Below are 144,179 nucleotides of genomic sequence, written 5' to 3'. Positions count from 1 at the left end.
GGCACTCTTCATACTATATTGCTTTTGCTTCTCTGCTTAAATAGTTAGAACTCATATTCTCCAGAAAAATGTACAAAGGTACATTTGCAATATTCTTAGTAAATATTTTTTATGGTAGTGGATTCATCCTAACTTTTATTTTAAAATCTTAGAATGTCTAAAAATTTACTATTTTTCATGTAACTTTCTACTAACTTGGTATTTTTAACTTCTAAAGTTGCAGTAATGTGAATTGGGCCAGAAGATCAGAGTGTAACATGTGTAATACTCCAAAGTATGCCAAGTTGGAAGAAAGAACAGGTAAGATAAAAACTCATTCTAACAAATAGATTTTTTTTATTGTTGTTCAATTACAATTGTCTGCATTCCCCTCCCCCCCCCCCCCCAGCCAAATCCACCTTTCTCCCTTGCTTCCACCCTCCTGCTTGGTTTTGTCCATGTGTCCTTTATAATAGTTCCTGAAAATCCTTCCCCCCATTATCCCCTCCCTCCTCTCTGGTTACTGTCAGATTGTTCGCAATTTCAATGTTTCTGGTTATATTTTGTTTGCTTAACTAAAAATTGAACTGACAGTTATATCATCTTAAGAGCAGAGAGCGATTTGAGGATTCTGTCTATTCGGCCTTTATGGTTTGATCTTGATGTTTTCCCCTTCATGCTCAAAAAAAAAAAAAAAAATCATGTTTCAGAATTTTGCAATTTACAAAGTACAGCACTAGGAAGCTGTAACCTAACCAGTAGTGATATTAGGATACTTTCAGAAATGCTTTACTTACTCCCCCCCCCCTCCACTTTTCTAGATGTTTGTTATTAGTAAGAAAAGAGTAATACCACTTTTCCATTTATTCCATATTCTAGTGTGACAGGAAAAAAAGAGCAGAGAGGCACCTTTAAAGTAAATCAATCTCTTTGAGGGTGGGTCCCAAACATCTGCAGGCGATTCGGATGGAATTTGGCCTAAATAATAGCTTACCTTTGGGTCTGTGTTGTCGGTGGTGAGATGAAAATATTTACCTAACAGGATATGGTTTCCCTTTTTCAGCAATTAGCCCAACCATGTTATCAATATACTTGAAATACGATTTTATCATTCAGCATCATATATCATACAAAGGCTTCTTCTATATATAGTCACCTTGTCAGACCTAGACTAAACATTCCTGGTTCTGTTCCTCCTTGACTTTAGACTACTTTCACTAGTCTGGTCTCTGGGGATAAGAGACCCAGTAAAGAATCTTTTGGACCTGGCCCTTCCTGAAGTACAACAGAAATTCGAGTTTAATCCCCACCACCCCCCCCTTCTTTTTTTAATTTGTATTTGCACTGTAGCCTAATGTCCTAGATATTTTTTATTTTTCAATCCTCAAATCTGTCCTCACCCTTCTCATTCTCCCTCACTTCATTAAGAGATACATTTTTTTTCTTCTTTTAAAATCTTTTTTACCCCACACTTTGGTTGCTCATTACCTACCTCCTTTTTAGTTCCATCCTCTTCTGCCCTCTACCTCGCCATAGAATGTTGAGTTTCCTTGAGATTCACTCCCTAAGCTCTCTTGGCTCTATTTTTTCTAGACATCCTCTTACCTAAGTTTAAGTGACCATTGGCATACCATGATGCCTAAATTTATGTCTTCACCTCAGACCTACTTGACCAATATATCCAACTGCCTATTTATCATCGCCATGTAAATGTCAGCCTCATTATATCCAAACTGATTCATGATTTCCACACACACCCCCCAGGACCTGGCCCTCTTCTAGTGTTATTTCTCATGATTATTACCACCCTACCATATGCTTGTTACATAATACAGAAACCTAGATGTCCTTCATAGTGATTCCACTCGTCCTCTACCCCAGAAAGTCTTACCTATCACTGCTCTAGGCAGAAATACCATTATATTTTGTCATGAAAAAATAGCCATCTAGTTGGTATCTGTACATATTCCATTCCTACCCCGTTACAGTCAGAGATCTTTGTTTTTTGTTTTGTCCCAAACTAAAACTTCCATTTGTTTAAAACCAGTATGATTGCTGTTAGGATAAGGTCCAAAATCTTTAGTAAAGTTTTAAAAATTACAATCTCAAGAAGCTTTTTTTAGTCTATTCACAGTCTCTTTGGTCCATTTTGTGACTCCCCCTTTAACTATCTCACCAGAGCTATATAGTCTTAACTGGAGCCCTCACACTTTCTTTGGTACCTTCTCACTTTACTCATTTTCTCCCTCTTTTTTTTGTTGATCATTTGGTATCTTGACCTTTTTTTTTTACTTCATTGGCTGTAAGTAGTTGTTTTTGCTGGTCTATTTAAGGTGTGGACTGACACTGTTCTCCAGTTTCTGTCTACTGTTTATAATAAGGAAATCCAAAGTTTAGGAGCATTTCCTAACTTTTCAAACTAAGAGATAGGTTGTGAATAAAAGAAAACTTGATGCACTACTTCTAACATATTGCTCACTTCTCCTGCATAATCCCATCAAATTGGTTATATATGTATTTTGCCTTGTATAATGCGCACTTCTTTGCCCAAATTTCTGAGTGAAAATTATGGATGCACGTTATACATGGGTAATACTAATTCCATATCTATGTGTTTTTATTTTTTTTACTTATACTTTGTGTTAAAAGTGTAACTCTAGAAAGCAATAATGATATCCATATATTCAAAAATAAATGCTAAAACTCCTTTATAATACAAAAATAAGTATAAATAAATAATTGAATTAAAATGAAAGATTTTTTTCCTTGAAATTTTTGGCCAAAAAATTTGGGTGTGCATTATACACAGGAGCACATTATATACAGTAAAATACAGTGATAATTTACTTAGCCATTCTCTTATTTTTGGATTTGGGGGTGATTTTTGCTTTTGTTGGTTTTTTTTCCTTATTCATAAGGATAACTTATGAATAAGGGTAACTTCAGTAGAAACAATTTTAATTAATTGTGATTTTTATTCTTTTAAATTATTTTTTTAGAATACATTCTCAGAAGTTGGATTAATTAGATTATTCCAAATATAGAATCACAGAATTTTCAAGTTAGTATTTTAGTTCTTCCTCTGAGTTACATGTTACATTCACCCCCTTTTCTCTGTTCTGTTGTCACAGCCCTAACTCAGGCCTGATTTAAATCTGTGCCCACGTTTTTACATTGTACTGTGAGACAGATTTGAAAATATTTTTATTGTAATGTCTACAGAGGTTCTTGGTTGCTTATTTCATCTAAACTGTATTTTAAAGCCTTCTTTACAATAGAAGGCTTTAAAATTTGTAATTATATTACAAATATAATTTCTTACTCAAATTATAAGTGGTACTAGAATTATAGCGTTTTCTATATTCATTCATTGAAGAAATAATTTATTGGCCATTGTGCAAGATGTTGGAGATAATTGGGTGAGCAAAATAGACACATAGAGCCTAATAGTAATGAAGTCTTTTTAATGAAGCGGTGTGTTTGATAAAGCATTGCTTAAGCTAGGAAGAGAAAGATGAGTTACCCAAGTTTCAGTGGAAATGGTATGCTCATTCTTTCATGATAGCTGTATTTTCCAGGTTCTCTTCATGAGTTGGATTTGTTGTATTGGTTCACACAACATACCTTAATAATCTTTGCTGTCAATAGATTATTTAGGTTGTTTTTATGGAGCCTATATTGGAGAACATGAAAATAGCTTTGTATTTCCTATGATACTCATTTTAAAGTAATTTCTACTTCAATACCTATGCAAAATTAACCTTTATGAGGTATAGTTCTCTTTCTAAATCTTGGCTATAATGTATTCTTTAGCTCTTCACTTTTGTCATACCATTTTTCAGCTGTAGATAACTAAATGATACAGATCCTGTGGACTTTCTTTTAACTCTTTATAATTATTTTGAAATTTTGATTTTTACTGTTAGTCATGTCTTAGAATTTGTTGTGTATAAAATTCACACCTTAATCTTAGGATGTACTGATACAATGTTAAATGTATTTTGAAATAAGCTATATTGTAGAGTTATAACTTTCTGTTATGTTTGTAATCCATAATAAACATTGAATCTGAGCTGTTTTCTTAAGGTGAACATAACCCAGTTATGCTTATTTCTGTCTTTCTATATATGATATTCTGAAAAACTACAGCCAAGATTTTACTAAGGAAAAGTTGTTACTGGTATTTCATACACTTTTTACTCATATCAGATGGACAGAAACAAAAAGAAACTCTTTTTCAATTGGAGTGCATATTGTCTCTGAAACAAGGTAGAAAGAGGAAGAAAGGGATGCTATGCAAGTCTCTCAAAGATAAACCCTGATACTTTGCAGTTTTCACTGGTACAAAGTATATGAGAAAGGATGTTGTAGTAATGTGATTTTTTTTTTTAATTAACTGCATTATTTTGTTGGGGCATTAGTGCCTTTCTAATATTTGTGGCTATAATAGGGTAATGATCTTTTTCGTTTAATGTCCATGTTTGATAAATTTAAAGTCACAAATCCTAAATTAAAAATAATTTGCTTATACATTTATTTAACATTGTGCTGGTTCAAGAAATCCTTAAATCTGGGAATCACTGGCCTTATGTGCTGGTACTGCTCTGTAATATGTTATGTACAGGATCCAGCACAATAATGCCCCTTTGTTATTACGAAATTATAAGCATGTAGTTCTGTAACGTAACAATATCACACTCAAGCACACCATATGACATTTTAGATGAAATGTTCAAGTTAAAACTATAAACTATCACACCCATATTATTACCATACCAACCACACTCAAGCAGATGTTACTTTTGCTGGAAACTGTAGATCACGGGGGGCAAACATAAGGCCCGCGGTCCGAATCCGGCCCCTCCACCTTGTATTATCTGGCCCAGCACTTTGTTTCTACCCGGCAGCAGCCCCGAGCTCTCGCTTAACTGTTATGGAGTAGTTATATTTATACAGTCTTAAAATTACATTCAGCCCTTTGAAGGCAACAAGGAGACTGATGTGGCCCCCAGTGAAAATGAGTTTGACACCCCTGCTGTAGATTGTGTTACTCTTGACCATGTACTTCTCAATTATTTTTTGAATGGGAGATTTATCCAAATTCTCATCTCACTTTCTTATTCCAGTCTCTGTTGATCCTCTATGAAAGACTGACCAGTCTCATTGTAGATGCTAATTGTAACATCAAAAAATAATGGTTTGCTGATCTTGATTACTTTTTAATAGATATTTTCAGTTTAAAAGTTAACTGGCTACTTGAATCTTTTGTGACTTTTACCTCTGTATTAAAAATAATTGCATTTAAAGTCAGTTCGAATTTCCATTTTCATGTTACTGAATATCCTGTATAATTTGGAATTTTCCAAACTCTAGCTACATTTTAGCTCATGAAAATTTCAGTGTATCAAAAGATTCTAGATCACCTACAATTGGTAAACAGTGAAATTTGATTCTTCCTTCCTTCTGAGTCTAATTCTCCCAGAAGAATTACAGAGGAAAATAATTTTTACTTGTTAAAATTGTTTATAGCAGAGGTCTAAGGAGATGTTTTTCACCCATATATTCCCATGCATTATCTACCTCGTTGCTTAAGGACACTTTGAAATTGAGAAGAGCTGGAAGTACAGCTACAAGACTTTCCAGCTAAGCATCTCACATTGAGACTTTTCTCCATAGTGATTTTTCTTGATATGTTTTTTAAAGACCAGTAATTGTTAATGCACAGGCCAATCTCATTGATAAGATTTTCTTTTTCCTGTTGCTTAGAGGTGATTTAGAGATTTCTTTGTTGTTATTTAAATGAATTATCAGAGGATAACAACTTGTCCTTTTTTTTTTTAGGATATGGTGGTGGTTTTAATGAAAGAGAAAATGTTGAATATATAGAAAGAGAAGAATCTGATGGTGAATATGATGAGGTAAGCTATACATTAAAAGTGCAGGTTGAATACAAATTAGAAAAACATGTTAAAAATATCTTAAGTGCAAAAAATATATAAATATGTCTTATGAATACATTTATAAAATGTATTATAGAAATGTTATGAAACTTTTTCTCTAGTTTGGACGTAAAAAGAAAAAATACAGAGGGAAGGCAGTTGGCCCAGCATCTATTTTAAAGGAAGTCGAAGATAAAGAATCTGAGGGAGAAGAAGAGGATGAGGATGAAGATCTTTCTAAATATAAATTAGATGAGGTAATTTACTTCTTTATTTCCCATTTGTCTTATTTCAACTATGACATAATATATGAATGTTTTCGATGTCCCTTGGCCCATGATGAAGATACATATGTTCTGCTGTATGCTCACTTGTTCTCACAAAGGTTTTTGAGCTTCACTCTACCAAGTTCTATGCTGGGACTGGAAAAACAATGACTGAGACAGAAGTAGCCTTTTAATGGAACATAAATAAAACAGGAAATAAAGGTTCCCTGAGTAGGAAACAAACCTGCAACATTCAAAAAATCTATATAGGCTAGTGTGGTTAGAGCAGAAGGAAGGATGTGGAGCTGCGACCACATCAAGTCTGGTAATGTTTGTTCTGTGGGCCTGAGTATAAAATTTATGGTTGGATGTGTAGATCTAGATTAAGGTTGCTTTGGGGTATAATTACAAGAAGTCCTATGTGCAACTAAAATCAATACGGAACAATTTTTAAAGTTTTTAATAATTAAGATATCTGACTTGTAATTCGGAGTTTTGACTGTCAATATACAGGTGACTCTTGAACAACACAGGTTTGAATAGCGCAGGCCTGCTTATACAAGGGTTTGTTTTTCAATACATAATACTGTGAATCTATTTTCCTTGTGATATTCTTTTATTTATTTACTTATTTTAGAGAGAGGAAGTTGGGAGAAGGAGAAACACCAGTTCGTTGTTCCACTTATTTATACATTCATTGGTTGCTTCTTGTATGTGCCACAACCAGACATCAAACCTGCAGCCTTGCCGTATCAGGATGACACTCTAACCAGCTGAGCTACCCAGCCAGGGCTCTTGTGATGTTCTTAGTAACGTTTTTTTTTTTTTTTCTTCTAGCTTACTTTATTCTAAAACTGGAATATATAGAATACATATAACATATTTTTGAGTTGGCCAAAAAAGCTGTTTTTTTTTTTCACGCAATGGCTTTAGTAGTGCTTAGTTGTCTTTAACTTCTTTTGAAAAAAATTTGTTAGATTGTATTGTGATAGGTGTCACATTTAGTGCATTAAAAATAACTAAAATTGGTTAATTTTCGTGTAGCCATTTTAATATTGAATATGGAATTATGCCAGGTTTTCAGTGTATTATACTTGTAAAGGTAGAAATGCAGAAAAAGATTGTGCATCGTGTGGAGAAGGTGCTGTGGCTGATTGAACATGTCAAAAGTGGTTTGTGAAGTTTCTGTGCTGTTGATATTTTGGCCAAGTAATTCTTTGTTGTGGGGCTGTCTTATGCATTGGAAGATGTTTAGCAGCACCCCTGATTTCTACCCACTAGAAGCCAATAGCAGGAGATAGCCAGCATACTCAAAATATCCAAATCAATAAAGTTATTGGTGAAAATGAAAAATGTGCCTTTTATGGAAAAATACATAATGGATTTTTTGGCATACTCAGTAAATTGTGTTTATTAACTGTTTATGTTTTCTGTAAGGCTTTTGGTTAGCAGGCTGTTACTGCCTAAGTTTTGGGGGAGTCAGAAATAACACAGGAAGTTGATGCCCCAAATCCTGCATTGTTCAAAGGTCAACTTGAACATTAAGATATTGGGGAAGCAGAATGGATTTTCTGAGTTAGACCACCTAAATTAAAAGGTTACTGTAATATCAATAGATAAAAGAATGAAGTACTAAGGGAGATGAATTCAAAGACTTTAACAGGAGTAAAATTGAAAATTATAGACAGCTTATTTGGTAACACATGGTAACAGAAAAAGAAGAAATAAGTAAAGTTTCTAGGTTTACTTTGAAATATTTGAGGTAGTTGTCAAGTCTGCTTAGCTGAGCTAAGGAATGTAATAGGCAGGTTTCAGGATTAAGAATGAATTTGCTAAGATATCAGTGATGTGATTTATATCTGTATGGAAATGTTTGGTACATAGAATTGTCCATCATTCCTAGTAGATAGCATTAATATCTAAATGTCAAATAAATATTGACTCTGACTTTTTGATAGGATGAGGATGAAGATGATGCTGATCTCTCAAAATACAATCTTGATGCCAGCGAAGAAGAAGATAGTAATAAAAAGAAATCTAATAGACGAAGTCGCTCAAAGTCTCGATCTTCACATTCACGATCTTCACGCTCATCCTCCCCCTCAAGTTCAAGGTCTAGGTCCAGGTAAACGGGTACAGGTCAAGGGTAACACCAGTCAAAATGTCAGTATCTAACTTCTTTATTTCTAAGTTTTGTTTTTCTTGACTGAATAAGCTTTTATTTTAGAGATTTCATTCAAATCACCTTTTAAAAGATAATTTTTTTTTACTGCCTTTAAGTAATTGTCCAATACTTTCAGAAATGCACATTTTAATATGAAACTTCCTCAGTCCATTTCACCAGACTTTAATTAAAATAGACTTTAAAATTTAATTAAATCATTACATATAGTATACTATCTAAATAGTTTACATTTAGAAATGCTTAAGGAAAGGGAAGATTTATGTGTTCACTGATAAAGATAGTATAGAAATTTTCTAGGCCTTTATTAAATTATTGGTTATTGCATGATGCTTTGATAATTTACTTTGATACAGGTATTCTGAATAAAGGAGGAAATTCAGTCATATAAGTTCTGTTGGCCTAATGCTAATTTTAAGATGTTCAGGAATAAATTAGGATTCAGTTGCTGGTGTACTTGAATATTATTTTGTTAGTGATGTAAAATTTTAGTAAATATTTCCTGATTGTGTAGTCAACAATAAAAATAAAATTTTAGGTGAGAAAAAGAAGTACATTACATAAACAGTGTTCCCTTGAAAAATTCTTACTCATATTAAGTTAACAGGCAATGAATTTTAATGGTATTTAAGAAAAAATAATAGCTGAGAACTTAATAATTAAAGTTTAAAACAGTGGTTGACTTTGAAGATAGTAATTTTAAGATGAAAATGTAATAATCTTTAGCTACAGGTTATTTTAAGGGGCAAATTGAAGTTGTAAGTTAGATTAATATGAATTACTTTTGTTTTACTTAAACCACAGTTACTTCTTTTTGTGGTTAATTTAAATGGGCCATATCTTCTATTGTCTTATTTTTTTTTTCTTTTTTACAATTACAGGGTTGTTCATGTATTTTCCCTTTAATTTTTTAACATTTGAATAGGCAGGAAAACAAGATTAAACAAGCATACCCATGTCAACATTTTTAGCGTCAGACCTAGATAGTGACTGAGAAAATGTAATGGATTTTATAAGGGAAATTGATAGATATTTCAGAGAAGTTAAATATAAAATGCAACATTTAGAATTTCTGGATATGTTAAATTCTGGGTTACTTTTAAATATTTGTAAACATAAAGTATTCAGTGTTAATGAAGTGATAGTATTGAGTGTTTTTGTTTGTACAATCTTGAGTGATATTTAGAGTAATTTTGTCAAACTTGGAAAGTAATAGTTTATTATCTAAAATATTTCCTGTTACCTTAAGTTTTTCCATAAATTCCTAAACAAAAGGTTTAATTACTTTAAAATACTTAAAAATAATAGTATTTTGAAAAGTATCTATCTAAAATAGCTATCTTTTTATATGAAAATGAATTCTAATGCATATCTTTCTTTCAGTGTTTATATCACAAAGTTCATTTATGTGGTCCTGGAAAACAATCCTTCCATGTTGTTCCAGGTCCCGTTCAAGAAGTTCTTCCAGTTCCCAGTCAAGGTCTCGTTCCAGTTCCAGAGAACGTTCGAGATCTCGTGGGTCGAAATCAAGGTGAATGAGGTAGCATCTCTCTGTAAAGCAGAGAGAAAATAATACTTAAAGGCTGCAGAAGGTGTTGCTGCTTTCTCTCCCCTCTTGTTTTGCTTCTACTTTTATTTTATTTTAGCATTAGAAAACTAATGCACTTGCCTGGGCTTAATTTTCTCACCATGAGATGTTTCCATTGCCTGCAGTGTGCCAAGACATTCCCATGATTGAATTAAGGTGGTTATTTTGCATCATGCAAGCAGGGTTTATTTTTGTGCTAAATGTGATAAAATAGGAAGATGGAGCCAAGTCTTATTACCAAAATTTTTCATACATTAGTTGTTTTCAGTGGTAGTTCAAATAAAATCAGAAATATGCATATTAAATAGGAAACATTTATTCCCCTTTTTTAAAGGAAGAAAAACAATTCTACCTCTAAACAGATTTTGTTTTGTAAGGCAATTGTTTCAGTATTTACAAAAAAATTTGTTTATATCAGGTTAAGTTTCTGGAGGGTTTTACGCATATTTCTATTTCTCTGTAATACATAGAAAGTTTTAAACAGTATATGTAGAACAGACAGTCCTCTTAAATTCCACAGACTAAATCAAGAAGTATAGTTGGTTAGTCTAGGTGTAGTTTGGTATTAAGTAACATCATTGTTAACATTAGGTTGCATTTAGTCATACAGAGGGAAAAGCAGTTTGTAAATAAGCATTTGAGACACTAGTTTTGTCTAAAAATCATCCAAATATACTGCCTTTCTTTTTAAGTTAATTTATCGATCTAGTAATGGCATGAGTAAGAAAAACCACTAAAATTCCGTGTGTGTAGAACTTTACGCTGAAGTTAAGTGGTAGTTTCTTTGGTAAAAATAATTGCTTAATAGCTTATTAGAGTCAAGTCTATATAGCATTAGAGGGTAACTGCAATTTAACAGCATTAAAAAGAAAATGAAATTCACTCTTGTATTAATCCAATACAAAATAGCATGAGTTTATTGTTTTTGTTGTTGTTCTTGTGATTATATGTATTATCAATGTTTTAGTCCTTCGAGTGCTTCTTAGGTGAAGATTAAATTCTAGTTCCCTTTGGGAAGCACTATAATCAGGTTTACAGAACAGCCTTCATATTCCTTCCAAACATTTTTTCATTGCTTATAACTTTCCAAAGAATTCTCCTTTTGGGCTTTCTAAGTTTATTTTAAGCCCAAAGGTGAATTTTTTGGGAAGTTTGAGCTAAATTACTTCAACCAAAATATGTAAATGAAGAGAATAATTTGCATTTAAACATTTGCACATTTTCCTCTACCTAAAACATGTGAATGTCAACACTTCATACTTCATGAATAGTGGCCCTTCATAAAAATAAATATTGCTGATATAAATCAAGTTTTAAAGTTACTCATTTTATTTTACTTTGAATATTTAGCAATTTATTACTTATTGTTCTTTCTCATGTCACTTATTTCTGCTTTTTCTCTAGCAACTTAACTGATAAGTTTTACAATTTACACAAGGAATTGTTATGCTTATTTTCCTTAGGAGGTTGTATATATGATAAACATTTTTTCTCCAAATGGAAGGATGTTTTTCTAGACATAAAGTCATCTATCAATAAATGTACAGTTTTACCTGTTGGTTTTGCTGTTTATGTATACTTTAAAATGACATACTTACATATTTTTCTTTTAAATACTAATTTTAGAGGGAGAGAAACATCAATTTGTTGCTCCACTTATTTATGCCTCCATTAGTTGTTTCTTGTATGCTCCCTGACCTGGGATTGGACCTGTGGCGCTCTAACCAACTGAGCTCCCCGGCCAGGGCTAAAGCCATAAGTTTTTTAAAAATATTTTAAAATTATACTTATTATAAGTGATGAACACTTATCTTAGAATTTTTTTAAGAGATGAAATTAAAGTAAATGTTTTTAAATAGAATTGTTTTCATGGTTGAACCAGAGGTCTTCTGTTGAGTAAGCAGTAAGTATTTCTTCTTATAAAATCTTCAGTTATCAATCCTGTTTATTTTTGGATCTGTTAACTAAATTATCTCCCTCAGTTCTTCTTTTAATGGAATGTTTGATTTGTTTCTCAATCAATGAAGATCCAGCTCCAGATCCCACAGGGGCTCTTCTTCCCCACGAAAAAGATCTTATTCAAGTTCATCATCTTCTCCTGAGAGGAACAGAAAGAGAAGTCGTTCTAGATCTTCATCTGGTGATCGCAAAAAAAGACGAACAAGATCACGGTCACCCGAAAGGTTTGGGTTTCTGTAGAAATAAGAATGGGTGTTCTTAAGTGTGTTTAATAGATTAAAACTTCCTTATCAACGATTAGATTTTTATAATCTCCTTTAGTCTAACTTTATACTTTTCAAGTTTAAACTTCAAAAAACATTAATTACTTTGTTCATCCTATGTACTATGATCAGGTTGTTTTAAAAAGTTGTAGATCAAACCACTCTCTTCCACTATCTGTTCATTTTATTGTTTAAATATTTATTTTCACATATAATTATAGCCAACTCTCCGTTATTTCTGTCCTGTAAGATTTTAATTCAGAAGCTATATGTTGAAGTAATTTAGAATTTGATTTTCATGTGTATTATGCTATAGATTTTTATATTAAATATTAGAGATCAGGATTCTAGGACATCAAATAAACACTATTCTAGATCATTGGAAGTCTGGCCTCTTTTAAATATGTGTAAATTTTCAAAGTAACTTTTTTCATGCTCCTTATTAGGAAATTGTTCTCGTAGCTAATACATTCTTCGTCATGCAGTACAAATCCCATTTTTTTTCGTTTTGAGAAAGACTTTTTACTAGATTATGTTATCTATATTGACATTTTTAAATTTGGAGAGAGTGTTATCTGTTAGTCTTTTTTAGAGCAGGCAAATTAATTAGTTTAACTTTCTCTGGATTCTCGGTGACTAATTATATAGTCAGTTTAATGGCTTCCTTTGTATTCTTGGGAAATTTTTTCTTACTGTTTCAGCTTGTGAAAATAACGATTAGATAAAGTGATTATTGCTGGGTCCAGTGGTAGGATTACATTACGATTCCTACTTGTGCAGGATGATTAGTTTTGCTTCACATTTTGAAGTTTAGATACTAGGGTTACACACAGCTAGTCTTTTATTTCTCTGCATTTGGTTTTTTGTAAGAAAATAACTACGTACTTGAGTGAAGTTAATTCTGTTGCTTTCTTATCACTTCTGCAAATTTTTATCTTAGCCACATATAATCCCCCTAGTTTGTTGTCATCTAAACTTAATGAACATGTTCTCTATTCCATAAGCCAGGTGATTGGTGAAAACACTAAACAACCCTGAGCCCAGGGCCAACCCCTCGGAACACCACTACTTTACCCAGGTTGATATATTGACTTATTCATATGAGCTGCATGAATATAACCCTTTAACTAATTGTACGATCATCTTGTGAGACCTAGATTTCCAAATGTAATTATTTATGAATATATATTCTCATACACATTCAGAAGCCTTGCTGTATCTCTTTTACATAAAGACTTAACCATATTATCTACAATATTATCAGATTGTTTTAGTCACTCTTCCATTACCAAGTTTATGTGCCTGTGTTACATATTACCTGTAATTTTCCACACTTTTGCAAGGCTTTTCTTATTACCTTAAATAATTGAGAGGTGGCTATATCTTGAAATGAGAGAATTTTTTAATTATAGAGAATTTTAAATTATACTGTTACTGGGCTCACATCTAAGGTCTAAACACTAATTTATTTTATGTGCATAAGTTTCTTAGATTTTAATTATTTCTATTGTCAGAATATATAATTAGGTTTAATTTTTGTATATTCTCAAAGTCTTATGAATGAATGATGATATCCAGCTCTAGCTTGCTAGACTACCTGCTTTCTCTATTATGTCTTACAGGCACCACAGGTCATCTTCCGGATCATCCCATTCTGGTTCCCGTTCAAGTTCAAAAAAGAAATAATGTATTAAAATTTACATCTTAAAAAAATTCAGTACAGTGCATGAAGCATATTTTTTAAGAAGTTGGTGTCTTACTTGTTCAGAAGTGCTAGTAGAGGTGCATGCCTTTCATTGCTTTTCAGAACAATACAGCTGTGTTTATTTGTGAAATTAAAAGTAAATAGTATTTTAAGCCATATGTCCCCAAAATAGATGCTTTATTTATCATTCTTTATTTACAACCATTTATTTAAAACCACCTCAGCTATAACAAAGTACTTTGGTTTTTTTTTACTTTGTTTTCTAATTTGAACTATTGTTTTTCTCATTTCCAAATATGAACTGTTTATTGATTTAAGACAAGATTACCTTACCTGAGCATGGAGGCAAGACTGGTAAAGTAGTTGGAAACAGTCTCTTTACCTTAACCTGAGAAAAGCAGTCACCCTGTTCATGTTAAAGTTAAACTAGTTATAAAAGAAACTAGAAACTTCATTGTGAAATTACCTATGGTAAAGATGCCTTAGAATCATTGCCTTTTTTTATTCAGTTTTACTTTTTGCAACACATTTAATGCAGAAAAGTCTTGTGAATTTATAGAAGGAGAAAGGTATTATTCATTTCACATTTTCTGACATAAATTTGAGCAGGAATATCTAACAGTTCATTTTTTTTCTGATATGGTTGTCTGATGAGAAAAACATCTTATTTCAAAATGTTTATCTTAATATTTTTAAGAAGCTGTGTGTGATATCCTTTAAAAATCCAATTTTCACATATGATGATAAGGTAAACAAAGCTAAATTATAGTTAATGAAGAACAAATTGAAGAACGCTTCTGAAGTATATTTTTCTTTGGGTGAAAGACCAAAAGAGACATTGTTAATTTAAGCAAACATGTCATGAGATGTTTAAACTGCATAAAATTTTTTTCTGAGTAATGATTATTTCTGCATAACATAAACAGAAATAATTGTTCACTTGACATATTTATGGCTTAAAATACTGTCAGAGTTTGCTTTATTTCTCAAAATCTGGTCACTTGAGCTTTATGTGTCTTCTGGTTTAAAAACAAAAGGGTTTCTCTTAACAGTATCTTCAGTGACAATACAAGGTAAGTATATTAAGGAAAATCAACAATTGTGCTTGGGGACTTTTTGTCATGGGAATTAACACCCATTATTCTTGTTCTTTTTTTTTAAAACATGTCTTCTGCAATTAAAAATTAAAACATTGTAAGGTATTTTGTAGACAGACCAAACATAATTGTATTTGTTTTTTTATTTTAAAATGAGTGATTTTTCTCTCACCTGACCTAAAGATGAAAACGAAATATCTTATGTAGAAATATTTTGATAATATTTTTACAATGAACTTGCCCCTTGTTTTTTTACATCTTTCCTTTGCTACGTTTACTGTAGTTTGCACAAGAACTTTTCTCTCTTGTAATTGTGCCTCAGACTTCTTGAAAGTCTACCTTCTAAATTGCCCAAATGATCTTATAGATTCTACATGTTACTGTTGGTTTATTCTTGTGCTTTCTGTATTAAAACTTTGGCTGTACTGAGCAAATGCAAGGTTATAAATTTAGCAAATAGTAGTTTGCAGACAATTCAGATGATTATGATTTCATTTGGTTTAACTAAGTTGTACTAGTCCATTTCATAAGGAAATGATGCTGTAGACAAATGTAAATAAAGCTTGTGGGTCAAGCATCAAGTGGTGTTTGTTAGAAATAAATTAGAATTTTTAAGCTCTGATTTAATGTTTATTTTTAAAGTTATTTGCAGTCTTACTTGTTACTTTTTACTGTGCATTTTAAACTCTTCATATTCACTTACCCTTTATATAATGTCATTTTTATATGTGAGTGCTTGGTTTAAAATGTTACAAAGCGTGATCTACTCAAAATTTGTGACTTTTTAAAAAAATGTAGATTACCCAGTTGAGTTTTAATAGTTTCTATCAGAACATTATGTACCTATTTCATAGCACACTATAGTGTGCTTTCTGAATTACTCTTAAAACTGTCACTTCATAGCACTCAACAACTGTCCTTTTAACTGCTAAATTTTCTATTTGCAATACTTTTACCTAAACAATATAAAATGGTAATCTGATAACTAATGTCCAAGTTCAGAGTAAGCCCTAAATGCAAGACAATCTCTAGGTACAGTTATGAAGGTAAAACAAATCTTGTCTTAAATTTTGTGTGTCATATCTTCTATCTGGCATCCACAGCCTATCTTGTAGATACTGGTGGGAAGGTAGGGAATTTCTCCATTCTGTCCCATTCTTGACATAATTGTTAGTTGTTGTTGTTTTTTTTTAATAGAAATAACCTTGTAGCTTTCCTGAAATTGAAATTGTTTTATTTCTGCAAAATTAGAATGCACTGTTTTTTTTAAAAGATAGTTTAAGCCCTGATCAGTGTGGCTCTTTTTATTCTAGTGATTTGGTAAGAAAGTGATCATTTCAGGCATGTTTGGGAAGATAGGTAGACAGGTAAATGTACTTGTCTTGGTGGAATAACCTTAAATTTACAGAAAAGTTGTGAAGATTATGCAACTATACTACCCACCCAGTTTGCACCATCATTAAGATGGTGGAAACTGAGTACTTTTGTCAAAATTCAAGAAACGTACAGCTTAGATTTTATTTGAATTTCACCATTTTTTCATTACTCTGCTCCTGGAGCCGATCCACGTACCACATTGCACTTAGTTGCCATATTTCTTTAGTCCTTCCTGGTCTGACGTTTTTTCCTTACATTTGATGACCAGCGTCTTGAGGAATAATGGCTGTGTATCCTGTAGAATGTCCTCCCATTCTAAGTTTGTCTAATTTTTCTTGTGATTAGACTGGGGTTATGGGTTTTTTGAAAGAATGCCATAGAGGAAAAGTGCCCTTCTTATCACATACCAAGGATACATGATACCTACCACTGGAGATGTTAACCTTCATCACTTGGTTAAGGTAGGAATTGCCCTAATACACCATTGTAGTTAGTTTCTTTTAACCTGCTCCATTCTTTGGTAGCAAGTTAGGAAGTATAGCCCATTTTCAGAGTAGGGGTGAGGCAGGATTAAATGCCATCTCCTTTTGGGAGGGCTCTCTATTCATATTTGGATTCTTCCGTAAGAAAGATGTGTCTACTTTCTTATATCCGTGTGAACTCATGCATATTTATTTTATACTTCATAGTTCAGTGCAATGTTATTTTATTGCCCAAATTGTTCAGCTTTGGCCATTGGGAATTCTTTCAGTTTGGCTCCTGTATCTTTGACATGCTTCCATTCTCCAATAGAACAGAAAGTAAGTGATGGAGAGGAGGGAAGAATTGTTAGAGGTTCATCAGGTAGTTAAGAGAACGGGATCTAGCACTATGATGAGGGTGGTGGTGGCTTCAACCTTAAACAGGATCCTTGACAGTTAATTTAGTATCAGGAGGAGTGGGTCCATGTAGGATTACAGCCAAGTTTGTGGTCCCTGAAAGGGACCAATAAACACGTTATGATTTTTTCCAGCCACATTGAAGCTCTTGGGTACTTACACAGGGTACAAGGTGTTGTAGTACACACAGAAACAAAAGATAAACATGTAATGAGTAATAGTACCTAAGTGTATTTATCAAAATGTAGTAGCATGAGAAAAACATGTATAATAATAACTGGGTAAATTCCTAAATACTTTAATGACTGATTAAAATAGATCTAGTAAGATTATGAGGAAAGCTGTAGCATTACTCAAGGAAGTTAAGAAGACCTGGATTTAAAGCTGAAAATGTATAAAGATGACCTCTTTCCCATTACCTCAATCTAGTGGGGGAACACTTCATAAAAATTTGCATTTTAGAAAACAGAGGTCTCTGATAAAATGGGGAGAATTGGTTTTGCCTGAATGAAAAGGCAAACTTTAAGGAACTGACTTCAGTAGTCTTGAAGGACAAGTTTATAGATGAGTAAGGTGAGCTAATTTGTGAAGGTTTGATCATATCTCTAGGGGACCAAAAATAACTGGCTATGTATGTGAAACCTTGGAAAACAGACTTCAAAATAATGCTATCTGAATTAAACTATACCACATTGAACACAGATTAAAAACAGTGATGAGTTAAAGACCTTTTGTATTTACCCCAGCTTAGCCTCTCAGTGGGGCCATCACAAAGCTTAGTACCTCCCACCTGAATATAACATCAAGTCGTTTGCTTTCGCAGGGGTATCCATCCTTTTGGTGTCTTTGGGCCACACATTAAATATACTGCAACATGTAATCACAAAAAAAGTCTCAATGTTTTAAGTAAATTTACAATTTTGTGTTGGACTGCATTCATAGCCATCCTGAGCAGCATGTGGCCACAGGTTGGACACCACTGCATGGGAGTGATGCAGTTGTACAATTAGCAGAGACAATTGATTTGTTTTCTTCCCCTTAGAGTGAGTCAAAGTGCCTTCTTTGACTTTTTCATAGTAGCTGTATGACCCTGGGCATGTTTTTTATACTTGGCACATAAGTATATTGAAAATATTGGCTATTATTATTACCCCCCTACTCATGTCTTAAGATACTTTTTTTTTTATTTTAAGATTTTATTTATTTTTAGAGAGGGAGAGAAACATTAATTGGTTCTCTCTCACACACCTCCAACTGGGGACCTGGCCAACAACCCAGGCATGTGCCCTGACTGGGAATCAAATTGGTGACCTTTAGTCTGCGGGATTATGCCCAACGTAGTGAGCCACACTGGCCAGGGCTTAAGATATTTCATATATACTAATACTCAAATTCCTTCCACAGCACCAAATCCATACCTCTGCCTACAGTGTATCTCCCTCTAAACAAATGTCAGTTTTGCCATATGTAAATGCCCCTAAACTTTCAGTCCACCAAAACCAGTGTTAAATTTCATATTACATAGCATTATCAGAAACTTGGAAATCCTTAGATTTCTATCTTGCTTCCTCAACTACAAACCATACCTGATTTACCTGACTTGGTAGTTCTACCTCAAATCCCAAACCCACACTTGTTTTATTACTACTGCCACTGTTATGGTTTGTAGGTAAGATACTGCAGTTGACTCCTAAGTGGACATCTTGCTTTCCAGTTCCATCTGGCAAATAGGATTTGCCAAATTTATTTACCAGGCAATGATCCTTTGATCCCCGATACTAGAATGGTGTTAACAATCATTTCCGTTCTTTCAGTGATTTATGGCCTTTTGGTTTAAACTAAAATGCTTTTTACCTGTCAAAAAAAAAAAGGGTTTTTTTAATTGTTTTTAAAGATTTTGTTTTTAGAGGGGAAGGGAGGGAAAAAGGGAGAGAAGCATCAATATGTCATCACTGACACCTCACCACTTCATCCCTTCTCACTGCAGATCTCGTATGCTATGGGCACACAGCTTGTACACGTTCCACATGAACCATGCTGAAGTACTTTTGATAGATTCCTACAAGTTTCCCATGACTTGAATGCCCTACACACAACTCGCTATCATCCTTTTCACATTTGGACTTAATAACTCAGTTCAGAATAGTAGGATACTGTCGAGGTACCTCTGAGTTGCCATAGGAATTAGGTGAATTTCTTCATAGGCCTTGTCTTTATCCACAATTGCCAGCCCTTAGAACAGCCCGTCATAGCAAGCAATTAATGTTTGACAAGGGAGTTAATGTCTTCTGTATTCTCGAGGTTTTGATCAGTTGTATTTTCCCCAGTACTAATAAAGAAAGGCTTGTTTTTACTGAAAAACATGTTGATTGCTGGATTTTTTATTCTGATACATATCTTTGCAAGATAGACCAACATTAAAACCAGTTATGAAACAAGTCTCCAGCAGAAACTTTTTTCCCTCTTAAAGTTTAGTAAGGCCATTTCTGTACAAGCTGAAAAAGATTTGAAGTTAGTCCAGCCATGGCTTCAGTGTATTTTAGAGCTCTAGAAATTTTATGTAAATAAATCATTCATTGTCATCAGTATTTAGAGTATATAACCTCTCTGTTGCAACTAAGATACCAGTGGAATCAGCCTTGCAGGCATACATTTTGAAAACTTCAGATTCTTTTTATACCATCAAGGACAGAAGAACTAAAAATCATGCTGAAAGTAATATTTTAGGTCAACTATTGGTTTATTTTAACATGCCTCTGTGAAGAGAGTAAGCTAATAGGCAGATTCACCATTGGTAAATTGAGTTCCTTTAGAGTGTATGACCTTTGATCTAAGTGCAGTGTGGTGTGTTAATTGAAAAAGCAGCAGCGAATTTAAAAAATTGCCTCACTTGTGGGAACAGGTAAAGTTCAAAATGGTTCAGTGTATACTAAAACGCTGTCTATAATGAAGTGTAGTTTGAAAGCTCAAAAAGCTCTTAGAAGAATATAGCTTGATAATTACACCAGTGAAATACATTTTGTTGGCAAAAGAAATGATTTGGACGTACAGGGACTTGCAACACTAGCTGTTAGGGAGTGCATGATTTGACTTTTTTGCTCAGTAGTGAAATAAAAACCTGAAAATCAAAATACAAAGTGGAACTGTTTTCAATAAAATAACTGATGAATTAATAGTCTTTCATTATATTAATTTTAGTGTCACGTCTGTAATCTACCTGTTGACATCAAGCCTGAAAATGTTGCTTATACGTGATTAAATACTTCTCTACCTCAGAATTCTGAGCAGGGAAAACGAATCATCTGCATTTTTGTAATTTGAAAAAATGTGGCTGTGAGAACTTAAGAATTTTAAGTTGGTACTAGTGACCATGACCAGAACATAGGACATATTTGTACCTTTGTAAATGGTATGATTTGAATTACAAGATTTCATTGCCTTATGTCACACTTAAAACTGTCATTAATGCATTAAGATCAAAAAGGAAAGGTCAAAAGGTGTTGCTCATTCTCTACCAGAAATTAAAAAGCAGATTACTCAGGCTATATAGCCTGTGCTGCTGAACCTGCCCTACTGGATATTGGGACATTGCATTTGTAACAGTTATTTTCATATTTTTTTCAAATTGATGATGGAAATGGGTTTAAATCCAGGTTTCTCATAAAGCATTCCATATCAAGGTTTAAGGCAAGTACCTGACATGAGAAATGTAACTTGACCTGTGAGTTTGGTAGACTTACTGGAAAGTAGCAAACCCGTGTTTCCTCTGTGTTTGAAAGACCATTCCTTCATATGTCAGAAAACGGGGGGGAGAAAAATACCAATATTAAGTTAACTTGGATGTGAAAAAACTTTCAGGAATTACGAAAACATTTAACATTGAATGTATCATGCACACCATTGCATTCTGTGTCATTAAGTCAGTGCTGTTTTGATACTACAGGATGGGGACCTACTTTTGTCCCACCCTGTATTTGCTGGACTTTTTGAATCAGTATCTCTACATTACTGTAAAATCCTTAATATTTTTTCAAGTTAGTACAGGCCTTTAAGGGTAATTTGGCATCAATATTTAGATCATAGGAAAGAATTATGTTTATCGTATGTTGATGGCATTCCTACTGCATGCTAGGCAGTGAACTGATTGATTAGATGGTGAAATATATTGTGAATTATATATTAAACCAAGGGAAACAATTACAAATTTTGGTTAATACTATGAAGAAAGTAAAAAGGAGTGGATTAGATATGGTGATAAGTAGAAGACCTAAAGGTCAGGTAAATTATCTTTGGGAGCCTAATTGTTAAAGGAGCTGTGCCAGAGTTGCTAAGTGCTAAGATGATACAGCCAGCAAAACTGCTGTATGGCTAGATTTAAAAAATGGCATAAGGTGGTAGAGAGGCCCTATTATGTCAGGCTTACAGGCCAGAAGAAAATTTAAATTGTATTTGAAGAATAGTTGGAAAATATTGAAAGGTTTGAAATGGTGTAATTTTAATATAAACAAATTGGGCTGCTGTTCGGAGAATAGAAAGGCATACTTGATGGGACGAGAATGGCCAGAAAAGGCTTGCTTAAACAGATTAGAGTTACACTTTGGTATTCAAAACAATGTAGCACTTAGTAAGTCAAGGGAACATAGTTGATACAGTACAATTCAATAGTGGTTACTAAAAGAAGATACAATAGTTAACATGGGAAAAATAATGAAAATTTGCTTTTTTCTTAAAGATAAATTTTTAAAAAGATGAAATACACCAGGCCAGTTAAACTATATCAGTAAGTAAGTAAAAGTGGATTGCACAACCCACTTAAATTACAGATTATCAGGCAGGATTAAAATAAAATTCCTAAACTTCATTATATCTTTTATAAGACATTCAGAGTAAGACCAGAGGTTTTAGATACGAAGAAAAAGGTACCATGACAATATTGACCATTATGTAATGTGGCAAAGTGATAAACTACTCCAGTTAAGCAGTAAAGAGATGCATAGGAACACTTCAAAACGATAAAAGGGCAAATTTGACATTAAGGTAATGAAACTTGTATCTAATTATGTAACTGCAAAACATAGGACTAAAAGGACAAATAGATCCCCATAGTTCAGAAATCAATACTAAATAGTAACTAGTAGAAAAAATACTGATAAGCACATAAAATATCGGAACAACAACCAATTTCACCTAATTATTATAAAACTACACCCAACAGCTGCACATGGAACATTTACACATACAGTTACACCTCCCTTGGTACTCGTCGGCTTCAGAACTCATCAAAACCTGTACTCATTGCATTTTGACAAGGAAAAAATGTTTCAGCACTCGGCACTTGCTTGGGACTCGGGGCACTGCTGGAACCTGTATAAGTCACAACGCCCACCTTAAGATTCATTGTTCAGTACTTGGCACTCCTCAGGAGTTCTGGAACGAATTAATGAGTACTGAGGTAACACTACTTGATTCATACAATTTTCAAAGGATTAATCACAGAAGAGATTTCTGACCACAATGGAATTAAACTAGAAATCAATGACAAAACTAGAAAGTAAAAGTTCGGAATTAAACATCTCCATGGTGGAAGAAGAAATGAAAATGGGAATATAAAATATTCTGAATGAATGATGATAAAGTTCCCATTTCAAGAATGGAAAACATTAAAGTGGAAAAATAAGCAGAGAACTTAGAAGATTTACCCTTTCATCTAAAACAAATGAAAAAACAGCCTGGCCCAGCTGGAGAGCATCCACAGTGACCTGGAGAGATCTGACAGTCCAATGACGTGCCAGATACCACTTCTGATGAGTGTACTGCAACGTGTCCCTAGTTTCCCAGAGCCCAAGGTGTGCTTAGCCCAAGTTCCCATATGAACCACTATTACCCCAGCAGAGGGGAAGACTGACTTGAAGCAAAAAGGTGCAGAAGCCAGAGTTTGAAGTGTAATGAATGCCCCTGTTCCGAGAACGCCCTCTAATCAATGAAATCCCAGAGAGGGTGGTCCCCATCACTCCCTCATCAACAAATCACGGAGCGACAGGGTAGATCAGACCACAGGGAACCTGTTCGTAAAGCAGCCATTAGAAACCATGAGAACAGAGCAGGGGTTGCAGCAGCTGCATACCACAGGAAAGGAAACAGCGGTTTGAATCCAGCAAGGTAACTGCTTAACAGAACCCCCCAATCAGTAACCTTTCAGAAGAAAACAATGGAATCCAGTCACTACAGAATATTAACTACAATGACTAGTTTTCAATTAAAAATTAGTAGGCATGTAATGAAATTGGAAGAAAATTTTGAAGAAAAGGCAATTCAAAGGGACTCAGTGTACCCAGACGTTTGATTTAACAATGACTTTAAAGCATCTCCTATATTTCGTTAAAATGGTAATTACATTAATTGATATTTGTTAAATTTACCTTAGGTTCCTGAGATAAGTCCCACTTGAAAATGAAAATACATATTTTTCCAAATTTTCATAAAAACTGTACATAGTTTTTTAAATTGGGTTTCATTTGAGATCCTACCACCATGGCAAATCACAAAAGCCACTGAAGTTAACATTCTTGCTGCAGTTATTTTTGTATTAAAAATATCAAGAGTTTAGCACTAAAATATAAACTCCATAAATGTATAGGCTTTTGTGTGTTTTTCTGTATTTCTAACAACTTGTACAGTGTCTGACATGGTGTGCTCAATAAATATTTATTGAATGAATGAATGACTAAAAAATATGCTGAAACTACCAGTTGATGCCATGGAGTACGAATGGCAGATATTTTCCATCCATAATGAGGTAATCAAGGGCCTGATTATGTTAACCTAGTTATTACTTTTTTGTTAAACCCATGTCTATGTTAAGATTTCTTAATAGGCCCTGGCTGGTGTGCTTCAGTGGATTGAGTGCCTGCTGGCGAACTGAAAGGTCACCAGTTCGATTCCCCTTCAGAGCACATGCTTGGGTTGCAGGTTAGGTCCCCATTTGGGGTTATGTGAGAGGCTGATTTGAGATGTGTGAGAAACTGATTTGATGTATCTCTCACACATTGATGCTTTTCCCTCTCTCCCTCCTCCTCTCTCTAAAAATAAATAAATCTTTAAAAAAAGATTTCTTAATAGAAGTTCAGTAGAAGGTAAATAGCAGAATAAATTTAACATTAATTGTCATGAAGTTTAAAATGTAAGCTACAGAAGGCATACAATTTTGTGGATTAAAATCATTTCTAGGGCAAAAATTTAGTTAAAATATATAATGGGTTTATATATACATTAAATTTTTAAAAAGTATTTGAATATGTGGTCTTTCAATTATCTGACTCTATAACTTTAATCCTCCACTGGTTTACTGATTAAGCAGACATGCCAGTTTGTACACTCAAAGGAAAACAAAATGACCAGAATTATGTATTAATAAGTAAACCCCACCCTGGCTGGTGTAGCTCAGTGGACTGAGTGCTGGCCTTCCAACCAAAGGGTGGTGGGCTGGATTCCCAGTCAGGGCACATACCTGGGTTGCAGGCCAGGTCCCCAGTAGGGGGCGCGTGAGAGGCAACCACACATTGATGTTTCTCCTTCCCTTCCCCTCTCTCTAAAAATATATAAATAATCTCTAAATAAAATACAATAAAAATAAATAAAATCTTTAAAAAATAAGTAAACCCTTAGGAAAGATACCAGTTTCCTTAGGCCAAGAATACATTTGTCTTTCAGAAATTCTTAGTGTACAGCATGTTATTAGACTTTTGGACACAAGAGGGTGCTGGTGACCAAAATTCAGAAATTCATACTATTTTTCTAACACCAAAAAGTGTCAAACAGAATCCAAGTGAGAGCGCCCTATTTGTGTGAATCCTCAGATCCCCCAAATTACTGCTTTGTAATGTTAATAGCTACAAAACAGATCACTTAGAATGAATCAAAACGCTGAGAGAAGAAAAGTGTTACATGAAAGATCTTAAATGCAGCACATTTGGTGCATCAGTGTAGAGGTGAGTAAAAGAGGCTAACATTAATTCTTGGATACTACCTGGCCTGATAGTTTGTTCCTATTATATGAAGCCCAGTTGACTACAGCATGCACTTCAATGAAGAAGGTAAAAATTGTTAGGATTTCATATTTTTATTTTTTTAAGAATTTACATTTTATTTTTCAATTGCAGTTTGCTTTTAAAATTATTTTGTATGAATTTCAGGTGTACAGCATAGTGGTTAGACAATCATATGCTATGCAAAGTGTTTCCCCCAACATTTCCAGTACCCACCTGGCACCATACATAGTTATCACAATATTATTGACTGTACTTCCTATGCAATTTTTTACATTCCCATGACTATTCTGTAACTATCAAATTGTACTTGTTAATCTCTTTGTCTCTTTCACCCAGTCCCACAACTTCCCTCCCTTCTGGCAACCACCAGTCTGCTCTCTACCGTCTGTTTCAATTTTGTTTGTTCATTGAGAAAGTAAAAGTTTTAAGGTGTTGGATATTTATAAATCAAATGAGTAATGCAGCTTTGCTTTCTTAGCTATATGAATCACGAAAAGGTCAAATTTTTAAATAAAACAATTATGCTAGAAATTCATTGCTGAAAAATTAAATTTAATATGTTTTTTCTTTGGATAAAGTGTATATCTAAGATTACCATAAAGTATTCTAGTTGTCAAATGACATTCTAAAAAGATACTTTTCCAATTTGGGGGGTGAGACTAATTGGAGCTATTAAGACAAAAGTTTAGGGAACATTTAAAAAGCAAACCTCTTCACTATTCCTTCCTAGCTATTGTTCTCATAGAAACATGACATTCACAAAGAAAAGTGGAAAAAATTTAAATACAGCAAAACACAAATTAAAATGAAATTAGTAATGTGATTAATGCATGTTGTAAAATGGCGTTTAAATTACATTTTTGCTTTTCTCCTTTAAAAACTATAACATTTTATAAAGATGTTTTTTCAAGTTCTCGTACAGAATAAAATAGCACAAAAAGAAAGAATGCAGGAGAACATACTCCATCGCATCACCTACCATTCATTTACATCCCCAGAAGATACCAACTAAGCTGGAAAAAACTTAGAAACTGACACAACCAGCTCTGAAAGTCCATCTGAAGTATGGGTAATGGTCTTCATAGTACTGCATGATTAGGTCTAATTTCTTAACTATGAGGAAAAATGAAGTTTTTGAATAATTTTTAAAAATCTTCATTTCCTGGACAATGTGAAGAGACTCCCCCCCCCCCCGAAAAAGGTCCCTTTCCAGATTTGTCAGCAACTGGTCTTACTATTGATTTTCACCTGATGATGGTATCTATGTGAGGAACCTGCTTCTAGCGAGTAGACAGAGACCGGGAATTGCTTTAGGACCTTGGGCATATCTTTTAACTTCACAGAGTCTCAGTTACCTCACCATAAAAGGGGAGTGGTAATAGCAACAGGAGCTTGGAGGATCTCTGATAAAATGGGAAAACACTTGTGAAAACCCAAAAAGTATTGTCTTAATAAAAGAGGTCACTAGGCAATTGTGCCCATTTCACTAAAGGTTGCAGTTTCTGGTTCTAACTGTATGAGAATGGGCAAGGGGTGGAGAGTGGTTGGAGGATTTGCAAGAGCATCCTTCCCTGCTGCTCCCTCCCCTCCCCCCATTTCCCACGTCTGGCAGCATTTGACTTCACCGTCTCATACATGCAAGTGGCTGCCACCTGCCTCTAGCCGCTTTTGCTCACTTTTATTTAGCTGACTTGTTTTTAAGGGGGAGTAAAGGGGGACTTTAGGTGGGAGGTGGTAGCTGGGATATCTTCATTTTTTAATTCGACCAGCAGATTTTGTTTCCCTGTAGCTATTAAGTCCAGGGTCACTATTAGTTTTATAAGTTTCAGTGCGCTCCAGGGAACAGGGCAGCCTGGCCTGCTCGTGATCACTACAGAATCCCGAAGTAGAAAGGGAAAAAATTCACGATCAACCACGCAAAGGAGTGTGCTTTGCCTAGATTACTTAGGGACAGGTGAGTAACACTTGCCGGTGTTACAAAAGATCTTCAGGGAGGATCCAGTCCTGTGGATGAGAAGGAGCAGAGCGGGCGTTCTCGGTCCGTCTCGGCAACTTGCCTGGGGCTCAGAAGCCCAGCGAGACATTTTAGTCCCTGCCGCCCACGGACACTCCTCTGGCAGAGACGGGAGGAAACGCGGAGCGGGGAAGGGCGACCTGTCCGGCCCGAAACTGGGCGTTTAGAGAGGATGCCTCCTGGAGGTTTTCCCCAGCTCTCGCGTCCTGGGCCGCGGTCACGCCGCAGCCGGGAGGCGCGCGCCGCAGCTACTCCCTGCCCCTCCCACCACTCTCGGGCTCACCCCCATGGGCGCCCCGCCCCCTCGGCCTTATAGAAGGGGCGAGCCACCCCCGCGAGCCCGGGAGCTGCAGGCTTCCCCCAGCCGACGGCGCGCCTGCCAGCTTGGCGCGAAAGCCCGGGCGCCGCGGCCGCCTTGTAGCCAAGTCAGGCGGCGGCTGCGCCCGCACCATGGAAGGCAGCCCCGCCCCAGCACTAGCCCGGGTCGCTACCGACCTTCGCCGCCACCCGCACCCTGTCTACCTGCTCCCACTGCCGCTCACCGGGCGCCGTCCTAACCTCACCTCGAAGCCAACATGAAGGAGGCCCGGGGCGACGGGAGCGCCCCTTTCTGCGCCCGTCTCAACTACTCCTACCCGGGCATGTGGGAGCCCGAGCGCTCCGCAGAGGCGCGGGGCAACCTCACGCGTGCCCCGGGCACCGGAGAGGACTGCCGCTCGGTGTCCGTAGTTTTCCCGATCACCATGCTGATCACCGGCTTCGTGGGCAATGCGCTGGCCATGCTGCTGGTATCGCGGAGCTACCGGCGCCGGGAGAGCAAGCGCAAGAAGTCGTTCCTGCTGTGCATCGGCTGGCTAGCGCTCACCGACATGGTTGGGCAGCTGCTCACCAGCCCCGTGGTCATCGTCGTGTACCTGTCCAAGCAGCGCTGGGAGCACCTGGACCCGTCGGGGAGGCTGTGCACTTTCTTTGGCCTGACCATGACTGTCTTTGGGCTCTCCTCGCTCTTCGTCGCCAGCGCCATGGCCGTCGAGCGGGCGCTGGCCATCCGGGCCCCGCACTGGTATGCGAGCCACATGAAGACGCGCGTCACCCGCTGTGTGCTGCTCGGCGTGTGGCTGGCGGTGCTCGCCTTCGCCCTGTTGCCGGTGCTGGGCGTGGGCCAGTACACCATCCAGTGGCCCGGGACGTGGTGCTTCATTAGCACCGGAGGAGGTGGCAACGGGACTACCTCCCCGCCCAACTGGGGCAACCTTTTCTTCGCCTCTACCTTTGCCTTCCTAGGGCTCTCGGCGCTGACCATCACCTTTGCCTGCAACCTGGCCACTATTAAGGCCCTGGTGTCCCGCTGTCGGGCCAAGGCCACGGCATCTCAGTCCAGCTCCCAGTGGGGCCGGATCACGACTGAGACGGCCATCCAGCTCATGGGGATCATGTGTGTGCTGTCGGTCTGCTGGTCGCCATTGCTGGTAGGTAGTTCCTGGGTGTGCAGAGGTCTGGGTGGGGCCCTGAGGACAATAGAGACTTCTCAAAGTGACAGCACCTGCAGAGGTGTGTTTGCAATCCCACGGCTTTGGGGAAGCCTTTCTGCCCGGGCAATCTTGGTGGAAGCTTCTGAGTTGAGTTCCTCACTTAACTTGCTGAGCACCTTCAAATATCAGGCATTGCCTTAGGTTCTGGTTATACACACGTGGAGACCACAGGGGGCTCACATTGTAGTCGGAGGGAGTTAAGAGAATACCCAGGTATGATTTCAGTGCCTGTGCAGAGATGGAGGTTTCTCCTGGGTACATTGGCAATGACAACTATAGCCTGTGGCTGTGGGTTTCCCCCTTATTTCCAATACCCCTCCCACAGCTGAGGTGACTTTCAGTCAGCAAAAATCCTCTACCTGTGACCACAGGCAGGCACAGCCTTCTTGCAGCTTCTGAGCCTCTGTGAACTTTCTCAGCACAGCCCACAATAACCTTCCTTGCAGGCTCACTCTAGACTAGAGGCAGGAGAGTAAGGTGCCTTGGTGGCTGGAGCCAACCTCAGCCGTTTGGAATGATGCTGGACCCCCTAGGAAGTGCTTGAACTGACAGTCAGTTAGTGGGCCCTCGAAGTTTTGTAACTCCTGATGGCCAGCCTTTGTTTACCCTTGTGGCAGCTATTCAGGACTGGGGGCAAGGCCAATCCTGGGATAGGAGGTGGGGGTTTCTTAACTTCCCAGCTCCTCAAAGGGGCGCACATTCTGGGAACAAGTGATGTTTCCGCAAGCTCCTTGTAAAACAGCCACCCTTACATCTTACTGTCCTCTGTTACTTTTAGCTGGAGATTTCTGTGGGTAAGTGCTGTTTACTAATTCCGGATGGATGGAGGCTCATTTAGGCAGACTGGCTTGACAGGAGTTGCAGAAATAGTGACTTGACAGTTATAACAGATTATATACTGGACCTGGAAATTTATTAGACAGTTTTGAAAAACTTCTGAAACCCAGTCACACAAGTTTTCAGATCCCACACACATTTAATTTTTCCTTTTAAATTGGGGTAAAATGCACATAACATAAAATTTACCATTTGAACTATTTTAAGTGTACAGTTCAGTGATATTAAATACATTGACATTGCTGTGCACCACTTACAGTTTTAAATCTCTTATATTTAAAAATAGAACCATAGTTCCTTTTTCCCTCCCATCCTCCCCATTGATTTGACAAGGCAGATACTCCAGAATACTTGTGTTTCACTGGTGTAGTATATTTAGAGCACAAGTCTTGACTCCAAATCACTGACAACATGTGGTGACAAGGAGAGTTCAAGACCTCAAGGGCCCAGTGACTGACTCTCCATGCAGGTACTTCTAGGGGGTCCAGCACCATTCCAACTGCCTGAGGCTGGTGCCAACCCCAAGCTGCTGTATGGTCACAGTTCTGCGCTCCAGGAGCTGGAACTCAGGCTGAGGTCATCACCGTGGCTTATCAGAACCAGCACCAATTTTAGACATATTTACTTCTGTGGTCGAAGAATGGAGTGTGTAGGTGGCCAAACAGAGGGGAAGAGGAGTTCCTAAATAATGAACCCTTTACTAAACTATGAAGTTAACTTAACTTTAAAGGCAACAAAGAAAAATCTGAATGTTTCAGGACTGTCATTTGAGTCCCATGCCCTTGAGTTTGCTCTATCATACTCTCTATCTCCTGGAAAATGCAGTTAAGTCATATGAATTAAATGCTTACCCATACAGTTAACTGAACGTATAGATTTTTTTTAACTAGAAGAGATACTATGTACAGTAGTGTGTCTTCTACTTTAAAACTTTAATACCATGAGCTCAGTGGCCTTGGAAGAATTTAGATCTGTTCTGAGAATCATAACCTAGGATGGCCAAACCTATTCTCTTAAGAAAGACTATTTGGAAATAGTCTTATTTAATTTCAATTAATACCTGCATTCAAACAGTATCTATTGGTTTGCAGCCTGTTTTTAGACATTTTATTAATTCAGTTCTCATAAAAACATTAAACTTAAAAAATGTTAACATGCTTGGTTATATCAAAGAGGAGAAATTAAAGATTTGCAAAATGGGTACTTTTTAAACTAAAGCAAATAGTTCTATCTTCTGTTTTGTGCACCGTTGAAATTAAATCTCTACATATCTTCAGAAAGCTCTCCACTAAAAAGCTGGAATTATTTCAAAGGAAAGAAAGAAAGAAATTGGCAAAACCACTTTCTTAAAAGCTGAGGGAATTATAAGAATGAAAACACTAGAACTTAGTAAATTGAATTTTTAGTGTATTAATGTTAAAGTGAGAGATTGTTTTCTACATCTTTTTCTTAACTGTGGGTAAAATACAGGTTCCCTGTTAGCTTTTGTTGAGTTGGGAATCACCCAAACTCCCTACTTAAAAGAACCCTGAGTGTATCTTACCTTGGAAGTCTATCATGATTATCATAATATTCAGTTGTTACTGCTGGAAGACTTAGTAGAGAAGAGAATGAGAAAATATTGCAACTGCTACAAGTTCCCACCACATAAATATTTCAATATAGGTTATCTATGCTGCCGATGAAAGTTTTTTTACTTCTTACTTTTTCCAAACATCTTACAAAATATAAGATGTGAAACTGAGTGAGAATACAGTGGAAAGTAGTGTCACCTTGTCTATGATTCTTAGCCTATTTCTGTTCATTTGTCATTCTTTGGAATTAGCCAGCTGATTTAGCAATGCAATCTGTTTGACTTTGTATTATTGTTATTATTATAATTATTTTTATGAACCACAGTCACCAAATAGTTCTGTTATTTGACATGATAGCCAAGATTCCAGAAGCAGCAATAACCTTGGGTGAGTGTTGAGAAGCTGTGAGTACACTTTGTGCCTTTATAAACCAGGCATTCCCCATACAGGTAGAATGTGGCTAATACTGTAGCTGCCTTAAAAATAGCAAATACAAAGTAACTACCAACAATGTGAAAAGTGAAGTATGAGGGACACAGTCACTCATTTATAATTGGAACTGGATAAAAGCAGCCTTAGAAACATTTGCCTTTGATCTTGAACCAGCACATTCCCTGCTCAGTGTCTGCAGATGTCGACACGGACGCTCTGATTCAAGAACATATTTCACAATGTAGATGTAACTTTTTTTTTTTAATTTAAGGAATCACTGATACATTTTGACAAATAAAATTTGCCTGAAATATACTACATGTGATAATTTGTTTTATAAAACTAATGCTGTTTTATACTATAAAAAATTTTGTTCAATTGCAAATTTTCTCTGCCTATGAATTTCTGCCATATTAAGCACATAGTTTCAGGGAAAATGATTAAACATGTGAATTGCCATTTTATGAAACATCTGTAATTTGCTTTTATAAGAATTGAGATTATTTTCAATTCTTTACTTTTTTCTGAGTTCACTGCCATACATTTTAGGTACTATGCAAGGGGTATTAAGTAGACTTATGAAAAATGGTCAAAGAGTTATAATCTGTTCAGAAAAGCAGAATTCCCACATTTATGAGTGAAACAACTAGAGAACAATACAAGTTAGGATGTAATGAGTGCCTTTAGCTCTGGGAAGAAAGTCCATCTGAATTTGCCAGGGGAGGTTTCATGGAAGAGGCAGAATGACACAGCTTGAACTCAGAGCTGAGAGCAGGTGGGCCCGGGAACCCAGCGGGGGAGACCAAGCGTGCGCACTGGAGCTGTGGGAACAGTGGTGTGGGAAGGCTCAGGGGGCCAAAGTGAGGTAGTTGAGGGGAACATAGGATGAGGATTGAGAGGTGTTTGTTTTTTGTTCTGCCAGTTGGTAGTACAACCTCTATTTTTTTTAAAATAGGGGAGAGAATTTTTAAAAGATTGGCAGTGCAGTAGAGTGTGGATAGATGTGGGCTGGAAAAGGGAAAGTGAGATCAGTTATGGCTTGCTTTTTCAGGCCGGTTAGGGCCTTAGGTTAGAGGTAGTGGGAAGAGATGAGTCAGAGGAGCAAAGGTAAGAGAGAACTAATGGTATTAGAAATGGTCGCTTTTAGGAGTGACTGATTCAACAAACATTTCTTACACATCCACTATGTCCTCTTCACTGTGATAAATCGCCTCATTTGACTGCATCCTGTAGGAATGCCGCCATTTTCTATATCATTCAGATGAAGAACTGATATAAAGAATATTAGAATTATGATAATGAAAGATATCTGACTCTGAGTTTATTTTCAATTTTGTTGTTATTTGCTTGCTTAGCTTACATAGAGGTGATGAATTCTAGTCGTATATATCTTTCTGTCATATATATAAGTTATTTATCTTTCTGTCTATAAAGTACAGAGGTACGACTAATAGATATTTAAGGTCTTTCTCTATTTATGTTATTCTCAGGAGTTATTATTTGGGAGGATCATGGTTCAATGAACCAGAATGAGAAACTTTGGCAAAAGATTGGTAGATTGTTTTTTGTAAGAATGGGGAGCCTGAGCAACTAGGGCTTTTGGGCACAGTATGGAAGATGGTGGATTATCTAAATGATATATCTGGAAAGCCCAAGTAACTTGAAGATTGAGATAAATCAAAGCTAAAAAAAACACAGATATTTTTATTTGGAGTTTATCAGAGAGAGCCAAGGATTAAACAGTTCTTAAACCATCAGATTTGAAGAAATTCAGATGGTCTAGAGTTGTAGCATAATTGTGAGTCATTGGCCTTTCTCTTTGGAAAAAGCTGTGAAGGTCAATGACTCAATTATGAAAGTTTCCACAGATTCAGTTTTCTGGGAATAACACTCAGGATTATGCACTACAAGCATTCGTAACAGATGATGATTCTTCTGGGGGTGCTGAGGCGTAGTAGTGAGGGGTACTGGGTGTCCCGTTTCAGTTTTCAGATAGGCCTTGCATTACAGGGAAGCAGTGGGAGGGAAATGCCCCCCAAAACTTCTTACATTTCTGTCATATTTTTAAAATCCACCAGTTTCCATGTTTATCTCATTCATGCCTCATGCTTCTTGAGGATTATTATATGACCTCTCAAGTCCCTCTTTTCCCTAGAAAATTCTAACTTTCATAGAGTAAAGAGGGTAATCAAAGAAGCCTAATTTTTCTTGGCATTCCTCTTATATCTTGTCTCCTAAGTGTATGTGACATGTTATAGTAAACATAGTAATTCATTCTTATATGGAAATGATCATTGGGCAGCATGTGACTTTTTTATGTTTTATTGTTTATGCTATTACAGTTGTCCCAATTCTTCCCAAGCCCCCCTCTGCCAAGCACCCCCTTCCATAGTCCATCCCCACACCATTGTCCAGGTCCATGGGTCCTTCATATATGTTCTTTGACTAATACCTTCACCTTCTTTCAAAGAGACCCCATTTCCCTCCTCCCCTCTTACTGCTGTCAGTCTATTCCATGATTCTATGCCTCTGGTTCTATTTTGCTCATTTGTTTGATTTGTTCATTAGATTCCCCTTATAAGTAAGATCGTAAGATATTTGTCTTTCACCACCTGGCTTATTTCACTTAACTTAATGCTCTCCAGAGCCATCCATGCTCTTGCAAAGGGTAGGAGCTCCTTCTTTCTTCCTGCTGCATAGTATTCCATTGTGTAAGTGTGCCATAGTTTTTTAGTCCACTCATTTACTAATGGGCACTTAGACTGTTTCCAAATCTTGCCTATTGTAGATGGTGCTGATATGAACATAGGGGTGCATAAATTCTTTGGAATTGGTGTTCTGGGATTCTTAGGGTATACTGTTAGCAGTGGAATCACTAGGTCAAAAGATAGTTCCATTTTTAATTTTTTGAGGAAATTCCATACCACTTTCCACAGTGGCTGCACCAGTCTGCATTCCCACCAACAGGCTACCAGGGTTCCCTTTTCTCCATATTCTCACCAGCACTTCCTGTTTGTTGATTTATTAATGATGGCCATTCTGACAGGTGTGAGGTGGCATCTCATTCTGGTTTTAATTTGCACCTCTCTGATGGCTAGTGATGTTGAGCGCTCTTTTTATATGCCTTTGGACCGTCTGTATGTCCTTCTTGGAGAAGTGTCTATTCAGGTACTTCACCCATTTTTTAATTAGATTGTTTGTCTTCCTGGTGTTGAATTGTGTGAATTCTTTATATGTTTTGGAGATTAAATCCTTGTCCAATGCGTCATTGGCAAATATGTTTTCCCATACAGTCGGGTCTCATTTCATTTTGATGATGGTTTCTTTAGCTGTGCAGAAGCTTTTATTTACAATAAAAACAACAATAGCAAGAAAAAATAAAGTACCTAAGAATAAATTTAACCAAGGTGGTAAAAGACCTGTACTCAGAAAATGATAGAACACTAAACAAATAAAAGGGAAATACGAATAAATGGAAGCATATACTGTGTTCATGGACTGGAAGAATTAACATCATTAAAATGTCCATATACCAAAGCAATCTATAGATTCAGTGCAATTCGTATTAAAGTACCAATGGCATATTTCACAGATCTAGAATGAATACTCCAAAAATTTATATGGGACCAAAAAAGATCCCAAATAGCCTCAGCAATCTTGAGAAAGAAGAACAAAGTAGGAGGGATCACAATACCTGATATTAAACTATACTACAAGGCCACTATAATCAAAACAGTCTGGGATAAGAACAGACACATAGATCAATGGAACAGAACAGAGAGACCAGAAATAAACCCATGTCTCTATGGTCAACTAATATTTGCCAAAGGGAGCACAGGCATTCAATGGGGTAAAGATATCCTCTTCAATAAATGGTGTTGGGAGAACTGGGCTGGTACATGAAAACTAGACCACCACCTTACACCTTACACCAAAATAAACTCAAAATGGAGAAAAGACTTAAATGTAAGTTGTGATACCATAAAAATCCTAGCAGAAAACACAGGCAGTAAAATTTCAGATATCTCATGTAGCGATATTTTTGCCAATATATTTCCTAGGGCAAGGGAAATGAAAGAAAAAATAAACAAATGGGACTGCATCAAATTAAAAAGCATGTGACTTTTTAACAAGAGAGATGCACACGCACGGGGAAGTAGCACTGTGGAGTGAAAATTCTCTGTGACTCTGCTCTCTTGACTCAGAACACTTCTCTCTCCATTTTTTCCACTTGCCACTTTACCCCTCTGACATTCAGTAATAGCTGCCAAGCAGCCATCCCTCTTGGAGTGGCTAAGGTCTCAAGCTAGAAGTAACTGTGGTAGGGAAGCCTTTCTTGATCCTCTCTAGGCTTGATTGGGTACTCCGGCCCTTTGACCTCACAGCACCTACCTTGTAATTAATTCCCTATCGGAGCGTGAGTAATCCTTCATTGGACACCTTGGTTAATTGACCTCCTGAGGGTAGGTACAGTATCTGTCTTGTGTGTGGATTTTGTTTTCCTTTGGAACTATAATTGCCTGCCATGCAGGTATGCCCAATACATGCTTGTTCACACAGAACATCTAAGCACCCAGATCAGAAGATAGGGGTGGTCCGCCCCAGTTACCTAAGCTAGTCATTGTGTGACCTCAGGTAATGCACTTGATATTTTTGTGAACTATTTTCTTCTCTTCTGTAAAATAGTAATTAAAACATCTACCTGGTCCATTTCACAGGATTGTAATGAGAACCAAGATACATGTATATGAGCATAACTAGAATATTCCTTCTATATTAGGAATACTACTGTGATGTTTTACTGGATGATAATGTTGGCCTGTGTTCAGATAGACCTTTCCCCCAGGAACCTGCAGAAAACAAGTGATGTTTTACAGTTTGATTAGTTATAGTTCACTGGGGGGAAAAATGTGGTGGAGAATGTAACTTTTCAGAAAAAAATAAGAAAATAAGAAAAATGGTAAATCACAGGTGCATGAACTTTTACAAGGAATTGTAATTCATCCCTTCTCCTCTGCCCTGCCACCATCTCTGTGCTCTCCGCGCTCTCTCAGCTCTGGAATACTTTCCCCTCACAGCTGCCAGTTAACCCTCTAAGTCTAACAAGTGCTGGACCCTATCTCCCCTCTTTCGTAAACCTGAGGAGTAGCCACCGCCTTGTGCTCTGAAGACCGCCGCCACAGGTCTGAAATAGGTCACCTGTCTTTCCAGCGAGGCACTTCTTCCTGTATTTCCCAGTGTGCTCAGACGTGTCCTCCCGCAAAGGTTTGAGTCAAATTATTGTACATCTAGTTATTGTCCTAGGTTAGCTCGTTCTGCACACTTCTTAAGGGTAGAGCCTGTGCCTCGGTTTTCCTCATTTTCACAGGTGATCTGAAATGTTGAGGCTGAACAGAATCACTCACAGCTCAGAACTGAGTTTACACAAGCCTTAAATCAGACCAAAGCATGAGAGTCGTACAGGTGTAAACTGCCTCACAGTTTGGCCGGGTCCTGACAAGGCATGAATATTATTTGCAACCTACAGATATCGCAACCTACAAATTTACTGTCAGTCGGCCCATCCAGAGTTTCTCTTGGGCAACATTCAGAAGGAGGACATTTCAATGGCTGATCTCTGCGTTTATTCAAAATCTATATATTATTTTACCAGCACTGATTTTTTAAAAAGATTTTATTTATTTACATTAGAGTGAGGAGAGAGGAGGGAGAAAGAGAGAAGAGAAACGGTCACTGTGTGGAAGATACATGATCAGTTGCCTCTCGCACACCCCCAACTGGGGACCTGACCTGCAACCCAGGCATGTGCCCTGACTGGGAATCGAACCAGTAACCTCTCAGTTTGTGTGCTGAAGCTCAATCCTCTGAGCCACACCGGCCAGGACTACCAGCATTGATTTTTATGGTGGGTGTTTAAGGATCATAAATCTAAACATAAAAGTTGATGACAGAGATGGAACAGGAGGCTTGATTTTTTTCACACCTTAATTCTATTAGAAAGAAAAACATCAGTTATTAATTTAGGTAAGAGTCATGTAATAATATAAGTACAGGATAAATTCTATAACAGACAGCATTAGTATTTTTAAAAATCTTGTTAATATAAAAACAAAAGGTCAAGCAAGCAATTATTGATCCAAAAAATCAAGTATGATTTAAAAAATATACTTTTCACTAATCCTTGGATACTTCCTGTAGATTTGATCTTTTTGCTCCTCTTTCTGAATACCTAGTGTCATTTTCTATGGTTGAAAATATGCTGCTGTTGGTGTGATTCATAAAAATTTGGAAAAAGAAGTACAACATATTGTTAATGTTGAAAATAATGAAAGAGAGACTGTGAAAAATCAGATGCATTTTGGGTAGTTCACCAGGTGGTGAAGTGGAGCCTTGCTGGCAGTCTTGAGGTGTGAAATTTCCCTGGAAACGTCCTGCTAACTCCACCTTGTCTGAGTCAGGTAGACTTCCCCGAATTGATGAGTCTGTCAACGAGTATAAGGCGCCAGCGGCAGTTAGTGCTCAAGTGACCACAACTTGTGAGCACTCCCGTTTCGTGAGAGGAGCAAAGCAGGTGAGGACCATGGAAAGATTAGAGCACCGGAAGGCGAGAGACCTGCGTTCTGGTCTTGGCTTCTCCACCACACATTAGAAGTCACTTTATCTTTCTGGTTTCCCCTTTCCTCATCTGTAAGATAAAACAATGGTAAACTCTAACCTTCTCTTCAGTTCTGACTTCCTGTGGCTGTAAGTAGATAAAATCTTCCCTGTCAGACATGCTGTATTAGATGCATGGAGGAAAACACCCAAAGACTTCTTAGGAAGAAGCATAGAAATGTGAGCAAACAGACAAAGTAGACCTTGCATTTTTTTATACAATCATTCAGTAAGTATTGCTTGAGTGTTGCTGTATGCCTGCGACATTGCTCGCCGTGGTGATACCATGGTGACCAGGGCTGAATCGTGTGGTTACATGAGTTGAGCAATTATATAGCACTAGGAGGCCCTATTCACACTGTATTCTACATGAATGCCGCTCCTTTTAACAGTGTGCAACCTGTGCTATCCTTTGTAGTCCCAATGGTAAGCCAAGCAGACGTGCTATCTTCTTTTGTGAGGCTTTCAATATACTAAGGTAGACAGACAGTAAATAAACAATCATGCCAATAAACAAATGCAACCAGTCTGATGGGTCATTACTGTGGTTTCTCCCTGCCACATGGTTCCTCTACTTCAGATTGGCCTTGTCTGGGCAGCTGCGGGTTCACTGCTGCTGGAGGATGTCCCTGCCCAGGCTGAAGTGAGGTGTGTCTGTGCTTGAATGCCATCCTTAGAGAGAAGCTGAGTGCACTCCAGCCACAAAGCTCAGCAGTAATTCCCCAGAGAGCAACCGATGTGCTAGAAAGTGTGGACCCAGAGGCGGCTGGCCTCAGGCCACGTGCTGTCCGGAATCAGCCCTCCCTTTCAGGTCCTCAGGCTCTGGGTTGTACTCAGGTCACCTCCTGACAAATTTCCCTTCCCTTTCCAGTGAATTGTCTTTTAAGACTTTTCAGATCTTTCCCTCTGATAAATATAGCCAAAGCCACCCTGCTCCAGGTTTCTTGCGAGAAGAGATTAGGTCTTGGTTTCTTTTTCTCTTTTTTCCAGAAGGCCCTGGGATCCCTAAGCATAGTGGTCTACCTCGTCCCCAGGGACCAGCAGTATGTACCAGGAGCATTATGAGGATTTTCCTTTCTTATACCACATAAACTTCTACTATGTAAATCTACCTGTTCTACATTTACCAAAGTAAATGAATCTTGCTTCTGTAACACCTGCTCCAATGGGACTTGCTCCGCTCACCGGAACCGAGAAGTGGGGGGCAGCTGCCGGCGTTCCCTTACACACATCACTGCAGCTGTGGCGTGCTAGGAAGGCAAGAAGGAGAGGGTTGAAAAGGACCCCTCTTGATGTGTTGGTAAGGAGTGAGGTGGTTACAGAGGGCCTCGCTGAGAACATGTCATTTGTGATGAACCTGGAAAGAGGACACTTTGAGGGAGAAAGCAGCGTGTGAAGGCATCAATGTATATAAAAAAGCTGGAATCAGTGGAGGAACTGAAGGAAGGCACGATGGATGGATTAGCGCAGGTAAAAGAGAGTGACTTCAAGGTAAGGCTAGGGAGGTAGGCAGGGCCAAACTGCAGAGCCTTGTCATTTTTGTGTGGAAGTTTAGATTTTTATCTGAAGTATGATGGAAAGCAACTAAAAGTTTTGAGTGACAGAATGATTTGATCTGCTTTGTGTATTAAAAGATCACTCAGGTTACCTTATGAATTAGAGAAGTAGGCATTAGAGCCCTTGGACTGAGGTCAGATAGAGATATGGAGACATTAATAAGGAAACACATTTTTCCCTAAGTGTTGCTTTAAAACAAGGAAAGGACATAACAGCATAGAATTGGTGGGAGGAGGCAGTCTGCAGAAGCACCGAATGAAAAATTAGCCAGGTGTGCTGGGAATGGTAAGCAAATCTGTGTCTGTTGAAGTCAAGAAATATTATGAGTGTAACGGGGAAGGGGGAAGGAGGGAGGAGTGCATTGGTAGACTGCCTTGAAGACTGGGAATAAGATTTTGTATTTCATTTTGGATGAGTTGTATGGTTTTTCTATACTTATGTTCCATATTTGTACGATAAGAGGGTTCACGCTATAAAATCTCTTGGTTCATAAAATCACATAGTGAAACAACCCATCTAATGTTTAATCTCTTTCTAGGATATGTTTGGCGAAGTTGTCTACTCTTTGAACGCCTTTACTTACAGGAAATTTGTTGCTTTTTAAGAGGCACAAATAATTTTCTAAAGGCTAAGCATTGTGCCAGGCTTTTTCTCACAGATAATGAGAAAAAATTTCTCATTTTCTTTATTTCTTACAATCTTTTGAGGTAGGCATTATTAGCTCCAATGATAGATAATGAAAAAAATAAACTGAAAGAGGTTGAATGACTTCTTCAAAGTAACAAACCTAGTAAGTTGTCAAGATGAGATTCCAAGGCCAAGCTCTTTTCTCCAAGCATCAGAGTAGCCCAAATTCATCTTAAGTTGTTCTTTCTATTAGAAAAATTTAGCCCTGGTTGTTGTGGCTCAGCAGACTAAGCACCAGCTTGTCAACCAAAGGGTTGCTGGTTCAATTCCCAGTCAGGGCACAAGTCTGGTTTGCAGACCAGGTCCCCTGCAGGGGGTGGGTGAGAGGCAACCAAACCTTGATATTTCTCTCCCTCTCTTTCTCCATCCCCCTCTGTCTAAAAATAAATAAATAAAATCTTTAAAAAAACTTATTTACCTCACATTGATTGAATTAGAATGATACTAATTCTAGTCCTTGGTTTATAGGGAACAGTACTAAATTTAGTTAGAGACATGTTTTATTTTGTTAAATTACATGATACTATAGTTCTATATTAGTTATCAAGGAGTTACACTAACTTTACAAACAGCAAAGGAACGTGAAATAATCTTGACAATGTCAAGGACAGGAGCTGTGATCTAGTAAATCATTTAACCAACACAAATGAATATCACTCGTGTCCATATCACTGTGCTACAACCTGACAGAACAATGGCATGGCCCCTGTCCTCCAGGAATGCGTTCTCTACAGAACGAGTCCCTAGAGAAACTTGAGGTTGTGACTCAAAAAAGTAATGTCATTTATCATTGTCAATTTTGAATATAGGCACAAAGCTGAGTATCATTCATAATTCATTATCCATTCATGCACTCAGTAATTGTCTGTTGAGTACCTACTAAGTTCTAGATGCTAGAAATACAGTAGTGCAGTAGACTACTTTCCTGCTCGCAAGGAACGCGAATTCTACTGGAAGGAGAAAATCAATCAACAAATGAATAAACTGGAAATTAGAGTATGATAAAAACTCTTAAGAAAAGAATATAGCATGATAGGATAGAGGGAGCCTGGGAAACTTCTGGATATTGGGTTGTCTGGGAACAATATCACTGAGAGGTAACATTGAAACTGAGTCCTGAATGAAAAGAAAGAACTAATGAACAATCTACAGGAAGAATGTAGGCAAAGGGAACAGCAAAGGCCCTCACCTCGTGTATTCAAGGGATAGAAAGAAGGCTGACGAGCCCAAGTACAAGGAAAGAGGAGGAAGTGGAGTGCTGTGAATTGAGGTCAAAGACGGTGTTGGGCCATGCAAATCTGTACGAAGGAGTTTCAACATGATTTTAAAAGAACACTGGAAGGTTTGAAGTAGGGAAATGACATTAATGGATTTACATTTTTTAAAAAGATCCTTCTGGAAGCTGCATGAAGACTAGATTGCAGAAAGGCAAGAGTGGGTGTGGGGAGAGCAGGTATTGAACTTGTCTAGGTGAGACGACAATCCCTGGAATTAGGGTGGAGAAGTGAAAGTGTTTGGAAGACGGAGTTGTATGACATTCTGAAATTTCTCTAATGCCTGTTCTGTAACTTTGACGAGATATAGAGCCCTCTCTTCTCTGTGGGTCTGGTGGCGAGGTGGATATCTGTCCATAAATGGTTTTCCACTCAGCTCCTTAAGAGGGAAGTTATTGCTCCAAGCTTGCACAGCTAGTAATGAGTAGGGTCAGGATTAAGTTCCATCTAATGGGTGCAATATTTTTTTCTGAGACGTGAATCAGAACAGTCACACAGAGGTAGATAGTAAGCGAAGTTTGCTCACAAAATAATAAGACGCCACAAGAATCATGAACCCCAGAAGAAGATTCAGACCAAGCTAAAGCAAGTTAGCTTAAGGAAAAAAGAAAAAAAAGGAAGGAGGTTGTACTGTGTTCTTTTTTTTCAAAGCCTTTGGTTAATAGTTTTGTATTGAATATTTACATTCTGCATGCGGGTTTTAGTTTTGCTTATAATGATACGATATTTCAAGAATACATCATCTTGAAGCACTGTTTCAACATAGATCTTTCCTTCCTTCTCTCTCTCTCTCTCACTCATTATTGTTTTGTTTTGTTTTGTGAATACAAGAAACAGACATGACATAAAGTCCCAGGATCCTGCTTCATCTGCAAAGACTAATGTGAATTCTTTTAAGCTACGATTAAAGATTTGGGCTCACAGACGTGCCAGAAGTGAGTTAGGAGTATAATGTTAAGTTTACAGTGAAACAAAGGTGGCTGTGTCAGGATCTGAAAGCTCGCACTATGTTAGAACCATAGTGAGGAGACTAAAGAAAAAAGAAGTCCTTTCTTGAATTTTCCGTAAAGGGCAAGTTATAGTCTGGGTCTGATGTTAATCTGGCAACTTTCACAGTAGGTGTGGTAACAGCCAACATGCTGGGTGGCAGACTTTTAAATTTATTTAATGGTAGCAATTTTTCTCCAAGAATAGACTAAGGATTTGCCTGGATTTAGAAATAAATTTCTTAATGTTAGCTTTTGTTCTATAAAAGACATTAGGGAATATTTTGAAATGGGTTTTTTTCCCCCCCTAGCATCTATTTCTAATTAATTTTGTGGTAGATTGGTGTTAGGAAATATCAGAGCTCTATTCTCCTACCTACACGTGGTTCTCGGTTGCAAACATCAGAAGCTGACTCCAAGCACAGAGGGCACCTGTGAAAAGGTTACTGGGGGCTCGGAGGCTGTAGAAAGCTGGCGGCCCAGGTTGGGAAGACAGGCAGCGCCCAGGCTCTTCTGGATGCTGAGCGTCGGGCCCCACAGCCCTGCTGCAGTTTGCTGCTCGCTGCTGGCTGGATCTGACGTCTAAGAGTTCCCTCTGCTTTGTGCGGCTCTCCTAAGACTCAGACTCCCGGGTGCAAACCGGACTGCTTTAGCCTGTTGTCTTTCTTTCTTTGATCTGTGTTTGTTTTTCTCCCCTGGCTGTATCAAGGGCTCACCTGACGGATCAGGCACCTGCTGCTGCTTGTTTTTGAACTAAGAGGCGATAGCGGGAAGTAAGTGCTGGGATTTGTCTCCCACGTAGACTACCTAGGGAAAGCTTTTCAGGACTGGAGTATTAGTAATAAAAGGCGGGGGTTCGTTGTTCCATATAATTAACTGTTAGAACCACTATGACAAGCGGAGCATGCGTCATGAAGGGAGAGTTAGAGTGTCAGTGAGACTGGTGGAGAGGAAGCTGAAGAAACCCCACAAAACAGGAGCATACATTTATTGAAGGCTTACCCCGTGCAAGTACTCGAGAATTACCATGTTAAGCCCTTCACATGCATTATCTTATTAAATCTTTACAACTATTGATTAGTTTGTTAATTTTTATCTCCATCTTTTGAGTTGCAAATACTAAGATTCAAACCATTAGACAACTTTCCCTAATCATAGCCCTAGAAATTGGAAAACACTAGGCTTTTCTATGCCGCCGTGTTCTATTTCCTATTGGTTGTCTCATTTTTATTAGTTTATTAAAACATTTTTAAATGACGTCACTGAAAATGTGCAAAGAAGAACAGATTGATTGAGAACGGTCGATGACCACAGAACCTGCCCGGGTCAGACAATTGCAGGGACTGCAGATTGCCTGCAGAACTGCCGTTGATTCAGGCACTGACTGGCTTTCTTAGGAGCTTGGGTTTCTACGGAAAATATTATGAAAATTCAGGTAGAAGTTGACAAGAAGTTTTGCTTGTCTTACGAAAACCTGTTAATGGATTCCGTTCACTGTGACACCTACAATTTAGCATTTTCTGTAAAGCTGTAGCATCAGTTTCATCCACTTCTGTCTGTCTGTTCAGGCTTAGAACATTCACATGTCATGGTAAAGTCTTACCAGGCAAACATTTTTCAGCTAGTACAGTTCACAAATATTATTCTTTTTTACCAAACTATTTATAAAACAAATAAAACTGTTTATTGAGTTCCCTTTGCTTAGGGAGAAAGTGTTTGAATACAGTCAAGATTAGAAAATGTGTTTTGACAGTTTTAAAACTTCCAGAGTGATACAGTGCATTCTTGCAAACCTGCTTTAATTTTCTTTTTCTTAAAGTTATAGGGAAGAGAAAGAGCCTTAGCAAACCACAGTGTGTTCACAGCAACTCTCTAACATGGAACTCAGGCATGTTACTCTCTAACGCCCTCTCATCCAGGTTAAAAGACTTCAGATTCCTTAATTTAATCATTAAAGTCTTGGATTTGTCCACATTTACCATTCATATTCCATTTCTCCCCCAGCATCCTTACCTTCAGTCATACATACCTGTTGCAGTTCCTAGAATGATTCACTGTCTCGCACTTGGAAGTATGAAGGCTTAGTCTTTCAAAACTCTCCAGAAGTATCTGTAACTTTGGGGGGCAGTGCTTCCCTGCTCCTGGAGACTGATTGACATGCCCCCCTCTATGTTCCATAGTGCTGGTGCATACCTTTTGCACTTCATTATGCACAATTACATTTATAACTGTCGTGGTATTTATAATGGCAATGAGGATAATTGTCAACAGCAGGCAAATGCTTACTTTACTACAGGCACTGAGTAAACCATGTCACAGACGTAATCACATCTCATTCTGCCCACACCACTATGAGGGGACATTGTTATCTCCTTTTACAGATGAAGAAATTGAGATGTTCGGTAACTTTTCCAAGGTCACAAAGTTCACAAAAAGCAGAGTTGACTTTCACATCCAGATTTATCTGGTTTTATGGCCTATACAATAAATGGTCTCCCTCTCAATATCCATTTATTTGTCCAATTCACTGTAAACTGCTTAAGAGCAGAGACTTTGCCATATTTGCCAATAAATCTTCCTGGAACATAGCAACCACTCGATTAATGAACATGGAATAAATGAAGAAAGGAAGTCGTAATAAAGTGGGAAGGACACTGGATTTGGAATCAGTAAATCAAGGTATAAACCCTGTCCTTAGGAGTTTTCCATATATTAGATGTTTGCCAAAGAACACCTGGCATTCTGGCACATACGCATAGCCCGTGGGCACACGCCACAATGTGGTGGAGGCCGGAGGGGCAGGCAGCGGCTGGGTGGAGGGGGCGGCACGGGGGACATTTGTAATAGTGTCAACCAAAAAAATTTAAAAAGACTTTTATTTACATTAAGTGGTTTTTAGTCTTCACGTAAATCTTCAAGGTAGATGATACTCATCTGTTTTTCAAATTTTTATTTCATTGTTTTTACTTGCCGGGTAAGCAACTTGCTTTAAGGCCCACAGTTGGTGGTACTGAGAAAAATGAAGCCAAGTGTTTTTGATTCCAAAACCACAATTCGCCTTGTAACTAATAACTAAGGGGTACTATTTATACAGTAAAAGTTGTGAGAATTTTAAAAAACATATCCTTTGCTTTATTTTATATTTTTATTGTTTCTACATTGTTGATAGTAATAAAAAATGCTTAGAAAGATTAAAAACTACCTTTCAGATAGACAAGGATGAGAGATACAACCTTGTTTTGTAATGAAGAGACAAGTTAATTAGAAGCAGTGGAAGGAACCACTAGACAACAAAACAGCCTGTCTAATGCCTGGTGTCCAAAGAAGGAAAGGACAGAAAGGATGTTTGGGAAGGTGCCCCAGGGATAACAGTTAGAGTGAGGAGTTTCAGCAACAACAGGAAAACAGTAAAAATAACAACAAAGGGGAGAACAGTGCCTCAAGAGATGCTCAAAAGTTTCCCCGTGTTTATGTTGCCTGCAGTCATTATTAGAGATGTCATAATATAGAGGCTTCGGAATAAAAAACAGAAGTGCAAATCCAGGGTTTGAGCAGCCTTCACCATTGGCTAAATCCAGAAGCTCAGCATTGGCATCAACCATTGGCTAATCCAGAAGCGCAGCATTGGCATCAAGGACCATGGCTCGGTCCATCTTTTGCAGTCTGTGGTGTTGGCCTCATCGTGTCTATGGCTTGTTCCCTTCAGCTGGTGGGGTGGTTGCTGATACACGCTTCCTAGTTCACCTCTAGCAGGAGAGAGGTGTGTTTTTCTATGGCTCTCTCCTGAAAATAAACTTTTTCCCAGATGACCCTGGGGAACATCCTCTTGGATCTCATTGCCTAGTATGGGTTCCCAACATCAAATCTGATCTGGGCACATTCTGGTAGCTAGGGAAGGGGTCCCTAGCACCAGAAGCATTTAGGTTCCAGTGAAAATAAGTGTGCTGATGGGAAGGGGAGATGGGAGAATGGGTGCTGGGTAGGTAATCAGTAGTGCACACTGCATTGGTAATACATGTGCAGTTTAATTGAGGGAATATATATATGGAAGGACCTCTAAAAGTATAAAGCACTAGTTCTCCACTGTCCAATGTGGTAGCATTAGTCATGTGTGGTTATTGCACACTTGAAATGTAATTACTTCAAATTGAAATATAGTATAAGTGTAAAATACACATCAGATTTTGAAGATTAAGTACACAATGTAAAGTACTCATTAATAATTTTTATATTGATTACATGTTGAACTGCTACTTCAGATATATTAGGTAAATTAAAATGTATTATTAAAATCCATTTGACATGTTTATATTTACTTTTGTAAAATAATGTGGTTACTGTAAAGCTTAAAAGTATATATGCGGCTCACATTTGTGGTTTGAATTACATTCTTTTGGATAAGCTTCATTAGACCAATGACTTCCTAATGATCTTAGGCGAGGAAACTATTTCAATACATCTTTTTAGAGCAACAGATAAAAGCAGAGCTGCTCTGATTCAATGGGGTGGGGAGCTGGGTATTTCCAAGTCTCGATAACATCTATTCACCAATTCCTGCAAATCATTCTTGAAAATACCTACATGAAATGTAGATTTTAAAATGAGATCTCCAAAAATCACTTTTGCTAAGATAATAGGAGTACCTTTTTAATTACTTTAGGATCTTCTCTAGGAAGCTAAGTAGCTAGTAAAAACCTGCCTTCGTTGAACTCACAGGTTAAGAGGGTGCTAATGGATTCAGGTGCTGGGATCTGTTCATCTTCTCAGTGGAGTCTGTAATCCCCAGTAGGAACAAAGGCCCCAGTCATGAGAAAAATAGGCTGCTCCTTCGTGTTTGCTTTCTTCTGGTTCCTGTTGCATACAGTGTTGTTGGACCAAATGGTAAATAAGTAAACAGATGAGACAAAATAAACCTAAGGAGGGGGGAAGCTTAGAAGATGAATAGGTTATAAGTTTCCATTTTCCTGCATGACACATAATGTGAATTTAATCTTATTCAAACTTTCCTTAAACCTGGTACAAATTGTAAGCGCCAACCATAATTTAAGTGATTTTGTAAAGTCTAATTCCCTGAAAAAGAAAAGCAGGATCTTTTCAGAAGAGCATTTCCAAAACAAAGTTTATCATTTGTGATGTAAATATCTCATAGCCCTTGGTTTTCACCTGCTATCTATATAGTGCATGAAAGGAAAGAGGGACTGTGGAGATGGATTACAAGGCTGCTACACAAACCTTTAATGGGTGATGGGGGCCAAAGGGACCTGTGTGCCTACGGACATAGCGTGTTACTGTTTCGTGGTGTAATAGCCACGTTCTTCTCCATTAGAATTCATATGTGTAGGAAGTGACAGTTCTTTCTTTTACTATACTTAAAATCTGAAGAAGAAGGAGAAGAAGAAGAGGAGGAGGAGCCCTGGCTGGTGTAGCTCAGCGGATTGAGTGCTGGCCTGTGAACCAAAGGGTCACTGGTTCAATTCCCAGTCAGGGCACATGCCTGGGTTACAGGCCTGGTCCCCAGTGGAGCCCACATGAGAGGCAACCATACAATGATGTTTCTCTCCCTCCCTTCCCCTCTCTATAAAATAATTAAATAAAATCTTAAAAAACCATATATTTAAAAAAAAGACTAAAGCTGATACATGAAGCAGTAACAATGTTTTTTTAAAAAAAGAATAGGAGGAGGAAAAAGAAAAATAGGGAGAAGAAGGAGGAGGACAATTAATACTTACATAGTACTTGCTACTTGGTATACGCAAAAGGAGAGAGAGCCATCGGAAACGTTTGGCGGCAGCTTTCTCCCTTCACACAAGCAGTAAAAAGGCATTTCAGACCCAGTTCGAGTAGCTCTCTTTAGAAAGACTGTGGCATTGGAGGCTGAACTTCCCTGTCATCATCCAGAAATCACAGAATGTTCTCAATGTCAAAAGAAAAACTGATGCCATTGTGTGACACCTTAAACTCCTCAAGCTGTCAGTCTGGCAACACACAACTACTTAGCCCCTATTTACTGTCAACAGAACAAGTGTTAGCAAGTGTTAACTACAAATAAAGCCGATGATTTTTATGTGGGTGTGTCATGTGTTGGGAAACAAAATTTAATTAATGTTAACAAGTTCCTGTGCTCATACTGACTAGAAACCTAACACTGGCAGGGAATTTTGCGAGTAAGTTGAATGGCTACTGATCTCTCGTCTGTTAGACTCTGAGGAGTTGTGATGGAGGAAGTTAAATTGATTGGTCTGGAGCTCAGAGTAGAGGGATAACCTATAGCACGTAGATGGGTTTTGAAGTCATTGGAGTACAAGAGGTCACCCAATGAGTTCACATAAGAAATTACAGTGGATTGTCTGAGTTACCACTTTCTCTCCTGGGCGTTGTCACAATTCTAAAGCCGTATGTACATAAGCTGATGTGAGGTGCAGCTTGCACCTTGGTGGGCTGGCCCTAGGTGGATGAGGCCCTCACTCGTCACTGGTTGCCCCCAGGTCTCCCAGACATATCCCTTCTCATTCAGCTCATAGCTACTGTGGGTAAAGGTCTGCCCCACAGAGCCAGGTTTGGGGAGGTTGCGCATTGCCCGGGTCCCTTTCCTCTTCCTTGTTTTTGACCACACCGGAGTTCAGCTCTGACCATTCTTCCCTCCTCTTGGACTAGATGAGTGGTCTGAGGCATGTTGTTCTCTGTGCCTCGATTTTCTCCTTTGTACATCGAGGGGCTGCTCCTTTCATTTCCATTACTCTGTGAAATGAAGGAAAAAAGTTCTCACTATGATTTGATAATACACTGATATTGGAGGGAGGAATTGGTTGTATTGTATGAAATAAGCTTTGTGGATTTTAAGTTAATGTGTGGATTCCAAATATAAAGGCTCATTTGTTCTTTAAAAAAAAAAAAGAGGTGGCTACCTAAAGTAGGACTCAAAACTACTAACAATTTCAGGGTGGAGAAACAGGAGACCTTAAAAGAGACTGCAAAGAAGTATCCAAAGAGGTAGCAAGGAAATTAGTAAGAAAACCAGAACAAGTGGCAGCCTGAATATGAGGGAGGAGAATGTGCTGTGTAGGGCTACAGTCAACCAGCTTTGATGTTACAAAAAAGTCAAGTTAAGTAAGTGTCCAATGGATTTTGAAATCGATTGGTAGCCCATCCTGAGGATTTGTGGACATGGAGGCAAGGCCGTAGAAGGTTTATGAATAAATTTGAAGATAAGGAGGGCAGGCAAATCTTAGGAGAAGTCAGCAGTATTCTGGAGCAGTGTATGTAGGGAAGTATGAAATCCGCAAAACAGTGTATTTCCTCAAGGGAGGATAAGCTTAGATATGCTAAAATAACGGGGAAAACCAAAAGTTAAAGATACAAGAACTGGGAAATAAGTGAGAAAATAATGCCTCTGAAACTCATGCTGGGTGGGATCCAGGGCACAGGTAGAGGGTCGGTTTCAGACAGAGACAGGGCGCCCCTGCTGCTTGAAGAAAGGAGGAAGGGAGGAAAGCGTAGCTGCAGGTGCTGAACCTGGCGGTGACTGAGAGGCCATGCAAACGAGGTGCTTCCTCTGCAACGTGAATTAGGAGAGTGGAGAATGTGTGAAATCGTGTTCTATATTTTTGCCACAAATATTTTGACCACATGACTAGTGGCTGTAGGGCAATTTTGCCACAACAGATAAAATAACTGGTTGACAGTTTGGTTTTCATTGGGTAGACTTAATGCATTTATGCTAGTTGTCAGTTTGCTTTCATTTCTCCATTGACGGAGTTCTGACAGTACTCCCACTTTAATATCAGCCCTCGTGACAGTTTGTACAGGGATGAGTAAACGTGGTGATCTTAAGATAATGGGTGTTTAATGCCAGATTGCAAAGTTCTGTGGAAAGCCAGATTGCTCACTAAAGTAGAAAATGCAGCATACCGGTTTGCAAATTCTCCAGTGAGCACAGTCATCCCTCCCACTCATCAAAAACAAGTTTGCCAAGCTACGGCATGTAGCAAAGAGGTGGTTACTCACTCACAACAGTCTTGGAGAGCATTAATGATTGATTCTTTAGGTGCAAGTTGATCCCTCTCTTAAGAGGGGAAGAAATTGTAGCAAAAATGAAGAAATTGTGATGCCAAAGAGAGAGAGAGGAATCGACAAGCAAAAAAATTTAAAAATGTATAATACTATAAAGGAAAGACTTTGAAAACAATGTATTTTCATTTTTCTCATTAGCCTTTTGAATTTTGTTGTTAATTTTTCACGTTTCATTATGTCCTTTTTAACATCCCTCTTTTATTATTTTTTGTCTAGTGAAATAGACTTACAGCCAATTAGCTGTGCAGTGAAAATGCTTGCAATAAAGATATTTATGATAAAAATTGCAAAAATAGAACTATATGAAATAGCCGCTGTGGTAGAGAGAGAGCTATCTTACTAGGGAATGACACCAGCTGGGGACCTTGAATTCAGAGATCCCAATCTGCCCACATTCAGCCAGGGTCCAGGCCAAGTACAAGAGGCATCCATTTGTGTTGTGTTGGATCCACAACACAGATCCAAAAGAGAGCGCCGTTTGACATGCGATGAAGTTACATAAGGGTGTATCACGTCAGGTGGGCCCGTCATCAGCCTGCTTTGTAAGCTGGCTGTGTGGCGCAGAATGGAGTTCTGCACATCATGGCTGTGGCCGTCCAGGAATCATGGAGGCCGGTAGTTTATGGCTGAACGTCCCTTTTAATATGTCATAGCCAATTTGTTGATTAAATTCAAAGTTTTGATCCATTATAGAGTGTCCGACTGTTGGTCCATTAGGTGTTAACTCATGCACACATCAACTACCTAAGAATTCAAGCTAAAATGGCCACATGATGGCTCTAGGATGGACTGCAATACTAACATTTTACCAATAAATTATTTAATAAGTAATTGTATCTAGGCTCCCAACTACTCTAAATTTAGTGCTTCTTTTCTAAATGTGAAAACAGCATTTTATTGTGGAGAATTTGGAAAACAAAGAAATATGTAGAGAATAAAATGGAGATCATTCTAATTACCACCCAGAGATAACTACTTCTAATATTTTTCTACATATACACACAGAATTGTTTTTAGTTGGATGATACTATGTAATAAACATTTGTTTTCACTTTTCACATCCTGAACATCTTTTCATGTTATTAAATACTTTTCAGGAACGTGATTTTAAATAGCACCATTGGCATACATATATGGTATGCATATCACATAGTATGCAAATCAAGGGATATTCTATAATTTAAACAGTGCTCTATTTTTGGTCATTTAAGTTTTTCTAATTCTCTTTTATATTGAGTCAAATACTCCTGGACATATTAGCTTACACCTCTGACTCCTTTCTTAACCATTTAATTGTTCTTAATTGTCTCTGACACTGTGGTTCTCTGAGTGGGTATTTGGGGTTTAAATGAAACTATATTTTGGCAGAAAAAAAAGCTGTTTTAACGATAAACATTTTCAAGGATTAACGTTCTTTAAACCTTAACAGAGACACATTCTCTAGACTTTCTCTTGACACCTGAGATATAAAGGTTTGACGTATAGTGAACATACCTTTTCTGACACGTGTATCACAAAGCTAATCCTTCATCTACACTTCAAGGAATTGAATAATTTATAGAGTAGATTTGGCCTCCCCCTTTCAGCCAGAATTTGAATACCTATTAGCTACTGACGTATTTTGGCCGTCCTAATTCTAATAGGAAGGTGAGTATCTAGTCCTATCTGTACTGAGCTATACTGAGCCAAATCACGCAGAATTTACAATTCACACTAATTAAAGGAAAGAGTAATTCTTACGCCCTAAATAATGCGATGGCAGGGTTTTTTCTTGAAGCAACTCTATTAGGTAGATATTTGAGGAAAGTGGACTCCTGCACTGTGTCCCCCCCCCCCCCCCCCTACGCACCAACTGTTGTGTCTCTGAACGACAGAACATTCCGTCCCGGAAGGGTGTGCACTGGGAAGGGTTTGCAGCGGTGCCGTAGCCTGGGGCCTGGGAGCACCTATGCTCTGTAATTTGAAGGTGTTGGTTATTCTGATCTCATTTGCACTTTTGCAACTGCACTACTGGATGGAGAAGATATTTGGTAATCATTATCAATCATATTTTAGAGACGGGAGAAGTTTAGATGTAAAGTTAGATAACTGATCCCCAAACCACTGACAGAAGCAGAGTGCAATCAGATTCACGGCGGGTGTGTGACTCCTGGCCAGTGCGTTTACCAGTCTGTTGCTTCTAAAACACTGTCCCCCTAAAGCTTTATGAATCCAGTACCTTGTCTCTTTCACGGTCCACTTTCTAACTTTGTAATTTTCCTCTCTCCTCTCTTTACCAAAACACATCCTTGAGGTTTTCCTGAAGAGGAATTTTGTCTTTTGTTCCACATCATTAACCTTTCAGTTTCTTTTCTTTTTTAAAGATTTCATTTGTTTACTTCTAGAGAGATGGGAAGAGAGGGAGAAAGAGAGGGAAACATCGATGTGTGGGAGACACATGGATCAGTCGCCTCTCCTGTGCCCCCTCCCTGAGACCTGGCCTGCCACCGGCCTGCAACCCCGGCCTGTACCCTGACCAGCTCTGTGCAACAACTTTCAACCAACTGAGCCAGGCCAGTCAGGGCTCTTTTCTTTTCTAAATTAAATCCTTATTCCACTTCCATGTTTGCTCCAGAATTCATCAGGGAAAAACTTAACCAGGGAAGTATATGTAAGAGGCCACCCAGTCCAACGGCTGTTTACTAGTGAGCTTAATAAAACAGAGTGAATGGTTTGCCTAAAGCCATAAATAGTGGCAGAGCAAGCAGTACAATTTACTTCTTCTGGTTCTTCGTTCATTGTCGTTTTGAAATTTTGTATCACATTACAAAATAATAAAGATGAAATTACACAACTTCTAGTAATTTTTAAAAATGTTTATGCACTCTTCATTTCCCAAGTTTTCATATTGGATCATGCAGGAAAAGCCTCTGAAAGAGAAATCTAGAATGCTAAGATGATTTGGTACCTGGAAAACAGAGTTGTAACCAGACTGGACAGACTACAATTGTTATTTGAATCTACAACAAAACTTATTCCCATGACAATCATTCAAATAATGTAATTTAGTAGTTTCAAGGGCCCAGACTGATTTCAGTGTATTATAATATAGTACATTTGTCAAACTATAGAGGGAATTTCCAGTAAAGCAGGTTATTTTACCAGGCCTAACAACAGAGCATTATGAAAAAAAAAAACACACATAGATCAAAATTGGCTGTGGAGGAAAGTTCTCTCACACACTTATATTAGAAATAAACTGAGACTTCTGGCCAAGACGGAGGCATAGGTAGACATACTTTGCCTCCTCACACAAACAAAAGATGGACAACAACAAATTTAAAAACAAAAGAGCTCATATGTACGACCCATGGACATGAACTAAGGTGGGGGAATGCTGGTGGGAGGTGGGGTGCAGGGCGGAGGGGAGTGAAGGGGAGAAAAAATGGGACAACTGTAATAGCATATTCAATACAATATATTTTTTTAAAAAAGAAATAAACTGGAAACACAAAAATGACACATAATGGAACCTAAGGGCAAGTAACCAATTTTCTTTCTTTCTCCACAAATTACTTTATCTGTGTTCACTCATTCGTCATCTTCAGTACATATTTATAGCCTACAATCCAAGGTACTTTTGAACCGAGATGTAAAGCACTGAAGATTTTTGAGTGTATAGTTAGAAATCCTGCTGCAACAAAATAAAGTCCAAATGCAGAATACTAAAAACAGTTTCCTTTGGGTTGTGCTTTGCACATTTAAAAGATCATTATCATTTGGGAAGGGACAAATCATTTTTTTTTTTCAGTTAGGATGAAGCAAGGTAATTGCCCTTGACACTAGGCAGGAATAGAGAATTTAGAAGTCACTGATTGAGTTGTGTTCCTGGTTCTCACAGGTACAAAGAGTTCTCTATTCCTGCTGATAACCAGGGCAGAGGCGAGAGGCCTGGGTGAGTCACAGGCTCCTGGGGAAGACGCTGGCAGAAGAGCAGCAGCTCTGATCAGCCAGAATTGCTCTCAAAGCTCCTTTGACAACTAGCTCATTATATGAGGCTGATTGGACAGAGCAATGGTGCAGAGTATACATGCATTTGCTTAAAGAATAAACCCTCTGTGCTGTCAGGCATCCTGTTACTTGGTCGTCTGCAGTCTCTCTAAAAGGAGCAGACTTACAGGAATAGTTAATTGTACCAGAAATCTACATATTCATGCCCAGTTTTCCTCCCAAAGTCTGACCACCTAAAAAATATTTGCAAAAATCATAATCACTTTTTAGCTCTTTAAATATAGGCACCTCAACAGACAGATGCTAACTTGCATTTATGTTCAAACATAGATGACGAAGTTGGAGCCCTATTTCCATCCATTCTGCCATTGGAGATGGCAATATCATGCTCCCTGCCTCTAATTCAAATTATCTTCCTAGTGCACATCTCAGAGCTTCTGGGAAAAGCTGGAGTGTCCCTCCCCATGTGCCAGCTATTGCTTACAGAGCTTGATTTTATAATGTCATAATCACTGCATTGTCAATAGTAAATTACTGGAAATTACAGTCAAATTACCCATGGAAGGCATATGAAACCTATATTAGCCGAATAAAAATAATTTAGTATTATTAGCCTCATAAAATTTTTTTTAAATAATCAAAGAGAACTGTGTAAAATGACTTAAGTCCCATTTTAATAAGTGATTTTGTAAATTTTCCTGATTATAAAAAGTTGAAAAAATTTAATACTTTATTATATAAGAGAAAATGAAAATGTAATTTAAGTGAGTTTTTAGATCATTCTAGACCAGGCTCAGAACACTTTCTGGAAGATGGTTAAGTGGTCAAATATATTTCATTACTGGATGAAAACAGGGGCTGAAAGACCTAGATAAACCTTTCCATTTTTTTTCCTTAGTTGTCTTTAAAAAAATATGTGGCTTAAGAAGAAAAAATTTTTTTTCTTTTTGTGGCTAGCAAAAGAATTACTAGCCACATATTTTTTTAAAGACAACTAAGTTGAAAATATAGTTTTACACCTTTTAATCAAATATACTGAAATCTAACTGATGTCATTAGAATAACAAGGATTCATTTTACATGTTGCAAATTTAGAAATTGAGATAATTTGGACAGGTTTTAGGATGAAATTTACTTTTACTTTATTTATGATAAAGTTTTCTAAGAAAGTGAACAAAATAAACAGGCTAGGATGTTTCATCCTACCAAAAGGGAATACATTATTTTCAAGCTCATTCCACCCCAACCCCTCTCAACATTCGTTGAGTGCCCACTCTGTGGGCGTATTCATTTTCTATTGTAGCTCTGTAAGAAATTACTGTAAACTTGGTGGCTTAAGACAACACAAATTTCTCTTAAAGTTGTATTGATTAGTCTGACGCGCTGGGCTGATACCAAGTGTCCACAGGGCTGAATTTCTTTTCTGGAATCTCTGAAGGACAATCTGAGATTGGCCTTTTTTTTTTTTTTTTTTTTTCTGTTTCTAGAGGCCATGCATCTACATCCCTTAACTCATGGCTTCCTTCCTGCATTGAAAACCAGCAACATTATATCTCTCTGACCGTTTGTTCGTAGTCACACCTCCCTTAGACCACAGCTGGAAAAGATTCTCAGATATTAAGCACCCATGTGGTACACTGAGTCCACCCGGATAATCCTGGATGACTCCCCATCTCAAGGTCCTTAACATTAATCACATCTGCTACATCCTTTTTGCCACATGTGATAATCTAGTCACAGGTTCCAGGGACTGGGACCTGGATATCTTTGAGGGGCCATCCGCATGCCACAGTGGGACGCAGTGTTCAGTTCACAGGATTCTGAACCAGTATCAGAAGATACTAATGTAGAAATATAATTTTAAGTAAATTTGATGTATAATAAGTATAATAAATTCATATTTATTAAGGAAGGAAATAATGATCAACTTCCTTTAAATAAAAGCCTTCCCTGAAATCTTTGAAATGTTTTATGTACACAAAATTTTTAAAATAATTTAACATTGTTTACTAGTAAATATTAATAGTAATAATTCCATTGCCTTCCCCAAGTCTATGTATTTTACATGACTTAATTATAATAAACAATATAACTGTATATACATAATATTGTTTTATAATCTGTTGTCCTCACTTAATCCTTAAACATACGATTCCACGAACTGAATGTTCTCTTCCACCCCTTGAACCAGGAAGAAGGGCAAACGAAAAGCAGGGCCTGGGCAGCTCAGAGGCTCTTCCTACAGCCAGTGCCCCTGTCCTCGGCTCGATCGCTCCTGACCAGCCTCACAACCAGCCGGGCAAGGGAGCATTGAGACCCATGTGAAATAAAATACTTGTATTTTATTAAGCTTTAATCCTGATGTTAGAGAATCATGTGTTTACAGTTTCTTGTCAGTATAGATAATGCCTCACTGAACATTCAATTATTTGTACAGCTGTTTTCTGCTTTTATTGAATAAATCCCTTGGAAAAAAATCCTTTGAAAGAAACTATGGACTCAAAATACATGGCTGTCTACTGCTTGCCTACCCATTGCTCTCCTCTTATTTATTTATAGAACCATAGTTTTGTTCAGGCGTTAGGTGGTACTTTGGTCAAGGACCATAGGTTGAGCCCTGGCAGGTGAAATTGTCTACAAGCCAAACCTGAACATTTCTGTCTCCTTTGCCAGTGACTTATTTAAGAATTACCTGTGACTCAACTCTGTCCAATCAGACGGAGTTGAAGTTTCTACAGCTGGTGAGGATTTGATCAGGGCTGGGTTAAGGTTGCTGCATCTGTGATGTGCCAACATTTCTATGCACCACCTGGGTGTCTGGTTTCAGTATAAAGCAGAGAAGAGGAGGAGCTGAGCTGGCATGAGATTGGAATAAGAGTAAAAGGCAGTGCAGAGGACGAAGCAAAAGGAGGGTTCCGAGACGACTCTGACACATGGGGCCAGGGTGACTGTGCAAGAATGAAAGTGCCGCTGTTGGGACTGTGGGACTGTGGATCAGGTGTATCATATACTCAGGGTTATTGACTTCAATTTGGAATATGTGACCTGTGGACAGAACACCCCAGTAAGTGTGGGCCTCCAGAGAGACAGCGGTTTCAATAGAAATGTATTGTGAGCAAAAAAATACAAGACCTACATAGAACTTAAAATTTTCTAGTAGTAACATTTTTTAAAAAGTACAGAGAAACCGGTGGTGTTGATTTTAATAATGTATTTTATTTAACACAATATGTCAAAAATATTATCATTTCACTATATAATCATTACATATTCCAACATTTCAATTTGCCCTGGCCACATTTCAATTGCTTAATAGCTGGGTACCTAGGAAGACAAATTTGAAACCAGTTGTAATGTCAGCACCTTTCTTTGCTTGCGGATGTGACCCTATGTTTCAGTTGTTCTTGCTTTTTTTTTTTTTTTCTTTTTTTTTGCTATTATGAACAATGGTGTGACGAACAGCCATATGCACAACTCCTGCTGCAGAATTCGGGATGGATATCCACAAGGGTGGGATGGCTGGGAGGAAGCAGATGAAAGAGTGCCCGGTTGTTTTCCAAGGCGGCGGCTCCAATTCACACTCTCACTGGTAGCGTGTAAGAGTCCTTGCTGTTCCACATTCTCGCTGACATTTGGAGAGGTCACATTTCTTCATTATTGCCAAACTACTGGGTGTAAAATGGTTTGTTATTTTTGTCACAATTGCATTTATCTAATAATTAATGAGTTTAAATACTTTCTTTTTCAGATGCATATGAACCATCAATATTTCTCTTCTGTGCAAATCACGAATATTTATTCGTTCAAATGTAAATATGTATATTGCGCATTTTATATCACATATTAATATACTCAGATGTGTGTCATATAATACATTCACTCACAAATATTTATTGGACACTATCTGCTACACATTGGCCTAGGTGGTGTAAATATGCTTGTGTGGGAAAATAGTCCCGGCCCTCATGGAGTCTACGTTCTATGTAGGCACGTGGTAAGGAGGGAGAGACAAGGAAAGTGAAATACTGTGTGCCATGTGATGCTAGTGAACCGTGGTTTGAATCTGGCTCTGCCGCTTTACATCATTAAACCTTGTTTTCTGCAGCTGGGTGAAGGAGAAGGCAATCATATCTGTCTTATATTGTTTATTAAATGCATATGAAGAACTTGACAGAGGGCCTGGCAAATTGTTAGGACTCAGAAAATGTTTTTATTATTATTTTCCCCTTTCTTGCTTCTGCTTTTTCTTCAGTGGGTTTTTTTTTTTTTCAGTTAAACTACTGAAGTTTAAGGTTGAATGTGTTTTGGTTTTGTTGAAGTGTTGGCTCTCATTTGGGTATCAGCCTTGCTGGTGTTTTCTGCAACAAGACAGATGATCTTGGCTAATTTTGAGATGTGTTATTTTGAAACTTCTTAAATCCCAAGGATCAAGAGGCTGAGAACATACAATTTTATAAAAAGCTGTGTCGTGTCAAATAGCCAAAAATGTGAGAACATCCGTAGGAATGTCTTGTGTAATTCAGAGCTATGTTCTGCGAGTATAAATGTTGCTTGATCATTTGACTGCAACCGCCCACTTATTGTAGACTGACTAGGTGCAAAGTACTGTGTAGAGGAGATGACTATGACCTTATTCACCTTTGGGACAATCATTTGTCTTTCTTTCTTAGATAATGATGTTGAATATGATCTTCAATCAAGCATCAGTCGAGCACTGCAAGACACAACCAGAAAAGCAGAAAGAATGCAACTTCTTCTTAATAGCTGTCCGCCTGGCTTCACTGAACCAGATCTTGGACCCCTGGGTCTATCTGCTGCTAAGAAAGATTCTTCTTCGGAAGTTTTGCCAGGTAGCAAATGCTGTCTCCTGCTGCTCTAATGGTGAACAGAAAGGGCAGCCTATCTCATTATCCAATGAAATAATACAGACAGGGGCATGAAAGAAAACACTTAATCAGTTTGCATGTTCACAGCTTTCTGCGACAAATAGCCTCAAACCTTACTGTGAATTTAGGCATCTCTGGCATACCATCGCTTATGCATCAAAGTAGAGTTTTTGACGTAAGGCTCAATGGTCTCAGCATAGATAATTCCCTGTGCCAAAAGTATTGAAAAACAAAAGAAAATATATGAAATAACAGTCTAGTGTTTGGGATTCTCTGCCATTTGTAGCTGAATATGTGATTATTTATAAGTGATCTCGATCTGTGCTGGGGATGGGGTGGGGAAAGTTATTATTCCAGTATACTGAGCACAGGGCAGGTTTGATGCGTATATCATCGAAGACACGGCAACCATCCGGTTCTGTTCAGAGTCCTCGGTCTTCTGTGTTCTCTTTCACTCTCTACTTCTCTTTCTCTCTGTATCACTCTTTTGCCCCCTTACACTTTCTTTCAAAGTTGAATTAAGATTAAACAATGTATCTACAATATTCATTGGTATTAATGTTATTTAAGTATGGTTCAATATGTAAATTAGCTGTTAAGGTTGCAAAGTTTAAGTTTTGGTTGTGTTGGTAATTAGGTTTACTTACTATCTGAATAAGAGCCAATTTCACTTATTTTAAATACTTGTGGACTTGTTACTGTTCAAGCGGCCGGATGTTCTTCCTTTGGAACACACCTTTAATTCCTACGAGCCTGGAGAAGATCCGTGAACCTGACCGTGAGGGTCAGTGCAGTGACTTTTCAGAATGCATTTAAAGGACTGATTTGAGCACTGAATATAAGCACTCTGGTTAATTATCTCTGAATTTTCCACCAAAAGTATTCTCTAATCTTTGGGGTACTTAAATACTAACTCTGATCCTAAGACCAATAAAATTGTGAGAGTTCCATAAAGACTGTCCATAGTTTGGCCTATTTATTGAATAAGGAAATAATAATATTGACCTTCCCTGCAACACTTTCTCTGCCTTCTCCCCAGAGGAGCTCTATCTAAATACTTATTATTAAATGTCTTTGTTCTAGTGTACATGTATACAACCTTAATAGCTAAGCTTTCTATCTTTTAGGCACAAGTAGATCCCTACTTTAAATTTTGATAATTGCACTTTTTAAAAACATTTTCCCAACAAACACAACAGTCTTTTAAGTTAAGCCTACACAAAATGTTCTTTGTATTCTTGGAAGCATTCATTTTGTAAACTAATTAACATTTTTTCATGAAGATTCTAATCTCCAGGTTACTTCATTGCTTTCCTAGTTTAAAAAAAAACTTGAGATTTATTTTTTTTTATAGTAACTACATTTTTCTTTGAGTTTTGTAGGCACTTGGGGAAGAATCAGCTTTAACAGTTGCCCGATATCTATTAGATTACTATGTACACCAGCCTAGGTCTGTAGGAATGCTCACTTTAAATGACCATGTCAAACTGAGCAGGAAGATAAGATCTGCTGGGAGTGGCCAGGATAGTTCTGCTAATCTAGGTTTTAGAAAAAATGGTGATAAATGACCTTTGTGAAAACCCCACTTTAAAATCTCTCTCTGCCTTAGTCGGATTATCCCACAGGTCACTTCCTTGGGGGATGAGACAAAACCGTCTACTTCAGAAAAAAAGTTCACTTAGATGACCTTGTAATAACAAGGCTTTACTCCTTGAGTGGCCCCCTGACCCTGGGTTATAATCAGATGGACACACGTGCAATGTGGATTTGAATGGTGTGAGCGCAATGGGGTTACTTCTTCCAACACTTGGTACTGCCCTTGGGATGCAGAAAGTGCTCAAAATTTGTTCAGTGAATGAACGAGTAAATGTCTGCCAAACCAGAGTGCCATCGGCACGGCGCTGCCACACACTTGAAGCGCTTTATGCCATTACGGTTTGTCAGGCTGATGGAGTGAGCAGTCCCTGCTTATTTAATTACAGAAATATGAATTTATCTTCAAATGTGTAGTGTCATATTGCTGCACAACAAAGTGCTTTATTTGTATTAATAATTAAGAGACTGATAAATCCAAGAGATAATGGAGATTACTGTCAAAGAAAAATCCCTTTTTATCCAACCACAGAAATACATAAAGACAAAAGAGCCTGAGACTTTTCTTAACCACAAGATAAATTCATATCCCAAGGACCTGGCAGGAGTGGAAAAATGGCAGGTTTTTGAGGTGGAAAAGGAAGAAATTCTGAAATGGCATGTGAGTTTTGTTGTCTAGGCAGCCATTTGTTAGTCCAGGGGAAATCTGACAAGAAATAGAAGTCAAATAATTTAGGGCTTGGGATGATAGTTGAGGTTAGATTTCATAGACATTGTGCAGAGGCTCTGGATGTGGTTTGGAAGTGGACGTGTATAGTCATCATAGAAGAGTGTGCTTGTTTCCAAGTCTAAGTTCATTGGCCTTAAATTTCACTCTCATGTACTTAATTTATCTGAGCAGGAAAAAAAATGCATGCATAAATTATGACTATTCCTAAACTTCATATTATTAGTAAAATAAATAAATAGAGGTCTAAGAGACCATGTGGAAAGAAATGAGTGAGTAGAATGTGGAAATATAAGTAAAATCAGCCATCATAAATTTTACAAAGGAGTCCTGATTTTTTAACGGTAAAATTGGACAGCTATGCTGAGTCATAGAAGAAAATCATGACATGTTCTTATCCAATAAGAACAGTTTGCTTTTCAAATAAAACAGGTGTGGTGGATGTCCTAAACATATTTTAAGTTGAAAAAGGGAATGTGCTATCTCAAAATTTACCAAGTTTACTATTGCTGTATCCAAGAAATCTCAAGTAAACCTAAGTGTTTAATCATGCCAGATTTAAGTGGCAACAAGTTAAAAAAAGTGCATATGTATTTCCACTTCACACTTTCTCAGTGTATGAAAGACCTCAGGACCATGTCACAGAAAAGACGCCATAGAAGCGCATGTAAAAGTTAACTGTGAGACCCTGTGACCACGCTGGCACACGGAGACTTCTCAAACAGTTCTTTAAAACGTGCTCCTCCTGTGCCCGTATTCTAATATTAAATTTTCAACTACATTACACTTTTTATTTATTTAATGCTTTTTATATTTTCCCTGGTTTTGACTCCAAATTACTAATTGACTTTTAATCTTTTCCACCACAACCATTATTTAATAGTTCTTTTGTATTGGGATTAAGTTGGAGACAGAAAATAGGAAAATTTTGTTCTTTGTAATTTTAGGCACATATATTGCCTACTTCTTTTCATACTTTAACCCCAAAAGCTACTCTTGAAATCTACAGGATACTGGAAGATGAGTGGCACAGAGAGATTGCAGAGTATTTATTACTGAAACCATATGGAATAATTAAAATTTCTATGATTTATCTCCATGAAAAGCTTGGGCCGTCCACCATGCCAAATCTTCACAGCTGCTGGTTTATTGCTGGTTTCATGCTCGTATATGTCTCCAAAAAACGTCTAAAACTGATGTCTAAATAAATATACAAAATTGTTCAGTGAATGAAATTACATCATTTTCAAAATGAAGACTTAATACTGTGGCTAAGTCCATGGGACTGTTTTCCAAGTTGCAATGAAATGCTGTAAGAGGGGACATATACCTGATGTTTCATCACCTAGGTTGTGATAGAACCAATGTGCACATTTGAAAAGCAATGTAAGACTCACATACGCACTTGTTAAGAAGTTGAAGCTCAGTATGCTAAGACAACTAATAGGTGGTGATTACATAGGAAGCATGAAACAGAAAATTGGGGAACTTTTTTCATAGAATTTCATTATATTGATATCATTTATATAGATGCTAATCTCATGCAAATGTCCATATTCACCTGGATTGCTCCAACCAAAAAGATTTTAATTTTATTATGAGTTTGAATCTATGATTATCAAGTAAAATCTTGTTTATGTCTTCCCTGAATGCTTTTTTTTATTGAATTCACTTTGAATAAAACAGAAGAAAGTAAAAACAAAAAGTAGTGCAGGGTAATTTTGTTCTCAAAGTGATAAAAGGAAACTGAGACTGCACATATCTATAAAAGACTTATCAAATCTATAATAAAGTCATTTTTTTCAAAAAGCGATAAACAATTAGTTTTTAGGTCAGATGCTAAAAAAATGCTACTTAACAATTCCATCTCACTCTCCCCTATTCTCTACTCTTTTAAGGGATGAAAGAAAAGAACATTTTTATTTTTTATATTCTCTATTTTATAATTCCTAAAAGGATGATTGTATTTAAAGCTTATAATTTATACAAGTTGAGCTGCAAACCATTACATTACCATACCATCAGCTGAGTATGATTTTCTTGATATCTGATTGAAATGTAATTCAATCAAATAAATCAAATATATACCATATTCATTTATATATCACATTTTCTTTATTGAGAATTAAAATTTTTTTTTCAGAAGTTTTACTTCAGCTTCATAGCATAAGCAACCCAAATGTCTCCTGGGTTACATATTTCTTCACTAGATACAAGAGTGTTCCTCCCATACTCCTTGCCTCCAACCTGTTTATTCATTTTTTTTTTCATGGAGAGAAAGTAACAAATATTTACTATTGGTGAAGCGGGGGTTGTTTTCAAGAGGAGTGAGAATGGCTTCATATTTCTAATATGCTAATGTCCTAATATATGACATAGGTTCGAGTCTGTTTGTTTGTTTGTTTTTTAAGATTGTATTTATTTTTGGAGAGGGCAAGGGAGGGAGAAAGAGAAGGAGAGAAACATCAATGTGTGGTTGCCTCTCACATGCCCTCTACTGGGGACCTGGCCTGCAACCCAGGCATGTGCTCTGACTGGGAATTGAACCTGCGACCCTTTGGTTCTCAGGCCGGTGCTCAGTCCACTGAGCTACACCAGCCAGGGCCGAGTCTGTTTTTTTAATAAGACTGCTTTGATGAAACAATTTTATTATGGGAATAAAGATAGGAAGGAAAGAAATTACCATCAGGAACAAATCGACATTTTCAGGCTTTTTGAGCATTTTGGAGATAATTCCACATCTGGAGTTATTTTCAAATGTTCATCCTGTAAATTCTTTCATCACTTGATTTAGAATTAGAGTAATTTGGCCTTTACTTAAAGTAAATCAGTTATCTAGCCAAAAGCTAGCCAATCACTAAACTCTAATCACTATTTGAAGAGTTCCTTTATATAGTTTTAGTTTCTGTAGAAATCAAAGCTGTAATGGTAAGCAGGGAAAATGCATATGACTTACTGATACACTTCCATGTTATTTTAGCTTTTGAAAGGATACTTATGTGGAGCGGGCACAGAGTGGGTTAGAGAACACAGAGAAAGATATGGAGGAATACCCGTATATTTCCAACCCTGTTAACCATCTTCATCCTTTTAGGCCATTCCACAGAAGCAAAGAGAGGAAGGGACTGCATTTATCTTTACAAAGGAGTGCCAGTCGGACAAAGCAAGGACAGGCCAGGGTTCTTTTTTGTACGAGCAGGTTTTCCAATCACTCAAGTCATCACTGGCAGCTAGACGTGTTTTTCCCAACCCATGTATATTATATATATTATACATGTAATATTTCCCAACCCATCTATATAATATGTATGTATTAAATACTTTACCTTCTCCCTCTTTATTGACCAAATGTGTTTATACAAATAGCAGAAAGTTGAACATTTCCTTAAGCAAACAAACTAAAAGAGGCACTGACTATCTTACTCTGGTTACAACAAATGAAGTGTGTCTAAGTAAGGACTGAGATCACTGGTACTTCAGTAAATAATGTCAAGTAGACATATGTCTCCCCACCAGCCCCACCCAGCAGCCCATCTCTGTGCACTTGGTTAAGTGAAAAAGTATACTTTTGTCACCTCTACGTAAAGTTTTTGGGGGAGTTATCTTAAATATATTTAAATATATCTTTAAACTTGTTTTGAAGGCTGGTCTTCAATATTGTGGAGACAAAGAATAAAAGAGACTCTGAAAAGTACATCAGAATTTTGATGGTAATTCAAGTCATAGCTAGTCTGTATATTTAATAAATGTATGTTATTTATGTGGTGTTTGTCAATGGAAAATAAAGTTGAATGTTCTGAAATGTTCCTGTCTTTTTTTCCTGATGTCAAATCATGTCAGGAATACTATAATTGCATTAAATATTATCTTGAAATCCTATGTGACGTGCTTTGTCAAAATAACAGCACAAGGTAATACAACAGTATCATATTATCCAGAACAATGAAATCATTTTGTTTCATATTCTATAATCACCAACAGTACAAGTTATCATTTATGTGCCATAAATCTGAGAGGTGCTTTTTCCCCATTTTCAACGTGATATTTATTCACGTTATAACAACAGGATTGTAGTTGTTAATACAAAAGCACATTTATCCTAAACTTAGCTCTTTCTCTTTCTTATGGATTCTAGTGTAATCTACCGGCAGGCAGCGTAAGAATCACCCTTGGGCGTAGCCAGACCCTGTAGCAGCCCTATAACTGGCACTGGCCTGAGCTGATTACCAGTGGAGATGAAGGCTGGCTGCTCCACTGCCCAGTTCCACGTGCTCAGTCAGGTCACCCTCCTCTTCCTTCTTCAGTGAAGGCAGTTCTGTACAATGTTAATACAAAGCCAAGCTTTTTAAAAGTAGCTAGTTGATCTTGCTCTCCTTGCCCCCAAGAAAAGGCATTTTGGGAGGGCTTTGTCCTAGACGCCCAAACAGGTATTATAGTGTCTACAGTCTATGTTCTTTAGAATTTCAGGTAAACATCGTTATGGCTGCCCTTCAGTAGGCCAGAAATGTCCACCACAGTGCTCATGCACCTATGTGCTGTGAAATGAGATATTATTCAGTCCCATGTGCTTGGAGGACATGGGATCAGATAGCCCCAGTTATCCTTGGGGGCCATTGTGCTCACCTAAAACAGTCTCGGATAAATCCAGTTTGGAGGGTGGGTGCTCAGAACCCAAGCCAGTCCTCCAACCCATGCTTGTTCTTTCTTTCACCGTGTATTTGTTGCATACCTGGATATGCCAAGCATTCTGGTAGGTGCTAAGACATAAGAATTTTTTTTTTTTTAAAAAAAAGCTTTCAATAGATTTAGTAGGGGAATAAGAAATAGTTTGATCAGAGCTGTGCTTAAAGTAAGCATATGGTAGTATGTGAGCCTATGGAGGAGGTGATGCTAAAATAGGAAATGGTTTCTTCTTGGAAGTGAGATTTAATCTGCATTTTGGAGAAGAGCATAGGTGTTAACCAGGAAAGGGAGCACATTTTATGATACTTTTCATTTTACTCTGCCCAAAGCATTACAGTCTCCAAGACTGTAATGCTGATGAACTTCTAGTGGCTCTTGTGGGAAGTGTGGGTCTGAATGCAGTATATCTGTGGAACCCCCGGAGGGGCCGAGGGTGGCAAGGCCTGAGAGCAGGGTCTCTCAACCTCAGCGTTATTGACACACTGGGCCAGATAATTCTTTGTTGTGGCAGCCGTCCAATGCATTGTAGGCTGTTGAGCAGTATCTCTGGCTTCTCCCCACTAGATGCCTGTAACACTTCCTTAGTTGACAATCGAAAATGTTGCCAGACATTGCCAAATGTACCATGGGGGACATGATTGCTCCCAGTGGAGAACTCCGTGTCTGTGGCCACTGAGAAGGGGCCATGTGTCGGGACAGGCCATCTGTGAGATCTGGGCTCTCATAGTCACTGACCTGGTGTTTGCAGAGGCAGCAGGCACTAAGATACCAGTTGCAACCGGCTGCACAAAAATGCGGCGCTACCACTACAACAAAGCCCGGAGCGCCTCAGCCCTGATCCCCTTCTGTAATCGCATCAACCTATTCACGAACAAAGAGGTACAATTTCTTAGAAAGTATCACCTTTCTATTGATGCTTCCAATCCCTATTTTGTTCTCGATAAGAGGCCCTAGGGTTATATGTCTCTCAAAGGGCTATCTAAAGAGAGTGAGTCCATTTCTCCCAGGACTTTTAAAAATCTGTTGTAATTCCTTTTAAGCTCATGTTTCCAGACCGGCACCTTAGTAGGAGAGAACTAATTACCAAATCTTGTGTTCAATGCTGTTTTTGCATAGTTGGTCTATATAACAGACCTGTAGCAGCTTTATTCAATCTGAAGGATTGTTCTCCAAGAGCAGTCAACTTTTAGGCGAACGTCTCCCGGAGCCTGGGCCGTTCTCAGCTCACGGCAGTCTGCAGTACCTCGAGCGCAGGGCTGCCATCGTACATTTTGATGACAGGATTCAAGCCATGATCTCTATGGCTGTATGGAATGGAGAGTTGAAAAACTTAAACCCCAAATATGACCAAAAAATAAAATTAGAGCAAGAGTATCCCTTGGTCTATTTCTGAGGCCAAGTAAGAAAGGTCTGTGGCTTCTTACACAATTGTTTTAAAAGTGAATATATTGTGTATTATTGTGAATATAATACACAAAGTTGTTTGAATCTCATTTTGAAAAGAACATTAGAAAAAAATAATTTGAAACCATTACCACCAACTGAGGTATTTCATACCCAGTCGAACACTGGTTCTTAGTCACTTTGGGATCCGAGATCCCTACGAGAGCCTTTGTAGTGCAGAGACTGTGGCGGCCCTCCTGAAGTCTGCCTGTGAAAGTCCTGGAAGTTGATGGACACAGGATGAGAATTCTCACTGTGAGAGTCATTATGATTCAAGGAACCTCACGAGTTTCCGTGTTTGGTTAGAAAGCTAAAATGTAAAACAAACGAAGTCAACATAATTGCTCCCCTGCAAATGCCAAAATTCCTTGACATCTCACTATGTGCCCATAGTAATAAATCTACATACTCAGGAGTATCATTATTAAAAAGGCCACTACTCACTTTTTGAAATTGCCATTATTTGGGGAAAGGAAACAACATAATCCCAACTAGAGGAGGAATAATATAGGTTGCTCACCAAAAACAGGTCCAAAATGAAAGAACCATTAAAAAAAAAAAAAACTTACGCACTATTCAGTGATGCACTTGTCATAAAACAAAGAGCTTGTTTCAGTTTTGCTATGTGCTGACACAGCAAAAAGGATTTATGATCAAGCTATTCAAAGTCAGTAAAAAAATTACCCCATCTGAAAAATGCAATCTAGTATACACAAACAGGCAAAAAGTTTAGAACGTAACCTGTTATTTTCTCTTACTTTTCGTTATGTAATTTTATGTTGTTACGTGTATACATGGGCGCATATATATTTACAGTCCTGCACGCACTACATTTTTGCATTGCTATTTAGACTGAAAGCAGCAAGGATGACCTTACTGATTGATCCTTTCAGTGAGAATACAGGGCATACACTTACAGACCTTACAAATGTAAAATTAATGATGCTTTAAGCCAACACTTAGGGCTATTAGTAGAATGCTCTGTTGATGTTTACAGTTTTTATTTCTCTAGAGGGAAATGCCTGGAGCAATTAATGACATATGTCTTTGCATTTTTCTTGCTGTATTGAGGAAGATGGAAGTGAGATCTTAGAGGACTGAAGTATTTGTCTATTGGAAACAACTCTTTGACGGCAAAGCACCCTACATTCTGAATGCACGTACACACCGCTGTACTAGTGTGAATGAAATTGTAAGTTGATGTTCATGAAACAGTGGTTTGGAGTCTTCTTAGAAGATCCATGAAAAGCCATCTTTAAAGGAAAAGCAATTACACTTTATCTTCAAAGTTCCTTGACCATTAAGATTTTATTTATTTGTTTGTTTATTTATTTATTTTTGCTTAGAACTTTCTTTTAAAAATTGCAATGACAAAATTAATCTTTACTTAAAAAATTCGGAGAAATTTTATTGCCAAACTCTGAAGGAATGCAGCCTTAATTAGAATGCATGGCTCCTCTCCTCATCCCAGAATTGCTCCCACATGGTCATTTTGAAAATTCCTGCTATTATCCCTTCTCCAGAATTATCACTGACCGCTGAATGACTTAACTTCATTACTATGTCCACACTATGAAGAGATAATATATTCAATTTAAAATATTTTAAAGTATTTTTAAAGCAAAGTCATTCCACTAAAATGCTAAAGTTTCGTGGGTCATAATAGAAGAGAATAACTTCCAACATTGAACAAGGAGTCAGAACACGTATCCAATTATCTGATTTGCTATTCACTGGCTATTTGCCCCTGACAATTCAGTAAACCTCATCGAATTTGAAGGTTCTCATTAGCACGGGATTATTGGGGTTAAGACAATGAAAATAAGGACACTTTTTGAAAGCACTATATAAATACTTAATGGATAACATTATTTTATTGTCCTCATTTCATTAATAGAACGCTAAAAAGTAATTATTATTTTGTCATCTCAAACAACTATCGGACAGTCTTGCTAACTTAGGACTGGGTACCCACCAGAACATGCAGGTGCTATTAAAAGACTGGCTCTGGTTCCACACAGGGAAAGATACTCAGCTTCTCTGAAGAGTAGTTGCCTCTTCGGTACAATCAGGGGTTAGTCTATCTGTGTGGTAGTTCTAACTGTGAAAACATGGTTCTCCTTTCTCTCTGGAGTGTCACGCAGCTCATCTTGTCAGCTAAACACAACTTTTTTTTCTTCAGAATCTTGAAAAATTGCTCATAGGAAACCTCTAGGAGACTTAGATAGCAAGGCACATAAAAGTTTCTGTTCTTTTTTTTTTTCCTTTTAGGTTCCCATTCTTCCTCTGTTATGAGATTTTTCTCTTTTCTCAACCAGACTTCAAGATCCTTGCATCCAAAGGCCATATCTCCCATTTAAGTTTTTCTGAATCCTTTTTATTTGCGTCTCATCCGAACTACAAAGTCCTATCACTTAAGTTGTTAATGATGGGCCTTATTTACTTCTTTATTTTTGGCTCAGGAAATAAAATAGATTAGATGTATAGGTTTTCATACACTTGAGCATATCAAAGTGTGCATGTATGCAATGTCTATTATATCTTAAATGTGTATTTCTTAAATAAGCTTAATTTTTAATCACATCATTACATACACACCTTTGAAAAGTCAATTAGTGCTAAAGGCTTATTAGGAAACCCACACTCTTCATTCTAACTCTGTACCCACCACCCTGCTCTAGAGATGCCAAACTTTCAGCTTTTTTTCAACATTTTTTTCTGGAAATTATGAAATACCATCACATTTCTAAATAACATACTAATGTTGCTGTCTCTTGCTTCATCAACTTTAAACATTACTATATGCTGGTCTTCTGTTTTGTGGGTTTAGCTCTCTCCTCACCCATTACAGCTGTAACACAATTTTTATTAGATGAGTGTTCTGTGTTTGCATTTTCCTGACAGCGCTGACTCAGCTTGCTGTGATTATGTTTGTCTCTTGGACACATTTTCTTTTTTTTCTAGGGTTAAGGCATTAAATTTGCTTTGCTTTCTTTGTGTCAGTGACTAAATCCAGACAGTTCTCCAAGTGCCAAAAACCTGCCTAATAATTGTTACCATCTTTAAAATCCAGCATCTTCCTCGATGTCTCTGCCACTCCTCCTCTGGCCTCTCTTTCATTAGACACTGTTTCTAGATCCCATGCCTTGAATTATTTCTTGAATCATTCACTTATTTTGACCACACCTACTTTAAAATGGGCTTTTTAATAGGAAAAACCAAGTAAGCAAACTCCTCAAAAGGGAAAGAGAGTGGTCTTAAGTAAACATACACACAAACGACAACAGCGACAATAACTAGAGTGGCAGGTATCGTTTCATGAGCGCCGATACTTTACAGATGTCATCAAATTCTCATGCCCATGCCACAAGGTAGATGCGGCTGCTGTCACCGTTTTTCGGTGAGAAGTCAGACTCAGGCAGGGTGAATCACTTGGCCAAGTGAGAACTGAAGCTGGGGGTTCACACCTGATTTCCGGTCAGATTATAGTCATCGTGTAATTCCTGAGCAAAGAATTACGATTGTGGTTATTTTCTGAAGCTTCAGATTTATCTTTGAGGGCTGCTCGAAGGCCCCATGAGAGAGAGGCTTGGACCGAAAGACAGCACGTGACCGTTTTCAACAGCCAGAAGCAATCTCCCGCAGCAGCCCAGAGGCAGCTTTTCGAAGGGCAGCGATTAGATTTGGCCCACGAGTTTCTCGGCAAAAACTCCAAAGCCCCTGTGCATTCCGGGCGGGTGCACACTGCTGCCACACGCAGACCCCTCCTTCTTGGATGCAGGACCACTTCCGCCGTGGCGAGAATATTGGCTATCTCCCAGCAAATGCTGCACAGGAAGGCTGTGCTTCCTTCCATATTCTGCCCCAGCCTGGGGGTTTCCCCGAAACAGAGTTTAATCACAATGTGGGCTATTCTGTATGTGTGTCATTTAGCTCTTTGGTTTTTTGTTTCTTTTTTGTTTTCCTTTCACGCTTCCTCACCTGCCTTTGTAAGGTAACCGGGGAGCAGGTTTCCTGAGAAGCAGAAAAGTAAAAAGTGCTCTTGCTTCCTAATTACGGAGAAACAACCCTTTGGGAGAATTTGTAAACCACAGGACAGGAAAGAGGGACAGCAGGCTCATTTGTCAGCAGTGAAACCATTTTACTTACTGTCTTTCTTTGCTTAATTTTAAAATTTGCTCCAGCTTCTTTCTGCAAAAGGCAAGCAGTTTCAGAGTGGAGCATATTTTGTTTTTGAGAAAGAGAAAAACTTTTGTGTCCTGTCTTGACTCTTTCTTCCCTTGTTGCTAGTAGGCAAAATCTGTTTGGTGTATCTAGTATTTTATTTATTCCACCAGGTTTCTCTTTAACTGGCTGTTCTGGTTTCCACAGGACTGGTCAGACCAATTAGAATACCACAGAACATTTTGCTCAAAGGAATAAAATCTTGGCATCTCCAAAACTTGAATTCTATTGTTATCACTAAATTGAAAAGACAACCCACCCACATCTGTATAACTTAAAAAATTGGTGCATCTTGGAGTTTATTTTTGGTCTCATTTGTACTGTATCTTTTGACCATTTCAATATAATAGCAAAAATAGTCAACAATTCTCAGGTATCTCAGGGGTTAGTTGACATTTATTCAGAGTGGGAGCACCTAATTATATATAAATATTTATTAAAAAATGTTTCTCCTAAGTTGGAGTTAATAAAACTAAATCAAATGAGTCACTGTTTAGGGAAATGTTAGCAGGCCAAAGTCCCTTCTTCTTGCCATCTTTGATGTCATTTGCTTTAGAAATAGGACTTAAGAGATCTTCATAATGGCTTTTTAATAATAATATAACATTAAAAATAATGTAGTAATTTATGGACATTATTTCATGAGAGTAAATTTTAACAAGAGAATGCATTCAGAAAAAATTAAAATAACAATGATTACCAATGATTACATCACTGGAAGTTTATGGGAAACATTATTCTCGTTTTCATCAGATGAAATGGACTGCCCATACAAACTCAGGGGCTCTTCCTCTGGTCCCCAACACAACCATTTGGAAAAAAGAGAGTGACAACCTTGGAGAAAGGCAAGACACAACCAGGATGCCAACTAGATTAGGAGGATCTTTGGGGGGGTGAGAAGCATCAGGGTCAGCTTACCTTCAGGGGTATGATAGTCTGTGTTTTGGAGTCAGATCTGTTAGCAACTTTGGGATAATAGCTGTGGAACTTGTATATACTTCCTTAAACTCTCTGAGATTTTTGTATTCTTGTATTAAGAATTTGACTTTTTTCACCTAACTTTACAAGGGAGCTGAGTGGATTAAATATGTAAATACTCCAGAAGAAGGGTGGGTACAATAAATATGCAAGAGATGTGATTATTGGTTTTGTAGAGTAGACTAGTAGTGGTAATGGGAGCCACGATAGCAATTTCAATTGCTCGAGGAATCCATAGCCATATTGGTAATGTGGAAGAGACATCCTACCTCTGTACTCATTCCTTGGTATTATTTTGGGAAACCCAAACATACAGCATTGTGTCTGAGAGGATGAGAGCTAAAGTTAGGGTAAATTTAAAGGCACATCCTAGTTCTGTTAATTTATTAGTAGGCTGGTCTTAATTCAGCTAACAATCTTACTAAATCTCAGTTTCTTTGGCTGTAAATTAAGATAATAATTTTATCTAAATTTGTTGAAAACATTCAATGAAATGATGCATGCAAATGCTTATTTAGTGCTTGGAACATAATAAAGCATTCAATAAATGATTGTTATGTTATTACAAATTAATATTAATTTACAAATTAATATATAAATTAATAATATTAAAACCAAGCTCAGAAGTTAAGTTGGCTCAGTTACTAACTGAGGCTGAATCTCTTCACAAGCATACACATTTTATCCAGTCTTCTCAAGACTTAGGATAACAAAACAGGTATATGCATCAACACCATAAGAAGTAGAAGAACTAAGTAGAGTAACAGCAAAATAAGAAAATTTAATTCAATGTTTTTTTCTGGCTGAAGTGTGTGTCTTTGATATTAGAAAATGACTCCCATAGCACAGAAGAGGCATTTTGTTTTATTTATTTATTCATGTATGCATTTGTTTATTTAATTTCCTCTTTTATTGAGATATAATTGACATTAATTTAAGTTGTATGACAGAACAGAATGATTATATATATATATATACATATATATATAAATGAGTGCCATAATAAATCTAGTTAACATCCATCACCTCACATAGTTACATTTTTTTTTCTTGTAATGAGAACTTTTAAAATTTACTGTCTTGGTGACTTTCAAATACAGTCACGTGACACGTAGGGACATGTTGGGCAATGGTGAACCACATACACTGTGGTTGTCCCGTAAGATTATAACGGAGGTGAAAACTTCCTGTCCCCTAGTGATACCTCAGCCCTTGTAATGTCGCCCCGTGTGCTAACTCATGCGTTCGTGGTGCTGCTGGTGGAAACAAGCCTACTGCGCTGTCGTTGGCCTAAAAGTACAGAGCATGCGATTGTGTGTCCTATGTAATGCTTGGCATCACGTGCTATATATAATGAAGGACGATGTTACTGGTTTATGTATGTGCTATACTATACTTTTTAATCATTATTTTATAGGGTGTACTCTTTCTACTTAAAAAAAAGATTCTGCTATGCGGGGTAAAACTATGCCGGGTTATGTCAGCAGAAGCCTCATACATTTCTTGTCTCTTGATTGAGTCATTTTCTCTTGTGCTTAATTTAATCACATGCTATTTTATAAATTTAATGAAGCCTAAGTGTTTGTACAGTCTACAGCAGTGTACAGTGAATCCTGGGCCTTCACGTGCCTCCCCACTCACTCACCCAGAGCAACTCCCGGTCCTGCTGACTCCACTCATAGTGAGTGCCGTGTACAGGTGTACCGTTTCTTACTCTCTTATACTGTACTTTTACTACACCTGTCATCTGTTCAGATACGTTTAAATACCCAAGTACTTACTACTGTGTTCTAATTGCCTACAGTACAGTAAGTGACATGCTTGTATAGGTTTATAGCTTAAGAGCAAGGGGCTATCCCATCCACATGGCCTCGGAGTGCACTAGGTTCTGCCATCTAGCTTCGTGCAGTGCGTCCTCTATGATGTTTGCACACTGACAAAATCACTTAATGATGTATTTCTCAAAATATACCCCTGGCATTAAGCCGCTCATGACTGTGTAAACTCAGTATTGTCAACTATGGTCATCATGCTATCTATACGTTACATCCCCAGAACTTATCACTGGAAATCTGTACCTTTTGGCCACTTCCCTCACCCCCAACCTCTTGCAGCAACCAACAGTTTGTTTTATGTGTTGTGAACTTGTTAAATTCCACATGAAAGTGAAATTATACCGTATTTGCTTTTCTCTGTCTTATTTCGCTTAGCACGAGGCTCCCAAGGGGTATTCATGTTGTTGCAAAAGGCAGTATTTTCTTCTTTTTTGTGGTTGAATAATATTCCATTCTTTATATCTCACATTTTTTATCCGCTTATCTGTTGTTGGGCACTTAGGTTGTTTCCATGTCTTGGCTATTATAAATAACGCTGCAGTAAACATGAGTGCAGCTATCTATTTGAAGTAGTGATTTTATTTCCATCAACTATATACCCAGAAGTGGAATTGCTGGGTCACATGTAGTTCTACTTTTAATTTTTTGAGGAACCCAGAAGAGGTATTTTGAAACAGTCCCTATAACAATTTCTTCAAGTGAAACCCAGGAAAAGTAAATAATAAGGCATACGAGCAGAGAAGTGTATCTCAGGATGACAGTTTTTGGCTGAGAAGCAACAACTGGCATCTGGTGAAATCGGTTAATGCTTTCTCACTGTTAGGTAAAATAGACTGGTATGACATGTACCTGCCACCTGAGTTTCCTAATGGGTAAAGGACTCTGGGGACAATAATCTCTAGTTTATAGCATGGCTGTAAATAATAGGAGAGAACGTGTGCAACCACTTGGTATACATGCCAATTTCCATCATCACCGTCATTTCATGTGAAAAATTCTCAGAGTTTGTATGGCCCAGTCAACACAATAGTTTATTTCGGGGTACCTTAAGGTCATTTACATTCTCCAGTAGTCCAGTCATGAGAAAATAGGACTACCCGAGAATATTTGGACTGTGATGCATTTGGGAAAAACACAATAAAAGGAGGCATTAAATCAGTTTAAATTAAAATCAAAGTGATACTTTTCCTCTTAGTACTTGGAATGAGAGCAGTAACAAGTTGGGCCTTAGTGGAACTGTAACTTCTCTGGTGACAACTACATCTCCAAGAGAAAAATGAGAATCAGACTATTTATGTTGGATTTTGATTGATTTCGATCATCGATTAATGACTGTTTTATTTATGCAGTCCTTCACATATCTTTAAAATGAGACCCTAGCATATGGGCCTAGATCCTAGGGGGCTGAGGGTCATCACTTGCAACTTCCAAATTTAAAACTCTGATACTTCAAGGTGAGGTATCAATTTTCATTCATTACCTTCAGGAATTAAATATCTTCCCAAAGTGTCAATAACTTTGCTTTTTCTTTTCATTCTAAGTAGAACATATACTCACGAATAAAATTCAAGCAATGCAGATCACAAAGATCAAAGAAAAATTTCCTATATATAGCCACACTCAAATTTAACCATTGTAAATGTTTTGATTAATACTTTTGCAAATACTTGTCTTTGCAAGTTTCTCCTCAAACCCGGCTGCATCTAAGAACCATGGTGAGACTCCCTGAGTTACCGGACAAAAAACTACAGAAAGATTTTGACCTAATCTAAAGAGAAACCAAATCCACATGGTCTAAGGTAGAAAGGCTTCCCTTACCAAGTTATGAGTCTCGCGTTACCACAAATCAACAAATACTAGGAAATCACAAGGTCGTCTTCTGTAGAAAGAGGAATACAAACCTCTTCAAAGCTTCCTACTCAGGATGCTGTGATGTTATGCATCAAAATAGTCATGAAATGGCTATAATATTTGAAATGGGGTAACAAATAAATGTGTCTGAATTTAGGAATTGAGCTTAGTGCTCTGCTTCAAACCCTTGCACACGTGGTCTGCTCACAGAGTCTTTCCGTCCCTTCCCACATAGTCTGTAGTCTAACTTCCCCTCCGCAGGGGTTTCGTCTTCCTTCTGCAGCACTTACGGAATTGCAGCTAAGTCTCTCTAAGTCTCTCTGTTCACCTTATCAGTTTACAACATTTTTTGAAAGCTCTACTCAGAAAAACGGCAAAAATGTTGTAAAAAAGAGCAACAGCAATTATTTTCCAGTACTTAAATCAGAATATTTGGTGGCCATTATTACCAATAACTTCATTAGCTGGAGTATCAGATTGTCCTTGTTGAATATGAAAAGCTTCCAAGAATATAAATTTGGTCAGACTCAGTTATGATCATTTTTACTACATATAAAACACATATTTTAGAAGAATAAACCCAGCATGAATAATATTCATCAATCTGTATATATTACCAGCCCTATTTAGTGATTTTTAAAGTTTTACGACCAGGAGAAGAGAGAAACTTTAAAATGCAGAAACTGCATACTTTAAAATGCAGAAACAAATGATTTGACAAGTGTTCAGGGAAGTTCTTAAAATTTGAAATAAATGTAAGGAAACAATACACTCACATAATTAAGAAGTTTGGGGTTTTTTTTTTGGTTTGGTTTTGTTTCAATTAACAGAAGAGTTATTCTTAAAGAAAGACATTATTTCATTGCAGAGAGTGGGACGGAATAGATCAAGCTTTCCAGTTAAATCAAGCCTAAAGGAAATATATTACTTCTTTATTGAACAGTGTCCTTAACAGGGTTAGAAATAGTCACCTCCTTTGGAACACAGAATCAGATGCTGCCATCTTGTTGGAAGTATTGAAATTACTGATGTCATTAATTGCTTTCTGAAGACACCCTATCGGTGTGCCCCTGCAACCTGAAAGGTTTGTGACATCAATAGGAAGGCGGTGAGTTGCTTTGTGGAAAGTTTGGGAGTTTAAAGACATAGGATTGAAGCCTGGTTCTCGACCTACTGGTTGTGTGACTGAGCAGTTTGTTAATCTCTTTCGGCCTCTGTTTACTCACCTATGAATTGGAGATAATGAAACCTGTCCCACAGGGTGGTGGAAGGAAATAAGGTAATGTATGCGTAAGGCACAGTAGGAACTCCAAAATGTACAGCCATAGTGAACATTAAATAACACTACTTGCCTTTACAAAATACATTTATGCTAGCTTCAGGAGTAACATTAGTTGTAATTGTAATAACAACAAGATAATACTGATAATCTACACTTCCGACATTCGTTTATAATTTCTAAGGCATTTAGCATCTGTAGTTTTATTTGATCAAACCATTTAGGTAGATAAGGGAGTATTGTTATTAGTTCCACTTTATAAATAAAAAATAAGACTAAGACAAGGTGGATACAAACTTCTCGTTCTAAAATAAATATGTCGTGGAGATGTAACGTACAGCATGGTGACCACACTTAACACTACTGTATTGTGTATTTGAAACTTGTTAAGAGAATAGATCTTAAAAGTTCTTATTACAAGAAAAGAAAAATTTAACTGTGTGTGGTGATGGATGTGTTAAAAAACAAAAGTCAACTGAGTAACTTTTAAAGATCTTATTGGCTTTATTTATTTGATAATTCATGAATTGAGCAACATCCCATCTAGCGGGTGGAAAGGAGTTCCAAGGGGTTTGGAACACATGTGGAATGGGGCCGAGATAAGGAAGTCCTTACCGAAGAGCGAATAGTTTCAGGCAAGGTCATCTTCCTTTAGGGGAAGGCAAGAGGTCTGTCAGGCAGATTGCCTCACTAGTATTGAGCAGACGATTCCAGATCAACTGGTTAAAGTGACATCGCTGAGAGACAGAAACTGCACTTGGGTTAGGAATGAAGTCTGGGGTTGCTGAGGTGGGGCTTACGGCCAATGACTCCATGTGGAGCCTGTTGTTTTTCTTTTCTTTCTTTTTCTTTCTTTCTCTCTCTCTCTCTCTCTCTCTCTCTCTCTCTCTCTCTCTCTATCTCTCTCTCTCTTCCTTCCTTCTTTCCTTCCTTCCTTTTCTTTCTTTCAACAGATGTTAACTAGGCTTATTGTGGTGATCATATCATCATAAATGCAAATGTTAAATTATGATGTGTTACACCTGAAACAATATTTTGTCAATTATATTTCAAAGAAAGAAAAGATGGGGTGTGGTGTTTGGACTTTAGAGGTAAGCAACATCTCAGCTCTCACCTCCACGCTTGCCTTGGAGTGAGTTCCTGACCTGTTCTAAGCTTCAGTTTTCTCATTTGGGGAGTAGAGATAATAGCAGTATCTTCAAATCATTTTGATGTTTCCCCAGTGCCCACTGTACAAAGTCTGTGTGCACTCACTTGTCCAAAGCTCTCGGTAAACTGGTCCCAACACGCCTTTCCAGGATTATCTGCCAACTGCTCCCAGTCTTTTGAGAATCCTTTCCCCAAACACAATGTGTACTTTCATGATTCCATTCCCATTGTTTACTTTGCTTGAATATTCTTTTTTCTTAATTGAGAAAATTTTACTCATTCATTAAGGCCCAGCTCAAATGGCACCTGCTGAAGAATTCTTTCCTGACGCCTGATTTGGAATTAACAACTCCCTCTCTAGCGCATCCAGAATACCTTATTGATACTTCTGTGTTTACTTCCACACTGCTTGACTCGTGTCGTAATCAGCTGCGCAGGCTTCTAGCTCCTCTACTCAACTGTTAGAGGATCCTTGAACGAGAGACCACATCTTTTTAATCTTAGTGTCACAGACCCTCTCCTTTCCTCTCTTCCCCAGACCCTCAGCCTCCAAGCCAGGGAAGACTCTGAAGTGTAGACACGTAGTTTTTACAGAAATATCTTTGAAATTTATTTTAATAATCACAATATGAGTACTCTGAATCAAACATGCAATGATCTCAAAGAAGAGGTTTTAGTTGAAAGAATTAAGGCTTGCAGAATTCACCACAGCGCTAGATACATAGTGTATGCCTCAAATAGTGAGTCATTTTAGTGAGGGACGGAAATTAGAGATGACGTTGTCCAAACTTTTGGCATAGGTGTTACTCAAAATGCTTCTTTTCCCTTTCCAGTAATGGTCCCCTGGTACCATCATTGGCAGAATTTTAAATTGGGTGGACTACTAGTCACAGTGAATGTAATACTTGTTACACTCAATGTTAAGTTTATAACATAACATGAAGGGAAACCTTGTCTGGGTTGATTTCTGTCTGTGGAATGACCTTAACTAGGGAACAGGCGGGCTAAGAGCTCCTCGTCCAGGCTAGCAGACAGAAGGGCAGCTGTGGTTGGCAGGGTGGGGTGAGGGGCAGGGCAGCCTTCTGCTGCACGGGCTAAGCAGTCTGAGCTCTGGATCCCACGTGCTTGCTCCTAGCCCTTTCAGTACATAGCCATGGAGTCTGAGGTCGATAAACACTGAAAAATACACTTCCTTCCCAAGAACTGAAAGCCTTTCAAGATAAACAAATTTGGGTCACCTCCTTTTGACATGCAAGGAAGGTGAACTGAGAGATGTCAGCATGGCTCCAAGGCTGTGGTAGTGGACACTTGGGGACATTTTCCTGCTTCCTGTCAGGTGCTCATATCACTAGACTACAATTTCCCAAATTAATCCTTGTTATCACTTACTCAGCTCATTCAGTCTTTCATTCACTCACTCAGCCAGTTTGTATTCAGCTTCTCCTGCCTGCCTATTGCTGTGCTGGGCCAAACAGGGAGACAAGTTACCCTCGAGGAGGGTACAACACACCTCAGACTCCAACATCCAAAAGCGCACCTGAGCAGCCTCCCTCCGTCATTCGGAGGCTCCTCTGGGCCTTTCAGACAGAGACTTAATAAACGGGGTCACTGCAGCAAAAAGAAAATCTAGCGCGTGTCAGATGTTTTTTCTTAACTGTACAAAATGAAGATTTCTGCCTAAGACCAGTTCACTTTTCGGTCGTAGTGAATTTCTAAGAAAGTGAGTCTAGCACTAGGAGCCTCTAGCTCCTATCATATGTCCCATCGCATAGGTGAGTTCACCACAGTCCCACATGCAGGCAGGCCCTTTGCAAAGCAAACCAAAGACAGGACAGAGGTAGGACGCCGATACTGAAAAATCAATGAATAAGAGATGGGTGTGTTGCACTGTGCAGAAGAGAAAGGATGAGGTTCTTAGGGGACTATCAGGAAGTGGGAGGGAAGTAAATATGTCCAGCTCTAATGTCCACATTCTGTGTTAGAGGAGAGGAGAATTCACCACTGAGGGGCTTCATGTGTACTGTTATTGAAGAGGAAAAGTAAGGCGAATGGAATTTCTTCTCAAGTATCTGATAGAATTAACCTCAAAGAATTCTGCCTAGAGTAGCGTAGTTATTTATATTGTGGGTTTTGGACATTTTCTTATAGGACCTAAAATCTAGAATTGTCATTTTTTTTAAGAAAGTGACATGGAAGGCCCCTCTGAGAAAGTAAATGTATTACCTGAGCAAAAGAACACAGTAACGTACTCTCATTTTCTAATATCCAGAAACAATTATTTCCATTAGGTCTGGCCACTTAGAAGGACCTTACAAGAATGAGACATAGAACCAGTAAACTTTAATGAGGATTTGGGGATAGGATTTTTTTTTTTAAAGAAAAATCAAGGAAAGGCAAGAGGGCTGAGAAAGGGGCAAGAGGGCTGAGAAAGGGGCAGTTTGGGAGATAAGGTACCAGTAGGAGAAAACAGATGCCTAAAGCAAGTGTGGCCCCTTTTACAGTTTTCTGGGCTCCCATCAGAGACTGAGGCATGGAATGAGTCTCCACACAGTTCCCAGAAAGACTGGTGCCAAGGTCTCCATGTGCTTACTCCCTGGGCACTTTCTCTTCTGCCTTCTCACTCCACATACACCCTCAGTTTCCTCACCTTCCTGCTCAGATAATATTGAAAGTAGCAGTGGGGGGTGGGGGGAGAAGTAAAGCAAATACATAAGGGAAGTCTGAGAGCTTGGAAAGTGGATGTCCCATGGATCAGCCTTGCGGATGGTGAGTGGCAGGTGGATGGGTTTTCAAAGAGGAAGCAGTGAGATGAAAATGTAACATTTATAGGTCAGCATCCCATCCCCTTGTTTTCTTGTACAGTTGTCTGCTCTGAATTGTGAGGCCAGTGCCAACCCCCAGGTTCATGTCCTTGTAGAGTGTCTCTCTTTTCAAGGTCATATGGAAGAGGGTAAGTTCTAAGAGTGCACGTGCAGGGGGGAAGGAAAGAGGGAGGGGGACAGAGAGAGAGAGAGAGAGAGATGCGGAGTTGAGGTGAAGTGACTTTCATTACTAAATAAATGGCAGCCCCGGCTCAGCTAGATACAGATCAGCAGGGAGCCTGTGAAGTGCATCACAATCCAGAAGGCAGTCTAGACAATGAAGTTCAAATAATATTCTGCCTTTTCAGCCTTTATTATCTGTGAAATGGAATTATAACCTTTCTTTTTCTGTTCCAGGTAGACACTTCTCAGATAACCTAGTGTTTTTATTGCTATTAACCCCCCTGCTATTAATAAGATTGTGGTATGGTATACTTCAGTTAATTAAATACTTTGTTTTCATTGGCTGGTAATATTCCTTTGGTAGCTCAGAATGTACTTCAAATTTTGTAGGTCCACATTCATTTTTATGACCTTTGATAATTGTTCAATGCTGTAAAAATAATTTCTGCTGTGTGAAATGTCTGGATATTTAGCCTCAGGTTAAAAAAATTTGCTGTACACAGTTTATATTTTAATCAATAGTCTAATTGTAAATTCTTCTATAATTAGTTCATTTATGTTTATTTTCAATACCTAAGTGCTCCTTATTTGTTAGTTTCAAAAGGAGTTGTAAGTTAGCCAAATACTCATTCCCAATAATATTCTCTAATCTAAATACTTACATATGTGAACTTCATAAAAACTCAGACATAAAAACAAAATTCTTCTGCAGAATTAAAAAAATGAGGTGATTAGAGAAAGCAGGCTAATGTAGGCAAAAAGAGTCATTCTTTAAAAGTAATTGCCCCAGAAAGTTGAAATCCAAGTGCCTCTCCCAGTGAAACCTAAGTGAGTGCCTAAGTGAATACTAAGTGATTTTAGTAACAATGATAACACTGACATATATTTATTTCTTTTGACTATCTCCTAGAGGGAAATGGGGCCAGTGTTTACTGTCTCTATATCATAGAGGAAGATACTGAGATTTGTAAAATTTAAGCAAGCTTATCCAGGTTTAGAGTGAGTTATGTTTCAAGCCCAGCTTTTATGATGTCAATTTCTATGCCACCATCTGGGTGTTACATCCAGTATGGGGAGGCAGCAAGCTTGTATTACACAGTGGTATAATTATATGCCACTTCTCTCTGAAAATGCAGAAATATTGTACAATTTGGGGGAAAGTTACATGCAAACAATTTAAAATCATCATGGAAGATCTGGGCACAACCTACGGTAGGGCCCCCAAAACAGTGTGCTATGTCAAATTCTGAAGCCTTGAGGACTGCACATTTTAGGTAATCGATTCATTTTGAGCTAGATGTAATGAAAGCATTATTGGTTCCCTTTTATTTCTATGGCCTCTCTCTGCATTACTTTAGGTTTCCTCTTGGCAACTGCCCAGAATTTTCTCTGGCTAATGGGATGGCTTTATTAGTGTGTTAGTTTTAGTTGGCTGCAATAAAATCCAAAATAACAATGGCTAAATGAACGTGAAAGCATATTTCTGTTCTACTTATGCAAATTCCTCGTGTAGACCATTGTTACTTCACACAGACCCAGGGAAGAGTCCTGAGACTGAAAATCTACTGCCATAAGCAGAGGGTAGCAAACAACAGAAGGAAGAGCCTGGCCACTCCTGTCTGGTAATTAGTAGTTTATTACACGAAACTTGCACAGAGGAATGGCTTAGGTACGCGAAACTTGCACAGGGGAACGGATTTGTAGTTTATTACGTGAAACTTGCACAGGGGAATGGCTTAGGCGGTTCCAAGATGAAGTGGATCCATGCACCATTTGGGAGGCACTGGGTCTTAAAAATTAGATAGGGTAAAGGGTGGGAATAGTCATGGGTACTAGTACGTTTCTGTTACCAGGTACGGGAAATTACTTTACATGCTTGACCAGCCAGGACAACAACCTATTCCAGACCTGCGCATAACAGGAGGCAAGGGAGGGGTACTGATTTGTGTCAGAATGAACATCAGTTATGACCAGCCTCTAAGGGGGGTTGGCAGAAAGCAACCTCCATTCTGGCCCAGGTCTAGCTTGTGGGGCAGACAGTGGTCAGTACCTTGTGGAACAATCTGTCCTCCATTCTCTACCCTTTATGACCAGCTCTTACAAGCTAACGTGCCCCCTCTTCTGCGAGGTGCCCTGAGTGGTCAGGGAGGGGCTTCAGCAGCATGGTGGTAGCTCACGTAGTTACCAAGTGACTGCCCTGGAAACAGTCTGCAGCAACAGTACAGATACATCAGGAAAAGAGACAAATTAAAAGGAGCAGTCTAAGTATTATTAATTATTTTTTTCCATCATATCCCCACCCCAGAACCAACCAGTGACTTGGTAGGTCACCTAGGCTTGAGGCTGGATTATTTAAAGCATTTACTTGAGTTTTCATATGTGTTGACAAAGAAGAAATATTAGCAGATTATCTGGTATAAAAACATGACATTTAGTTTGAATAATGGTACAGGTGCCCCCCCCCACACACATGCCCCTCCCTACTTAAAACCTGATCTTTGGATGTTAATGTGGCCAGATTAACCTGGACAGGCTGTATAAACCACAAATGTCGGCTGGGGATAAGTGGTGCTCTCTGGTATAAGGAGGTTAATAGGATGGGGAATACGCCAGACTAGGATGCCTATCATCTCCACTCTTTCAGGGGTGTGGGTATGGGTCCATATAAAGCACGTCTGCACAGGTCCTCACTGCATTACATGACCGTATCCCACTGGAGACTGAACAGTCCCTCCCCACCCAGGGACCTGACCCATCCCGATGCAAAGTCCCATTGCAGATTCCAATAAGTTGTCCCTGTTCCAATAGGACGTGGTGCCCTCATTATCATGGCTTGTTGGTCTATGGCAAATGTCAGGACTATTACTATGTCATTTGTTTTCCAGACCTTTACTGTATTGGATGCCTCAGCCTGAGTTCCCAGCCTGGTATATGAAGCAATAGGCCCTGTGAGTTGGTCCCATACATGACCAACTATATCTGTTATTTAAGGACACCATTTTTTGTTTCACAGAGAACCCAGCTGTCTGCGGGTTATATAGGAGATGGAACCCCCCAATAACTATATTAACGAGATCACTATATTGTAAAGGCAGCCCTGCCTCCTTAGCTATGCTCCGTCCTACCTGGCACTACAGCACCCACCCTCTGCATACTTAATCCACAGTGTGTACTGACAGGTCAGTTGCTAAAGTGTGCATTCTTGCCAAGGCATCTTCTTCCTGATTTTCTGGAGATGTAGATGCTTTATGGGCAGGGACATGGAAGACAACAGATCTGGCTCAGGCTCTTGTGAGTGAGCCCAGATATCTTTCCATATCCTTTGTCCCCATAAAGGTTTGTTTATAATCATCCACCCTACTTTTCCATTGTCCAAGCCATAACATCAATCCCTTTAAAACTGCCCACCTGGCCTTGGCTGGGTGGCTCAGGTGGTTGAATCATTGTCCCACGTACCAGAAGGCTATCGTTTGGATTCCCGGTTAAGGCACGTACTTAGGTTGAGTGTTCAATCTCTCTGGTCAGGGTGCATATGGGAGGCAGCCGATTGATGTTTCTCTCTCACATCATTGTCTCTTTCTCTCCCCCTCTCCCTTTCCCTCTTTCACCCCTTTCCTTTCCTCTCTCTCTCTAAAAACAATAAACCTATCCTTGGGTGAGGGAAAAAAAACTGCTCAACTGTTAGTACACAGGACCAGTGACCAGGGTAGTACACAGGACCAGTGACCAGGGTTCATGTGTGATGAACAACCAGACAGCTCTTCATTCATCCCACTGGCTGCTGTGGTTTGTTCTTGTTTCCAACCAGATGCTGTCAGTGAACAGTCGGACATCACTGCTATCCAGGTAGATGGATGACTGAGGCTAGAACTGTCAGGAAACCAAGCTCCAGCTGAAACTCTCCCCATCCTTCTTTTCAGGTTGCAGTGGCTGGCACAGAGCTAAGAGATTGGAAGTCTCATTTTCAACAGGGCCTAATAATTACTACAGCTCTAAAAACAAAGACCTATTTGACAGAGTAGTCTTCTGCTTAGGTAGGCATGCAATTTTGTCAGTGCAGGAATCGGAGCCCTGGCAGAGGCGGCTCCGTGGCACGTGCTGTCTATCCACCCCTATGAGAAGGGAAGTTCTTACTGGAACTGGCTGCTCTTTGGTGAGAGGCTCCACCTGCAGGAGCACTGTATACACTGCCAATCATTGCTGTTCTATTGGAGTGTAGCTGGTCTCTTCCCCCTTCTACAATTGCAACCAAAATCCAAGGAGCACTCTCCCTTTTGTTGTTGTTTTAGTTTGTTTGGTTGGTTTTTGGCCATATACCCAGCCTATGTCTTCAGGGGTTACTGAACCATCTAAATTGAGTGGCAGCCTGACCTAGGACATTCCAAGGGCTTCAATCTGTTTGTTCAGTATTTTTGTATTCTCAAAGCCACCCTGTTGCTCAGCTCCCCAGCCCCATATATATGACAATTTTCAACTAGAAATTGTAATGGGGGAAGGCATTGCACTAACTGATTGTACATGTTCATCAGAACTCCCAAATTTCCACAAAAGCCCGTACCCTTTTCACGTTTTTTGGTATGGACTAGGCTTGACTCTGTTTATGATGGCCTCAGGGACAATGTGGGCCTTACCCAACCACATGACTCCTAAGAGCTTTACTGTGGTGCCTGGGCCTTGGATGTTCTGTGGATTTACTGCCCATCTTCTCTGTTGTAGAGGGTTCAGCAAGGCCTGCAAGGTTTTCTGCAACGGAGGTAAACTTTATGTCATCAATGTATTGAGTTTCTCAGAGGCTGGGAAGGAAAACAATGACAGGTCCCGAGCCACCATCCCACGGAGCATGGTGGGGATATGCAAATAGCCTTGAGGGCGCATCTGGAAGGTGTATCCTGAGTGGGAAACATGTTTTCTAACAGTTTCTTTGTCACTGTGAGAGCATCAGTCTTGCAGCAGGAAAAGGCTTCCACACATCCAGAAAATACACAAACAACCACCACCCATACTTAGTGGCAGTGTAATGAAGCCCAGCTTCAATGCACTGATTTATGAAGGAATGCAAAAACTGGAAAATAGAGTTTGCCTGGGAGCCTGGAAGAACCAGGCAGCGGCCATCTTAGCTTTCCCACAGCCCCAGCTATTTACTTAATAAACCACTGTTTACCCGTCTTAATCTCCCTGATTCAGGATCAGACTGTTGTCCTGTTACAAGGACATCAGGTTGGACAAAGTCTGGCAACGAGAGCTAGTTTTTGTGAAAGCAGAATGGGCTCCATCCATATGTAGCACAATCTTTGTAGATTTTGTTGCTGCTGCCTTTTTATGAAAGTCAGCTAGTGTGTTTCAAATATGAAAGGTTGGCATTTACTGTTGAGAGGATTCCGTTTTTTAAGTGGTCAAAGACCCGATGAAGACAACCTAAAATGCAGACAATTATTTAATAAAACATAGAATCTTTGCTTTCTAAACAGAATTTTATGGTATTTTATCTGGACAAGAACCATAGTCCAAGATAATTTTGTCCTTTGAACAAAGGAAAAGAGAATACAACCCTAATTTTGCATCAACTTGCTTCTGATATTTAAATCCACTTACTCAATAAATCCATTCTAATCATAGGTGGCTTGACCACACATTAAAATTTTCCCCAAAGATTTCTTTTCTACAAATCTCTACAATTATTGCTAAATATTTTCCCTAAAACCTTAGTTCTTAATTATATTTAGGTTACTTACAAAAAATGTATGAGACTTTAGACAAAACCAGCCATCACTCTGAATTACTATTTTTGCTGGTACATTTTTAAGCCTAGGTAAAATAAAGATATATTTAATTTTGATAATTCTGAAGATGTCTATTTTAATTAAAGCAACAAACTTAAGTAACTTTAATACCAAATATTTCCTATGCCACATGATCCTGAAAAGCATTTCAGTTAATTTCTATATTTCTGAAGATTTTAGAGTACCCAACCCCTAATTTATATAGCACTCAATTCCTTTAAGCCAATTAAACGTGGCTCTTTTACAAGTTAGCAATACCATTTGGAGGCAGAAAATTCCACATAAATATAATACATAGACAGGCACACATGAACATATAAACGGATGCAGACAGAAACCTCACAGCCGCCATAAAAGCAGTGGTGTTGTTAGGCAGGATAGACAGCACACCAAGGCAGGGAGGAGGAGGGAGACATGTCTCACCCCTTGACCCAGCAGTCCTGAGCCCAAAGTCCCAAAGATTTGCATTCTTATTACTTGGCGGGGGTGAATGTTATAGCAGCAAACAGGAATGAGTAGCCAGAGGGGAAATAAAGGCAGGGCCCTCACCATTGCAATCTGACAAAGAACTTAATACAGGAGGCTAAAAGCAAAGGAAGATATGTCTCCCTGAGGACCCAGTAACCCTGAGCCTAATTTGATAAGACTGCCAGGCATTCTGAAGAACACCAGCAAAACTATGGTAGTATAGGAGTGGGGAGCCCTTGAAAGTCATCTCCACTAGCTGGGAAAGAAAACCTTGAGACTGTGTATTCATCCTAAGGCCTAGAAGGGAGAAGTAGAGGAGGTTCACAGTGCCCAAGAAAAGCCCATGAAACAACTTGGTTAATTGCCTGGCCCCTGTCATGTATACAATATGAACAAATGGAGTCTGGAGCAAGATGAGGATTTGGGCTAACAGACCCCCACACATACCTACATTTGGGAAGTCATGTCCACTCAGGAAAGCTGGCACCACCTTTACCCATCAATCAATGTGTTACTTCTTCACCTCCATCCCACCTACTAAATAAGTCCTCAGAACAAAGGAATTGCTCTCTTGTCTCTCTTGGCCCTTTCTTGCCACATGGGGTCCACTGGCCACCCGGGTCACCCAGCCTCTGGCCACCTTGCTCTTGCCACCCTTGCTTTTGCTCTCCCATTAGAACTTACAATAAATGTTGCCTGCAAACGAATAGGCTTGCTGATCTGTAATTCTTTACTGCATTGGCAAGAAGAACTAAGTTTCTGGGAGTTGTTCCTATAACAGTATCCATTCAAAAGACCTTTTCTCCCCACCATCCCAACTCCCCGCTCCTCCACCTTTATCATGCAGTCCTAATGTTAACAAACTTGTAGACATTCTAATATATTTTTTTAGTTTCACTTATTTCTCTAATTTTCTAACCCTGGATTCTGCCTCTAACTGGGTGTCAGTGGCCCACCAAACCACCCATAAGAGTGGCCAGCCCACAGCTGCAGCCATAAGTTTACCTCCCTTGCCACAATGTGTAAGGCATAGTTCCTCAAACGAATGCATAAAACCAGCTGACGTTTTGGGGGGATCCCCATACTCAAGGAACGGTCCATATGTATCTAGCTCATGGGCCACCCCTCCCCACATGAAGGCTGATGGTCAATCAGGGATTTCCCTCACGGATGTCTCTTTCACAAGACTCTTTTCTTCAGTGTTCTGGCTTGTTCACCAATTGTTAGTGGGAAAACCCCCAAGACTGAAAAATCTACCTTGGTAAGTGAAGGTCAGGAAACAACCTAAGGAAGCGGCTGACCACTCCAGACTAATAATTAAGTGGAGTTTATTAAAGGGTCCTTACATATGAGGCATGTCTTGGGCAACTGCAAGATAAAAAGGATCCCCATGTTGCCTGGAAGGTGCCAAAGACTTATATAGCATAAAACGGGGGAACAGTCGGGGGTACTAGTACATGAAGCTACCAGGAATAGAAAATTGCTTTACCTGTTTGAGCAGGTCAGGACAACAGCCTCTTCCAGGAACCAGAACACAACAGAAGGCAAGGGAGGGGTGCTGATTTATGTCACTATGAACATCAGTGAATGATTGTGCAGTCTAGTCTCTAAGGGGATTTGCAGAAAGCAACCTCAGTTCCAGCTTGTGGGACAAGCGGTGGTCATATTATGGAACAGTGTCTCCTCTGCAGCTGTCTAGGGCTGATCTGGCTGTTGCTTGATCACCAGACATTGATTCGATGTCCAACTGTCACCCTTAGTAGTAGTGCCTTGTGGTCCAATATGAATGACTGCTTGAGCTCCAGCCATTAATCTGCCTCTTGGCAGCAGGAAGGAGAAAGGAGATCCTCTTGAATATACTGGCCAGAATTTAGTCACATAACCACATCTAACTGGGCAATATTGGAACTGTAGCATTTTAATTGGTGCCTGGCTGATAATTAGGGTTCCGTTGAAAGAAGGGGAGAGTAGATGCTAGGAAACAACCAGCAATCTCTGCCACAGTTACTGAATGGTTCCTTATTTTCATGTACCTGAAATGACTTTTAAAATTTTTATGTCAGAGAATCTATCAGGTTTCTGCCTGAGGATCATAGTTATTGCACTACCAAGAACAAGAAAACCTGAATAATAAATAAGTCCCTATATTATTTTGTATTTAAATTAAGCGACAGTGTTTCAAACTATTTTTATACACAATTCAGATTTCAAATGGCCAAATGTGTAATTAATGGCACTTTAGTCATTTTTCTTTGCTCTCGTCACTTAGGGAAATAAGAATGCATTGGGAATTTAGATTTACCGCAACCATTAAATATATACGTTTATACTACATCACGACAACTATTTAATTATACACAGTTTATAACATTTTCTTTCAATGTTTAGCACAGCGTCTTACACATACTAGATATATAATCAATGAGTGCTAAATTGAATTGACCTTCACTACTCGGTTGAATTTATTCGCCTGATGGATAAAAGGCCCTCGATAGATTCTGCTGCTATCCAGTCATTAGTCTCACGACAGTGTTACACTGACTCTGGTTTAATTCGACTATATTGGACGTTGGGGTTATTGCTATGCATAGAGGCGACCACAGGGGATCAGGTTACTTCCTAAATATGTAAGTGTTTCGCCTCTGCTGGTGACCACGCCTGCAGCTTCAGGGACTAGGAAACCCTCCAGAATCCTGAAGTGCACAGAGGTTAATCAAACCAGCTCTCACCTGGAGAATAAGGATTATCACAAAATTCATTACTAAGTATAATTACCATGTTTATGACAGTCTTTAATCTTATTTAATCCTTCTCAAGTATTGACTTGGTAATATACTATAAGAGTGCATTTGATTATTTTCTTTGTATTTGAGCTCCATGTCTTGTGATTTAGCTTTTAAAATGACATGAAATTGGAATGAATGGGACCCGTTAGTGACTGTCTCTGATTACAAGTTATACAACAGAACAACCTTTCACCTATCATTAGATTTAATTTGTCTCTAAGTATACTCTTAACTTCGGAATTAGGATGGTCTTGTTTTCTCAGTCGTCCTGGGCACTGTTCCAGCTTTCTTCCCGGTCACCTTCAGAATGCACTAAACTGGAAAGCAAACAGCTCATATTCACAGATTTATAAAGGGTGAGTCACCATATTTACTGAGCACCACGGTCACGTTTGGCTTTTAGAGTCTCTGATTTTGCTGACGGATAGGGTGAAAATTGCACTCTACAACTTTGGTATTTAAAAAAATATCCTTACAAATTTTTCTGTGCAGAACAAAACTTCCACGCAAATCCATGTTCTCTGCTGGCTGGGTTAGGGGCTGGGAGGTAGGACAGTAGAGCATAGGTACTAAGACTTACAGTTGAAGGTATTTGGTCCATCTGTTTTTTGCAATTTGCACAAACAATCTTTTTGATAGAAATGTTCTTTCTTCATGGGTTTTCTCAGCTCCCCCTTCTCTCAGCCAAGATGGCATCTGTGTGAGGGAGAACTCTCATATTCCCCTCAGGATGATGGGTGAAGGTAAGGTGAGGCAGCTTGTCCACATGTAGGTCCCCGTCCTGCCTCTTGGGTCTTCCCCACCCTCCCTGGAGCTGATTTTGGTCATCCTGTTTGCTGGGTAGCTTGTGGCATCCACCACTGATTCAGGGCTGGTAAAACCTGCAAACTGTTTCTTCAGCCCTGGGGTGTCACTTTGCTGATCCATTCCACTGTTTTCTCTCTGGCACAGTAGACCCTCAAGACTCTGCTGTCTCTTTCCTTCTGGGCACCTCCTTCATCTGTCCACTCCATGGGAACTGCTGTCATTGCCAGGGTGTCACCCTGCCCTAAACAGAGCAGCAGGGAGACACTGGTGTGGGGGCAGGGGCTTCTCCATACGAGGAGGCTGGGAGGCACTTAGAGAACGATCATGGCCCTCTCTCGGCCATTCCCTGTCTTCAGAAGCATCCATGCATGTGTACCAGAACACCCCATGGGGCTGTAGCCATTCTTCCTGCTGGGGGTTATATTCTTTTATCGCCCTCCCACTTGTGAGGCTGGATGTTGAGGCAGTTGTAAAGAAGCAAGGACATGGTGCCCTGCTTCTCTTTCTATAGTCTCCCCTCCTCCTAGCACTGGCAGAGCTTTGGTTCGCAGGGCTCCTTCGTGCTGTTTTCTCCTCTTCAGATTGCCTTTTGCTCTCCCATTTCTCTGGGGCTACAATGATGGACAGGTTGCCTGGGACTGGGGAGGAGACTGCAAGGCAATACTGTTACCAATCCAAGAAAATAATTACTAGGTATTTAAAGATTCAAAGGATATTGTTATTGTTTCATTAAAAAACATTCACTATGTTTTTGAACTGCACAACTTCATTATTTCTCCTCTTTAAAAAATACATTTAAAAAATATTTTACTTTAAATTAATAAGTAGGATGTCAGTTTCTGGGCTACCCTTATTATTTTACCAGTAGGTTAACTTTGAATAGTTAAGATAATTTTATTTTAATTGATTTAACTAATGTGATTTTTAAATCAATTACCAACACAACAGGTAGCTACAATAGCTAAGCCATACAGTACTGCACATCTAGTAACAAGTTTTCAGAACTCAGCCTAACAATTGTGAGCATAAATAGGCCCCTGACCAGCTCAAGTTCTCCATGACAATAAATCTCACAGGCCAGGATCTTTACGGAACCAGGCTCTGGTTAAAGTCTACTTGCAGGGACATGGCTACAGCCTCCTGGTTCTAAGAACCAAGAAACTCCAGATGTGGAACAAGCCAACCAAATTTAATGAGTCACAGACCAGCAAGGATGGTGCAGGGAAGGAAGTGTTAGTCTCTAGTGTACTATCTGGCTGATACCAATTAATTGTTCTTCCTTTTGCATGGTTTACCTTTACAGAGCTAGGAAGCACACAAGAGATAATGCAGGATGTGAACTGGACCAGGTGTGCATGGCTATTACCAATCCCTAAGAAAAAAATCTCCCTTTTACATATACAGTGTATCGTAAATCAGCCAGCAAATACTAATGATTGCCACTCTGTGCCGGACATGCTGCGCTCTTTACAGAATATTGATGGCACAGTCCCTGATTTTAAAGAGCAACTGTCTTGTTGAAAAGATCATTCATTCATTCAGCAAATATTTATTGAGTTCATCCTTTGTGCCAGGCACTGTGATATGTGGGCATAGAGCAGAAAGAAGATAAATATGAACTTTGCTTCCATGGAGCTTACAATCAGGTGATATTGACACTCAATAAGTGACTCTGTATCAAAATATCCCCAATTCCAGTCATATGGAGTTCTTTTCCTTTACTATCTAATAAAAGAATTCAAGCAGAAGTGGTATGGTACCCAGGTATTCATGAGGAAAGTAGGACTAGAACTAACCTTGAAAGAAAATTAGGCTGTGCATACACCAAAAAGAGTGGGAGCCTGTTCTGCATGAGGAAAATTGTAGGGACAGTGTATAGAGTGCATTAAAGGGTGTTTACAAGTGGATCGAATCTACAGATCAATGATTGAATCCCGTGGTGGAACAGAAATAAGGAAGCTGAATTCCAGATAAGACGTTGCTGCAAACTAACTTTGTGACTGTAAAAAATAACCTGGCCTCATACCTTGTCCATAAATGAGAGATGGATTGCATGATCTCGAAGACTCCCTTTAGCTTGCAAATGTGCAGCTTTGTTTACTCCTACAGGGATCAGCACGCTCTTGGTGACAGCTGGCGTGGTGCCTGAGAAGAGCCCCAAATCTCAGGACAAGCTTTGCAAATTCTGACAAATTAGATGATGGCAAAAGTCACTGGGGAGCATGATTATATGCGATTTTCTGTCATTTTCTTATTATTTCAATAGTTTCCCTACCAGATTACACATTCTTTCAAAGCAGGGATCAAGAAGGGCAGAAGATATGTTATTGTCTGGGTCAGGTAAGAGTCATCTGGCATCAGAAGACTGGATCTGCATTCGACACTCTTAAATTATTCATATTTCACCCCCTGGAGTAGGTCAAATTCTACCTCTAGTGATTTATATGTTTTACTTACTACTTTGACCAATTAATCCTTTTTCATACATCATGAAAACATAAAATTCAGTTCAGCCCTCATCAGAATGATTTGTTCATTCCGTTTTAATGCAGTTTTATTACACTTGTATACGAGGAGAGAGATAATCTTGCAAATATTCGATATTACTGGGCAGTGCAGGTGTATCTAGCCCCATGTTATAATACCAGAGATGACAGAAAAGACCCAAAGTTTCCAAGAACATGGTTTTACTGTCATGGGGATAAAACCCAATTGTAGGGACTTGGAGAGCGTGAGACAGTGTAGAGTGTGGTTCGTACGTATTCTGGAAGCAGGCTGCCTGCATTTGAGTCCAAGCTCTGACACTCACCTGTAAACAGCCCCAGACAAGTCAGTTAACCTCCCTGTGCCTCACTTTCCTCATCTGTCCAGAGGAGATGAGCATAGTGCCAACTTGAAAGATAAAATAAATTAGCATTTGTAATGGTCGGAACAGTACCTGACAAAGAGAAAGCACTTTATAAGTTGGGTTATTATTTAGGAGGGAGTTGAAGGAAGAGGAAATAAGAAGTGCAGATATATCATGTAGAGAAGCTGGTGGTAAAGGAAGGTGAGGAACTGGATCAGAAAGGGGAAGAACCAAGCAAGCAAGCACTGGTGTTTCTGTGTATTTTGTTTCCCAAGAAAAGGAAAGTGTATGACTGTCTGAAGGTGAATGGGATGGAACCGGTGATCAGAAAGACAGAAGAGGGAGGGGAATAGCTGTGGGGGCAGGATCATCTGTAATAAGGACACAGGTAGAGGTGTTAGGAGGTAAGTAACTGTTGAATAGTTTTCTCTGTATCCCTCAGGACTTCGGCAAGCCTTTATAATATGTTACAGATTTGGCATTGAAATTCAGAAGAGAACAATGCAGACCACCATAGCCCTCAGCTGTTCAAGATCAGGCCGTGGATGGGGAGAAATTAAGAATTCACAAACATTTAATGGGCTGTTACTCTGAATCAGAGTATGGGAAACAGACAGAATAATGCAGGTTGAGCAGAAGGCACTCTAATGTCAGGCTCAAGAGTAGCTGTAGCCTTGTGGCACACCTGGGTCACTGTGGAAGAAACCTCGTGGACAAACCAACAGTGTTCACCAGACAGCGGCCGAGTGGCTTCAGCTACACAGGCGTCAGGCAGCCGTAGCTAAGCCACAGGCAGCCCAGCAGCCACCGAGCTGTGGCAGTCTACCAAACAACTGGGCTGTGTTCAGGTGCCTGAAGTGTGACCACTCGTATTTTAATCTTTTTACCACAACTGCCACAAAATAATAATTCAGCCCAAGAGTCAAATTCAAATCAGAGATATCTCTTTCTCTGTCTCTCTCTCACAGACACACACATCCACAGTCTTAACTGGAATGTTTAAAAATATCCTGTAACATTTGCTTAGTAAATAAAGCTGTATTAGCTGAAATCTTTCATATCCAGAAAGAGGACCAGCTTTGCCAGCAGATTTGGTATCATAAATATTTGGCAGTTTGGGAAAAACACAGAACTATAAGCTCAGCTACAACAAGAGGAAGAGGATTCTTTGAGCCAGAAGATCTTGGGCACCATAAAGACCATCAGGGACACCATCTTCATGGCGATAGTGCTAAGAGGTCTAAGGCAGGCCCGTTAAGCCTGCATATCCCACATTGTCAGGAAAGACCCATACTTTTGTGTGGGTGAGAGTCAGTGTATGAAAGGGGTAAAGCGTTACATCGAATAAAATGTAAAAGAGCTTGGCATCACCTGACATAGTGTGGGCTCTCCATAATGTTTCTACTTTTTCTGCCTTCCACCCAAGGTAATTCCCTTTTTAAGTATCACTTCTCAGTACAGATGACAACGTTTGTCCCTAGCTAAAAGGATTTCAGGCACCAGCAGCAGGAGTGGAGAAGATTATTTTTTTTGTAGGATACCCTTCCCAGAGTTCCTCAATTCATGCACACGGGCAGACTTCCCTTCTACCAGATAAACTTAACTTGCCAAATATTTGCTTGAAAGTGTACCCCACAAGACTGAATGAACCCACCCAGAACCTCTCAGATCCCATGTACCAGTTCTGCGCACTCATCCCCGCTTCTGCTTGTTTTGCTGCTAACTGCTAGCATTGTGACCTTTAGAGGCTCACCCATGGACAGAGCCAGAAGAGCCTCAGAGCTATATCCCTCTCTAAAGAGCAATGGCTGAGAAAGGTGGGAGTGGAAAAGCCCAGACCCCTTGTCTAGAGATGTATAAACTTCTAAGTATAATTTATGCTCCCAAAGTTCCCAAAGGTTCAGACTGAAGTTGGAATCACCTAAAATTTCACCCTTGCTTTACTTCTCTATGTTCTACGTTCCCACTCCCTTACTGGTTCTTCTGGGAGCACATTTTTAATAAGTCACTGGCATAAAAATCCTTGGCTCAGGACCTAAGGCTGAGAATACTCAGCCTAAAATAGTTGTTATCATTCATTCATTCATTCGTTCGTTTGTTCAAAAAAGCACATTCAGTGTCTAAGAGTGTTTTCCCAGTCTAGTGAAGAAGAGTGGTATATAATTAGCTGAAAGGTAGCCATGGATATTCTCAAGGTATTCTGTGGACCATTTAGAGACTGCATATTTCTAGAGCCAAAGGAAACTTTAAAAATATGAGCATATCATCAGATCTTGTAAAATACCTTACACTTAGTAAGTTCTTAAGTGAGGGACAAAATTTGGTCAGTCCTTGGCTTCATAATATTGACTTTTAAGGAGAACAATCAATTACTTAGAATTCTATTTAATTCACAAACATTTATTGTGCTCTTACTCTGAATCAGAGTATGAGAAACTGACAGACCAATAAATACAATATGATAAGTACATGTTGACTAATGTATACAACACTATGGAAATATGAGAGGAGGGATGATACTTTCCCAAGAAAATGAAAGGCTGAGTCTCAGAGGATAAGCTGAATTAATTCTGGGCAGAAGTAAAGGGAGGCAATTTAGAAAGGGAATAGCAAATTCCACAGCAACTAGATGGTGAAGAGCATTGGCGGGTTTCTGGGAGAGTGAGTAGTTCAGTGAATCAATACAGAGTTTATGTGAAGAGGAGAGGCAGGAGAGAAACCTGGAGGTCTAGGTTAGAGCCACTCAGTGCTGGGCCTTAGCGACTTTAGAACTCTATCCTGTAGTATGGGGAAGCTTCAAAGATATTTGAGAATGTTAAGGTTTGCCTAAGAAACAAGATGAAGGATGTGTTTGAGAGAAGACTCCAGTCGGAAACATTTGTTAGACGGCTGTCATTAAGTTAAATCATATATAATTGCCAATATCCAACCATTTTGGCCCAACAAAAATGACAGTTTCACAAAGTTCATAATAATACACTAGCCAAGAAGAATGAGGAGCAAAGACTGGAGACAAGGAGAAAAGTAAAAGAGACATTGGCATAAAATTGGCATAAAATGAATGATCCATGGTATGCAGGGACAGAGCTAATTACAGAAGTTAGATGTGATAGTGAAGGAAATTTCTCTCATGAAAATGATGGAGGGAATTATGAAAAGTATCCACAAAGAAAACAGGGCTCCCTCCTGGCCAGGCGTCTGGGTTGGAGCTTTGTCGTATACACTAAAAGTTTGCAGGTTTGATTCCCGGTCAGGGCATATACCTAGGTTGCAGGTTCAATCCCTAGTGGGGGCATGTATGGGAGGCAACCAACTGATGGTTCTCTTTCTCTCTCCCTTTCTCTCTCGCTCTAAAACCAATAAACATATCCTCAGGTGAGAATTAAAAAAAAGAAAAGAAAAGAGGGCCCATTGGAGAAGTAATGGGGAACCACAGCAGACTTCAGCACTCCTGGCCCTTCATGTACTACCTTGCAGTGCCTCATTTTTTTAGTTCCTTCTTTTTCTGCTACTTGACATCGTGCAGGCCCATTATATTCAAACTCCTATAGTTGTATCTGCTCCTAAAGTTGAGCCAACAAATAATGCAATCCCAAGTGCATTTACTTGGCTAAAACAGGCCTCTAAATAAAAATAAAAGTAGAATAATAACAAGAAGAGAAACCTGGTGGTCTTCTAGTGCAGGTAACCTGATCTAACCAGATCATTCTTTAACATGCGAAGGGTGTCCTCATACAGGGGCACACAGGGGAGTCTGAAAGTCTCAGAGAATAAATAGGAACACCTGTTTGTTTTTCCTGCTCTGACCTCAACTCTTCCAGGACCACACTATTTCTATAAAAAGTGCCACTAAAATTTTTCTGTTTGCTCTGGAATAGATGTTGGCTGAAGTGTAATTTTTGTTGCAAAGAAGAAATGCCATTTTATTTTCCTTCAAAACACACTACCTTCCTAAAACAGAAATTATTTATTTGCTTAATACAGTTAAGAACCGGAGAACCACGTGTCTGTCTGGACATCTTATGTAATGTTATGCTACTTGGGGTAGGGATGCTGTTTAAAATGATGCTAATTAAACTTTGGAGAAAAAAACAGATTCTAGGAATCCAGTAAAAAGATTGACTAAAGAAACATTGAATTTATTTCTGTCTGCTTTTTCTTGTAACATTTTTTTAAGAATTTAATTTCAGTATGCTATTTTTTATAAGAGAATTACTGAGAAATGTATTAAAAGGAAATGTTTTTCAGGTATTTTTTCTTAATATCTTTATGGCATCCAATGAACTTAAGCTAACATTGGGAGAATCCTGTTGAGGGATTGGCTTCAGGGCCATTTACACCACGAACACTTCTTGACAGTGACCTACGTGCCAGAAACTGTGGTAACCACTGGAGACACAATGGTAAACACCAGGCGTGGCTTCTCTTCTCACTACACTTGTAGTTTAGAGATAATGATCAACATTAAACAAATAATCACCCAAACAACTATGAATTTCAAACTACCATGAGTTCATGAAGAGAAAATATTTGATGTACATAGTGGGGGATTAAGTCCTAGTAAACAGAATGTTCTCTGAGAAAGTGATTTTTAAAGTTGAGCTCTGAAAAATGCATGAAAGTCAGCCAGGTCATGAGGGAATGGAAGAGCACTCTAGGTGAAGGGAACTTCAAGTTCAAAGCCCTCAGGAAAGAAGGAAGATGACATTCCTCAGGCAGTTCATAGAAGCTGGAGTTGCAGCCAGAGGCTACCTCGAACAGGAGTTCGAGGACATATTAAGAATTCTGGTCCTTATCCGAAGGTCAACAGGAAGGCACTGAGAGCTGGAGGGTGGTGGAATTAGATTTACCTACGCCAATCATTTGAAGTCAGTGAGTTTTTAATCAGCATTTCACAAGTGCTGTGTACCCACTCTAGGGATTCGGAATTCATCTTAGACATGGCCTCTGCTCTCAAGTCACATCTGGTGTGGAAGTTTGGCAAGAAACAGAGTGTGGGCTAAAGCCTATAGAGGCAGGAATGAGAGAGTCTTGGGAAGAGAATAGCCAAAACATCTTTACTTAGCCAACGGAAACTAATGTACAGAGTTTGGGTTTTTGCTTTTCTATGCAAACGTTCAAGAAACTGTCATCTGACCAAAGGAGATGTAATCAATAATTCTGTCCACTGAAACCCTCTGTTCACAGATCAGGAACCACACAAAGAACTATGCGTCCAGCTCCATCTCCTTACCCCACCAGTGCTCCTCAACCTTGATGTGGAGTGACCACTTGGAAAGGTGAGAGTTAGAAGCTGTCTGGATTTACGGCACAGCTGGCCCCATCTCCCTGTTCTGATCTGAGTTTGTGTTAGAATGGCAGAATATCTCTAAGAATAAAATGGAGATTAAGCACACATATCTGATTAAGGAGGACTAGATTCCTTAGAAGAACTCTTGTTTTTTTAGTAACGTCACATAAATTTCCTCCAACTATGAACTTTCCAAAATTGGGTCCAGTCTGATCTCGTGACTGATCAATTTTCATGTCACTGATTTCCATAGTAAGAGTAGTTTCATAGAGCATTTGAAAGCAAAGCTACCCTCGTTATAATTAGACAGCAGGACTCAGTGGGGTGAGCATCCTCTTGCTTGACCTTCTGATTAGATCTATTTCTTTTTCTGATGCCATTTTTATTTTAAGTTTCACTGAGAAGACAAAGTAAGATGTCAACACAACAGTTCCATAACAGTAACAAACATTTCATGACCATATACAGTTTTCTTTTCAAACATGTATATATTTTAATAGACATTGCTAGATAAAAGTTAAAAAAGGGCTTTAACAGTAAAATTATTATCCAGGTGGAAACATATATCTACACTCTTTACCTAGATGGGTATGACTTCTTCAACTCTAGTTGAAAAGGAGCTTTGATAAGCATTTTACTTCTCTTGAATATTTTGTGTGCTCTTTCAACCATTATTAGGGATGCTTTTAGGAATATGTGGCCTTTGGTAGGAAAAAGCATTCTACAATGAAATACATGTATTCTTTATAACATACATATAATGAGGACTTGGTATTGTTACCAGTTATTCAAAAATATTCTACATCTGTAAAGATATTAATGACTGTAATATCCTATTGATGAATGTATCCTTATTTATATATATTTTATCTGATATTAGATATTTAAGGAGTTGTAACTTTTTTCTTTATTTCTTTTTCTCTTTCTTTTTAATTGAATTTATTGGCATGACATCGGTTAATAAAATTATATGGGTTTCAGGTATACAATTTTATAATACATTATCTGTATATTGTTTTGATTAGATCTATTTTGTATAATGCATGTAATTCAATGAGTGAACACAATAGAACATAATGCCAAATATGCTACCTGTTGATCATTTTAAATTTTGAGCACGTGCCTATCTTCCCTCCAACACATCTTTTCAATATTTATGTTATTGACTGTAGGGTTAACTGAATGAATAGCCTTGTGGGTACAATGGCATTGTGGGATCTTTTTTGTTTTAATGAGATAATATGAAAAGTTCCACACTTAACTTTTTGCACAAGTTGAACTCCTCATTTTAATGAAAAGTCAGCATGTTCATTTTATTCATTTCCTGGGTAGGTCTGTGTACAATAACTCCTCTGCTCAGCATGAATTATTACGATAGACGTGGACACTCAAGTAGCTCAATTTCCTTGGCCATTTGTTCTCCCACGGTTGAGATAACTGGAAAACGATCACTTTTGTTCTTCAGGGGAAGATCTAAATGTGTTTTTCAATAGAGATGTAGTGTACAACAGTGCCTAAAAGACAAAAATAAGCTGGCTGATCCTGAAACATAGCTTAAAAATCACTAGGCCAATCAAATTTTTTCTCAACTCAATCTTTATAGTCCTATATTCTTTCCCTAAATATGAACATATAACACGTGTAACCTGGGCACTGTTTTGCTATAAACACAGATTCCTCTGGAAAACAAATGAGGGGAAAAGAAAGGAGATATCCACTTCCCATCTCTTTATTGATCAGGGTACTACAATTTCACTTTGAATTTTTTAGAGTAAATCTTATTATACTTTCATCATAAAAACAATCCAGGCTGTCTACAGGAACTTTGGAAGATAAAGAACATTAGAAAAAAGGTAGCTCACTAAACTTCTCCTGAAAACTCCACCATCATTTTAGTATATTTTTCCCTTATTTTTCCTCTGCAATTTTCTCAATTTCGTTTTACATACTTATGATAATATTATATATGTATTATTATCCCCTGATTTTGTTTCATTTAACATAAAATAAGCACTGCCTATACTATTTACAAGTTGTTGTAAGACTAATTTTAATATTTATATATTTGTCTATTGAAATGATACACTATGGTTTACTTAATCATAATCTGTGTTTAAATTGGTGTGATGAATAGAACTGTATCATAACCCCAAATTCAAATGCAGACGTTTTTCTTTAATATATTTGGTGGTTTTTAAAACCATAAGTTTACTTTAAAAAATAAATACTTTGTAAATTGTTCAATTCTTTAAAGATGCATATAGTCTGACTTTTTTCCAAAAGAATTATAGATATTTAAAATTTCCTCAGCAATGAGTGAGAGTTTCTGCTTTGCTTTACCTTAACCAAAATTGTGCATTATCTTAAAAACAATCACACACACAATACTTTGTTGGTTTGGTAGGACAAAAATTATAGGTTGTGTCTATTTCAATTTGCATTCCTTCATAATACCTTTTTAGGGTATAGTTATATATTGTTTAGGGTTTGTTTTTATGGCAAGATTACGTGATCATTTGATATGTCTACAATTAATATAGGTTCATGATTTGATTATTCTTCTGGATTAGAAACTTGGGACCAGAAAAATTACTCAGAAAGAAAAGCATATACTTAGCTTAATTAAATGATCCAGAGGCTTAAGTGATTCAAAATCCAGAGTTAAATTACTTTTATTTTCAAAACACACAAGTCAGTACTTCAAACCAGAATATTTTGATGTCTAAGATATTTATATTTCTTACTTACATCTTATTCTCATACCATACCAAAAAGTATCCCTATTTTTGCTCATTAGATCTTTTTCTCTCTATTCTAACAGATAATGCAAGAATGGAAATGGACTTTTCTTACAATTCCTGCTGCCCTGAATTTGTGTGTATTTCTTCCCACCTGAGAAGAAGGATTTTATATTTTGATTTGGATTATTTTTTTATTCTCATCTTTTTTTATTTTAATTATTTTTGTCAGCAATACTCACTGAGAATAGATTTATCGTTGTAACCTATGCTTCTAAGTGTTAAATTGACTTTTTTAAAATAATTTTTTATTGTTGTTCAATTACAGTTGTCCTCATTTTCCCCCCATTGCTCTCCCCTGCCCACCCCACCCTCCCACGGTCCGTCCTCCCTTCCCTCCATTGTCTTTGTCCATGGGTCCTTTATACATGTTCCTTGACTTGACCCTTTAAATTGACTTCTGGAGCTAGATTTTGAGTATGTATTTAAGAACCTGGGCAGAATCTCACAGATGGTGATTAATCAAAAAGCAAAAAAAAAGAAAAACCCATCTTCTGGGAGTTTGTCCCCAACTTCAAACTTTGATCAGAATTTAAACTGATGTGGACATCTTTACATTTCATGGTTGTTTTGATTTTACAGTATGAGCTTAAAATATCAGTATATGTTTTTGACAATGTAAAGTCAACATATTGAAAGTAGAATTAAATCAATAGGACATAGGTGGGGTGGAGGGAAGGGGAGAAAATGCAGACAATTGTAACTGAATAAAAAATAAATAAATAAAATTAATAGGACATAAATTTAATGAGATAGAAAAGTATGCTAATTGAAAGCAGGATTATACCATGACAAAAGTTATTTATGCAAAATGTGTGATTATTTTGGCGATGTTGTATCCTTTTGGGCTGAGCTTGGAACTCAAAGTCCCTACATCTTTATTCTGGTTATGTGTCATTTAGTAACCCAAGAACCAGTTCAATTCTTATTTCTGTCTTTGAAGACTGGAGGGAGTGATATAGCTAAGGGTTCACTGAAAGTGTCATAAAAAACAATAATAAGGTTAAATGATTAGCTATTGAGTTAAAGCAATAAAACATCCAAGCTCAACCTTCAGATTACCACTATCAATTTAGTATTTCTTAAAATATATTCTCTGGTGACATAAGAAAGGCAAAATTAGTAAGTGACATAGTTATGAAATATCAATTTTTGTGACTTTTTATGAAAGGAAGGAATCTATTTTATTTGTATTGAAATAAGAAATTCTGTAGAATTAAAAAAGTACTTTATATCATATAATATCTATCTTTCAGCTAATATAATCTTACCTGCCTATAAATTCAACCAGCCTTTCTTTCTCTCATCAATCTTTCCCCCTCTCTTTTTCCTTCCCTTTCCTCTTCTCATTCATTTAACTCAACACATATTGTATTTAATAAGTGTCCCTTCTTTAGGAACTGTGCTAAGTAAGGGCCATGCTGCCACCTACAAGGACATCGTGGGAAGAGATCATAATATAGTATCAGTAGCCATAGGAGCCAATACTGTGACTCCATTGTCATTCCTGCCAACTAAATTAAGCCAAAATAGTTGAGTCATTTCTCTTAACTAGTTGAAGCAGTTCTGAATTAGTTATAAACTACAATTCTTCTCATTTAAACCTGTATTTGAAAGGGCCTTATGTAACTAGCACAAAGCAGATGCTATATACAATCCCTTGATTCAGGTTTAAATTCAACACATTTTATTGAGCAAGTTGAATTTTCCAGTCATAGGAATGTCCATGCTTCTGTTACATCAGTCTGTCCATCATCCATCTTTGTGGCTGTCTAGCTGTCATCTAGTTATTATTTTATTTTTACAAATGAAAGTAAAGTTTACAGAGAGCTTGTCCAATGTCAAGGCTAATATAAGAAACAAAATCCAAGTTCAAGTATTTTGATTCCAGGCTCTCCCTATAGCACAGTAGGATTTGCTATAGCAGAATAGGATTTGAGATTTGCTACAATGATATTCCATTTATAAGACGATGTAGTGTAGCAATAAAGGCTACACTACAATGGGTTTTGGAATCAAGCTTGGATTTAAATCTGGCTGTTTTACTCACTAGCTCTGTGACCTTGAGAAAGTTAGTTAATCTCATGAAGTCTTAATGTATTAATCTATAGACCAAAGCTAATAATATTTACCCGTGAGGTTATTGTGATAATGTATGTAAAGTAACATAAAATGTACTTAGTATTAACTGTGATTAATTCTTTATCCAGACTTATCTCCAACCATATGATATGAGTTCTCAATTTCAACTCTAAACTGGCTTCCTTGCTGTGTGTGTTTGAATGTCATGGACAGAATCAACTTCAGGTCCCTGGCTATTATTCTTGTTTATAATACCTCATGAATATGTTTGCTATGCAAAACCTACTCATCTCTCACATGTTCAAATCTCACCTTGTCCTTAACCCTTGAACAATTTAAGTATCTTTGGTCTCTTCTTACCTCTATTCACAACTCTGAAATCATATAGTGCTCATTATGAAGAGTGTTGTATTATTTCTTAAATATTTTTATTATACATTTCTTTTTCCCTTGACAAAATTTCATTTTATGGTGTTCAGAACTCTTTTCTTATATTTTATTCACAGGTCCCCTAGCACTAGTGCAGTACTTGACACCAAGAAAGATGCTATTTATTTGGTAAATTCTCAACAAAGGAACAATTTATGTACAAGATTGGCCATTGAAAATTTCAGCAAATGTGATAGAAAGCTCTTTGTTCCCATGTCGTTGTTTATCTTAGGAATTTTTATGTTAAACTTTCCTGATTTAAATATGTTCCATCCAGGTAGAATAATTACAGACAGTTTTACTATAATAATGTTTATTGAGGCTCTACATGTGAAAATAATAAAGTAACAAGATGATTGGAAACATGTCAAAAATAATGACTATTTGGTAAAATTTTTCTCAATTAGGAATGATCTTTGTACAATAAATTTGAAATCTGGTATGGAGGCAGTATATGTTAGTATAACATGCTTTCAATACTTTTTAATTTACAGAAAGTATCCATAGTACATTAAATTCACCCAAAATAATAAGCTCTGTAACATCAAATATTCTGGATCATGATTAAGTAACACACTGATTTTTAACAAGTGCTTTTATCTTTGTTTTCGTTATTGTCCTAAATAAACACCAGTCTTTATATTGTATAATGGGGTTATATTAAGAATAGAATTAAACCTCAAAATAAATTTCTTAGGAACTCTGTAAAAAATGTTGCATGTGGAGCAATAGTATGTTTTATTGTAATTACAGTAATTACTGAAAAGCTCTATGAGATGCATATGTAAAACAAATATGTGATATTAATATGCTTTGTGAATGGGCAGTATAGACCCAGTTCTTGACTACATATAAGGTATAATTTTAGACCTATGCCTTTCGCATGGCAAGAAATGAACTCCTACCTACGCCACCCCGCTCCCGTTGTAGAGCTAGTGCTTTTGTTCAGTGCCACTGCACCTCAGCACAGAACAAAACAAACAAAAAATCTCAAGTTGTGCTGCTTCCAAGAAGGCGTGTGCTAGGGTGATGCAGAGGTGTGCCAAGCCAGGCCGAGATCTTAGAGCTAGAGAGAAATTAAAACAACAACAACAACAATAACAGGGAAATGTTAGAAGATTGAGCTTCCATCAGAAGCTATATTTATCCAAATTCTTGCTCAAGGAAGGAGAAAATTAAAGTCATTACCTTTTATATGTAAATGTGTATATGTGCTTTATACGTAGATTTGATCTATGAAAAATGTAAAAATTGAGACAGAGTTGAATCTATTTACATTTTTACTGTCTGCAAGAATGACTTTTAAAAATTAAATAAGTTATATGAATTCCAGGATATAAGGATGCCATCTAAACTACTTAAGGCAACAAAATTTATCAACGTCCTTAGTAAGTGGAAGCACGTTCAAATGGAACTGGTTGTTAAAATGATTGTAATATTGAGGAACCTTAAGGATCTGTGTAAAATATACCTTGGTTGATATACTTTTAATTACTATGAATACTTAAATTTTTAATTGCTGTCTGTGAAATATTTGTGCCCACCTTTTCCATTAATCTAGGCTACTACTGAATTCTTTGTTAATTTAAAATATCTCCAGGCTCATCCCATGGATAAAAGCCTTTTCTGTTTCATTTTTGTCCTAAAGCTTTCTTTTGTTTTTATTATCTCCAAAGCTTTTTTTATAAAAATAATTTGTACAATATGTTTTTAAGAGCTTGTATAGTTTTTTTCAATACTCAACCATATTGTCAGCTCCTTGCGGGCAGGACCTGTACCCATCTCCTCTGCTTGGGGAGTCCAGCTCAGTGCTAAGTGCAGAGCTGCCGATAGAAACTTGATGGAGAGGCTGAGTGACCAGATTGCAGACTGGGTCAGTGATGTTTAAGACAACTGGGTATGCACACTGTAGATAAGGATGGGGAGTTGATTTTCTATTTACTTTTGCTCTTTCATATTGTGCCATTTTGGTCAGCCTTTAAATTTGAGTTTTCTTTGGACTTATTGAAGAAAGCAACTGTAAATATTTGTTAAATATGAGATGATTGTTCTTAGAAAGAATAAATAAGATAAATGTAAGCCTGCTACATAAAATAACTTGTCTTTTAGTCAACTGTGTCATTTCTTACCTTGGCATAAGACCTGAATTTCAACCCCATGTCCATGGGCAGAAGTAGCAGACAAAACTGAGAGAGAGTGACAGAGCCTCGTGAGCGTGACCTTGAACATTTCTGTGTTTATCTCACTTAGCCTCGGTTTCCTTATTTGTGAAAGAGAATGACACTTACCTTGTAGATTTGCTGCAAAGCTTAAAGATGATATGTGTGAGGCCATTGTTTTAAAACACTTTAAATTCCCTGAGGTAAAAGATGGTCAAAAAATAAGTCATTTACAGGATGCCTCAATTCCGAGTAAATGGCTGGAATTTAGATGTGGGAGATAGGAATCGCTGTGCAAAGCAGCACAGGGGCATAATAGAGCCTCAAGCATTTCACCACACGTTCTTTACAAATCTCCAACCGCCCTTTAAAGAGTTAACTTGAATTACTCTCAGCCAGCTGCTGAACCAATGTGATTTCCTCTGCAGGTGCCAGCAAGACCATTCCTACCCCCAAATGAGAAGGTGACTTTGGAATAAACTTCCTACATCAAAGCTCACAAGCAGGAGTTTGCTAAGTTAGAGAGGAAACAGCCTGAGGCAAGAGTCCCCATTGACATTCAGAGCAAGATGTGGGCTGTGAGATGAGAAGGAGTTAAAGAGAAGTGGGAGAATTGCCAAGAAAAACTGTATCATCGGAGCCTGTTTCAGGACGGTCTCTGGGCTGCAGCAGGGCACCACGGCCAGTTGGCATCAACACCGTCTCCCGGGGAACCTGTCCATGAAATGAAGGAGTGGGGCTCTACGGTTGGCCTGTGGGGTCAGCAGATTAGACTTGCAAAACCCAGTGATTGTGCTGCTCTTCACTTACCACACAACTACTGCCACATTGGAAAACCCACCCTTTGGGAAAATGACAGACGCTAAAATGGAACTCATAGAGATTTGGTGTAGCTTTTCCCAAACTTGCCCCATGATACTAATCACCCAGAGTTTGTTAAAATAGAAAACCCTCGTCTGTTCCCTGAAGGTCATGAGTCAGAAAATGGCATGGGACCTGGGATTTTGTATTTCTGAAACATAAGCTCCTTCCAGGTGATTTTTTTCATCAGGCACACCTGACAACATTGAGGTAGTCCAGTGTTTCTCAGTGTCATCCCTGGGTGGGCAACATCAGCATCACTTGGGAATAATTTTCAGTAGGCATGGATGCAAATTTTTTGGTCCTACTCTGGACCTTACTGAGTCAGAAACTCTAGAACTGGAGCCCAGGAATCTGTGTTTTAGGCAGCCTCCAGATCAGTCCCATGCACACTACAGCTTGAGGACTACGTCTGTCGAATGTGGCCCGGAGAGCTGGAAGTTGGCAGTGTAGCTGCAGTTTGGGACATTCATCTAGTTCATTTCTCCTGGGACCAGGAAAGTCATCACTCAATCCAGGGGCTGTTCTCCCCTTGACATCACTACCACACTTTCTATTTTCTAAGGAGTAGCCTGATTTTGTGGATCCCATTGGATTTCCCAACTGAGCAGGGCCATATCCTTTCCTCCTTCTTGAGAGCAAAGATACTGTTACTAATTTTCCCACTTGAAATCCTCCTGTTTCTCAGATCTCATTTTAAAGACATTGGTGGAATGCCCGGCTGGCTCTGACGATGACTGAGGCTCACATGTCTGTCAACATGTTTTCTCATATTGGCATGTATCAGGTGAGCTGCTAGAATGCATTTTTTTTAAAGAAAGGTGTGAACAGATAACAGATTGTCTCATTCTCCTTACCAAGTCTCATCTCTCTTCTTCTGTTCAAAGGCCAAAACCAATGCTTAAAGATATTGTCCATTTTTCTTCAAATGACCATCATTTTGAAGGCTAACTCCTGGGATAACTGCTAATATGCAAATATTCCCACTTAGTGAACAAGTGTAGAGTTAAAAACAGAATCACTAATCAGCCAAGGAGACTACTTGCAGGCACGGCAGTACATGAGTGTTAGTGAGCTACAGCTTCCATAACAAAGTACCACAGACTGAGTAGCTAAACAACAAAATTTTTCACACTTCTGGAGGCTGGAAGTCCAAGATGAGGATGTGTGGTTTTCATGGGCTGTGAAGGAGATAATTTCCGGTACTCTCCTAGCTTCTGGTGGTTCGCCAGCAATCTTTGGCTTTCATTGGCTTGTGGACAAATCACATCATCCCACAGAGTATTCTCTCCTGTCCAAATATCCCCTTTTTATAAGAACACCAGTAATATTGGATTGGGGTTCCGCTCTACTCCAGTATGACCTCATCTTAATTGCATCTGCAATGACCCTGTTTTCATGGAAGATCCAATGTGAGGTACTGGGCATTAGGACTTCAACATAGGATTCTGGTTTGGGCTGAGGGATACAATTCAACCCTTTATGTAAGTGTTGGTTGATCTAGGGAGGAAGTCAAATGTAAACTCCAAAATCATAAGACCTGACATGATACTGCTTCTGGAATTTAACAGGTTTAGGGACTGAATAGAAATCTCAGTAATGTATGCCACCCCTGGCTCCAGTTAAAAAAGACGATTCGAAAGTCATCATATATCTGATGCTGAAATATCCGGAAGTTTTTCCTGTAAATAAATAAACAGTACAAATCTTACAAAGCAAGTGGTGGGAAATACAATCAAATTAGACTGAAGTCAAATGGCTCTGTTTATGTTGGGGAGAGCGGGAGGTTTTAGGGATCCCTGCACTACATTATAAACTCAGGTTGATTGCACTGCTTTGAACGCTCAGATCTTTTTTCTGGTAGCTTTCAAATCCGAGCAATAAACCCATCTAAAGGATGAAATTTGAAGGGACCCAGGTGCTACCAATTTAAAAGAGGCTAATTAAAGATTTACAAAGTCATTTGAGTGAGGGGGCATTCAAACAAGTATATGATATTATTACTGAACACAGACGGTAAAGGTGGTCCTGCTATTGCCTTCTTGAGTCAGAACTGCTTATTTGGGACTTTTATTTACAATTTTATGCCTATACACAGACAAATACACAAGACAGCGTAAGAATCAGTTGTATCTCTGTTTTATCTGCTAATAAAAGTCTTATCTTGGGTCGTGGGTCAATGGCCTCTCATAGTCCCTTTGATGTCCAGTCCAACTGTTAACACCAATTCCTGTTTGTGCTTTGGTGGCTTCCAAAGGCTGTTCACGATCACACAGAACTTTGTTCAGTGTTTGTTTCCAATGCATGTATTGTTGATCTGATCCTGACTTCTGGGTTTTGCCAATAAAATTCCATTAACTATTTTCTCATTTCATTACTGTATTTACAGATTCCCCTATACTTTTTAAAAAGAAAAACAATTGTTGAAAAGCCATGCACTTATGTTTCTAGGAAGTGATACAATTGTTTTTGAAAAAATAGTGAAAGTTTCAACATATTTCTAAACTTATTTTTGTATCCACACTCTTACTGTGTTTTCACAGTCATGGTGGGAGATTTTGCCAGCGGCCAGCTGTTACTCATCTGGTGCACAGCTGAACGAATCATTGTCTAGGAACTGCTTCCCAGTAAACCCTAATTATAAACGCCTCTAATTACTTAGGGTATCTCTCTATATACCGATCATTATAGAAAATAGAAGGAATGCATTGATATGATCCATTTGACAACACTTGCCATGTACTTAATCATTTTATACTTTACATTCCAGACTCTGAAACTACGTAAAAAACTAGCCCTTCCCCATGATGGAGATGCCCAAACCTGTAGAGGTTCTAGTACTCTCAGGGGAGAATGCAAATTGCTACTTGACGTGGTGTAAACAGCGAAAGTTCAGCTAAGACCCATCCTAGACTAAGTATGAGGAAATTATTTTGTCCCTTTCATTTACATTAGAAATCTGGTTATTTGTTCAAAAAGTAAACATAGAATTCCATATAATGATGAGACTCGTGGCCCTAAAATATATTTCTGTAGTAATTCTACCCATGAATAAGCCATGAAATCAACTAGGGCACAAGGTTTTTCAATCAGGAGGTCCTGCTTTAGTAATAAATGACCAATTTCTAATGATGTTATGAGAACTGTTGTAAAAAGTTTTTACATCTCTTACATATGGATGGAGCAAAAGTAGATTTATAGTTATCCCCATGGAAACTAATATAATAACTAATAAATAATGATACGGGAATAAACTCTGTGTTTCTTATACTCACAATGGTAAACCTACTTTTGCCCCTCCCTGTGTCTACTGGAGAAAGAAGACAAGGGCAGAAAAACTCAAGTCCTTCCAATCTCTGCTGGTAGAACAATATCAGGTCATTCAGAGAATGAAAAGTGTCTCCACCTGATTTTAGAATTGTTTTTCTCAATCGGGATTTTTCTTTCTCTTCCTTTCTTTCCTCTTTCCCTCCTTGCCTCCCTCCTTCCTTTCTTCTTTCTCTCTTTCTTCGTGTACTTGTTAAGTGAATGAAATCCTCTTGATTGTGTTACTTGGGAACAGGAATCAGAAAATAATGTGAATCTATATGATGCAAAAGGGAAAGAGAAGTAACATCTTCAAAAATGTACAATGTATGTTCACAATATTTAAACGTATGCATTGATATGTTGGAACTTCAGTCCTTTCACTTAATTCCTGCTAAAATGCAGCTCTTTTAATGAGTGATACATGCTTTTCTGGGAGCGCTTTGTGACAGAAGAGTGGGAAGAAGGCAGAGAGAGCGTCAGGGTACGCTGAGGGGAAGAAAGCCGTGCCGTGACAAGGGAGAAGCGTGCAGGCAGAGAAGAAAGGGGAAGTGAGAGGGGATCGATGACAAAATTTTGCTATTTCTGCGCTCTCTTCAGATTCAGTTCTGCCTCATGGATATATCCTTCCAGACTTTTAGTGTATTTATCATTATCCATCACAAAACTAGCTATTTTCATTGAACATTATCTATAGTGGCATCCTGCTGGTCACTTCACATTAAAAAATGTAAAAATAAATTGTTATAGCAAAGTCTGCTGTGGTCTCCCTTTTACACCTGAAAAAAAGGCTTAGAAGGCAAGTGAGGTGCAAGAATGATTAAAACCACATCCACTTGAATCCAAACCCCCTTGCTATCTGTCAACATACTGCCTGTCATACTTATCTCATTTGGAAATTTGCATTTTCCTTCACATCAAGGATGTGAGGACACCAGTACCAGTAAAAACGAGGTTACACAGTAGTGGGGTGGAGAGAACTGTATAGCAGATCCTAACTACTTCTAGTACAGTGTGCCGTGCCAATTGCAGAGTGAGGAAGTACAATCCTGCCTTGTGCCCAGAAAAAGGAGAAATGGAGGCACTGGTATGCAGCACTAATACACACCCCAGAATCTCAACAGTGAAGGCAGAATGGAAGAAAACAACCACAGAAGTTCTGAGTGCAAAAAGGGCAAGGTGATTTCCAGCCCAGTTTTTGACTCCACGCCTGCTTATTTTAAACATTTTCCATGTGTTGATTTACTTGGTGAGGTGTAGATACAGGTGTATTTTTAGCAAAACTAACAAAAGAGGTTGGTCATTCAAATAATCCAACTGAGACTTCCGGTGAGAACAGCATATGTTTCAGAATTGTTATAGGTTGTGGCACTAGTCAGTGAGAACTTTTTCATTGCCGGTGATAATGCAGCACGTTTCTGAAGAAATGCAAGAGGATGACATTCTGTGCAGAAGAAATGTATCTGAGTGCTTGTAGGACTTGGTGCCCCTTTCAGATGAAATGAAGTTAGATTTTCAAACTGAAAATCTGTAAGCTGTCCTGGTTAATGAAGCATATTCTAATTCAAAATCATTAGACTGGCAAAAGCTTTCCGTTTTAGAGCTTTTGAAACCTACATTGACTTTGAATTAATAAAGCCAGGGAATGTGTCGCAGCGGAAAGGGATCAAGGAAGGCAGGGTTCATGGCCCCATCCTGGAATTACTTACTAGTCTATTTCCTAATTTTTTAAGGCTGTTTCTCATGTGTTATGTGGGGGATATTAATAAATAAATGTAGCAAGTACTACCAGAAAATAGATCTCTGCCTCCAAAATAGGTTAAGTGATTACTGTTCACTTCTCTTTATCTCTAACATGCCTATTCTAGTTCAGGCAAATCTCGTCTCTCAGCAACACCACCATCAACAGTCTCCTGAAGATTTTTCCACTTCTCCTCTAGCCCCTGCAGTCCATTCATCACTCACTACAGAGAGCGACCTTTCTCGTCCCAGGGCCTTTGCACAGGCCACTCCACTCTGTTTTTATTTCCTGTAGGGACAGCTCTATTTTTTCCTTCAATTGACTGCCTTTGGTTATATATTTTTTCAAAAATAATCTTTCTTGCTCTTCCTATGGGAAGTAGTTTGCTACCTGAACTCATTAGTTTCCTCCATGGTGCCTGCCCTGATTTGTAATTTGTTTTTGATTTTCTGCTTCCTTCTTTGTTTGTTGTCTGTCCTCGATATGAGTTCCACAAGGGCAGAGAGTGGCTTGGGCTTGTCCAGCCTTGTCTCTACCAAGCACAGTGGCCCGCACACTGAAGGTGCTAAAGAAATATTTGTGTGATGAGTGAAGGGGCTGCTGTGAGGGTAAGAGAGGTAATTAGGTGCATCTTCAGGTAGTGAGTGGTGTTCAGTGAGCCTTGCAATTCTTTCCTTTTCCTTTACCAGCGCTGCCCAATCAGTCTCCACCTGTAACCCACACGTTTCCTGCCGCCCCTGCCGCCCCTGTCTCCCCATCACCAATATCGTAGAGATCTAAACGAAAAGTCAAACAGAGGAGATTGCTCTTGATTCTGGTACATTGTTTGTTTGACACCTCTGTGGTCTTGTGCACTATTTCCTGGTACCCTAATATGACCTTTCCTAGGCCAAGTTTGGAAATTTGTAATAACAGACAAACATTTGTTTCTTACTACCTCTTCTTACAGGTTATATAGCATCTGTAAATCTTTCTTGAGCAGTGGTGCTATAAAATCACTTGGCTATTTTATTACCTCTTTCTCTTATTATTTAAAAATGAATGAAAAATAAAAATATAAAAATATGTAAACCAGTGATTAAAAAGTCAGGCAAAGAAACAAGGGTGAAACAATTAAAACAAGGGTGAAAATAATTGTGTGTGATAGATGGTTAACATTTAGTTTTATGGACACACTGAAATTAAACTGATTAATAATGTCTTCACTTACAAAGGAAAAAATACATGTAAAAACAACATAAAATGCTGGAATTTATCATCAGATACTATGTCTAAAGGGATATAATTAAAAATTATATCGGTTTTAGCTCTCTATGAAACAGAATCCCCTCTAAAATATATCTCTTGCATATTTGACTTTCTAATGTGCTTTTATCTGATTTTGCCTCAAAGTACTGAATTGCTGATAGAGTGTGATCCATCTTCCCCCTGAAAGATTAGCAAACCTCCTCCCTCAACTTGCTTATGAGGAACTAATGACTCAGTGAGGTGGAGGACTCGGTTCCACAGGCCTCCCTCAGTTCTTCCAGAGCAGTTGCCTGAGTACTTCAGAGTCCAGGTCTGCAGGCAAAGAGACCTAGTATTTATTTAAAAGGAACCATCCATGGAAACGCAAATTAAAACCACAGCAATGTATCACCTCATATCCATCGGAACTGCTATCATCAATAAACCCATAAACAACAAGTGCTGGCGAGGATGTGGACAAAGGGGAAAATTTTGCACTATTGGTGGGAATGCAGACTGGTGCAGCCACTGTGGAAAGCAGTATGGGAATACCTCAAAAAATTAAAAATGTATCTGCCTCATGACCCAGCAATACCATGTCTGGGTATATATCTGAAGATACCCAGAACACTAATTTGAAGCAGTATATGCACCCCTATGTTCATTGCAGCGTCATTTATAATACCCAAGCCATGGAAGTACCCCAAGTGCCCATCAGTGCATGCGTGGATTAAAAACGCTGCGGTGGTAATACTCTGGTTTCTCTTCAGATCGTATAAATCTTTCGCCTTTTACAAAAAAGCTGTGGTACATGTATATAATGGAATACTACTTGGCCATAAAAAAGAACAAAATCTTCCCATTTGCAACTACATAGATGGACCTAGGGAATATTATGCTAAGTAAGCCAGTCAGAGAAAGGCAAATACTATATGATTCACTTATATGTGGAATCTAGAGGACAATATAAACAAACAAATGATACAGAAACAGACTCATAGATACAGAGAACAAACTGATGGTTGGCAGAGGGGAGGAGGGTTGGGGAGCTGGATGAAAAAGATAAAGGGATTGAGAAGTACAGATTGATAGTTACTAAGTAGTCATGGGGATATGAAATACAGTATAGGAAATATAATTAATAATATTGTACTGAGTATGTATGATGCTGGTGGGTTCTGGAAATATTAGGGGGAACACATTGTAAAGTATATGATTGTCTAATCACTAAGCTGTACACCTAAAACCGATACCAAAAAATAATGAATGTAAACTGTAATCTAAAAATACATAAAAAATGAAAAAGGAACCCCTCATAGTAATGGGCTAATATTCCTTTATAAATAGTGCTCATTCTGGGCTGGGAAATATTTACCAGTGGAAGGCCAATAGTTCAAGATGCACAAAGAGAAAGACACTCACGGTATCTTCTGGTTTGTTTTCCTACAGGCAATAGGTGTTTACTTCAGTCTGTTCCTTCTGTAAGTCCAATAAAGATACACCTATGGGGAACACACCTTGTAATTCTAAAACAACTTTGCTTTAATGCATCAGTTCCCAAAGAATTTTTCTGACTCTCCTACAAGCCTGCCCTGCCTCTCAACTCTTTCCAGACTGTGCTGGAATATGCCTCTGAACTCTGACATATTTACTTTGTAGATTTGCCCTGTAGTCACTGGACTTCTTAATATTGCTCTGGATTTGCAGAATAGATTTGGGAGTTCTGCCCGCTGTTTCCTAGTGTTTAATCCCTAACACATCCATCTCTGTTCTTCCTTCACTATTCACTTCCCTTGGGGCATAATTGCTGGAGCCTCATTTCACGTTCTCAGTAGCCCCACGTGACTAATGGTTACTGACAGTGGAGAAAGCTGTGTGAACAGCGCTGCCCTGCAGTATCCAGATGTTCACTGGGCCACCAGTGTTTCTCTCAACAGATGACCACCTGACCAAAATACGGACAGCCGAGACTGGCACGCAGCAATGACCCCCAACTCTTCAGTAAACTAAGTCTTAGTACAAATGTCCTTGACAGTTTGTCTTGTCAGTTAATGATGCATATCATTGCCTTCCAGACTCTTTTGCAAGGCTTACCAAATCCATCACGACCTTTACCATTTATCTCATTTCAGCATTCCTCCTTACGGTGAACTGTACTTTTCTGAACTGCTTTACTCTCCTGACTCCAACTTTAAGCTTGCCATTCCTTTTGTCTGAACCATCCTTTCCTTCCCAATCGTGTGTCAAGAATTCTCTGGTGCTGCGGGACACTTTGAGAGGAGGGGCTCAATCTCTCTGGACAACTTAGAGATGTGGGGCTCACTGACTGGTGCCTGACTGTTCATTTCGTTCAACATCAGAAAGCAATCTAGGGCACAGGGAGAATGTGAAACAGTGTTTTCTACGTAGAAAATTGTGAAATACCAAACTGACGGGAAGAGATATTAACCCTAGGGACTTCAGCTGTTCCAAAGGTCTTGTAAGGACACTTATCTATAGGCATCTTTATCTGTAGGCATGTGCACACCCATGTGCAGCTGCACGTGTGTGACTCCCTCCCCAGCACTAAATCTTCTCTCTCGACGGCTTTCCCCCACACATGAAGAGACAATGGAGGGGCTCTGTGAATGAGGTACAGACTATATTTGAATCTGTTCTGATACTTTCCTCTAAGAAAGCATTGTAACACTAGCAGAGTCTTTGAGAGGCATGCTCTAATTCATCCTTTTTTATTTTTAATGATATCTATCTAGGGGTGTCCAACCTTTTGGCATCTCTGGGCCTCACTGGAAGAAGAAGAGTTGTCTTGGTCCACACATTAAATACACTATGACACATAATCACAAAAAAATCTCATAATGTTTTAAGTAAATATATGATTTTGTGTCGGGACGCAGTCATAGCTATCCTGGGCTGCACGCGGCCTGTGGGCTACAAGTTGGACACCCCTGGTAGAGGAAACCTTTGGGAAGGAGAAACATCCACTGCAAGAGCCTAGGTGGGAGCAGGCTGCAAGGTCAGGTGCGGGCTGCAAGGTAAGGAGCAGCCCGCTCCCACCCAGGTTCTGGTCCTTCCTTTCATTCACACCCGGCCCCTATTTGGTTAGGGGCACTTAAAGCCAAGGCTGAATTGTAGCCAAAAAAAATGCCAGAGCTGCAGCACTCCCATAGAAGATACTTCCTAGACCTAAAATACATTAGCACTAATATATTTAAATGGGTATTACACGATGAGCTTCATTGTCTTTCCCTGGCCTCCCTGTCTCTCAGTTTGTGTGTGGAGACTGAGGGCAAAGTCTCTGCAGGACGTGTCTTGTCTTTATGACAAAAATACAAGGGCCTCTCCTGATATTTTTGCTTAAGGCTTGAGATTTGAACCTGGTGCACATGTTTCAGATTGATAAGAAAAAGGAGAGAAAACTTAGCTTTTATAACATACCTATAGTTGCAGTGTTATCCTGGAAATGCAGTAACTACAACAAAGATTTCCCCAATTTCATTCCATAGATCTTATTTTGACCAAGAGCAGAATACTCACCTTAATTTTTAGGCACTTGAACCTAGAATTCACAATCTTAGTTAAACCAACTTGAGGAATTATTTGCAATTCAGATTAAATACCACTGATCACTTTTTCTTCTCAGTTCATGCAAGTCCTGCTTCAATAACACGTGTTTATCTGTTTCTCTATAATTTAAAAATATCTTGTGCAGAGAATGAAGCACATAAAGAATAATCAGACACACTTGCTGAACCAATTACACATGGAGTCCTGCCAGTCTCCAGTCTAAGTGATTAGATGTCCCTCCACTTTCTTTAAATATCACAAAACAACTGTAAATTAGTAAGTAGCTACTTTCAGATTAACGACAACATGTAAAGTTCAAAGGTTCATGCTCAATTCTGCAGGGAGTGTTGGTTTTGTATGGCAGCAGTGACCGTAACCTCGCGCCCTCCTGCCCCGCCCCCAAACCTGCCATCAATGAAGTGTGACCCAGGCAGGCTCTTTCTCAGGCATTATGGGAAAGCCTTACTATTCCATTGCACTCGCTATGTTCACAACCCTGATGAAATCCATGAGTGTGTTCTGGGGCATTTGTTTTGTTTGGATTTCTTGGACTTCATTTGAACAATTTATTTCTGAGGATTCCCAAGCACAAACAACCAGGCACCTTATCAAAACAAAACAAACCATAGGATTATAAGTATAAATATTTAGAACACACATAATAGAAAAACAAACATGGAGTGTAACAGTTTTTAAGCACTAAAATGCTGCTTATTTTGCTTGCAAGTACTCAACAATGATGTAAGCAATGCAGGATCCCATCAGCTTTGACGAGTCCCAACAATGCCACCTGGAGCTCAGCGCTCCCAGTCTGTGCCAATGAGAGCCTGCGTGTATGGTCCAATGCAAGGGTTACCTTGAGCTATTTCACCAGACTGGGAGTCCCTAGTTTTAGAAGGGAAGAGAAAGGAAAAGTATTGGTCATCTCTCTCAGCTTACACCCATTGCTAGAAGTAGCTACATGTGATATCATATTAATTCTAACAATGACCCTGAGACACAAATTCTTATTTCCATTTTTACCAATGAGAAAACTAAGTCACAAAGCAGGTAACTGACTTTCCTAAGAACACACAGCTGAGGTGAAGATTCAAACGCAGGTTTTGGACCCTTGAGTTTATTTCTTTTCTAATTTGCCAGGCTACTTCAGGTCACCAAAGGTCTTCTTATGTAGTTGTACCTGGAATAACATAAACCCGCCCAAGGACATGCAGGGGCAAGTCAACAAGTGAAAGTGAAGTGTAGCTAAACCTGGAACACCAGACCTGTGACCATGCACACCTGATTCCTGGGGCACAAACACAACCCCGGCCAAACGGACTGGAGGTCATTCAGGTCTGGGCCACAGTCCCAGTGGAAACAGGAATGTCAAACAGGAAAACTGATGCAGAAGTCCACGTGTGCATACAGGGCCCATTGGAGGGACTGTTTGGGAAACTCCATGATACTCAGAGTCTACCAGACATGCCAGCTTTACCTCCACAGACCAATTCCAGACCCCACAGACTGACCGTGGGTGTACGCCTATTATTGCAGGACGTTTTGTGCGCGTTAGCTCAACCAAGCCTCACCACAGCCATGAAGAGGATGATACCAGCCGCAGGTTAGCAGGGCCAGCTTAGTGGTAAACAGCACGGACTGCGGAACCAAACTGCCTGGGGCTGACTGCTGGCTCCCTTTGGCTCTGTTACCCCGGTCCCAGGACATTTACTTTCTCTCTGACCAAGCTGATTTACAAACTGAGAGTGATAACAATCTTTGGGGGCTCTCAAGAGTATAAAAGGGGGTAAATTGTGATGGAAGGAGACTTGATTTAGGGTGGTGAACACACAAAATACAATGTACAGATGACGTGGAATTGTGCACCTGAAAGCTGTATAATTTTGCTGACCAGCATCACTCCAATACACTCAATTCAAAATAAAAATAAAATAAAACAAACAAAAAAGAGTATAAAATGTCTCAAATAATGCTGAGGTCAGGGTAATTGCTAGGCAAGTATCAGGTAAATGCAGGAGGAGACTGAATAACTTGCATAAATTTACTCAGGTAATACATGGAGCTGGGACTGAAGTCCAGCTGGCATGAGCCCAGAGCCCTTGCCTGTGGTCCAGTTTAGATGTCCAACCCATGGCTCACAGGCCACATGCGGCCCAGGATGGCTATGAATGTGGCCCAACACAAAATCATAAATTTACTTAAAACCTTTTTTTTGCTCATCATTTTTCATTAGTGTTTGTGTATTTAATGTGTGGCTGAAGACAACTCTTCTTCTTCCAGGGTGGCCCAGAGATGCCAAAAGGTTGGACACCCCACAGACGGCGTATATGAATTGGTACCATCAGACAGAGGTTCTTGATTCTGCAAATGAGAGACCTCAAAAAGTCTGCCTGTGAGAGTGCTAGGGAAAGCAGATATCAACAAGACCCTAAGATTCGTTTTTATTTCTCTCGCCCTATATTGGCTACTATCTCAGTGGAAATCATGGGATATTTGAAACTCATTTCAGAATCTCCTTTGCCTAAAACCTTTTCCAGGGTCGGCTGGATACTTACAATCTTTAGCTTTGTATCCATTACTGAATTCATCTCCATCAAAATTCAGTAATACTTAGCACTCTCTACCTTTGGAGGAGTCAACAACGGTGGACTCTAGACAGAGTTTTTAGGTCAGAATATAAAGAATCCTATTGAGTTTGCACCAGTAATCCCTTCTCCATGATAAGAAATATGCCTTCCACTTACATCATGAAATGGAATTTTCAAAGGGCCATGAAAGGGTTTCTTCCTGCACTTCCATAAATCAGGTATTCTAAAAGATGAACATAGCTTTTTCTGTGAAGAAATTGTTGTTTTGTGAGGTTTTTTTAAATTTAACATGAAGCAAATAAAAACAATATATAGCTACATCTGCTCAGTCTCCCCATACATGAGAATGTCAACATTTTGTTTTAAAAAAAAAAAACAAAAACATTTCACCTGTGCCAAATCAAGTCAAATTAGGTTGTCTAAGACCTGTTGTCCCATGACTTTGAGTCCTTGGAAAGCGTCCCAGTTTAGTCTGTCGGAGTAACTCTCTCGGGATTTCGTATGCATAGACACAGCCCTGGTGGGCACAGACACGATCTGAATGTGAGAGCAGGCATTTTGTAGTAAAAGCCACATCCCACAGTTCCGAGAGCGAAATCTCTCATGTGTTACTTTTTACGAAACTGCAAACCTGTAAGGATGACAGTAAGTGAAGTGTCTGCAGTAGGGTATTGGGGCATTTTCTGGAATCAGTTTTTGTGCCTTACTGTTATGCATTTCTCCAAGTTAAAAGGGGTCATATTTAGTCTGTTTTTCAGCTCAGGACATACAAGAATTACACTAGAGAGAGATGGAATAGGTAAAGGCCAGGTAGTTAAGCAAAGACTTCGAAGTCAGGCACCCTGGGTTTGAATATAATCTCAGCCACTAGCTAACTATGTGACTTTAGTCCAGTTATTTGAGCTCTCTGAGCTTTGAGTTCTTCACCTTTCAAAGGACCTCAACTTGTTAATGTAAAGTTTAAGTTAGATAAAGTAAAGTACCAAGTATATAGTACTAAAAAATATAAGAAGTACTTGTTAATATTATTGTGCTGACTTCATAGTAGTGGGGATTTAAATTTTAATCAATATGCCGTGCACAGTGTTAGTTTCCATATATATATTATTGCTAATTTGTATAACAATCACAGCCAGAAACCATGATTAGATAAATGTTTCTCATTACAGCGTGTTAAATGGTTTGGAGAAGAGTCTAGAGACATGGAGATCCATCAGAGGCTATTACACGGATTCAGATGGGGAGTTCTCATTAAGACGGTAGCAGTGAAATGGAGAAAGAAAAACTATGTAGGATTTGGCATTTGGAGGACAAATGCTGTAACTGATTGTGTATGGTGGCAAGAAATAGCAAGGACTCTTATAAGAACCCTTTTTTAAAAAATTATTTTTAGAGGGGAAGGGGGTAGAAAGAGAGGGAGGGAAACATCAATGTGTGGTTGCCTCTCACACACCCCCCACTGGGGACCTGGCCTGCAACCCAGGCATGTGCCCTGACAGGGAATGGAACTGATGACCCTTTGATTCGCAGGCCAGCGCTCAGTCTACTGAGTCACACCAGCCAGGGCATAAAAACACTTTTGCTCTAATGCTCTGACTAAAATCCACTGATGATGAGGCACTGTTCTGGCAGAATATTCTAATGAAGAGGTAAGACTGTAAAAAGACATATTTTAAAAAGTGGCATGCTAGGTAGCATTTGGCTTCATTCAGTATCAGTAGACAGTCCTTGAGCAACTACTAGATTTCATATGGTGCTGGGCATTTGGTACCAGGCATACATAATAAAACTTCACCAACTCAGCGTTATGCCAAGAAACAATATCCATGCTTATCTGAACATTTTGGTTATAAATATCAAAAAAGCTCACCTTAAACTGGCTTTAAAAAGGGACATTTATGCATGAAGTAGTTGAAGAGTCTAGGGCTTTATACACAGATGGACCTTGGTGCTCAAATGATGTATGAAGAATGTGTGTGTGTGTGTGTTTTCTGTCTTTTGTTCTGCTTTCATATCGATCAGTTCAATTCCCAGGAAGGTTCTCTGTTCACGGTAGCAAGATGACCACCGGCAGCTGCAGGCTGTCATCCTTACTAGTTAAGCATTCTCAGTGTGGGAAAAAACTCCTTCAGCTTCTCACAACCTCTCCATAGTTCCAACAAATACTGCCGATGGAGATATTAGCCCAGTTTGGATTATTATTTCCCTTCTTGACCTAATTACTATGACCTGGGGTGGGCACTAGTCAACTTATGAACTAGAATAAAGACAAGGCTCCAAAAAGAATGATTGAAGTGTTATTGATAGAATATGGGAGAATAAATTGAGTGATAAAAATTACAGATGACAACTATACTCTCCAAATGATTCAAGCAAGGATTCTTTCTGTTGCAAAAAAAAAAAGAAATCCATTTCTAAGCCAAAATAGAATTTGTTGTGAGGATCTCATAGAACCCAAGAGGAGGGAGTGCAGCCTCACATGGAATTGAAATGAGGAAATGAAAATCAATCGACTCTAGAGCTGCCTTGCTACTTCTCTTTCTCCTTCTTCCTCTTCCTCCTCTTCCTCCTTCTCCTCTCTCTCTCTCTGGCCACTTGTACATCTTTGTTTTTCTCTGCACATCTGTATTTTGGCTACATCTAGCTCTTCAGTCCAATGTCTCTGTTCTCAATGCACACAACTATCCCACAGTTCTGGAGTTTATATTTCTCAGTTTCAACCAATCAAAAGGGACCAAGATTAGCATCTCTTACTCCCAATTCAAAATTTATGAAACAGAATCTTACTAGTGCAACTTAGATCTAGTGACCATTCCGGCCCAACCAAGTGTGGCATACGGACTGGGTTAAACCTTCTGTGGTGTAAGAGCCCTGGCTCCTCAGCCTTCAGGGTAGGCTCACATCTCTGGAAATAGTTCTCTGGAAATAGAACGGAGAGGTGGGAGAAGTGCTGGAGTGAATGAGGGGGAGCAGGCTGGGTGAAAGAGTCAGTGTGAAACATACTGAGCTGGAGATTCCTGTGGGATATCCAAATGGCAGCATTCAGTGATTTATTGTGTATATGAATTCTATTTTCAGGAGAGATTATGGGGTTTAAAAGTAGATTTTATAGTTATTACAATAATGGTAAAAGGGAGTTGAAATTACATATACATCAGATTATCCATATTAATCATAGATTTATGTGATAAGAAGATTGGTTTCCAATTTCCATTTTAAGCCAATAAAATGGTTTTATGTAAAATGGAAGATCATACAGGGTTATTTATATAACATTAGATTATGGAAGCAGTGGGTTAGCTACGTCTTGAGATCCCTATTGGGCAGCCTCAGGTACATCTACATTTTCGGAATCTCCTTCACCTAACTATTCCTTTTGATGTTTCCCAGAGATTTAACTGAACCCCTTTGCATAAGTTACTATATGTGGATTATATGACTTAAATTCACATCCACGTGTGAATGAACCCCAAGTTTCTCTCCTGTTCAGACCTCCTGCCTATTTATCCAGTGGCTGATTGGACAGCCCATTCAACTTAACCCCACTCATAACCTGCTTCCCAAAGCCTGCTCCTTCCCCAGGATGCCAGTGCCCTGTCCATCAACCCCAGAATCCAGTCCTTCCTGTCATGATAGCCACATGTGTTAATTGTGCCTCTTTAATGTCCCTGAATCTGTCCAGTTTGTCTCTTTCCCTATTGCAGCTACATTAGTGTAAGCTTCTTATCTTACCACTTATTTTAATGCTTTCTTGTTGCCCCCAGCCTTGTTTCCCCCATCCTACCCCCCAGCTTCCCCCACAAAATCTATTCACTGTGCAGCCAAAGTGAACTCTCCTTCACACCAGTTCTCCATGGTACAACTAGAAAGAAATATCTAATGCATATGCGTAAATATAGCCTTAGCACATTGTTGGTTAGAAGTTTTAAGAATCTCACTGGTCCCCCCCAAAATTCCAAACCTGTAAGCACCACATATCTGTCCCTTAGTAACTGCAGCCCTTATTCTTCTATTTTATTTTTTTTGCTTAGTTCCTTAAATCTTAGTTCCTTCGTTCACCAGGTCCCTCTATAGCATCTTGGACTTTGCCGAGGGTTATCCCCCCTTCAGACCCTAACTCTCTCCTGAACTCCTTTACCCTTGCTTCATCTCATATTCTCTTTCAAGACGTACCTCCCTGGTGAATCTTTTCCTGAACAACTAACGTTGGATTTTACATTCATTTTGTGTATTTCTTTGGCATCCTGTTCTTACACCCACATTCCACTTATCATATCAAATTTCAATAACCAGTTTATTTATCTCTCTTTCATCATGGATTGCAAGCTCCTTGCAGTCCTCCTTGAGGGCAGGAACTCTTCCTTTTTTTCTTTAACTCTTATGTCCCCAGTGTCTAGCATAGGCCCTGAAATAAAGTAGGTACTCAGTTAATATTGGCTGATTGAATGAATGGATATCAATTAGGTTATCCATAAGGAGAGGTGAAAGGTGTTTAAATTTGATTTGATGGCCATAAACATCAACTCATTACAGAAAAGATTCCTTTATCATTTTGTAACTTATCCCTAAAATGTTGCCACTAGAGAAGCATGAGTTTGGATAAAAATAGATAGACAAACAAACAAATACATAAACATATACATTTCTGGTACTGGGTAAGGACACACATTCTCCTTGGAAGAAAGGAGAGGAAACTGGTTTAATTTTTAAAATCATGTGTTTAAAATTAATATGAAGTAATAAATATCTGGTTTCCTTAAAAACCCAGTTTCTTCCAATCCTACTTTTTTTTTGATATAAGTTATCACCTTTAAATGATTTAGGAATCAACTTCCTGCCAAGATGGCAGCATGGGTAAACACGGCTCACCTCATTGCACAACCACATCAATGTTGCAACTAAATTATAGAACAACCATCACTCATAACCAGCAGAAATCGAGTTGAATGAAAGTCTGACAAATATGGAATTAAAGAAACCACACCCATCCAGACTGGTAAGAGGGGCAGGAACATAGAATGGGCTGGGCCCATATCCACTTGTGATAGATAAAAATTCAGAAAAAAAGTTTGGGAGGGATATCTTGGGAGTGAGGAGTCTCAGTCCCATACCAGGCCCCCAGTTAGGGTTCCAGTGCCTAGAAGATAAGTTCTTATAACTTCTGGCTGCAAAAACCAGAAGGGATTGAGTCAATGGGAGAAACTCCTAGAGTCCCAGGCAGTTCCCTTTAAGGAATCCACATGCAAACTTACTCAGACTCACTCCCTCTGAGCTCCAGCACTAGGGTAGCAGCTTGAAAGGCACACAGGGAGGAGTGGAAGTGGTGGGCATCCAGGCGAGAGCTAGGGGACAGATTTCCCTCACACAGAAAGGTGGACAGAGACGGATTTCATCAACCTGGCTAACACTGTTTAACCCGGGCAGAGAGATCCCCTGAGGCTCTGTCCCACCCAGCTTATAGCTGTTAACAGTAGCTTTTTCATATGAATGGCTGGTCTTGGCTAAAACTTAACAACATTCTAAATCCTTTCATCAAGCAACAGCCGGCCTCAGTGAGACCTGAGACCCATACTTCTAGCTAAGTGGCTCCAGCACAGCGCTAGTAGCAGCCATATTAGAATCACAGCTTGGCTTCATCTGGGAATCTCCAAGCCCAGCACAAGTAGCAGCCATCTCAGATTGCTTTATAGCTCAGGCAGGGTGGCTCTGGGCAGAAAGTAGGTGGGGTCTGACCTTGGCCTGCACCACCTGGGAAACTCTAGAACCTGCACACCCAGTGGACAGCTACAGACCCTGTCTCTGCACAGCTGATCCTCCACAGAGGGTGGAGTTTGGTGGTCAGTGGTCATAGCCAATCCTTGCAACTCACTGGCCTGGGTAAATCCCTCCCATTGACCTACCAACAACAACCAAGGCTCAACTACAAGAAGAGATTGTACTCAGCCCCCCACAAAAGGCATACCTCGAGCACCTAGCTCGGGTGATAGGGGAGGCTGTGCCACTGGACCCTACAGGACATCTACTACATTAGGCCACAATACCCATATCAGCTCTACCTAATGCATAGAAACAAACACAGGGAGGCTGCCAAAATGAGAAGACAAAGAAACATGGCCCAAATGAAAGAACAGATTAAACTACAGAAAAAGAACTAAACTAAATGGAGATAAGCCATCTATCAAATGCAGAGTTCAAAACACTGGTTAATAAGAATGCTCAAGGAACTTAGTGAGGACCTCAACAGCATAAACAAGATCCAGTCAGAAATGAGGATACACTAATTGAAATAAAGAACAATTTACAGGGAAATAACAGTAGAGTGAATAAAGCAGAGAATCAGATCAATCATTTGGAATGTAAGGAAGGAAAAACAACCAATCAGAACAACAAGAAGGGAAAAGAATCAAAGAAAACAAGGATAATGTAAGCAGTATCTGGGACAACTTCAAGAGGTCCAACATTTGCATCATGTGGGTGCCAGAAGGAGAAGAAAAAGAACAAGGAATTGGAACTCTATTTGAACAAATAATGAAAGAGAACTCCCCTAATTGGTGAAGGAAACAGACATGCAAGTCCAAGAAGCACAGAGAGTCCCAAACAAGATGAATGCAAAGAGGTCCACTCCAAGACACATCATAATTAAAATGCCAAATGTTAAAGATAAAGTGAGAATATTAAAAGCAGCAAGAGAGAATTTAGTTACCTACAGGGGATCTCCCATAAGACTGTTAGCTGATTTCCCAAAAGAAACTTTCCAGGCTACCAGGGATTGGCAAAAAATATTCAAAGTCACAAAAAGCAGGGACCTACAGCCAAGATTGCTGTACCCAGCAAAACTATCATTTAGAATGAAAGGGTAGATAAAAAGCTTCCCAGACAAGAAAAAACTAAAGGAGTTCATTATCAACAAACCATTAATATATGAAATGTTAAAGGGACTTATTTAAGAAAAGAAGATCCAAACTATGAACAATGAAATGGCAGTACATACATACCTTTCAACAATTGAAGCTAAGAAACAAACTAAGCAAACAAGAACAAAGACAGAATCATGGATACAGACAGTGTTTTGTTGGTTACCAGGTGGGAGAGGGGTGTTAGGGATGGGTAAAGAGACAAGGGGGTGAAGAAGTACAAATAGGTAGTCACAGAATGGCCATGGGGATGTAAAGTACAATATAGGAAATAGAGTAGCCAAAGAACTTATACACATGACCCATGGACATGAACAATGGTGTGGGGATTGCCTCAGGGAGTGGGGGGTGCTGGATGGAGGGGAACAAAGGGGGAAAAACTGAGTCAAGTGTAATAACATAATCAATAAAATATAGTAAAGAATAAAATAAATAAATATAAAAATAAATAACTAAATGAACTAGGAATCAATGTACTTTAAACACAGTTCAGAGGCATGAGATTAGACTCAGTGAAAGTATACACAAGCGTCAATGTATTAGTTTTTATTGCTATGTAACAAATTACCACAAATTTAGGTGCTTCAAGCAATACCCATTCAGTATCTCACATTTCTGTAGGTTGAAAGTCTAGGATAATGTGGCTAGATTCTTTGTTCAAGGTCTCACAAGGCTGAAATCAAGATATCAGTTGACAACATTCTCATCTTGTGTTCAAGGTCCTTTCCCAGGTTTGTTCTGTTATTGGCAGATTTCTGTGCCTTGTCATTGCAGGACTGAGGTCCTGATTCTTTACTGGCTCTTACCTGGGGCCTTTCTCAGCTCCTTAACACAACCTGCATTCCTTCTCACATGACCCCTTCCATCTTCAAACCAGCTATAGCACGTTGAATCCTTTTTATACTTCAAAACTCTCTAACTTCTTCTGACACTAGTTAGAGAAAGTTTCGGCTATAAATTGTGTTATTAGATAAGGCCCACCCATCTGGATAACCTCCCTGTCTTATGATTTACTGTGTCATACATCAACATAATCACGGGATCTCTGTATTCGCAGGGGATGTAGGCAGGGCATCATTGAAAGGGGAACATTCTGCCTAGTACATTCAGTGTCTTGGACTAGGTGGCCAAGAGATGATTTATGTAAACTAAACTTAACAGGCACATAAAAGAGGATTAGAGATTGCAAATTTCTGGCCAACTAGTTTTGGATAAAGACATGGCGGTATTTTATGGGGTTGAGATACAAGTTGTTTTTCTTATGTTTCATAGCAGAATGTCAATTCCCAACTGATTGACATCAAAATGTTTTGATACATATCTTCTTAATCAACATCCTTGAAGGTATACATTTCAGGAATTCTCCAGCTAGCTCACTCTTGAAATGACTGTTACTTCCTAATTGTAAAAAAAGATGCATATGATGAGTAATAAGCAAACAGGACACATGAAATATTATGCTGTGACTAATAACATTTCCCAAATTCATTTTTCCTAAGCCATTTCCCCACATGAAACATCTCTTTATCTATCAAGGAAAGGCGTCAAGAATCCTTGATCAGGAGCACGAGCTGAGCAATGAAAGATCCTAGTGGTATCCATGAACCTATGGGAAAGCAAGTGTTCTGAAAACTGTCGATAATTTGCAACCCAGTTCAGTGTTTACTAATGTGAAAGAAAGGGAGAGGGATGAAGGGAGGAGAGGCTAGTGAAGAGAGGCTAGGCTTCTTGAGAGGAGTTTCAACAATGTTCAGGAGGCCTGGGAAATATTCTTCACAGAAGTTAGTGCCAGAAAATTTCTTCTTCTGAAAAATAGGTTTCCTTTTTATTATCAAATATGGAGAGCTATGTAACCATCCATGTTTCTGTTTTGCCTTGGCTGCCAAAACCTCAGAACTAATAGGTGTGCATCTTCTCCCTAGTTCCTGAGAGATTTTCCTCCTCTTTTCTCTATCTGATTGTTTATATCTTTTATTCTTCATTTTGACTATCTGTATACATGGCATATAAATTTTCATATAAACTATTTAAAAATCTTTATAGAAGTAGTGTTTTTTTAATTATAGCATGTTTTAGAAGCATGTTTTTTTAATTATAGAAAATACAGTATGCTAGAGTGTGTCACAAAAACTGTGCAAATTGAAGAATTTAATATCTTAACTGCAACTGACAAACAGATATATGTAAAAATATGTAGGGCTTGAAAAAGGTAGGGAAAACACCCAGGGAAGCCCATCAATGGGATAGGGTTGAGGAAAAGAGATGTATTTTAAGAGAAGGAAATACTGCTTAATATAGTAACCAAATAAAGCCTTTTAACTTGGGAGACTATGTTCACTTTTTTCTTTTTTTTTTTTAATTTTAAAATGTTTTTTCATTACAGTTCACATTCATCACCATTTTATGTTAGTCTCAGGTGTACAGCATAGTGGTTAGACAATAATATACTTTACCAAGTGTTCCCCCCAATATTTCCAGTGCCCACCTGGCACCACACATATAAATTACAACATTATTGACTACATGTCACATGCTGTATTACAGCCCATAGCCATTTTGTAACTACCAGAGACTGTGCTCACTTTAGCATTCCTCTAGGCTCTGAGTTCTTCACTGTTCTTTTTTGGTGGGTGGCACAGGTATTCATTGACCTCTCCGAGAATACTGATGAAATGTATGACTCTCTTCTTACACAAATTCAAACATTAACATACATACAAAATAATTTCAAGGGCTTTTCAAATCTCCTAACATTAAGACATGGATTCTTGGTAAGGAGCCCTAATATATAAACAACAACATCCCTCTATCAATATATTCTGGTTTATTAAAATACGGTCTTACAACTGGCAAAATTTAAAAAAATGTTTACTTCACAGTATACTACTCAGAGGAAATATTCTTTGAAAATGTCATCGCTATGCTTTCTCTCTCTCTTAATTATCTTAACTCTTATGTTAGCAGATCCACAAATACAGATGCAAGGATTGGAAAAACTTACCAAGTTCCCCTGAATTAGCTTTTTATACAATACTGTATTAGATCACATAACTATTAACAATTTAATAGCCGTCTTTTTATCATCTAGTTGAGACAAACTCCGTACACATTAAGATATCATAGGCGTATTTTTCCAATGAAAAGAATGGACACAGGTTAAAGTTTCTTCAGGGCCATGCGTAAGGAAGGTGGGCTGCAACATGACACCAAAGCAGACACAGGAATACAAGAGACAAAAAGAAAGTATAAGGAAGCCAAGGGTTCCAGGTAAGAGTTTCTGAACAAAAGGGTGGACGGCATCAAAGGCCAACTGCTGTCAAATCTGGCTCTAGTTCCGTGTACCCATCCTTGACTTACTGCTGCTGACTGATGCGGTCACCAGCCTAAAGTGTCTGCAGCATTGTGGCTGAGACAAGACCAATTCACAGGGAGTGCATGGCCACTCTCTCAAGAGAAGAGTGCCTCAACCCTGGCCTTGACAGGCTCTTACTGCTTTTCTGGGCACATTACATTGAGGATGATCCTCATTTACTATGCACAGGTTCGCTTTAGGTGGTTACAGAAAATAAAGGAGAGGATGTTGCTAATTACATCAAAAAGGAAGGATATTTGCAAATGTAAAGGGAAAAGTGGTTGAACTGGTTACACTCATTCTTGGAAGATTCAGCATAGATTTTAGGAAGTTACTTTAAAGATACGCAGTAAACTTTGCCGCCTCGATTCAGGTGAGGGACTTTTAGCAAAAAGCAAGTTTCAAAGCGGCCTAGGTACAATGCAGGCCTGATTCCCCACGGGAGAACCTATCCGTGGGTGGCGGTCCTGTGTGCCGGAACTTGCTTTCCACTGGCCTTTCCGAGTGGGAGCTGGACCCACGCCACGCAGGACAGTCTCCTGTAGCTGATGGGAAAAGTATTGAAGATAAGAGAAAGAGGGATTGTTAGTGAAATCTCAGGGTCAGCGGAAAACGTGCGGCTGCTTTGTTTTCCTCTGGTCCTAAATAAGCTCCTAGGAAATATCCCTACTCCACTCATTTTCCCCAACCCCCCTTCTACTAAGTGGCAAGTGACCCTGGGCAGGTTGCTCCATCTCATTTTTTTAATGGAAAAAATAGAGACCTGTTCAGTTATTGCCAGGAATAAGTCATATAACATGAGGAAATTGCCTGAAACTAGGTGGAACATACTAGGATGATGGTCAATAACTTTAGGTTTTTATCTGCATCAAGTAGTGTGACTTTAGGAAATTGCTGGAAGGAGCAGGCAAGTGGAGAATCTTACCTAAGAAGCTTGAGAAAATGGAAGAGAGAGAGAACAAAAAAAAGTATTCTGGTTTTTTTCTGTGCTAGCATCTAAGAAGACAACAATACTGTCCTCCTAAGTACCAAGAACAGAAAACTGTGCAATGATGAATAAAAAAAAAATCTCACATAAGAGTTGTTATTTTTTCTTCAAGCTTTCAATGTATACTTGAGAGTGTGTGTAAGTTACGTGTGCGTGGCCTGCGCTTTATACTCTGATGACCCAGTCTGGATTGTCTAAGACACAATGTTATAACTCACACTGTCCTAAAGCCACCAGCTATAAAGGACTCAGGTTATGGCCATTACACCCTTAGAAGTTCTGCTTTATTGCTTGGCAAATCTACCATACTGACAGAAGATACATGTTGCATTATACTACTAACTTAAGTTGTTAGGATTAGAGACATTAAATTATATTTCACACTAAGTGAGAGATGTTCATTAAATAGTTTACTGAGAAATATTACATGGCCGATGAAAGCACTGACTGATAAGCATCTTTATTGACAATAAAAACAAATTACATCATCTTATACCCATCCAGTCCTGAATTTCCTACTACCACAAGTGAGTTTCACTTGCTATCTCTCCTCACCCCACACTCACCATGTTTATAATCATATTATTCTTCTCTACCTTATATTGAGACAAGTTGCAGTCTCTAATCCTCATTTCCTTACATTTTTAAATGGCACCGGCTTTGTTCTGGGCCAAGTTGCCCTATTAAATGTGCAGAACTGGGCAGGAACTTCTTACCCTTTGAGGCTTTTATTTATTTATTTAGCTATTGCTCCCTCCCACTGGGATGTTGCGTTCAGCCAGCTATCAATGTCTTCCTTTCCTAAATATTAACTGATACAGTATGTATTCTCCCAGAGGATCAATGAGAGAAAACACAAAAGAATCATTCTACAAGTGGTAGAATTTTAAGGCTATGCTAAGTATAAAGTATATATACTTACACAGTGGAGTCCTTCCTGACACTTTTCAAATCACGCACGTCTCGCTACAAACAAGCATGCCTTCACAGTGGAGGACACCTAAAAAAATCTAAACAATCTCTGGGCTCTTTCGTTACAATGTTTTCAGCTCCAACATCCCCAAGCCTTGTTGTATTTACGTTACTGGCCAATTGAAGAACCTACAAAAAGGTTCTTCCATTTTGCATTGCAATTTAAAATTTCTCTGTCATATACTCAATCTGATTTTACCTGCACGGCCAACTTTTCTTGTACTTTCTGCAATATCCAGATTTTAGATGTCTTGAATTCTGGAGTTATACTACAGAATCAAATTATTAGGGTAGGAACATCATCTAGGATTAGTATTCTATATTTCTTAAAGTTTTTTACTAAGTAATGAATTAATAAACTAAACCATTAATGAATGAAATATTGCTATGCCAGTTCTCCAGACTCCACCGATCTCACTCAACCTCAGTACCTTTGCCTATGCCATTTCTCGCACCTGGAATGCATACTTCCTTCCTCTACACCAGTGATTCTGGTGTGTACCAGAATCACCTGAAGGACTGGTCAAAACACAGATTGCTTGGCTTCACCCCAGAGTTCCCAGTGTGGGTTCCAAGAATTCGCATTTCTAACAAGCTCCCAAGTGATGTAAATGACTCTGGCCCTGGCTCCACTCTTTCAGAACACTTGTCCAGAGCTCAGGTATCTTCTGAAACACACCTCTATCTCACTTTGTGTGTGTGTGTGTGTGTGTGTGTGTGAGAGAGAGATGGAGTCCCCTCACGTGACTTGAGTTCGTATCAACCATTACTATTTATAAGTTCTTTAGTTTTTTTTAAGGTGTTTACAAACTCATTACACATCAGTTTGTTCTCATAAAATGTGGTGCTTTCACATCTTAACCCCAATATGTTGCATATCTCACTTCTCTTGAAAAGACCATGTGTCTTTGTGACTCTATGTTATTATTCCCTTTTCTTAGTTTGCCTTCTAGTTTTATCAACCTGGTGAACTCTAAGAGCTCTATTAGGTAGAATCATTTTTTAATTCTTGGTACTTACCACTCTCCATCCCATCTCTTTGCTCCATAGACCACTGAGCTTACCAATATCATAGACGGTATCTGAGTAGGTATAATACGTACTTCCCAAAGGCTAGAAACAGATTATATTTATTGGTATCCTTAATTCAAGAACAATGCCTCACTCGAAGTATTTTTGAAATAGTCCCAAGTCTTTGTCAAATACTGCATTATGTAAAATCGAACACAAAAAATGAACCAAAACAGTACCAAAAAATATGTTGTAGATAGAACCTCCATACTGAATTGTCATATACAATATTGAAAAATCAATCAGGTCAACATAAATGAACCTTCCCTATTGGGCAAAACTCTGGGTTCTAGTAATAATGTAGGTTGGAAGAATCCCCCAAAACAGAATGATGTATTTATTGTTGTTTCTTTCTGTTTATAAAACTGAGCAGAAAGAGGAAGCAAAAAAAGAGAAATATTCCCCCTTCATCTACATTAGTTACCCAGATGAGAATTAGTGGAGGAAATACAGGAATGTTTAGATTTGCTCATACATTACACATGTAAACAAAAAAGGATCTATAATGTCACAGCGAGAAATTTTTGAAATTAGCTCTCATGACCTCTTATTAATCATTTCTGCTTTTTAGTTTTTTTAAACTTATTGACTTGAGAGGGAGAGAGAGAGACATCGATTCGTTGTTCCCCTTATTCCTGCATTCATTGCATGATTCCTGTATGTGCCCCCGCCAGGCATTGAACCGGCAACCTTGGCGCATCGGGCCAACGCTCCAACCAAGCTACTCCACCAGGGCTCATTTTTGCTTTTAATATGCTTCCAAAAATTTATTTTATTTATTATCCACAAATCCAAAGATTGTTCCAAAGATTTGTTTAATTATCAACCTCAAATTCTCTAGGTGTTTTCTTACACTTGACTTTAGGATCAAGGCATCTTAGTGGGCTCCCTAGGGACACAGCCTTCCCCCTCTATCTCTAGTTTAAAATATAAACCAAGTGTAACTCAGTGATATTTAGTACAAGATGGCTATGTTTGGATCTGGTGATCAAAGCGTATCTTAACTAAAAGTAGAAGGTTTAGAACCACTAGGTTAGAGGGGGTCAATTTGAGGAAGTAATCATTTGGACAGCTGGCATTATGGCTTGTAGTATGTTTGACAAACTGTTTCTTGTGAAAGTTTTATTGCTCCTGTTGTTATGGCAGCTTCTTTCAGGAAAGGCAGTCTGGAGAGTATTTCAGAAAGCATTGTCTTCATAATTCAAATGATAAATCATCTTATATAATGCTTAGATATCTTCACACTGATGTAGGCACATTCTCTGGAAACAATACTGTATTTATTGCCTACAGAGACATCTAATTTTCCTTGCAGTTGATCCTTAAGCATTTATATGATATAGTCCCATGTTTTTAGAGCTATGCTGGTGATGAGTCAGCCACTTTTGCTGATGTGGGAACTAAGCAGGGAGAGACTGATTTTCTCAAGCACAACGAGAGTTAATGTGAGCTATGGAGTCAGAGGATGTAGAAGATTAAAACAAGCTCAGCTTTGCCAAACTAAGGTTCCTCAGCAGAAGTAGCTGAATTCTTGGAGTGAAGCCAGTCACTTTCAGATATGCATTTTATTTATGGTGCAACAGCATCACGATGAAGTATATTACTTGCATGTATTGTTCAGAGACACATGACTATAAAAGAAAAAAAGGAATGGAACTCAAAAAGCAAATTTTGTTGGTTAACTTTGGTGAAAGCCTTGGGTGAAGTTGTTGGTTGAGATCATTTTGCCTTGTGGATAGTTTAGTGTGTGGTCTAATATGTCCCCCTTTTCAGCTAATTAAGAGTTAAGTTTTCTGTGGTTGTTTCTATGGAGCACACCTAGGCCTTCCTCCACTCCCTGACCCATTTTCCTTGCCTCTCTCTTCCTCCTAATCTCCAAGGGCCCTTCTTTTGCCTCTGTAACTTGTGTCCTGAGCCCATTTCTTGTATGGTACATTTCTACCTCTGTGATTTTCTAAATAAACTTTTGCTTGCATTTGAAAAGAATTAAGTTTTCTAAGTTTTATCTGTCCTTCTGATGAACTAGGTAATACAATTCTGTTCTTAAATCACAGAGACACATATGGTTCAGTTAACTAGACACAATATGGCCCTGAGGGAGAGTCAAAGATATTTTTTACCGCGATTTTCAATCAGAATTAAAGTGCATCCTGTGATAAGGCAGTATAGCTACATAATGTTGGGTAAGTTGGTGAACAGTTCTGAGCCTCATTGTTCTCCCCTGTAGAAAGAGGGCAATGATACTTGGTCTACAGGGCGGTTGAGATAATTAAATGAGAACATGTACAAAGAGATTTGCACAAGGCTGGCATGTAAACGTTTTCAATACGTGGAGCCACTATTAGCATTGTGAGAACAATGAGATCTTTGAAGATTTTACTCACAGTACTAGAGCCATCCCATTATTCCATGCGGCTATTGATTTCAGTGCTTGAAGTACACTTCGACTTCTCAGTCAATCAGCTACCATAAAAGAGACCGCCTCACCTATTTCCAACTGCTTGCAGCGTTGTGACCATTTTAAGGGATACGGCAGCAAATCAAAAAGTTAGTGCCTCCCTAACTTCTTAATTAAAAAAACTGCCATTGTCTCTTGAAAAGTCATTATTTCCACAGATGCCTGAGGAGTGGAAGGAAAAGTAGACAGTGAAGCTATCTATTAAAACTGTGTGATTGTTACTGTTCTCACTCCCAGTGTTTGCTCAGGGGCCAGATTGTTGCCAACAGATGAACAAAGTGAAAGATCTTTGCTTCTCAAGTTGTCATTCTCTCTTGTTGTGTTCTCAGCACCTGTTTATTTGGCACTGGATATGTGATGGGTCCAGGGAAATAAAAATGAATATGAGATCATCTCTACCCTGTAGAAAACATTACATCATTTAATGATGTTTATTAGAGAAAAATACTAAAAATATATAAATTTATTTCAGCACAGTACTACGTGGGGAAAAGATAATAGGAGAAGGCATCATCTTTTTCTGATAAGTTAGAAGATAGGGAAGCTGCAATTAAAATCCAGGCAAGTTAGTGATAGCAACCACAATCGAGGAACAAAGTGTAACGAAAACTCAGAAAGGACAGAACTTATTTCTATCTTGGATAAATCTGCAAGGCTTAAATTAGGCAATGCAAACTGACATGGATCTTGAAGGATGAGATTAAATTAAGTCACTCATCCCCCAATCATTTATCAAACGATAACTTTGTACCATGCACTACGGTAGGTATCTGAGATACAGAGAAGGTGTAGCTCTGTCCTTCAGGAGCTCAGGATCTAGTCAAGGAAGAGACAGATATGTTAGCAAATAACTATAATATCATATGGATATAATATTAAAATATTAATATAATATAGTGTCACAAATATATAATGTGACTGAGGGAGTCCCTGAATCGACCTTGGATCTATAATCGTGTGTGTGTGTGTGTGCATGTATATATAGAAGGAGGGTCTGCAAAGGTCTTCCCAGAGAAGACATTTAAGCTAAGTCTCCTTTGAAGAAAAGCAGGACTTCAGAAGGCTGCCTTGGAGACTGGAGGCCCAGGAGCACTCCAAGTAAGAAGGAAAGAAACTAAATTTCCTTAGGAAACTGCAAAGAGAGTGTCTAAAGTATAATATAAGAAGAAGGGAAGTGAGATGTGGGAGTGTGAATGAACATGTGAAATATGATTTAGACTTGAAGGAGCAGGAGCTGAAACTCAGGTAAGAGCAAGACCATGAAAGGTTTGTAATAAGTAACAGGAACTCACTGAGGTGGCTGGGGTTAGCCCAGTGGCGGAGCCTACCGTGGGTGAATCTGGGTCAACACAGTGTAGTCTGGTTCATCTGTGCTCCAGCTTCAGCCACCCATTCCCACTCCCAGCTAGCCACCTTGCAGATATGTGCCCTCCATTCCAGGAGCCATGAGGCTGGTATCTATTGGTATTGCTTGAAATACACTGGAAACATAACCCTTTACTTAGTTGAAAACTGTTAGCTTTATTTTGGGATGTAAATGCTATAATTTAGATCTGAAAATCAAGAGACATAAAACAGGGCTGTATAGGTGGAAGCACATTCTAAACGAATAAGAGACTTACATTTTTTTGAGTAATAGTTCGAGAATGGTTTCCTGAACTATGGTTTGAGTTGCTTAGAAGAGTTAATTTTCTTTGTTCTTGGAACATTAGATTATTTGCCCATATTTTATTTATTCATTGAATTCACTAATATCCCCCATTGGTAGAAGTATTGCAAATATTTTTATCTTCCCCTTTCTGCTGGATATTTAAAAAATCAAATAAAGCACTGGAGATAAAATTACAAGTTAAAGGTATTATTTATTTCTCCATAGGGTTACCAGTAATTCAAGGGATAGCTGAGATAAGAGCCCTTTTCTGTGAACTTTTGGGAATTTGGTGAACTATTTATTATCGTTCCATCCGTTTCCCAGGTGACCAGTCTGCTGTGCACACTGCTCGGAGCAGCCTGGTTTGGGGTGAAAGCAATGTCGTTTTGTCCAGAGTGGCGTGTGCCATAAAGTGTTTGATTAACCAGGGCAGCCAAAAACAAGGTTAATTATTTGGTCAATATTTTACTAGGCTTTTCAGTTATTACCCATTTTATTGTTAATTACTCTATTTTCCTTGTCTTCCCATCGACACAGCTGAAGTTTTACGTAAATGGTAGACCGAAGATGAAATCATATGTTATCAGAAACCTGTACCTAGCCTCATTCCACTAAGGCACGTTGATTGCAGTTAAAAAGAAGGCCATCAGAAAAAGAACCACTAATTAGACTTTTCAAAAACCTCTCCAAGTGTCTTTCAAACTGCTTTTCTAAATAAACTCATGTTGAGATGTGACAGCAAGATGATAGAAGAAAAGTACACAGCTTTTATGGTTTGCAGGTAAATGGGGAAAATGCCTCCGAGAGCGGGTTTCACGTGGAAAGTACAGAATCAAAGCACAGCTGCATCTATTAATCCTTATTGCCACTTTATTGCATAACTTTGGATTAGTCATTAAAATGCCAAAAGAGTCATATGTTTTCTACAACCAAACAGAAAATCATATAAAAGGCCAACATACAAAGCTCCACTTGGCAGCTCTCCTGAGGAACAAAAGGCTGAAAAATCTGAGGTCTGGGCTTTCTCACTTCAAAGCAAGTAGCAGGGATTTTGCTTAATCCATCTTAGACTTGGTCTCCCTAGTTCCTAGTTTGTCACTATGCATGTAAAAAAAACAAAACAAAACAAAACAGTATCTATATATTCTTAGAATGAAATAAAAAACCAATGAAGCAACGTGAAGTTCTAAATTTTTCTACTGAGTAGTTGTTTTTGGATTATAAGTAATATTAGTGCATTCAACTGCAGTAAACCAAACAATATAGAATGATGTAAAGAAAAATATAGTTTTTCCTAGTTCCAGTTCCTTCCTTCCCAAGAACAGCAAGTGTCTTGTGTATATCTATCCGCATTTTTTAAAAATACATCCTACTACGTTAGCATTCCAAGTCAGATGTTTGCCAACATAATCTATAATTTGAAATTTCTATATAACAAAGTGATTTTGAATCATTTTATAAAAGAATTCTGGGGTTGTTTCTGTTTTTGTTTTCTTTTACAAATGCAATTTCTTTAAAAAATTATGGTACTTCCAGGCTGGTCTCAAATGTCTCTTCCTCTGGGAAGTCATTTTTATGCCATAAACTAGAGTTATAATTAATTCCTGAGGAATTTGGGGGGTTAAGTATTGTAAGTTCCTTGTGGCAGAGATAGCAACTGTCACTCCATTGCCAATAGTCTCTGGCCCATACCCTATTGTGCCATATGTATATGTAATGACAGTGAAGTGGTTCCCTCATTACAGACAGAAACTATTTCATAACGAATTTTTGGAACTATGAACTAGTCCTTAATCACTAAAAGTGCAGAACTGTAGAGAGTGCCTGGTAGAAAAAAGTTGCTTCATATTTGTGGAATGAAGAATAATATCCCTCTAAAGAAGTGTGCTTCTTTTACTGTATCCTCTATCTTAGTTAATGGCATTGGTTGTTCTATCCAAAAACTAATACTCATTTAAATGAAGTGACTGTCGTCTCCCTGACATATCACCAATTCCTGTTAGTGCTACATCTTAAATAACCCTCAGACCCACTCCACATAATTTGTTCCCAAAGCTACTGTGTTGGGTCAGAACCTCAAGATCTCTCACATTCATTGTCTGTGCTCTACAATGTTGATTTAAAAATCTTTTTAAAACAGGACTATGAGGACTTCATTCCCCTACTAGAAAAATATCAGGGACTCCATTGCCTAATTTCATAGTACTCAGGGCAATATTAAGGTTCAGGAAAAAAGTGTTGGCACTTCTACATAAATTACTCTTTTTATTATGCAATATTTGATATGTACTAAAGAATGTGACATATATACAAGTTATAGAGTATAATAACAAACTAAATGCTTGTGAACTCCCTGACTTGCATCTTAGAAACTGTTCAGACTCCCACTCACCTTCATGGTCACCTCTCCCCTCCTCCCACTTCCACTGACCCGCCCCACCCAATTTAAAGTTTATTTTTTTTATAATGCTCTTACTTTTCATAGGCTTTTAGCCTATGCATTTAGATATAGTATGTTATTTAGTTTGTATATTCTTGAGCTTTAAAAAGTGGTATCATACCATATTTGGTCTTTATGACTTGCTTTTCACTCAGTATTGCATTTATTTTTTTTTAATTTATTTTTTATTGTTATTCAATTAAAGTTGTATGCCTTTTCTCCCCTTCCCTCCCCCCCACCCCAGCTGATCCAAAAACTATGGTATATTTACACAATGGAATTCTACGCAGCAGAGAGAAAGAAGGAGCTTGAACCCTTTGCATCAGTATTGCATTTAAAAGATTCATTCATAGTGTTTCATGAAGCTAGAGCTCATTAATTTTTACTGAGGAAGAATATTCCACTGTGCAAATACATCAAAAATTGTTCATCCACTCTCCTGTTGGTGGATATTTGGATTATTTCCAAGTTTAGCGAATATGGACAATCCTACTATAGGTAGTATTGTATGTTCTGTCAGTGTACATTTAAAACTTTCAGGGATACACCTGGCAGTGGAATTGTTGTATCATAGAATAGGCAACATTTAAAACATAATATATTAGCAGCTATACAGGCACATACTTTATTTTAAAATATATTAAAGATATATCAAGGGTGCCAAAACCACTATTTTTTTTCTAAATAGAAATGCACGGTCAAAAATGTTTCAAGATCACTGGTTTATATAGTAAAATGTTACTCCCAGACCTAGCTCCAAATTCCTCTTTTATTTCCATTGTTCCTCAGCAAGCCCCGTGGTCCTGCTGCTACAACCCTCCATTGCACGTGCATCAGCGCGATAGCACTTACCAGCACTTAGGTTGAGTGGTAGTTGTCTGTTTCATGCCAGTCTCCTCACCTAAACTTCGTAGTCTAGAGCAGAATTGCAGCCTCGTTCACTTTTGTATCTCTAATAACTAGCCCAGTGGTAACAAGTAGTGAGCAAAAAATTAAATATTGACTCAACGAATGAGCAAATGCAAAATGGCAGCAATACCATGTTACATAGCTGAAAAGATAAATGAAGTATCACAAGAAAGTTTTGCATACCCTGGGGGAAAAGTATTATATAAATTCAAGGTAGTAGTGTTTTATAGTAGCACTTAATCAATGGTGTTCTACAGACTGAATATCAAAATACATGTTTTAGTGTAGAATTAATCAAGAAAGTCAACACTGTATTTGCTCCTTATCTTCACCTAAGATGCACTAACACCATAGCAAAACAATGGAAAATTCTCTTTAGTCTCTAACTCATGTTCTCTTTATTAGTAGTCCTAGGAAGAGGAGGAGATTAGATTAGAACAGAAGGTTAACTGACTAGGAATCAGACAGACCAAGATTTGTCTCAGTTCTGTCTTTGGCTAGCCATGTGATTTTGCACAAATCACTCAATTTCTCTGATAATGTGTATAATAATTAAAAGAGCTGTTGCTTATTATCATGCGTCAGGCACAATGATATGCAATTTACATGGACCATCTCATTTAATAATAGGTAAATGTCACCCCAAATTTATTGAAGTAGTAAATGAGGATCAGAGAGATTATCCAGCTTGCTCAAGATCCTACAGACACAAGCCATTCATCATCCTTCTCTAGAACCTGTGTTTTTAATCATTATACTGTTCCATTTGGCCCTGGTTCCTTCTTCCAGGGAGATTTGACAGGATGAAATGAGATAATAAATTTCAGAGCATTTTTTGCTTTTTAACACTCTACCCATTCAACAAGTATTTATTTAGCATTTAACACATACCTTGTTCTGCAGTAGCCACCAAAAATGAAGCAAAAAAAAAAAGATGAATTATATAATCAGCAGCTAAAAGTTCTTGAAATCTTGTGCAGGAAATACAAATGTTTATAAATGACAATAACTCAATAATGACTACTTTTTATCTAGGGTTGGAGGTTAGGGTACTCCTCACAAAGTAGATGCCCTTAACACTAACGCATGAAAGTTGACTAGACTTTTTCTAGGTAGATACAGTTTTAAAGAATATACGAAGATGAAGGAACAGTCAGCTCAAAGACAGAAGAGGTAACACACATGCTCTGGGAAATGGTAGGCAGCCGGCATGTGGGGCAGCGTGTAGCAGGAGATGAAGCCAGAAAGAACGGGAAATTAGAGGCAGACTATAAAGGACATTGGAGTTTGGATTATTTTAATGGGCTAATGGTTATCATAGAAACGTTTTGACTAGAAAAGACCTATGATGTTCACAATAAAAATAATAAAAATGATGATTGTTTTTATAACAATAATAATGGATAGTTTTTACATAATACTTAATATGTACCAGAAACTATATTATTCATGACTGATTTACTTAATATTTGAAGTTCCCATATGATGCAGGCACCATTTTTGCACCAGATACTATGTTTTTCACCACAGTCTCACCCCGTCACAACAGTGGTGACTCTAGAATGTCAACACAGTAGCAGGTTAAGTAAAACAATCCTACTGGTAGGGGTGAAGGGCTAGGAGATCAGCTGAATTTTTGTTTTGTTTTCTGAATTTGCATTTACACAGAAAACATTATTTCTTCTTAATTTATTTGGGATGGTTTGAGAAGACGCTGGTAGAGATAAGGAGGGTGAAGCCCTCCCTTGTGAAGCTTTCTCAGCATATCCTCACTGCTCAGGAATGTGGAAGAAGGGGGTAGATGTCCAGGGCACCCTTACCAATTGTTAGCGCCTGCAGCACTTCAGCAGAGGTCACGGGGACTCCAACGGCACTGAAATGGTTGTGGGGGCATGGTTGGCCCAAGCACACCTCAGGCTTTCAAGCATGGACAAGTCTACTCACACATGCACTGGCGTGTCTTGAAATCACTGCTGATGACAGCTTTGCATGACTGCAGACACAGGATGGGACTTGTCACGCATGTCTCACAGACACAGGAAGCAGTAGATAGTTTTCAACTCCACACATTTTACTGCTACCTCAAAACAAACTAAACATTATGGTCAAAAGCAGCCTTTGGTCCAGGTAGGAAAATATTTTGCCAGCAAGAACTATTCAACACATA

General features: G+C 38.6%; 2 protein-coding genes across 5 annotated transcripts in view; both read left to right on the top strand.

Annotated features, from left to right (window-relative positions):
* Positions 1–15,559, top strand: part of ZRANB2 (zinc finger RANBP2-type containing 2) — a 19,683-nt gene extending 4,124 nt beyond the window's left edge. Inside the window, exons 4-11 of one of the 3 annotated variants that reach the window (XR_011650970.1) lie at positions 218–300; positions 5,821–5,897; positions 6,041–6,175; positions 8,143–8,309; positions 9,811–9,897; positions 11,982–12,137; positions 13,185–13,254; positions 13,799–13,813. Coding sequence is in view for 2 of the 3 variants with exons in the window: in XM_024565415.4 (XP_024421183.2) it covers positions 218–300; positions 5,821–5,897; positions 6,041–6,175; positions 8,143–8,309; positions 9,811–9,897; positions 11,982–12,137; positions 13,799–13,862 (769 nt within the window). In the remaining variant the exon portion in view is untranslated. Of the gene's footprint in view, positions 1–217; positions 301–5,820; positions 5,898–6,040; positions 6,176–8,142; positions 8,310–9,810; positions 9,898–11,981; positions 12,138–13,180; positions 13,255–13,798 lie in introns of all 3 variants that reach the window. The other 2 variants (XM_024565413.4, XM_024565415.4) reach the window with 2 other exon arrangements.
* An 11,659-nt stretch (positions 15,560–27,218) lies between these two features.
* On the top strand, positions 27,219–111,191 carry PTGER3 (prostaglandin E receptor 3). Of its 2 annotated transcripts, none has more exons than XM_071220940.1 (4): positions 27,219–28,764; positions 59,559–59,738; positions 100,397–100,488; positions 108,396–111,191. In XM_071220940.1, exons 1-4 carry the CDS (start codon positions 27,871–27,873, stop codon positions 108,433–108,435), a joined length of 1,206 nt encoding a protein of 401 aa, XP_071077041.1. In that variant the 5' UTR covers positions 27,219–27,870; the 3' UTR covers positions 108,436–111,191. The 2 variants fall into 2 exon arrangements, with proteins under 2 accessions (XP_071077041.1, XP_024421215.2); XM_024565447.4 differs by lacking the exon at positions 108,396–111,191 and adding an exon at positions 103,321–107,916 and having other exon boundaries at positions 27,241–28,764.
* Positions 111,192–144,179: the final 32,988 nt, after the last annotated feature.

Source organism: Desmodus rotundus, chromosome 3 (assembly GCF_022682495.2).
Source record: "Desmodus rotundus isolate HL8 chromosome 3, HLdesRot8A.1, whole genome shotgun sequence".
Classification (NCBI taxonomy): Eukaryota; Metazoa; Chordata; class Mammalia; order Chiroptera; family Phyllostomidae; genus Desmodus; species Desmodus rotundus.
This window is presented reverse-complemented; position numbering and strand designations above follow the sequence as displayed.

Bases quoted from the DNA above. Each gene is read 5' to 3' on its own strand.
- PTGER3 (XM_071220940.1), top strand. From the start codon at position 27,871: ATGAAGGAGGCCCGGGGCGACGGGAGCGCCCCTTTCTGCGCCCGTCTC. The intron at 28,765-59,558 runs GTAGGTAGTTCC...TTTCTTTCTTAG, and splicing joins TCTGCTGGTCGCCATTGCTG to ATAATGATGTTGAATATGAT. The intron at 100,489-108,395 runs GTGAGAGTTAGA...TTTCCTCTGCAG, and splicing joins TGGAGTGACCACTTGGAAAG to GTGCCAGCAAGACCATTCCT.